Raw genomic sequence first — 144179 nt, forward strand, 5'->3', positions numbered from 1 at the left:
CTTCGTCTCCCGGAACGGTGTGGGTTTCTTGCAGGAAGCACACCGCATATTTCCCCTCCCGCAGGAGCGAAAAATTGTTAAATCTACGGCGTGCCTCTCTGCTGCCGTTGATGTTGAGGCTGGCTATGGTTATCTTCATGGCAAAAGCATAGTGCAACCTCTACCTAACCTATTGTGGGGGGGGGAGTGGAGTCGTTTGTTGACCTCCACTCCTTCAGCAGCCCAGCGAGGAACTTTTTGAGCCGGCGCAGCTCAAGGCCCTGCGTCCTTGATAAGGGCCCGCCCGCGGCCATGGTTTTAGCGGCGGCGCGGACGGAAGCGACGAGCAACACCGGCTCAGACCATCTTTCCAGGGCCAGACGGGCTTGGTCGCGGCGACCCCAGCACTGGACCAAAAAGTCCCGGAGTTCCTCTACGGGAATGAGGAGGGTCTCAACAGCGGACACGAGCAGATCCACCGCCTCACTGGCGATGGACTCGAGATCTTCACCCGCGTCCTCCACCGAGTCCCCGTCCCCCTCCGGGAGGTCGCCGCTAGCTGCCGGCCCGTCGACCGCACGAGGTACGGCAAACGGCCCGGCCGCTCCATCTGGGCCTGGCTCTGCCCCGATCCCACCCCCAGGGTCGTCGGCAGAGGAGTCCCCACTGGGCTCTTTTAAAATTGGTGCTGGGTCGGGAAGCGACAGCGGAAGGGGTTCCTCCTCCGCCCCAGGAGCCGGGGAACACGGAGAGACCCGGTTAGGAAGTTCTCCAGGTCCACCAAGTCCCTCAGCTCCAAAGTAGGGGGCGAGGGTTGTTGTTCTTCCCCCTCCCCGCCGCCACCCCCCGGCCCAGCGTGTGGATGTATGTTAAAATTGTTTGCAGTGTCAGTTTCTGCCGAGTCGAGCAAATCCCGGGGGAAGTTGGGTATTGGCTGGGCGGGCTCAGGTTCGGCCTTTTCGGCCCCGCCCGCCTCAGTCCCCGGGACGCTCGACCCGGCGGCTACGCATTTTTCCGCTGGCCCCACGCCCCCCACGACAGGCAGATCTTTCACGCCATCCCTGGGAGGCAGCGGCTGGGCAGCCTCGACTGCCCACCCTCCCCGGGGACAGATTCCTCGTGTCTACAGCGCAGTTTGGGGGCGCCGGTGGGGGACGCGGGACACGCGGCGGGCACCAACTCCTCCGCGGAGGGATGTTGTTCCCCCCTCAACGTCATTGGAGCGGCGCCTCCTTTTTTTCCTGGGGGTGCGCGGAGGCAGGGATACCCCCATGTCTGCCGAGGCCTCCCGCTCCACCCCCCCCTTTTCCTTTTCTTGCCCGCGCCCGGGCCCCTCTGTGGTGTTGTTCAAGGGCTCGGGCACGGGCTCAGGGCACCCCGCGCTCGCCGATGACTGGGTTGGGCCGAGCGCGGTAAACAAGTTGTTTGGTGCACCGAGGGGACCCGCCTCTAGATGTTTCGCCTTGTTCCGCGCCTTCTTTCCGGTCGGACGCTCTCCCTCCCCCCCCGCCGGAGGCCGTGAAAACAAAGGCCTCCGACGATGCCCGCGCACCTACGGCTCCCGGCACGCGGACGCAACTAGGGGGAGGGTTGGCGGCGGCGCCAGCCTTGGCCGCCCTCGGTGGTTTGGCGGCCTTGGAGGCGGGGCAGTTCTTACGAACATGCCCCACCTCCCTACAGGCATGACACCGCACGCCGTCCGACGTCCAGAAGACGCGGTAGGCAGTCCCCTTGTGCACCACATTAAAATGCCCTTCCGTCGTCTCCTCCCGCGCCAGCCGGACAAAAAGCTGGCTGCGGAAGGAGAACACGTGGCGCAGGCTGTTCTCTCTGAGGCCGAGCGGTATGGGGTTAATCCCCGACCTTACCTCCCCCAGTTAGTGTAGGTGAGGGAGGAGGAGCTCAGCGGGAACAAAGGGCGGGACGTTCGATATGATGACCCTCTGCGCGGTGGCCTCGAGAGGGTCCACCGGCAGGAACGTCCCGCCCACCGTGAGCCCCCTTTCAAGGGCCAGGGACACCGCCCGCTCCGACCCCAGGAAGAACACAGCCTTCCCAGACATCTTAGAGGCTGCGACAATGGCCGAGGGGCTGACTACCCCAGCCATCGCCCGCACGCACTCCTCGATGCTCATTGTGGGGTGAGTGTAGCTCTTGACCCCGTGTTTCTTAGTAATCAATCTGAATGGTGGCAGGGCAGCAGGTGGCGCAGGAGGTGCCGTGGATGTGGATGCCGCCTGCGCATACGTCCTAGCTGGCCCTGCCACCGGCGTAGATGGGGTCGCCATCACGGGGTCCCTTTAAGGGCTACACCCACCCCAAAGTCACAGGCCTTAATGGTCTTTATTGGCCTCGTTTGTGTTTTGAGCAGAGGGAGCTCTGAAAGAGGCACACCTCTCCCCTAGTTGACAATTGGGGAGGGGCCTTGCTCCCTCTGCTCAGTTGTCTTAATTGTTTTATTTTTTTTTTCAATCAATTTGGGAGGAAGGGCTCTCAGAGAGAGAGGGGAGAAACAGAGAGTAACAGAGAAAGAGAGAGGGGGTGGGAAGGGGGGGAAACTGCGAGGGCAGATCTCCCCTCGCAGCTGTGGGTGGGTGCAATCCCCAGATGGCAAACAAAAATAGTCTTTGGGGTGGTCTTCGGGTGAGGGGAGAAAGATGTCTTCACCTGGTGCAGCTGGAGCCACCAGGCACACACTCCCAACGATGTTAATTAGGATGGATTAATTGTTTCTTCAGCCTGGTAGCTCCAGCTATCCCAGGCTAGGCAATGGGGGAGGGGTGTTTTAGTGGTGTGTAGGGCCCAGCTGTAAGCGAGACCCCCACACACACACACACACCCCCCGCGATGTTCCGGCCTCCGACTGGTCTTCTTTCCTCCCCCCACCGATACAACAAAGTCTTTTAGGGACTGCACCAATACACCCACCTGTAGAATGGTAGAGTCTCCCTCCTTCCACACTGGATGTTGTTGCTGGTCTTTCCCCCTCTATCCAACTCTTTGTAGAAATGGTGAAGTTGTTCAAGTTTTCTGCTTTTTCCTCCTCTCCCTCTGGGTGAAAGTTGGTGGTGAAGCCTCTTCCTTCCTTCCTTCCTTCTCTTCCTGGGCTTTTCTCAGGGCTCTCAAGGCTCTCAAGGCCTTCCAAGGCAGGAGCAAAGTTGGTAGCTCCTTCTCTCTCAACAGCAGAGCTCCTACTGATTAGGCCATGCCTCCACTGCTCCACAATTGTTCCTTGTGCATGAAACTCTTTTAGAGTCTACCTATAAAACATAAAACATTAAACCGTGCCACCCGCCCTGGATGACACAGCAGACATTTACAAGGCCCTTTTTTTTCTTTTTTGTGGTTTTTTTTTTGTGTTTTTCTTTTTTTTTGGGGGGGGTTTTTTGGGCGCTAAAATCAAATTTTTTCCAGTGCCCCCTATAAAAGGGGAGGGGGACACTAAAAGCACCGGCAATTAAAACAAATTAAACTTTAAAACGTAAAATCAAATTAAAATTTGGTTGCCGGGCGTGATGATGCACTCCAGTCCCTCCGATTCCCACCTCTCGCGGAAGGCCGCGAGCGTACCGGTGGACACCACGCAAATTGACCGCGGCAGGACACGAACCTGCAATCTTCTGATAACTTTGCGGTTATAATCGAAGTCAGACGCCTTATCCATTAGGCCACACGGCCGCCGCCTCCTTGTGCATGAAACTCAAAGGTTAGTTTGCAGGTGCAGCAGGTAATCAGGAAGGCAAATGGAATGTTGGCCTTCATTGCGAGAGGGATGGAGTACAAAAGCAGGGAGGTCTAGCTGCAACTGTATAAGGTATTGGTAAGGCCGCACCTGGAGTACTGCGTGCAGTTTTGGTCACCTTACTTAAGGAAGGATATACTAGCTTTGGAAGGGGTACAGAGACGATTCACTAGGCTGATTCCAGAAATGAGGGGGCTACCTTATGATGATAGATTGAGTAGACTGGGTCTTTACTCCTTGGAGTTCAGAAGGATGAGGGGTGATCTTATAGAAACATTTAAAATCATGAAAGGGATAGACAAGATAGAGGCAGAGAGGTTGTTTCCATTGGTGGGGGAGACTAGAACTAGGGGGCACAGCCTCAAAATACGGAGGAGCCAATTTAAAACCGAGTTGAGAAAGAATTTCTTCTCCCAGAGGGTTGTGAATCTGTGGAATTCTCTGTCCAAGGAAGCAGTTGAGGCTAGCTCATTGAATGTTTTCAAGTCAAAGATAGATAGATTTTTAACCAATAAGGGAATTAAGGGTTACGGGGAGAGGGCGGGTAAGTGGAGCTGAGTCCACGGTCAGATTAGCCATGATCTTATTGAATGGCGGAGCAGGCTCGAGGGGCTAGATGGCCTTCTCCTGTTCCTAATTCTTATGTTCTTATGTTCTTATGTACATCGAGGCTTTTTCCCCGATATCCCGTATACGTACTTATTCTCCCGACACACATATTTACTTACAGTGTCCTCAACTGGATTTACCAGTTGCACGGACTCCACTTCAGATTTGTTGGATCTCTGGCCGGGACTTTGGGAGGAGAATTTCTCAAGGTAATTTTCTACTCACTCGGTTTTAGGTTGGTTCGGCTTTTTGAGTCGAATCTGCCCGTCCAGTAGATCCTGCCAACTATGCCAAATTGTTCGGGTTAACTTCAAACCACCACTCGGAATCTGTTAGCCTTAAAGTAAATGCAGTTTTTATTAATAAAAAATACAAGCCAGCAGGGGAGCTATACTTGAAGGAATGCTCAAAGAAACTGCCAGGGACATCTTATTTTATACAGTTTCAGATTATAGCATTATGTAATTACGCAAATTACAATTAATACGTGCTGATTGATTAATACATGATTGATTGGTCGGGTGCTTCCTCCGATCTGGCTTCTATATGCCTTAATTGGTAATTCCGGATACTTGTTGTTATGATTCTTTTTATTTAACTCTTATCTTGTTATACAATTCAAATTCTATGTTATCTGTGTCTGTGCCCGGCTCCCAAGGCTTTTGGTCTATGAATTGGAACATCTGCTCCTCTGTGGAAAGCATCCCACTATGCTTCCCACAGTCTGAAAATCAGGCTGTGAGATCCATTTTAAAAACCTGTTAACTCCATTTTAAAACATCCCAATTATTATAATTATTTGTAATTCCGATTTGTAATTTGCCCTTTCAGGCAGAGAGAGACGGGTGGGGGCAGAGAGAGACAGGTGGGGGCAGAGAGAGGCGGGGGGCAGAGAGAGACACGGGGGAGAGAGAGAGACATGGGGGAGCGAGACGGGGGGAGAGAGAGCGCGACACGGGGGAAGAGAGAGACAGACATGGTGGGGGGGGAAGAGAGAGACAGACATGGGGGGAGAAAGAGAGACAGACACGGGGGGGGAGAGAGAGACAGACACGGGGGGGGAAGAGAGAGACAGACACGGGGGAGAAAGAGAGACAGACACAGGGGGAGAGAGAGACAGATATGGGGAGGAGAGAGAGACAGACACGGGGGGGAGAGACAGACACAGGTGGGGAGAGAGAGGCAGACATGGGTTGGGAGAGAGACAGACAGACACGGGTGGGGAGAGAGACAGACACGGGTGGGGAGAGAGACAGACACGGGGGGGAAAGAGAGACAGACACGGGGGGGAGAGAGAGACAGACACGGGGGGAGAGAGAGATAGACACGGGGGGGAGAGACAGACACGGGTGGGGAGAGAGAGACAGACACGGGGGGGAGAGACAGACACGGGTGGGGAGAGCGAGACCGACACGGGTGGGGAGAGAGAGACAGACACGGGGGGGGGAGAGACAGACACGGGTGGGGAGAAAGAGACAGACACGGGTGGGGAGAGAGAGACAGACACGGGGGGAGAGAGAGAGAGAGACAGACATGGGGGGAGAGAGAGACAGACACGGGGGGGAGAGACAGACACGGGGGGGAGAGAGACACAGACACGGGTGGGGAGAGAGAGACAGACACGGGGGGAGAGAGAGACAGACATGGAGGGGAGAGAGAGACAGACACGGGTGGGGAGAGAGACAGACACGGGGGCGTGGCAGAGCAACACGGGGGGAGAGAGAGACAGACACGGGGGGAGAGAGAGAGACAGAGCGACATGGGTGGAGACATAGAACATAGAAAATAGGAGCAGTAGTAGGCCATTTGGCCTTTCGAGTCTGCACCGCTATTCAATATGATCATGGCTAATCCTCTATCTCAACACCGTATTCCCGCTTTTTCCCCATACCCCTTGATGTCTTTTGTTTCTAGAAATCTAACTATCTGCCTCTTAAATATATTCAGTGACTTGGCCTCCACAGCCTTCTGTGGTAGAGAATTCCACAGGTTCACCATCCTGAGTGAAAAAATTTCTCATCTCGGTCCTAAATTTCCTACCCCATATCTGAGACTGTGACCCCTTGTTCTAGACTTCCCAGCCAGGGGAAACATCCTCCCCATATCCAGTCTATCCAACCCAGTCACAATTTTATACGTTTCAATGAGATCCCCTCTCATTCTTCTAAACTCTAGTGAATACAGGCCTAGTCGATCCAATCTCTCCTCATATGACAGTCCTGCCATCCCAGGAATCAGTCTGGTGAACCTTTGCTGCACTCCCTCTATGGCAAGTATATCTTTTCTTAGATAAGAAGACCAAAATTGCACACAATACTCCAGGTGCAGTCTCACCAAGGCCCTGTATAACATGCATAACACCGGGGGGGAGGAAAGAGAGAGAGAGAGTGATGGGGAGAGTGAGAGAGAGGGAGACACACATGCACACACACAGACACACACGGGGGAGGGGGAGGGGGTGGAGGGAGGAAAAGAGACACAGAGGGGAGAGTGAGACATGGGGGGGGGGAGGGGGGGGCGGCAGAGAGAGAGAGAGAGAGAGAGAGAGAGAGAGAGAGAGACTGGGGGAAGGGAGGAGAGACAGGGGGAGAAAGAGACAGACACGGGGTGGGGGGGGAGAGAGAGAGAGAGAGACACGGGGGGGGGGTAACAGAGAGACACGGGGGGGGGCAGAGAGACACGGAGGGGACACACACAGAGAGACACGGGAGGGGGGAGACATAGAAACATAGAAAATAGGTGCAGGAGTAGGCCATTCGGCCCTTCGTGCCTGCACCGCCATTCAATAAGATCATACAGTACCCCTTTCCTGCTTTCTCTCCATACCCCGGGAGGCAAGGAAGGGGGGGGGGGGTGTGGGGAACAGAGAGAGAGAGAGACACGGTGCGGGGGGGGGAACCGAGAGAGAGAGAGAGACATGGGGGGTGGACAGAGAGAGAGAGATGGGAGACGGTGGGGGGGGGGCCAAAGAGACACGAGGGGGGGGGGGACAGAGAGACACGGGGAGGGGGACAGAGAGAGAGAGACATGGGGGGTTGGGACAGAGAGACACGGGGGACGGGGGACGGACAGAGAGACACGGGAGGGGGGGGACGGAGAGACACGGGTGGGGGGGGGAGACAGAGAGAGAGACATGGGGGGGTGGACAGAGAGAGAGAAACGGGGAGGGGGGACAGAGAGACACGGGAGGGGCGGGACGGAGAGACACGGGAGGGGGGGACGGAGAGACACGGGAGGGGGGGACGGAGAGACACGGGAGGGGGGGATGGAGAGACACGGGAGGGGGGGACGGAGAGACACGGGAGGGGGGGGGACGGAGAGACACGGGAGGGGGGGGGACGGACAGAGAGTCACGGGAGGGGGGGATGGAGAGACACGGGTGGAGGGGGGGGGAGACAGAGAGAGAGACATGGGGAGGGGGGACAGAGAGACACGGGAGGGGGGGGATGGAGAAACACGGGAGGGGGGGGACAGAGAGACACGGGAGGGGGGGGACGGAGAGACACGGGAGGGGGGGAACGGACAGAGAGACACGGGAGGGGGGGACGGAGAGACACGGGAGGGGGGGACAGAGAGACACGGGGGGGGGGGGGACGGAGAGACACGGGGGGGGGGAACGGAGAGACACGGGAGGGGGGGACAGAGAGACATGGGAGGTGGGGGGGGAGACAGAGAGACACGGGGGGGGGACAGAGAGACACGGGGCGGGGGGAGACAGAGAGACACGGGAGGGCGGGGGGGGGAGACAGAGAGACACAGGAGGCTGGGGGGGGGAGACAGAGAGACACGGGAGGCGGGGGAGACAGAGAGACACGGAAGGCGGGGGGGGGAGACAGAGAGACACGGGAGGCGGGGGAGACAGAGAGACACTGGAGGCGGCGGGGGGGGGGGACAGAGAGACACGGGAGGCGGGGGAGACAGAGAGACACGGGAGGCAGGGCGGGGGGGGGAGACAGAGAGACACGGGAGGTTGGGGGGGGGAAGAGAGAGAGAGAGTCACGGGGGGGGACGACAGAGAGACACGGGAGGCGGGGGAGAGACAGAGAGAGAAACGGGAGGCGGGGGGGAGACAGAGAGAATCACGGGGGGGGGGAACAGAGAGACACGGGAGTCGGGAGACAGAGACATGGGAGGCGGGGGGTGGAGTGGGGGGAGAGACAGAGAGAGACACGGGGGGGGGGGAAACAGAGAGACACGGAAGGCGAGGGGGGGGAGACAGAGAGACACGGGAGGCATGGGGGAGGAGAGACAGAGAGACACGGGAGGCGGGGGGTGGGGGAACAGAGAGACCCGGGAGTCGGGAGACAGAGAGACATGGGAGGCGGGGGGAACAGAGAGACACGGGGGGGGGGGACAGAGAGACACGGGGGGGGGGGAAACAGAGACACGGCGGGGGGGGGAAACAGAGAGACACGGGGGGGGAAACAGAGAGACATGGGGGGGGGGAACAGAGAGACATGGGGGGGGGAACAGAGAGACACGGGGCGGGGGGAGACAGAGAGACACCGGAGGCGGGGGAGACAGAGAGCCACGGGAGGCTGGGGGAGACAGAGAGACACGGGAGGCTGGGGGGGGGGAGGGCAGGGAGACAGAGAGACACGGGAGGCGGGGGGGGGGGAGAGAGACATGGGAGGGGGAAGAGGGCCACGGGAGGGGAGGGAAGAGGAACACGGGGGGGGAAGAGAGAGAGAGACACCACATGGGGGGGGGGAAGAGAGAGAGAGAGAGAGGTGGGAGGCGGGGGAGAGAGACACATGGGGGTGGAGAGAGAGAGAGATGGGGGGAGAGATACACAGAGGGAGGAGGGGAGAGAGAGAGAGATTCGGGTTGGGGGGGGAAGAGAGAGACACACACAGGTGTGGAGAGAGACACATGGGCGGGGGGATGGGGAAAGAGAGAGAGAGAGAGAGAGAGAGATGGAGAGAGAGAGAGGGGGGAAGCAGGTGAGGGGATCGGAGGGGAGAGAGCGAAATCAGGGGAGACTTATCACATTCTTCAAACCCCCTTTACACCCACACCCGATTTCTCGGAAAGTTCGGTAAATGTGTTACAAGGGACATCATTGGAGTGGATGAAATCCGGAAGTCACGACACTCACTATTCACTTCAACCCAATAAACCTGTTAACAATCCGTGATCCATACACAATGCCCATCTATGGTGGGGATGGGGGGGGGGGGGGGTAAGGTCAGGAACTTCTGCGGGGCGGGGACATGCACTTGGGCTGGGGTCAGGGATTTGGGAGGTGTTTGCTGGGTTTGTGGTGCTCTATCCTCTGACTGCTTACAGGGGAGATCTGAAGTCAGAATGGCTCGAATTACACTTTGCAAAATCACTCAGAACTTGGGCTGGGCGGTTCCAATTACACGCTCAGAGAAACGTCTGGGTGTGGTTTATCCTCCAAGGGGGCTAATCAACAATCAGGCCATGTGATAATAGAGAGCCAATCAGCCAAAACACAGTGCAAATAACTGCTTTGGTAAAATATCGCTGTTAAGGGCTTCTAAACAAGTCAATAATTGGCTCAATTGTTTCCTCGCCTGTATCTGGGGAAAATGCATGGTGGCAGGTTGATAGCTGGGAAATAAAACATTTCCCCACCCAACCCCCTGCTGACCCCCGAAAAAGTGCCCCGTATTCACTGTTGTAATGTAGGAATTGTGGCGGCCAATTTGCACACAATGTCCCTCAAACAGTGATAATGACCAGATAATCTGTGTTACTGATTTTGGTGAGGGATAAATATTGGCCAGAGCACGGGGACAACTTCCATGCTCTTCTGCAAAATAGTGACCCAGGAACCTTAGAGAGCAAATGAGGCATCTTACCCCGAAATAAAGCATCTCCAAAAGTGCAACAGCCCCTTAGCCTAGACTTTGCAAAGTCTCTGGAGCAGAGCTATGAATCCATAACCTTCTGACTCAAAGGCGAGAGCGCTTGGGAAAAATGTTGGATTCAATTATTAAAGGTGAAATAACAGCGCATTTGGAAAGCAGTGACAGGATTGGTCCAAGTCAACATGGATTTATGAAAGAGAAATCATGCTTGACAAATCTTCTAGTTACATCCTCAAAAAATTCCAGTTGAGTGGACAAGGGAGAACCAGTGGATGTGGTGTATTTAGGCTTTCAAAAGGCTTTTGACAAGGTCCCACACAAGAGATTGGTGTGCAAAATTAAAGCACATGGTATTGGGGGTAATGTACTGACGTGGATAGAGAACTGGTTGGCAGACAGGAAGCAGAGCGTTGGGATAAATGGGTCCTTTTCAGAATGGCAGACAGTGACTAGTGGGGTGCCACAGGGCTCAGTGCTGGGACCCCAGCTATTTACAATATACATTAATGATTTAGATGAAAGAATTGAGTGTAATATCTCCAAGTTTGCAGATGACGTTAAACTGGGTGACGGTATGAGCTGTGAGGAGGACGCTAAGAGGCTGCAGGGTGACTTGGACAGGTTAGGTGAGTGGGCAAATGCATGGCAGATGCAGTATAATGTGGATAAATGTGAGGATATCCACTTTGGGGGCAAAAACACGAAGGCAGAATATTATCTGAATGGCGGCAGATTAGGAAAAGGGGAGGTGTAATGAGACCTGGGTGTCATGGTACATCAGTCATTGAAAGTTGGCATGCAGGTACAGCAGACGGTGAAGAAGGCAAATGGCATGCTGGCCTTCATAGCTAGGGGATTTGAGTATAGGAGCAGGGAAGTCTTATTGCAATGATACAGGGTCTTGGTGAGGCCTCACCTGGAATATTGTGTTCCGTTTTAGTCTCCTAATCTGAAGAAGGACGTTTTTGCTATTGAGGTAGTGCAGCGAAGGTTCACCAGACTGATTTCCAGGATGGCTGGACTGACATATGAGGAGAGACTGGATCGACTGGGCCTTTATTCACTGGAGTTTAGAAGGATGAGAGGGAATCTCATAGAAACATATAAAATTCTGACGGGACTGGACAGGCTAGATGCAGGTAGAATGTTCCCGATGTTGGGGAAGTGCAGAACCAGGGGCCACAGTCTAAGGATAAGGGGTAAGCTATTTAGGACTAAGATGAGGAGAAATTTCTTCACTCAGAGAGTTGTTAACCTGTGGAATTCTCTACCGCAGAGAGTTCTTGATGCCAGTTCATTGGATATATTCAAGCGGGAGTTAGATATGGCCCTTACGGCTAAAGGGATCAAGGGGTATGGAGAGAAAGCAGGAAAGGGGTACTGAGGTGAATGATCAGCCATGATCTTATTGAATGGTGGTGCAGGCTCCAAGGGCCGAATGGTCTACTCCTGCACCTATTTTCTATGCTTATGTGCTACCACTGAGCCAAGGATTTTTAAAGTGGTGATGAATACAGGCTAGTATTGGCAGAAAGGATTGACGGGCTCTGATTGTATTCCAGTCACACCCAGCCTTCTCAGACAGTCTCCACTGCCGAGTTTAACAAGGCGATGAATGCAGTCTGAGTGAAGAGAGAGAAAGCCAGTGCCGGTGCTGCAGAGGAATGTTCGGTCCCACTCAGGAGCACCAGGACCCAAACGTGAACCGATTGGGTGTTTGCCCCTCCCCCTCTCTGACCCACCGCACTGGGTGGATTTGCAGACTCCCCCAACCCTCGGGCTCCCAGCTCAGGCAACTCCCAATCCCGTTAATGCGATCCAGATGTGTTTTCCTTGGCTCCCACGGATTCCTGGCGTTTCTCCTCCACTGAAGCTGCTCCCTTTGCAGCCAGCCTGGAAGAGGCTTCGTAAGCTCGAAGCAGCTTGTTGTGGCCCTCGCGGCTCGCTGCCCGCTGCCCAGCACTGGCGGTTCTCAGGTAAAGAGAGGGTTGTGTGAGCGGTGGTGAGTGCATGTCTGCGGGCTGGCTTCTGCCGCTCCCATTTCGCTTAAAAAGTAGAAACAGGCTCGAGTATTTCACCGCAGGCCGGGGGAGGGGTGCGAATATCCGTGCCTTCTCCCGAAACTTGTTTAACCGAGTCTTGAGCGGGATGTGCCGAATGGCGCTCTTCTCCTTCCAGATGTGTTGAGATTGCGGACGGCGGCTGTGTTGGCAGCTGTGTGTGTGCCTGTTAGAGGCGGGATGTTGTAGGGAGTTCCGAGTCTAGTCACAAGTGAGGAGTGAAGGAGACCACAGAACTGTCAAATAAAGTTCAGGGATTACATTGGCTTCTTTCTTTCGGGAAAAATTCAGCTTCGCCCCCTGCAGTCTCGTCTTTCTAACAGATACACCTTTCTAACCGGTATGTGTGCAGTACAAGGTATGTATCTCCACACTGCTGTGCTCCAGCGGGATCTTTTTGTTCTTGCAGAATGCACAGTAGGACTCCGCAGCGCCTCCAATTGTTAAGGGGCTAATATGTTAATATGATATTGAAGTCAACTATTAGTGTAGGATTGAATAGGATGGTATGTGTGTGTATTGGGTGAGAGATGGAGAGATGGGTATTGCGTGTTGGATGGGGAGGTGTCGGTGGGTATTGGGTGTGGAGGTGTGTGGGTTCCCCGTTCTCTGCCCCCCTGTGGAATGGCGATGTCGGGCGATTTCTTCTGTTCGTGGGCGGAGAAAGAACGACCGTCAGCATAGCCCCCCGTCAGGGGAATCACCCTCCCCCCCCCCCCACAACCCAAACTGGGGACACGGATCCTTACAGGGCGCCACGCAATTTCTCGCCCGTCGGATTGTGAAGGGCATTGACAGGGTCGATGCAGGGAGGATGTTTCCCTCGGGCCGAGGAGTCGAGAACCAGGGGTCACACAGTCTCAGAATATTATCTGAATGGTGACAGATTAGAAAAAGGGGAGGTGCAACGAGACCTGGGTGTCATGGTACATCAGTCATTGAAAGTTGGCATGCAGGTACAGGAGGCGATGAAGAAGGCAAATGGCATGTTGGCCTTCATAGCGAGAGGATTTGAGTATAGGAGCAGGGAGGTCTTACTGTAGTTGTACAGGGCCTTGGTGAGGCCTCACCTTGAATATTGTGTTCAGTTTTGGTCTCCTAATCTGAGGAAGGACGTTCTTGCTATTGAGGGAGTGCAGGGAAGGTTCTCCAGACTGATTCCCAGGATGGCAAGACTGACATATGAAGAAAGACTGGATCGACTAGGCTTACATTCACTGGAATTTAGAAGCTTGAGAGGGGACCTCATAGAAACATATAAAATTCTGACGGGATTGGACAGGTTAGATGCAGGAAGAATGTTCCCGATGTTGGGGAAGTCCAAAACCAGGGGTCACAGTCTAAGGATAAGGGGTAAGCCATTTAGGACCGAGATGAGGAGAAACTTCTTCACTCAGAGAGTTGTGAACCTGTGGAATTCTCTACCACAGAAAGTTGTTGAGGCCAGTTTGTTAGATATATTCAAAAGGGAGTTAGATGTGGCCCTTACGGCTAAAGGGATCAAGGGGTATGGAGAGAAAGCAGGAAAGGGGTACCGAGGGAATGATCAGCCATGATCATATTGAATGGTGGTGCAGGCTCGAAGGGCCGAATGGCCTACTCCTGCACCTATTTTCTATGTTTCTATGTGGGGGGGGGAGAGGTGTGAGTGTGTATTGTGCGTGGGGTGGAGAGGTGTGGGTGTGTATTGGGTGTGGGGTGGAGAGGTGTGGGTGTGTATTAGGCGTGGGGTGGAGAGGTGCGGGTGTGTATTGCGCGTGGGGTGGAGAGGTGCGGGTGTGTATTGGGCGTGGGGTGGAGAGGTGTGGGTGTGTATTGGGCGTGGGGTGGAGAGGTGTGGGTGTGTATTGGGCGTGGGGTGAAGAGGTGTGGGTGTGTAATGGGCGTGGGGTGTAGAGGTGTGGGTGGGTGTAGAGGTGTGGGTGGGTGTTGGGCGTGGGGTGGAGTGGTGTGGGTGGATAGTGGGCATGGGGTGGAGAGGTGTGGATGTGTATTGGGCGTGGGGTGGAGAGGTGTGGGTGGGTATTGGGCGTGGGGTGGAGTGGTGTGGGTGGATATTGGGCATGGGGTGGAGAGGTGTGGGTGGGTATTGGGCGTGGGGTGGAGCGGTGTGTGTGGGTATTGGGTGTGGGATCGAGATGTGTGCATGTGTATTGGGTGTGGGGTGGAGAGGTATGTGTGTTTGTATTGGGCGTGGGCTGGAGCGATGTGTGTTTGTATTGGGCGTGGGGTGGAGAGGTGTGGGTGTGTATTGGGCGTGGGCTGGAGCGGTGTGTGTGGGTATTGGGTGTGGGATAGAGAGGTGTGTGGGTGGGTATTGGGCGTGGGGTGGAGCAGTGTGAGTGGATATTGGGCGTGGGGTGGAGCGGTGTGCGTGGGTATTGGGTGTGGGATAGAGAGGTATGCGTGTGTATTGGGTGTGGGATAGAGAGGTGTGTGGGTATTAGGCTTTGGGTGTGGATGGAGAGCTGTAGAGATAGAATACCTTACATTAGACCCATGCCAATTGTGTTAAAAACAGATGTCTTTTAAAAACTAGCAGTTTATTGGCTACACGGGAATGGTTGTTCTTTCCCTGAATCCATGCTCCAGTAATACAAGGCAGCAGAGATTCATGGTGAGGACAAAGAAATATCATCTCAGTTTGACACTGATATTGTTCAAGCCCGACATGGATTGCAAGGCCAGGCAGGAGGGGCACAGGGCGGGAAAGTCCGTCAGCATGATAGCTGGCTCAGACCACCTGATAAATGGTTAAAAATGTGTCCCCATCCGTACCTTCAATGGACTAGGAGCACATGGTGCTAAATCTGAAGAACCAGAAAGGAGGCAGGCACATGCAAGTCATTTCCTAATCTCACTATATTGAACTGCCAATGAAAAATAGCCAATATTTGAAATCTGGTGCAAACCCAGTGAGACAAGGAGTGGAACAGCATCCACTTTAACCCCTGGTTGTGAGGCAGATATCTATAAATATAGATTCATGTAGAATTATATGTTGCAACATTTCTAAAATACATTCATTTGAGTAACCGAGAACCGAAATAGCAAGGTACAGAACAAGGGGGTCTATTAAAGTATATTTATGTTCTCAAGACTGGTGTTTCTAGGATTGTCAGACCAAGTTTCCAGCACTGCCTCCATATCCCGCAGTAAAGCTTCCACGTGGCAGACTGGACAGCTGTTTTCTTTAACTATGCTTTTCTGTTTGTTCTACAGATGTGACTGAATAAAAAGAACCTGCCCACAGCCAGCCTGCCAACTACAGCCCTGTATACAATCTGTGAATCCCAGCTGTGTATACAATCACTTAGGGCCAGTCTGTGAACCCCAACCCTGTATACAATCACACAGAGCCAGTCTTTGATCTCCAGCCCTGCATAAAGTACCCCAGGGCCTGTCTATGAATCCCAGCCCTATATAAAATCACCCAGAGCCAGCCTGCCAACTCCTGCCGTGTATAAAGTCCCCCAGAGCCAGTCTGCGAACTCCAGCCCTGTATACAATCACCTAGGGCCAGTCTGTGCACTCCAGCCGTGTATAAAATCCCCCAGGGTCAGTCTGTGAACCCCAGTCCTGTATATATACAATCCCCCAGGAACAGTCTGTGAACCCCAGTCCTGTATACAATACCCCAGAGCCAGTCTGTGAATCCCAGCCCTGTATATATACTAGGGCCAGTCTGCGAACCCCAGCCCTGTATATATACAATCCCCCAGGACCAGTTTGTGAACTCCAGCCCTTTATAAAGTCTCCCTGAGCCAGCCATGAACTCCAGCCCTGTATAAAGTCCCCCAAAGCCAGCCTGTGAACTCCAGCCCTGTATAATATCACCCAGAGCCAGCCTGTGAACCTCAGCCCTGTATAATATCACCCAGAGCCAGCCTGTGAACCTCAGCCCTGTATAAAATCCCCCAGAGCCAGTCTGTGAACTCCAGCCCTATACAAAATTACCCAGAGCCAGCCTGTTAACTCCTGCCCTATATAAAATTACCCAGAGCCAGCCTGTTAACTCCTGCCCTGTGTAAAATCACCCAGAGCCAGCCTGCCAACTCCTGCCCCGTATAAAATTACCCAGAGCCAGCCTGTTAACTCCTGCCCTGTATAAAATCACCCAGAGCCAGCCTGTCAACTCCTGCCCTGTATAAAATCATCCAGAGCCAGCCTGTCAACTCCTGCCCTGTATAAAATCACCCAGAGCCAGCCTGCTAACTCCTGCCCTGTATAAAGTTCCCCAGAGCCAGGCTGAGAACTCCAAGTCAGTATAAACCGGCTCCACTGTGGTCTGTAAAATCCAGTCTTTTACAAAATTGACCAGAACATCCTCTGTCTGTTCTCTCCCAGCCCTCTGCACACCCATCCAGCACTGCCTCTGCTCTGCAAGGGACCATGAGATTGCGGCGGAAAGGAGATCTCCTCTGCACGGTTGTCCTGCTGACAGCATTTTGTGTATTGTTTTACATCCAAACACACTCCGAAACCCCGCGGCTGGACAGACACAAGAACCAAAGGGAATCGGGAACCGAGAGATACTTACAAAGCACCAAGGCCGAAACTCCGCCCGTCTCAACCACCAGCGCAACCGAGCCGAAGCGCATCTGTCAGTGGCTGGAGGATGGGCAGGTCCGGGTGACCACATCTCCAAGCTCAGACCTCTTACCCTGGAACTACCGCCAGTACCTCTGGCAGAAGGACTGTCGGGAATTCAATCAGATCATTAACCAGAAGGACAAGTGCCGGAAGGTCCATGGAGAGCCACTCCTGTTGATCTCCATCAAGTCCAGGGTGGAGGAGTTTGAAAGGCGTGAAGTGGCTCGGAAGACCTGGGCCCGAGAAGGTCGTGTCCATGGTCTGCAGGTCCGCAGGCTCTTCCTCCTGGGAATCCCTTCCAACCAAAGCGCTTTGGCTTCGTGGAGCCGCCTGTTGGAACACGAGAGTCGGATTTACCAGGACATCCTGCTGTGGGATTTCCAAGACACTTTCTTCAACCTGACGCTCAAGGAGATCCACTTTCTGAAGTGGGTTGACCAATTCTGCCCCGCCGCGGAGTTTGTCTTCAAGGGGGACGACGACGTCTTTGTAAACGTGGAGAACATTGCAGATTTCTTGGTGAACGCCAATCCCAAGGAAGATCTATTTGTTGGAGACATCATTTACCAAGCCCTCCCCATCAGGTCCAATAGAAGTAAGTATTTCATCCCAGAGATGATGTACGGCCCGGGGGTTTACCCTGTCTATGCTGGGGGCGGAGGCTTCCTCATGTCTGGACACACCGCGAAGAGGCTCTACCGCGCCTGCAAAGAGGTGGACCTCTTCCCCATCGACGATGTCTTCTTGGGCATGTGCTTGCTGCGGCTCGGGCTCGAACCCTTAACTCACGAAGGATTCCGAACCTTCGGCATCGTCCGGCCGTCGGCAGCTCCTCACATGCAAACGTTTGACCCGTGCTTCTACAAGGAGCTGATGCTGGTCCACAGCCTTCGGGTGCCCGAGATCTGGCTGATGTGGACCCTTCTGCACGACCCCAATCTCAACTGCGCTCGCAAAGGGTCAATGAAGCGCCCATTCCGGTGGAGGGTCAAGCGACAGGCGACATCCACCTCTGTAAGGAAATTAAGGCACTGACAGCAGAGAAAGGGGCAGCTCCCTCCCATCACCAGGAGACCATGCCCTCAGTAGCTATCCCTGCAAATTTATACGTCACTGTTTTACAAATGTCTCAATCCTTTTGTATTATTTAATGTCACTGGTGGCAATGGAGGACCGATGTGTCTAGACAGCCATTAAACACAAAATGGGGAGGGTGAATTCCCCCCCCCCTTCTTTAAGGCCCGTTACTGCCTCTAATGGGGCGGTAAGGCTTTTCCGCCTACGGGCTGGGCCGACTCATCCGCAATTGCCCCCGAACTGGGGGTGGCAGGCGGGGTAAATTGCCCCAAGGGTGCGCGGCCACCGCTGGTAGGTACCCCCGACAGCTTCTCAAGACAGGAAGCTGCCAATGGCTGGGCGATATGGCCGCCCTTAAAGGGGAGGGCTCACTGCCGCAACCGCTATTTTATTTTAATTTTGGCCAACTCCTGAGTTGGCCCGACAATGGTGGCCGTTTGCAGCCTGGCACCTCTTCTTGGGTGCCGGGCCACTGGCCTGGCCAAACCCTTTCAGGGTGGCCCAGTAGGTTCCACTTCGGCCTCGCAGCGTCCCTCCCCTTTAAGCGAAGGGGAGAAAGACTTGCATTTATATAGCACCTTTCATGACAACCGGATGTCTCAAAGCGCTTTACAGCCAATGAAGTACTTTGAGTGTAGTCACTGTCATAATGTGAGGAACATGGCAGGCAATTTGCGTACAGCGAGCTCCCACAAACAGCAATGTGATAATGACCAGATAATCTGTTTTTGTTATGTTGATTGAGGGATAAATATTGGCCAGGACTCCCTGGATAACTCCCCAGTTCTTCTAAATAGTGCCATGGGATCTTTTATGTCCACCCGAGAGAGCTGACGGGGACTTGGTTTAACATCCTATCCAAAAGACAGCAACTCCGACAGTGCAACACTCTCTCAACACTGCACTGGAGTGTCAGCCTAGATTTGTGTGTTCAAGTTCCTGGAGTGGGACTTGAACCCATTACCTTCTGACTCAGAGGCGAGTATGCTACCCACTGAGCCACAGCCCACAGAGGGATGTTGCGACGCAGCACGTCCGCGTCGCACTGATGTCATCACGGTCAGCGCAGCAGTGATGGACACCGCCCCGCTCCCTCGCAAACTCGCCACTACACCGCCTCAAACAGCGCCGGGAGACGGTGTCAGAGTTAAAGAGCCGAACCTCTGACTCACGCCGGGTGGTAAATTTCCAGTTAATTCAAAGTGCCCTCTCCATTTTCCTGCTGAGGACAATTTTGGCCCCATTGAGCTGAAAAGTCAAGGTGTGATACCAAGCACAGCAAGCGAGCTTGTGAGAATCCCACTGTGAAACAGTCGCCTGTTCCTTACCCTCTTCCATGGTTTCAGACGGTGTGTTGTTTCTGTGAGAACCCCTTGAAGCTTCTTTAGAATGGGTGAGAGGCACAAATTACAAAAGTAGAAACAAAAAACTGACAGTTTTCACAAGGCCACAACAGGTCTCAATGTTGATTTGCAAGCCAGAGAAATTTACAGCATTCATGGGCTGGATTGTTGCTGGACTGATCCCAAACTAATCCCACTGCCCTGAATGAAATTAATTAACAAAAACAAGTACCAGTTAGTCTAAATAAAAGACAGAACCAGTTGACCAAACTACATGACGCACTCAGTTGATACTTACACCCCTCCAACAGTGCACAACCCAATGTGGTACTGAGCCATACAGACCAGGAAGATCCCAGGATTGATACTTGGTCTATATGAATTCACTGATCTCAGCCAGGGTGACAGCAGAGGTGCTAAAATTGAGTTCAGTGTCCTGGCCAGGGGAGGCTGTATGAGCTGTGGGAAAAAAAAAAAACTAGTGTTCTCATTCTTGATTGCTATCTATTGGGCTGGCCCCTTTTGGAGAGTGTGGAGGTTGGGTGAGGACAGGATCAAGCTTGGCTCTGGTGCCTGCACAGCTGAATAGCCTGATGATATTCACTGCCTGGGTTCACTCAAAAGCTCACGTCATGTTCTGGGGTCCATCAGCATCGGTGCAACTGTACCCCAACATGATTCCTGGTTTCTGTAGATTAGCAGTGTTCTACAGAGTTCACATGTGATTTAGCACTTATGTGCTCAAGTATTTTTTTGTCATTGCCATTTCTCTCTCTCTGATTCTATGCGCCATTTACATGCTGGAGATGCTGACCAGTTAATTCCATACTTTACACTCTCTGAACAGGTGGATTGTACCAACCCCTGGTATCGCACATGCCCATTCGATCACATCATTGTTATTATTTACCTGCCACAATCTATTACTAACAACCCCAACAACATTCCTTGTATTCTGAATAATGTGCCCATAGTATGGCATCTTTCTCATCAGTCCCATCAATTCTCTCTCTTTTGTACTAGTTCAAGGGCCAAGGGCCTTCTCATTAGACATTCACTTCTTATCACCAGCTTCATTTTACACTTGCACAGAAACACAGTCACAATCTTAACTGGATACAGAAGTCCAGAGAAATATTTTAAAATATGGTCTATCTTCAAATACAAACTTTTCCAAGGACGGTTGTGCAATCTTTTATCCATAGCTAACAAAATGCTAGAGCAGGTTGATGGGCCTAATCTACTACTTATCCTATGTTCCAGTTAATTACCTAATTTGCAATTGTTATCCTCCATTTAACTTCTCCATTGCTTAATTATCCAAGTAAACAATTTTAATCAACGTGTTCTATTTCCAGATTATTCACTGAGGTCAATTTTTGGAAGCTCCTTTTTCTTTGTAACCACCATTGATTTCTCCTCTTTCCATTAAATTCATTCTGTGGTCCAAACTTTGTACAATGAAACTACCGTTTTAATGACAATATAATTGCTAATAATTCTACCTTTCAAAGTTTCTTGGAAAACTGAGCTCAAACATTTAACATAAACTAGCTTACAATCTTTGCCATATCAGATAACTCCTACTTTGTATACTTAGGTGGGTGTTTATCAAGATCTAGTCTTCTGTTCTAAAACAGAAATAAAACTGCTGGTGATTTACAGAAGGATCTACTGTTAGACGAAGAATTCTGAAACTAGGAGCTAGATTTTAAGGAAGAAGGCGTGTTGGGGGCGGGGAGCTCCGAGGCGGATGGGAAACCCCCAAGGCAGGCAGGAAACCCGGGAGGGTGGGTTTTCCGCAGGCTCTGCCGACTTTAACCACAGGGCCTGATTTTCATGCAAGGCCTTGGTTTCTCGTCCGCAGTCAGCCAGATGGGGGATGGCTTGCAGCGGGAGGGTAGACCTGCGGCACTCAAGAGGGGGGCATTGGGTGGGAGCCCATTGCTGACTTCCAGGGGGCGTGATGATAGATCATTGACATTGTGGGACCCCGGTGAGGGGGGGAGAAAAGAAGATCGCTGACAATTGCCGGGAGGGAAGGGGGTGGGGGGGCGTTTGTTGCTAGGCAGAGACCCTGGATCCAGAAGGTAGGTTTAAAGGTACTTACCTCTTGGATGCAGTAGTCCCCGCCTTCTTGTAACTGCTAGGTTTTATGAAGTGTGAAAAACCCGTCCAGATGCAGTTTAAAAACAAAACTGAGGTTAAAAAAAGAGACTTCTAGCTTCATCGTAATATTTAAATTAATGTCCCGTCTCCTGGCATTGGGTTGGCTGTTCACCCACATTCTGCTTCCCGCCCTCCTCTCTTAAAACCGGAAGTGGGTGGGTTGGAGGCGGACTCGGGTCACGAATCCGATCTTTAACAATTTAACTACCCCCACGCTCCAAACCCACCTGTTTTTTTAGGGTAAAATTCCACCCTAGGATTCCGTTCAAACAGATGTGCCTAATATTCAAGAAACCAATATTAGATTCAAGAAGTCAAAATGGAGGAAGAATTGTAGCAGTAGTGACAGAGTGCCCCAGAGGGCTTTGTCAGTAGAAGGACATTGCCTAAAAGACCAACAATGTAAATTACATTTCTAAACCAGAGCTTCCAAACAGGGTTATTTTTCATCAAATATTCTGACATTCTTTCCATATCTGCCATCTATGGGTAAAAGCGTTCAACACTTACATTTGCCTTTCCCACTTTTAGTGCATATATGTTTGAAGGTATCAGAGACTCTATTCAGATGTAAACATTCTTTTATGAAACTAGCATAGGGATAGTAGGATTGAAGAAAGGTCATCAATTCAACCCATCTCATTCACTTCCTTTCAGTCCATTGCTTGGGCCACTTTCATCTACATCCTCAACTGGCGCCGATTGTTTAATAAATCTGGTGGATAAATATTGTGAGATGTCAGTTTATTAATCCCACATGTTTTGATCACAATGTGTAGCCAATCTGTGTACAGTAAGGTATAACGTTGATGCATGTGTCCTTTTAGAGTTAACAGTACTGCAATCTAATCAATACTGCTATCCTCACTACTGTGACAGGCTAGTTAATAGGGTCACCTATGCTAGAGCCTAGCCAGTATAAATATTACGGCACTTTAAGCTGTTCTACAGTCCCATTGTTGTAAATATACATTTTTCAAAATGAATGTATTTTTGTACTTTGTATCCCCTCAATAAACAACCAGAATTCTAGTCTGGATTAACTGTGATACCAATATCTCTTCTTTAAAAATTAGTTTGCACATTTGCTACCAGTGCCACGTGCTCGTCAGTGTAGGAATCGCAGGATAGCTCAGATGAATACGTGGCTTGAGCAGTGGTGCAGAGGGGAGTGATTCAAATTCCTGGGACATTGGAACCGGTTCTGGGGGAGGTGGGACCAGTACAAACCGGACGGTCTGCACCTGGGCAGGACCGGAACTACTGTCCTAGGGAGAGTGTTTGCTAGTGCTGTTTGGGAGAAGTTAAACTAATATGGCAGGGGGATGGGAACCTATGCAGGGAGACAGGGGAATAAAATGGAGACAGAAGCAAAAGATAGAAAGGAGAATAGTAAAAGTGGAGGGCAGAGAAACCCAAAGCAAAAAACAAAAAGAGCCACTTTACAGCAGAATTCTAAAGGGTCAAAGTGTGCTAAAACGACAAGCCTGAAGGCTCTGTCCCTCAACGCTAGGAGTATTCGGAATAAGGTGGACGAATTAACTGCGCAGATAGCAGTTAACGGGTATGATATGATTGGCATCACGGAGACATGGCTCCAGGGTGACCAAGGCAGGGAACTTAACATCCAGGGGTATTCAGCATTTAGGAAGGATAGACAGAAAGGAAAAGGAGGCGGAGTGGCGATGCTGGTTAAAGAAGAAATTAATTCAATTGTAAGGAAGGACATTAGCTTGGATGATGTGGAATCAGTATGGGTGGAGCTACGGAATACCAACGGGCAGAAAACACTAGTGGGAGTTGTGTACAGGCCACCACATAGTAGTCGTGAAGTTCAGGACAGCATCAAACAACAAATAAGGGATGTGTGCAATAAAGGTACAGCGGTAATCATGGGTGACTTTAATCTACATATTGATTGGGCTAACCTAACTGGTAGCAATACGGTGGAGGAGGATTTCCTGGAGTGTATTAGGGATGGATTTCTGGACCAATATGTCGAGGAACCAACCAGAGAGCTGGCCATCCTAGACTGGGTGATGTGTAATGAGAAGGGACTAATTAGCAATCTTGTTGTGCGAGGCCCGTTGGGGAAGAGTGACCATAATATGGTAGAATTCTTTATTAAGATGGAGTGTGACAAAGTTAATTCAGAAACTAGGGTCCTGAACTTAAGGAAAGGTAACTTTGATGGTATGAGGCGCAAATTGGCTAGATTAGACTAGCAAATGATACTTAAAGGGTTGACGGTGAATAGGCAATGGCTAACCTTTAAAGATCATATGGACGAACTTCAACAATTGTACATCCCTGTCTGGAGTAAAAATAAAAAGGGGAAGGTGGCTCATACGTGGCTAACAAGGGAAATTAAGGATAGTGTTAAATCCAAGGAAGAGGCATACAAATTTGCCAGAAAAAGTAGCAAACCGGAGGACTGGGAGAAATTTAGAATACAGCAGAGGAGGACAAAGGGTTTAATTAAAAGGGGGAAAATAGAGTACGAGAAGACGCTTGCCGGAAACATAAAAAATGACTGCAAAAGCTTCTATAGGTATGTAAAGAGAAAAAGATTAGTGAAGACCAGCGTTGGTCCCTTGTAGTCGGATTCGGGTGAATTTATAACGGGGAACAAAGAAATGGCAGACCAATTGAACAAGTACTTTGGTTCTGTCTTCACAAAGACACAAATAACCTTCCCGATGTACTAGGGGTCCGAAGGACTGGTGAGAAGGAGGAACTGAAGGATATCCTTATTAGGCGGGAAATTGTGTTAGGGAAATTGACGTGGTTGAAAGCCAATAAATCCCCAGGGCCTGATCATCTACATCCCAGAGTACTTAAGGAAGTGGCCCTAGAAATAGTGGATGCATTGGTGATAATTTTCCAACAGTCTATCAACTCTGGATCAGTTCCTATGGATTGGAGGGTTGCTAATGTAACACCACTTTTTAAAAAAGGAGGGAGAGAGAAAAGGGTAATTACAGACCAGTTAGCCTGACATCGGTGGTGGGGAAAATGTTGGAATCGATCATTAAGGATGAAATAGCAGCACACTGAGAGCAGTAATAGGATTGGTCCAAGTCAGCATGGATTTATGAAAGGGAACTCATGCTTGACAAATCTTCTGGAATTTTTTGAGGATGTAACTAGTAGGGTGGACAAGGGAGAACCAGTGGATGTGGTGTATTTGGACTTTCAAAAGGCTTTTGACAAGGTCCCGCACAAGAGATTGGTGTGCAAAATCAAAGCACATGGTATTGGGGGTAATGTACTGACGTGGATAGAGAACTGGTTGGCAGACAGGAAGCAGAGAGTCAGGATTAACGGGTCCTTTTCAGAATGGCAAGCAGTGACTAGTGGAGTGTCGCAGGGCTCAGTGCTGGGACCCCAGCTATTTACAATATATATTAATGATTTAGATGATGGAATTGAGTGTAATATCTCCAAGTTTGCAGATGGCACTAAACTTGGTGGCGGTGTGATCTGTGAGGAGGACACTAAGAGGCTGCAGGGTGACTTGGATAGGTTAGGTGAGTGGGCAAATACATGGCAGATGCAGTATAATGTGGATAAATGTGAGGTTATCCACTTTGGGGGCAAAAACATGAAGGCACAATATTATCTGAATGGTGGAAGATTAGGAAAAGGGGAGGTGCAGCGAGACCTGGGTGTCATGGTTCATCAGTCATTGAAAGTTGGCATGCAGGTACAGTAGGCGGTGAAGAAGGCAAAGGGTATGTTGGCCTTCATAGTAAGGGGATTTGAGTATAGGAGCAGGGAAGTCTTGCTGCAGTTGTACAGGGCCTTGGTGAGGTCCCACCTGGAATATTGTGTTCAGTTTTGGTCTCCTAATCTGAGGATGGACGTTCTGGCTATCGAGGGAGTGCAGCGAAGGTTCACCAGACTGATTCCAGGGATGGCTGGGCTGTCATATGAGAAGAGACTGGATCAACTGGGCCTTTATTCACTGGAGTTTAGAAGGATGAGAGGGGATCTCATAGAAACATATAAGATTGTGACGGGACTAGACAGGCTAGATGCGGGAAGAATTTCCTGATGTTGTGGAAGTCCAGAACCAGGGGACATAGGATAAGGGGTAGGCCGTTTAGGACTGAGATGAGGAGAAACTTCTTCACTCAGAGAGTTGTTAACCTGTGGAATTCCCTGCCGCAGAGAGTTGTTGCTGCCAGTTCATTGGATATATTCAAGAGGGAGTTAGATATGGCCCTTATGGTTAAGGGGATCAAGGGGTACGGAGAGAAAGCAGGAAAGGGGTACTGAAGGAATGATCAGCCATGATCTTATTGAATGGCGGTGCAGGCTCGAAGGGCCAAATGGCCTACTCCTGTTTCTATGTTAACTTGGATCTTTTATCAGGTTATAGAGGCAAAAGAATGAGAAGTATTCTAGATTTGTGATGGTCGGTAACCGTACTCAGCTAGTTGACTTGTAGGGAAGGCAGCTCTTTAAATGTGATTTTGCCCAAACGTGTGTTGACTAGTCTGAAAATGACTGTGATAACAGCAATGTCCTAAATATGGGGAAAAAACAAACTAAGTTCCACTACCTTGAATCACTCACACAATCAGTGCAGACAGGGAAGACTCTTCGCCCAGTCTGTGATGGAATTGGTTGATTCTGCTCATCTGCATCGATATTTCTGGAAGCTTCAAATTCACTATGCAACCCCAGAGACAGACAGGTTCTTTCCAAAGTACTGATCAAAGTACAAACGATCTTTCATGTTAAGGAACAATGTACAGGCCTGGGTGGGAGTATTCGGACCATGCAACATAGTATTCCCTTCTTATCTCTTAATGGAGAGGGAGAGGAAACAGCACCGGATTGTAGCACCATCAACCAGCAGCAGTTGTGTGGAGCACGGGATTAGGAGGGCAATGGGAATGTCAGAAAGACTCATGTTCGGACTGAAAGTGTACACTTTAAGGGTCAGAAAATGCACTCAAACTCCAAAGCTTTGCATGCTGGTAACAGAGGGAATTAACTCAGAGAAACCATATGTACACCTGTTATTACCTGACACAGATGAAAAGGATAAACATTTGTTCATTTGAATCAGCAAAATCACTGACAACTTTGAACAAGAGTACTGTCCACCTGGGCTGGACGGAACACGAATGGGAATGGAGCCTGGAATAACAGGAGGTACAGGCCTGCACAAGGAAGGACACAATGTCCCATTCTCAGTAAATCATTGATTCAGATTGGTTTTCTTCAGAAATGTGTCACAGGGACATCTAACAACTGCAAGATAATGCCACGAGGATGTCAGTTTCTAAACTCACCAACTGGATATAAAAATAAGACACAAGTTGTAATGTTGCTCTCCCCTTAACCATATTCACTCTCTTGACCACTGCTGCACTGAATGGCAGGGAGCCACTTACCAACAATCGGTATTTATTTTGGAATCATTTTCAGTACTTCTGACTCATTGCAGATGTGTGCCTTTGGAAGCTTGGCTGCTCTCCCCTCCCCCACTCCAGTTCATCAGGGGTCAGAAATATTTACTGCAAGCTGTCAAAATACACCACTGCAGTCAAGTCATTGTAAAATGATTAAAACCTTCATGAGTTTGCCAGTGGACAGTGAAATACCATCCACATTGCCTGCAGGAACAAAGAGAGCAGCTGAATCTTAAGACTATAAGTAAGGTTTTAGAGGAAGACATATAATGGAAAACAAGGAGCATTTTAAGCCACTGGATGGCTGGTAGGCAGTGTGTGCTGCATGTTAAAGCTCCTATCATGCAGGAATTGATCCTGACCAGTATTGAATCTGTGCAACAAAAGCAAAATACTGAGGATGCTGTAAATCTAAAAACAGAAAATGCTGGAAATACTCAGGTCAGGCAACATCTGTGGAGAGAGAATCAGAGATAACTTTTCAGGTCATTGACCTTTCATCAGAACTGGAAAAAGTTAGAGACGCAACAGGTTTTAAACAAGTACAAAGACAAGGAAAGGAGGGGGGGGGGGGGGAGGAAGAAAGTACAATGGGGAAGGTTTGTAATCAGGTGGAAACCAGGAGAAATTGAATGACTAAAGGGGTGATGGTGTGAGCAAAAGGGAGTGGCAATAGGACGAGTAAGGAAACAAAAGATAGGTCAAGATGAGCAATGAAGCTGCAGCTGGTAGCCTGCTCTGAAGATAGCTACCATGCGATGCGGAAAGTGAAAACACCTGGGAACGTAAATGTTGGTTTCATATGAAAGGCTTTAATTCTAATGGCCTTAGCCAAAGTGAAGGAGTTAGAATCAGAATAACATCGTTATAGCACAGGCTGCCGCCATTTGGCCCATCGAGCCCACGTCGGCTCTCTGAAAGAGCAATTCAGCTCGTCCCACTCCCCAGCCCTTTCCCCGTAGCCCTGCAACTTTTTCCTTTAGGTATATCCATTTCCCTTTTGAAAGCCACAATGGAATCTGCCTCCACCACCCTTTCAGGTAGTGCACTTGCTATGTAAAAAGTTTTTCCTCATGTCGCTTTTGGTCCTTCTGCCAATCACCTTAAATCCGTGTCCTCTGGTTTGCAACCCTTGCACCAATGGGAACAGTTTCTCGCTATGTACTCTTGTCTAGACCCCTTTAATATAACATTCACACTGTTTTCACTAAAGAGGGGAGAAAGTTAAGCGGAGACCTGATCGAGGTTTTCAAAAATATGATAATGAAGCAAATGGAGAGAGATTGCTTCAACTGGTAGGTGACACACTGATGAAAGCCCACAAATTTAAGATAATCACAGAGAATTGAAGCAGCTAGAAAAAAAATATCTTTGCATAGAGGCTGACTGGAATGTGGAATTCTTTGCCACAAACTGTTGAAGTAGATTCTGTAATTCTTTTAAAAAGGAATTAGATGGTCATTTGGAAAAAAGGGAATACTAAAAGGTTGGGGGAGTAAGTGAGATTAGACTAGGGGACTAAGCACATTAGTTCCCATTTAAAATAAATGGAAGGAATACCTGTTGGGCTTCTTTACGGGTATGCATTCCGATCCGCCCGATCTTTGGATATTGAGTGCATGCAAGCGATCTAGTACACCTCTGCACAGACAGAGGACAATCTCCACTTCTGTACCAATTATTCAGTCTCAACTATACCAAGCATAATTGAAGGAAAGGCACATCCCAATGAAATGCCCTATAATTAATTGTCCATTGTATAAGGGAAGATGCCTTTAATTTGATATTTGTTAGTTAACTCTTAGCAGATTTGATAAATCTGGAAGTGAACTGGTACAAACATTGCTGCCCAGCGCGATGGTAAATGGTGGAGGCAGGTTTGTGGTTTACAATAGCACAGCAAGAGTTGGGACAGGAATACTGGCTTCCAACAGTTCTAAAATATATGAGGGATAACAAGTTTCTTGAATTTTCTTGTTTTCTAACAGTTAGGATTGTCAAAAAGACCAATGAATATCCCTTCCCTTTTAGAACAAACTTGTATTATAGCAAATGTTTAGGATGTCCCAAAATATTTCACAACCAATTGATCACTTTTGAAGTGCAATCATTATAATGTAGGCAAACAGCACAGCCTATTTGTACACAGCAAGATCCCAATGAACAAATGGCCCGGATCGGTTTTAATTACTGTGCATATTGCAGTGTCCATTTATGGGGCACCATGCATGACAAAACAATGAATGATTGAACGGAAAATGCAGGTCAGGCAGCATCTGTGGAGAGAAACAGTTAATGTTTCAGCTTAATGACCTTTTGTCAGAACATGTTTTAAGCAAATACATATGCTTCCTGACCTGCTGAGTATTTCCAGCATTTTCTCTTTTTATTTCAGTTGCCAGTACCTGCAGTATTTTGCTTTTGTTGAATGAATGATTGAAGATGTTTTCACTGATGAGTTTGCATCCCTTTATACTCTGACCATAACAAATATTCCCATCTCTGTCCTCCCACTCCAGACATCAGAGTTACAGGTTTTTTTTATAATACCCACCATTAATGACATTCCATGGTTGGGCTGCAGGATTGGAGATAGTATCCACCTGCCATCCCCTCCCCAAAATGGAAGAAAGAAGGAGGCAAGTGGTAGGTTAGAGGGGTTAATGCCCAGTGAACAAATTGGGCAGGATAGTCACTGACTATGCAGAATTAGACAGTGAGTGGCTGTTTTGGGAGAGCCAGCAACAGATGCCTCGAAAACAATACTAAACAGTGCTGCAGCGGAGCTTTACACAAACACCAAAAATGGGTCCAAGCCAATTTCATTTTTAAAAAAAAGGCAGCTATGGGTTTTGAATTAATCACCTTCAAGTACTGAGTCATATGCAATACTGGTTAATGGATTGTTTATGACAAGATCAAAAAGATGTGAAATTGTGTTATTTTGTGTAGTACTCAACGGAGGGAGAGAGCACTGGTGATTAAAATCCAGCACGGTTCACCCAGCCCTTCACCCTTCTGAAGTGGATAAAATCAGTACCGCATCTTAGGATGAGGAGGGAGAACATGAGTTAAGGACCACTGTACGTAGCGGCTGTTGGCAATAGAATTAGGAGATCAGCACCACCTCATCCTATCATCCATTGACAATAGGCTTATTTTGTGTAAAGTTCAATTTCTGCTTCAAGACAGACCCCCTCAAGCTATTGGTCTTGTTAGCTCCTCATTTTAATATCCTACCTCACCAAGAATCCTCCTTGCTTTGCCTAGCACTTTGCTACTCGACCATATAAAAAGTCTGTGTGTCGACACTACTGTGTATATTGGCTGCCAAACCCACTTCCCACACTGCCTTTTTAACTATTTGATGGCCTTGCTCTGTTCTCTTTATATCTCCCAGCTATGCTCCCTTCTCCAGCACCATTGACTCCTTCAATCCATCCTCTGTAGCCTACTTTTTCTCCTACCACCAACCCAGGCTCAAGTCCATCTTGAGCAAGTCCACGGTCTCCTCGTCTCCTGCCACGCCTTTTGTTGGCTTTACCCTGCTTCCAGTACCGAGACTATCCTGCCCAGATCAGCCATGATCTTCTTAAATGGTGGAGCAGGTTCGAGGGATCAAATGGCCTACTCCTACTCCTATTTCTTATGTTCTTACATCATCTGCAACTGCGACTGCAGTAAAAAGACTTGGATTTATATAGCGCCTTTCACGACCACCAGATGCCCCAAAGCGCTTTACAGCCAATGAAGTACTTTGAGTGTAGTCACTGTTGTAATGTAGGAAATGCAGTAGCCAATTTGCACACAAGCAAGTTTCCACAAACAGCAATGTGATAATGACCAGATAATGTTTTTGTTATGTTGACTGAGGGATAAATATTGCCCAGAACAATGGGGATAACTCCCTAGCTCTTCTTCGAAATAGTGCCATGGGATCTTTTACTTGAGCAAACGGGGCCTCAGTTTAACATCTCGTCCGAAAGATGGCACCTCCAACAACCTAATCACCCCTTGACCTTTGTGCAGCATTTAGCATGGGACATCACAGCATCCTCCTCCTCTGTTGTCCAGCTCTGTGGAGCTATGCTTGCATGGTTCTACTCCTACCTTCCCCAACACAGCTAACATATTTCCAGCAATGGCTTCTATTCCCACCTCTTCAGAGTCAACTCTGGAGTTCCTCAATAAATCTTTGACTATTTCCTCATCATCTACATGCTGGGCCTTGCTGACATCATTCAGATATGGTTGTTCGCTTCCTTGTGTATGCTGATGGCACTCAGTTCTACTCCATCACTTCTTGACCATTTCTTGTCAGGTCGCCTGACTGGCTGCAAGTTAAGAATCTCCAACTGGACTAGAATCATAGTTTTCAGCCCCCCATCAAAAACACTAACCCCATTCACTACCACTCACTCATTCAGGTTGAATCAAGCTACAGTTTATACAAAATCTTGATGTACTGTTTAATCCAAAAATGAGCTTCAAATCCCATATCCTGTCAGTCACCAAGACTGCTTACCTTCAACCCCCTACATCACCTCACTGCCAAAATCTATTGCTACACTTTTCTCACCTCTGCACTCTATTTTCTCAACTACCTACGTGCTAGCCTTCTTCCCTTCATAAATTCCAAAGCTCAGTCACTCATATCCTGTCTTGCACTAACTTCTACTTGCCCATCACCCCTATCCTGGTTGATAGAGTCCCTGCCCATGTATTGAGATTTTTAAAAAGTCAAATACTCCAAAGTGTCCAGGCAACATGTGAGCAGAGACTCTATCCGTTGGATGAACTTGCGACATCTGCTATGGTTGACGGCTAACGTTTATTCAGATGCATTGTAATGCAATGTAAAGACTTCTTACTGATCAGAATGCCTATTGATCATTCAGGAAAGTCCATGTGATGAGTACTCAGCACCGAGGGGGATGTGATTGATCTGGTGAGCCTCCCTACCATCCAGCCTTTGTACAGACAACCTCAAGAACTGGTATCCGAGCGTGTAAGCTCTGCTAAGCGGAGGGTGGCCATTCCCCACTGACAGGTTCTTCTCCACACCTCTTACACACTCCAAAAAGAACCAGTCAACTCAAATTGTCACAAACTGCAAACTGGAGTAGTTTTTATTTGTGTTGCAGAATACATGCTCTTAATGTGCATATTCTTTTTTTCCTTTTTGTAATTTAAAAAAAGTCAGGATTGTGCAGAAAGTAAAATGAAGAGGCACAAATAGAGCACAGGAAACAGCGCTAAACTAAGCAAGTTTAGTTAAGAATCAACAGCTACAAGAGAACAGCTTCAGCTTCGAAAGTAAACTGTAACATAGTCTTTAAACAACATCCACATGTGTTGGGTACAACAGTCTGGAATCTCTCAGTTTACAGGAAGACAATGCGAAGTATCACCACAACACACATCACACATCCCTGCTACTGGTCCAGAGTCAAAACATTGATTACAATTCAAATCCTTCTCATTTTCAGCATTAAACTATACAGGCACTCCCTGTACATTTTGTTAAAATTACAAAATGCATTATTTACAGATTTGTACACACAGTGTAAACACACAAAATTTGTCTATTTATTACAAGTTGCTACAATGTATGATGTAAAAATGAGTCACTGCTAAAAGAGATTCAGTTAATTTAAAAAAAGAAAAGCACTAAGCACTCACTATTTTGACGAGGGAACAGCCCGAGTACCTTCTCATCTTCCTATGAATGAACAGAGCTCTCGAGAATACTGCAGAGCAGGAGTCTCCACACTGAGTACGTGCAGTGTGCAATCTCTACCGTGGACTCACAAAATCGGCCAATGGCCAGCGCGTTGCTGGGGGTGTGCCGTTCAGTCGTGTGAAATAGCGCTGAGAGATGAGGAAATTAAGCGCGTTGAAGATATGTCTTTGGCATCAAATTAATAACATGCAATTCAAGACATGGCAGAGAGGATTGCATTACAACCCAATATAGTGTGGTGAAGTGAATACATCACCACTCCCCCTTTCCCCACCCCTCCCCCCACCGAGCAGCGGGACCGGCTGTGTGCATGGACCGGACTCCTCTCCACACCCCAGTCTCACCCGATTAGCTGGCACTATACCCTGACACTCCTCAGTGGATTAAACACATTAATCAAGTAATTAAAGTGTATGTAGTGCAAATGATATAACCATTTCTATAAAAACATGCTACTGTCTAAGCTAGAGATGGGCTGTGCCTGAACTTGCGGACAAACTTTTGTCTCTGCATACTGTGCTGGGACACAAATATGAGTGTATGGAGTACCACACCACTACAGTAACACCTATTAACAGAAACCTGAAACACTGCCCATACGAGGCTCGTACAACTTGTGCTTCTTGTGTCTGCAGCTCCATTGCCTGCCTGCCTCCTCATCCTCTACAGACCCAAGACAGGGCAGAGCCCAGCCAGTCTGTACTGTACAACTGAGGAGAAATGGACACAATGCAAGCATAGAGCTGCAAACCCCATCGCCAGGGACCATCACCAGCGATGAGTTCAGTGACAAACTGGAACCCCTCCCCTATCCCGATGAGGCCAGGGGCACGGCGTGAATCGGATCGTGCTGTTCTGTACAATGGTGGCAGCAAATCAAGGCACACTGTACTAAACCGGTCGTGTCCTGGCTGGTTCAAACAAGATCGAGGCTCACTGGGTCAACTCTGTGGTTCGAGATTGGCTGCTGGGCCTGGAAGGGCCATAAAGTGTTACCGATGCTATGTGATTGTTCTGCATGACCTGTAAAAGGAGACACAGGAACATTTAATGATATCAAACACTTAAATATATATTTATCTATACACACACACACACACAAATACACATGCAAGCACATATACATGGGAAACAAGTGTGTGTGTATGTGCAGATGTGTATAGACACATACATATATGCACGCACACACTGGCTCCCCTGTGCTATTTTCTTCTCTACGAGCTGCGTATGTTCTCACGAGTGCTAGTTGACCTCTGGTATCTGTCTTAGGTGTCCATTATTATGGTCTTGATGACTAGTGCTGATAGGCTATCTGGCTGCAAGGATCATCACTGCTGAGCCTCATCCTGTCTACACACAATATCCACACATGCACATCCCAGAAAAGGTTACAGGGAAAAGCCAATTTTCCCCCTCCCCAACCCAGGGATGCCAAGACCAATTTATCATACCTCAAAGATCATGCGCTGCAGTCCGAAGCAGAAAGTTGATCCGAAAGGGTTTGTGTTGTTTGCTGAAGACGATCTGCACCAGGAAAGAAATAAAAGCAAGGTTAGTTAACATAATGCAATGATGGAGAACCGACTGCACACCATCCAGCATGGACCCCCCCCCCCCCCCTCCTCCACTATTTGCAAATAATTTAGATTTTAAAACTATGCAACTCAGAAGTATTGCTAAACCAAGCAAAGTTCTGTGGGATGTTGCCCAGTTTACAGTGCCCACATGCAATTCCTGATTTTAAGCTACACTTGTAATTCTAGACATTTGTTTTGCAAAATAAACAAGTCAGGTTTAGTAGGAAACTCCACATGCTTTTTAATTTTGTTTCCTCAGTTGTGATGCCTACTGCTATTCCTCACAGATCACACCGCTACCCTATTAGTGCACTTCGTGCTCAGATGCTCATACTGTACCTATGAAGGACCACTGGCTTCTCCATGGGGTGTCCAAGCAACTCCTGAATCGCATCCCACTGAAACATTGTAAGATAGGTATCAGTATCGATTGATATCGCACCAATACATTGGGAGGTTTATAAATAACACGCAGACAGTTATTAAAGCAACATCACAGCTCCAGCCAGGCCTGGACATGGTATAGAAATGGTTATGCTTGCATGTTAGAATACCACATCTCAACTTTCAACTTCTTATTTTGCCACTGATTTTAGACAGCGTTGATGTTAATGGTCAGAGGATGAGCGAGGCTGTCTCCAACAGCCTCATGCTAAATTTATACTTCATTCGGATTAGGAAATTGGAATTCGACTGGGGTGGGGAAGAAACAAAGTAACCCAATTAAAAGTTAAGAGCCAATTCCAAACAAACGTGACTAGAAAATAAGTCTCCTTGTCGGATGAGCTTCACAACTTGGCAAAAAACATATCCGCCACCACCTCGGACTGTGCCTCGCTCTCCCTCACGACCATTGCCCAACATTTGCTTCACGTCCTGCCATTATACAAATAAGGAAAACAAAAGGCATCAAGGGAGAATTTTTTTCAACGAACTCAAAATGCTTGCTGGGAAAGAAACAACCAAGAACCAGACAAACTGAAACCTTTAGTGAGGGAATGACAGAAAATGTGGCTCTTACAAGTCTAAAGTGAGCAAAAGCTTTCAGAGACTTTCTATGCTTTGACGAGAATTAATGCTCATTTTTTAAAAATTCTCAGGATGTAGGCTCGCTGGCAAAGCTGGCAATTATTCCCATCCTTTTTGTCCGAGAAGATGGTGGTAAGCCGCGTTCTTGTGTCGCTGCAGTCTGTGGTTTGAAGGTACTCCCATAGTGCTATTTGGTAGGGAATTCCAGAATTTTGTCCCAGTGACGAAGGATCGGCGATATATTTCCAAGTCGGGATGGTGTGTGTCTTGGTGGTGATGGTGCTCCCTTGCCCTTCTAGGTGGTAGAAGTCACAGGTGCTACTGAAGAAGCCTTGGTGAGTTCATGCAGTGCATCTTGTAGATAGTACATACTGCAGCCACAGTACGCTGATGGAGAGGGTGGATGTTTAAACTGGTGGATGGGTTGCCAATCAAGCTGACTTTTGTCCTGGATGGTATCAAGCTTATGTAGAACGTGAAACAGGGCTGTGAAGGTTTTAAAACAAAAAATGTTGGTGGTAGGGGTGTGCGAAGAACTGGGACAACATTGTTACTCCAGGCAAAACGTGTGTGTTGGGGGCATGGAAGACCAGCCACCTTTTACACCCAGTCTCTCTACTGAACACTCCAAAACCAGTTATAGCAAGAGCTGAATTCAAGGGAAAGCTTCTATCTGCCCTGTTTCAGCATCTACTTCCAGATGCAGCAATATAGGTGGAGAGATGTGGTGTAAAGGTCTTTATGTTGTCTCAGTTACACTTCCCAACTCCCAAATTCAGAAAAATATCCCTATTTACACCAGTATGACATTTTGATTTCTCAAACAGGCAATCTTTACGGACGCCAGCTGAATTATGGTCAATTTTATGCTGTGCATTTACACCCACCAGGTATGGAGATATAGCTGCCCTAAGCTGATTCCATATCGGAATCCGGAAGCCTACAGACATGGATCATCAGTCTGCAATTAATTTGAAACAATGCCCTGGAGCTGTAAATCCATAGTTTTTCAAATTGGGGTCCCTGTGGGATCTTAAAGGGTCTCCCCAAGATTATCAGTTTTCTTACGGTCATATTTCTCATGTTTTTCTATATCTGGTGATTAACTAGCATGTGATTCCTGTTGCTATACTGAAGCATTTTCTGCAATGAGAGCACGGTTTTCTTTTGGGTAGCTGACATGGTCTTTCGGAAGTCTGCACAGGAGTGTGTCAAATATTTGGAGGGGGTCCCCACACAAAAGCTTGAAAAGCACTTGCCAGCTGGATCCCTATGGGATCTGCTCTTAAACAGTCCTATACTAGTTTGGTTCCAAGTAATTTTCCTAGTTATATACAGAACCAACATTTGTGTCTCCCATTCATCTAATCAGCGCAATGCAAATGCGCAGTGTGCCGAAGACAAGAATTCATCGATAAAGATCATAGTTAAAAACAGAGTAATGAGTATTGCCCAGACACCGGTGGAATGCAGGAGAGTGGATCTGCAAATGATGGGGAGTGATGAATTGTTCAGTAGTTGCCTCACCTTGCTGTATGTGGTTACGGTACACTTTCGTGTGTGTGCATCAGCGCTGCCGTCTGTTGGTAAAACCAGATCAGTAAGAGGGAGAATTAGCAAACAAAAACATTGAAATTTCCACCCAGCCTACAGCCAGTCTGAAGTCATTCCACCTCAGTAAGTCTTAAGCAGTGGAAATCTGCAGGGATGCGAGAGACAGTTTGATACCCGTTCTCAGCTGCAAAGTAGAAGTACCATCTACGGTCAACCAAAAATAAATACACAGTGATTAAACACTAAACTGCATTTAAGTTAGTGGCAATCACAATCCCTGCTGGTTGCGACGGTGTCAAGGAGACCAACAACAAACATTAAAGTCAGTAAATTCTTCCGATCTGACCTATGGACAGGCCAATCACTGACGACTATGTGAAGCCTTAGCAAATGTCAGCTTGATGGTCTATTTGTTGAGTATGAGATCCAAGGCAGCAAATCTTTGCTGAAGATGCAGAGGTCCAAAGTCAAATTTATCTTATAAAAGATAGGCGACTTGCTTTGCCCGACATCTGCCTCTTTGTCATGAAGCACAGGCTTCATAAACCACCTCATGTACAAAATCTGTGCAGTGCACAAGTTCAAGCATCACAGGAAAATCATGGTAACAACTGCAGATATTTTAATTGCAGTATCACAGTTATGTAACAAAAATGGAGATTTCGATTGGGCATCTTGCTCCAAAATCCTCAGTTAAGTTAATAGCCGGGGTTATGCTGCACCTCTGTCTTTTCTATTTCTGGCTAAACCTAAATGCACTACTTCAAGAAAGGAGTTCCACATCTGCATGTCAGCAGTGGGTTATATTGCGGCGTTTGCGCTGGGAAGAATGGTCAAAGCTAAATTCAAACACGAGTAGGATTTCCTGCACTCAGCACCACCAGGCTGAGTGCAAAAACTGTGTGGTACTGTGCCACTGGCCAATTATTGGTGGGTGGCCATTTAAATCGGAATGCCAGCATAGGGACAGAGATGCAATTGGACGGAGGTCCAATTAAGCACCTTTAATTATTAGAATGCTTCGAACTTTAGATTTCAATGGATTCTGTAAAAAAAATCCCAATAGACAGATTCCTACCCCTGCCAACTTCTAATGAACCTGTCCCCGAGATGTAGGGACAGGCAGACCTCAAATGTTTGTTTCAACCAAATCAGAAAGACCTGTGTACACTGCAAGGGAGATCCTGCAGTCCATCCTCATCCTAATTATTGAGGGGCAGGGTGAAAACAGATCAAATGGCACACACCCTTTTAAAAAAAGTAAATTTATACATCAGGTCTCTAACCTGGAAAACAAATTCCAGAAGAAACCACCACAAATGAGATTTGTTACATTAGACGCACAAGCAGGGGGTGGGGGGGGGGGCAGGGGAGGAAACAGGACTTGTCTGAATGTAGCACCATTTGTAGATCTGTGATCTGGATTTCTTGTGGATTAAAGCTACAGCTATTTGGAGGATTCTATTAGCCCAAAGATCACAAATGCAGCAAGAGTGTTGTGTGCAATAGTCTTTGCATCCACCACCCCCACTCCCTCATCTGATTCCATCTCAATCTCACAGCCACTGTCCCAAGCAGAATCGAGCTGTTCATAACCTCTGCATCCTAGTTGATTACAAACTGAGCTTCCATCCCCCCTATCCTCCCCATCACGAAGAGCGTCTGCTTCCGTCTCCGTGACATCAGTTTCCAGCCGTGCATCAGCCCATCTGGGTCTGTTGTAGACTAATGGATAGAGATTGATGCCATGTTTGGTCAACAACTCCATTACAGTTGTATTATGCAACTATCAGGATGGTAGAAGACCAAACTAGATGGATCTTGGTCTTCCTTCATTTAGTAATTCCTATGTTCCATCTGCTGCTGAAACCCTAATCCTTGCTTTGGTCACCTTGAGACTGGACTATTCTAATAATCTCCTGATCAGCACCTCATCTTACACCCTCCATAAACTTCTCATCTAAAACACTTGCCTGTATCCTAACCTGTACCAAGTCCTGCTCACCTATCACCTTCTTCCTTCCCCCCCACCCCGCACACTGACATACATTGGTTCCTTGACTACCAACATCTTCAAATTTAAAATTCTCATCCTGGTGTTTAAATCCTTCATTGGCCTCGCCCCTCTCCTCTCCCCATAACCCTCAAACCTCTGGCCTTACTCATCAGTCACTCCCTTCGACCCACCACTGACTGCCATGCCTTCAGCTGTCTCGAACCAGAGCTCTGGAATTCCTTCCTCTAACCTCTCTACTTCTCTGTCCTCCTTAAAACCTACCTCAAACCAAGCTTTTGGTCACCCCTCTTAGGTCAATTGTTGTCTGATTACATTTCTGTGAAGTGCCATGGGACGCTTTCCCAAGTTGACAGCACTATATAAATGCAACATCTTGTTATTGTTGATGTGCCATTTTGTCACAACTAAATAACCCCCACAGATACTTCAAGAGTTGGAGAGTCACTCTTAAGTACGCTGTGTCCTGGAATACAGCTGACTGAGATTTAGGTGCCGGGAGCAAGATACACACAGGATCCATAAACAACTCTGCTGGCTGGACATGAGACAGCAGTTAACTTGTCAAGTAAACACGTTTTTTCTTTAAATCAGAGCTTTAAAAAAAAAATTAAAAAATAAGAGTTAAACCACACTGTACTACAATGGAATGCTGAATCTAAATTTGTTGAAAGTATTTTAAAAACCAGAGCACTAACTGCCCATTTGTTCTCTTACTCAGCAACTATTTCCCTTGTCTCTTCCACTGGGCACTGTGCCACACTAGGCAGTTCACTTAATCACCGAGCAGCAACCTCCTCTTCCAAGAACATTTCTGAATTCTTTTTAACTTAGAAAGCAGATAGTTCCAAAGAAAGCTGAAATCTGCCCAAAAAGCAGTAATGCGCCCACGCCAGTCTGTCTCACAGAAAGGGATCTCACCTCGTTTAACTGCCAGCGGGATCTTGAAATCACAGCGATGATATCTGCAAAAAAAATAATGAAATGACAGAAAGTCTATTATATGGCTGGAGTCATCCCCTCCACAGAACTGAGATTCCCCTCCCAATACCCAGGAGAGTCAAGAACCCAAAACTGACCTCAATATCCCAGAGAAATCAGACTCCCACACACCAAGTACCCACAGGACAGTGGAGACCTCCCACTCTACACAACTGATATCCAAGAGTCAAAACTCCTTTCCTACCTGGAATATCAGGAACACTATAGAAGGAAAGTTAATTCTCAATCAAATTGCAAATCCATAAAGGATTTGCCAGTCTGAATCTAAAAAAACCTTTCCCTGCCACTAGAGGGGACCGTTTCCATGCCGATCGCTATCTAGCTTTAATAACATAAAAAATAGGAGCAGGAGTAGGCCATTTGGCACCTTGAGCCTGCTCCGCCATTTAATATCATGGCCCATCTGATCTTGGGCTCAGCTCCACTTCCCTGCCCGCTCCCCATAACCCTTTACTCCCTTATCGCTCAAAAAATCTGTCCATCTCTGCCTTAAATATATTCACTGACCCAACCTCCACAGCTCTCAGGGACAGAGAATTCCATAAATTTAAAACCCTAAGAAATTCCTCCTTATCTCGGTTTTAAATGGGCAGCCCCTTATTCTGACTATGCCCCCTAGTTTTAGTCTCCCCATGAGTGGAAATATCCTCTGCGCATCCACCTTGTCAAGCCCCCTCATTATCTTATGTTTCGATATGATCACCCCTCATTCTTCTGAATTCCAATGAGTGTAGGCCCAACCTACTCAATCTATCTTCATAAGTCAACCGCCTCATCTCCAGAATCAACCTAGTGAACCTTCTCTGAACAGCCCCAATGCAAGTATATCCTTCTTTAAATACGGGGACTAAAACTGTACGCAGTACTCCAGGTGTGGCCTCACCAATACCCTGTACAGTTGTAGCAGGACTACTGCTTTTATACTCTATCCCCCTTGCAATAAAGGCCAGCATTCCATTTGCCTTCCTGATTACTTGTCATACCGGCTTACTAACTTTGTGTTTCATGCACAAGGACCCCCAGGTCCCTCTGTACTGCAGCACTTTGCAATTTTTCTCCATTTAAAATTATAATTTGCTTTTCTATTTTTTATGCCAAAGTGGATAACCTCACATTTTCCCATATTATACTCCATCTGCCAAATTTTTGCCCACTCACTTAGCCTGTCTATATCCCTTTACAGATTTTGTGCATCTTCCTCACAATTTGCTTTCCCACCCATCTTTTTATCAGCAAACTTGGCTACATTACACTCGGTCCCTTCATGCAAGTCATTAATATAGACTAATAGTTGAGGCCCCAGCACCGATCCCTGTGGCTAAAGTAAATGTTGGTCCCCTGGAGGATGAGACTGGGGAATTAATAAATGGGGAATAGGGAAATGGTAAAGACTTTGAACAAATATTTTGTATCCGTCTTCAACAGTAGAAGACACTAAAAAAAAATGGATAATCTAGGGGCTATGGGATGGAGGAACGTAATACAATCACCATCACTAAAGTAGTAGTGCTCGGTAAAATAATGGGACTAAAGGCAGACAAGTCCCCTGGACCTGATGGCTCACATCCTAGGGTCTTAAAAGTGGCTGCAGAGATAGTGGATGCATTGGTTGCAATCTACCAAAATTCCCTGGATTCTGGAAAGGTCCCAGCGGATTGGAAAACCGGAAATGTGATGCCCCTATTTATAAAAAGCAGACAGTAAGCCGGAAACTATAGGCCTAAACATCTGTCGTTGGGAAAATGCTGGAGCCCATTATTAAGGAAGCAGTAGCAGGACATTTGGAAAAGCATAATTCAATCAAGCAGAGTCAGCATGGTTTTATGAAAGGGAAATAATGTTTGACAAATTTGCTGGAGTTCTTTGTGGATGTAACAAGCAGAGTGGATAGGGGCGGAACCAGTGGATGTGGTGTATTTGGATTTCCAGAAGGCATTCGATAAGGTGCCACATAAAAGGTTACTGCACAAGATAAAAGTTCACGGGTTTGGGGGTAATATATTAGCATAGATAGAGGATTGGCTAACAGAAAACAGTCGGGATAAATGGTTCATTCTCTGATTGGCAACCAATATCTAGTGGGGTGCCGCAGGGATCAGTGTTGGGACCCCAACTATTTACAATCTATATTAATGACTTGGATGACGGGACCGAGAGTACTGTAGCCAAGTTTGCTGATAAAAGATGGGTGGGAAAGCAAATTGTGAGGACACAAAAAAAATCTGCAAAGGGATATAGACAGACTAAGTAAGTGGGCAAAAATATGGCAGATGGAGTATAATGTGGGAAGTGTGAGGTTATCTACTTTGGCAGAAATAATAAAAAAGCAAATTATAATTTAAATGGAGATAAATTACAAAGTACTGCAGTACAGAGACCCCTGGGGGTCCTTGTGCATAAAACAAAGTTAGTATGCAGATACAGCAAGTAATCGGGAAGGCAAATGGAATGTTGGCCTTTATTGCAAGGGGGATAGAGTATAAAAGCAGAGAAGTCCTGTTACAACTGTACAGGGTATTGGTAAGGCCACACCTGGAGTACTGTATACAGTTTTGGTCTCTGCATTTAAGGATATACTTGCATTGGAGGCTGTTCAGAGAAGGTTCACTAGGTTGATTCCGGAGATGAGGGGTTGACTTATGAATGAGAGGTGGTGATCTTATCAAAACACAAGATAGTGAGGGGGCTCAACAAGGTGGCTGCAGAGAGGATATTTCCACTCAGGGGAAACTAAAACTAGGGGACATAGTCTTAGAATAAGGGGCCACCCATTTAAAACTGAGATGAAGAATTTCTTCTCTCAGATGGTTCTAAAATCTATGGAATTCTCTGCCCCAGAGAGCTGTGGTGGCTGGGTCAGTGAATATATTTAAGGCGGAGATGAACAGATTTTTGAGCGACAAGGATGTAAAAGGTTATGGAGAGCAGGCAGGGAAGTGGAGATGAGTCCATGATCAGATCAGCCATGATCTTATTGAATGGCGGAGCAGGCTCAAGGGGCCAAATGGTCTACTCTTATTCCTACTTGTATCCTTTGGAGATCAGTTCTCAAATTTCTACTTTTGTAGGAGCTTTATCAACTTAAGGACTGTAGAAACACCAGCACAAAACAGACCATAATTCATCTGAAATAAAAATACACGTCTTCAAATCAAGACCCAACAGCAAAACCATTAACCTGAACAGCGCCAGTGAAACACCTATACACAGAGATCAGTCCAGAAAACGATGAAATCCCAGGTTTTTTTTGAATGAATTCGCAGTCTACTCAATGTGTTTAAGGCAACACAGGTGATACAGTAAAATCACCACTTGCTGTCCAGTGCCCGCTTCCGTGACTGCATTAATTTCTGTAAATTACAGACTTATTTATAATAAGTACAGGACAGAGACTCTGAACAAAACAGTAATACACACCGATCACAGCCAATCCACTGCAATGCTATACAGTTAGTGTCATTTTGTGTATTAAAGGCTATTAGGGATTTTTTTGATCCAAGCACCCTCGTGAACAAGGAACAAGGTGGAGGTTACACCTTCTTCTGGAAAAGGAAACTAGAAGAACGCCGCCTCCACGGAGTCAGCTATGCCCTCAAAAACTAGCTGGTTGACCGCCTCAAAGACTCCCCCTGCGGGACTAACGAATGCCTCATGATTCTTCGACTCACCTTATCCTGGAACCAGTGTGCCAGAGACATCAGTGCGTACGCCCCGACACTTGATGCAACTGATGAGGCCAAAAAGGGTTTTTACTCCGACCTCGAAAAAAAAAATCCCTGGCCTGCATCCCCACGGGCGACAAACTGATTCTCCTCGGTTACTTCAATGCCAGGGTTGGCAAGGACACAGACCTCTGGGGGGGGGGGGGGGGGGGGGGGGCATGATTAGCAGAGAGGGGGTAGGGAAAGCCAACTCCAGTGGTACCCTACTCCTGACAAAATGTCTCGATCACGAACTTATCACCAACATCTTGTTCCGCCAGGAGGGACAAATACAAGGCATCGTGGCAACACCCTCGCTCCAAGCACTGGCACCTGCTTGACTGTCATCGTACGAGCCAGGGATCGCAAGGATGTGCGCATCACCCACGCCATGACAGGAGCAGACGACTGCTGGACAGACCACCGCCTAATCCGATCCATCATCGACATCAACATAGCCCCAAAGCGGAGAGGGCAGCAGAAGCAGTGGCGCAAAAAAGTCAATGCCGGAGCACTTAAGGACCGAGCTAAGAGAGCCTTATACAGCCAGCGCCTCACAACTAACCTGGCGTGCTTTGACAACCGAGACTCAGAATGCCCACAGCGCTTGGTCTGTCCTCCAGGCCTCAATAACTAGTGCCTGCAAAAAGACACTCAGTTACTCAACCAGGAAACACCAGGACGGGTTTGATGAGAATGATCAAATCATCCATGAGCTAATAGATCGCAAGTGCAGGGTGTTTAAGCCTTAAAACAACCACCCAATGCGGGAGCAGCAAAACAGCATTACAGACTACTCAAGGCGGAGGTCCAACAAAAAACCCGGGACCTAAAGAACAGGTGGCGGATGAAGAACGCACAGGAGATACAGCAGCTGGCCGACAACCATGATGTGCGAGGATTCTTCATCGCAGTCAAGGTCACCTACAGGCAAAACACCCAAGGCCCCATCCCACTGCTGGCCAAGAACGGGGAAACACTCATCAAGGACAGCGAGGCAGTCAGGGCCTGCTGGAAGGAGCACTTCGAAGATCTCCTCAATCGAGACAGTGCCTTTGACACGAGTGTTCTCGACTCCATCCCACAGCATGCTACCCGCCACCACCTCAGTGAGACCCCAACACTGCATGATGTAGAAAAAGCCATAAGACAGCTCAAAGGCTGCAGGTGCAGACGGAATCCCTGCTGAGGTATTGAAGTATGGTGGAGAGGCACTGCTGGTGCGAATGCACGACCTCATCTCTCATCTGGAGGGAGGAGAGCATGCCGGGGGATCTCAGAGATGCAGTAATCGTGACCATCTTTAAAAAAGGGGACAAGTCTGACTGCGGCAACTACAGAGGAATCTCCCTGTTATCAGCCACTGGGAAAGTCGTCGTCAGAGTCCTCCTCAACTGTCTTCTCCCCGTGGCAGAGGAGCTCCTCCCAGAGTCGCAGTGCGGATTTCGTCCCCTACGGGGCACAACGGACATGTTTTTGCAGCGCGACAACTGCAGGAAAAATGCAGGGAACAGCACCAGCCCTTATACATGGCCTTCTTCGACCGTACAAAGGCCTTTGACACCGTCAACCGCAAAAGTCTATGGAGTGTCCTCCTCCGTTTTGGATGCCTCCAAAAGTCCGTCACCATTCTCGCCTGTCCCACGACGACATGCAGGCCATGATCCTTACCAACGGATGCATCACCTATCCAATTCACGTCTGGACCGGGGTCAAGCAGGGCTGCATCATCGCCCCAACCCTCTTAATCTTTCTCGCTGCTATGCTCCACCTCACAGACAATACCTGTTCAACCTGCGCCATCTCCAGGCCAGATCCAAGACTTGCCGATTATGTAGCTGGGCTTTTTTTTTTGCATATTGGAAGAAACTGCGCTCAACCTGGAGTACAGCCTGAACCCAGCTCAACCTGGAGTACAGTTGATATTTTTTATGCTTTATTTACTAACCCCAACCTCTGTCGACGAGCTATAGTACGCCGTCGACGCCTGCGTCTGCGCAGAGAGGCCGCAATCCAGGACATAGACGACGTATTTACTGAGGCTACAAAAGCATGGGCCTTACGCTAAACATCCGTAAGACAAAGATCCTCCACCAGCCTGTCCTCACCGCACCGCACAGCACAGCACTGCCCCCCCAGTCTTCAAGATCACTTCCTATATATCGGGAGCCTATCAACAAGAGCAGGCATCGACGACGAGATCCAACACCGCCTGCAGTGCGCCAGTGCAGCTTTCGGTCACCTGAGGAAAATGTGTTTGAAGACCAGTCCCTCCAAACTGCCACCAAGCTCATGGTCTACAGGGCTGTAGTAATACCTGCCCTCCTGTATTGCTCAGAGACATGGACCATTTATAGTAGACACCTCAAGTTGCTAGAGAAATATCACCAAAGATGTCTCCGCAAGATCCTACAAATCCCCTGGGAGGACAGACGCACCAACATCAGCATCCTCACTCCGGCTAACATCCCCAAGCGTTGAAGCACTGACCACACTCGATCAGCTCCGCTGGGCAGGCCACATAGTCCGCATGCCAGACACGAGACTCCCAGTGATCTACTCGGAGCTCCTTCATGGCAAATGAGCCAAAGGTGGACAGTGGAAACACTACAACGACACCCTCAAAGCCTCCCTGATAAAGTGCAACATCCCCACTGACACCTGGGAGTCCCTGGCCCAAGACCGCCTGAAGTGGAGGAAGCACATCAGAGAGGGCACTGAGCACCTCGAGTCTCAATGCCGAGAGCATGCAGAAATCAAGCGCAGACAGCGGAAAGAGTGCGCACGAACCAGTCCCACCCACCCCTTCCCTCAACAACTATCTGTCCCACCTGTGAGAGTATTGGATTGTTCAGCCACCAATGAACTCACTTCAGGAGTGGAAGCAAGTCTTCCTCGATTCCGAGGGACTGCCTATGATGATTATGATTAGGTATTTTTTTGATCCAAGCACCCTAGTGATTTCCTTCCCGTTGCCACATGTTCAAACTTACCCTGCTGAAGTGTAGGACAAATACTCATCTCAGGTCAGCACAGAGATCTGTATCCAAGGTAATCAACAGTCCTCCACTACCTTGCTCAAGTTACTATCCTTTACATAATGCTGGCAGGCAACACTAGTCTTATTTAATGCGCGCACGTGTATACTTCGCAGCAGGGGTCCACCGGGCAACCGTGACCAGTTCTGGCCATTCTTTTTCCCCACCTTTTCTTTTGGCTGTAGGTACCAGGGGTCGAGCCTTTGGGACTAGACTCTCCCAATATCATGTGCCTACCTATGGTTCCCGAGGCATACTTTTCTACCTGCCCAATATTGAAGGGGGTTTGGCTTCTTCCTAAATGACGATGGATGTTCCAAGGGAAGAGCACTCTGGTGCGCTGCACAGCAGTGCAATTGGAAGCAGCTCCACAACATGTTTTAAAGCTGCTCGCAGCATTTACTTTACAGCACAGAAAGAGAGAGCTCAGCTTCAATAGGATAACAGCCCAGCAGCAAGTAACACAGTTAGATTGTATTCTTAAAAACAGCTCCAAATCTTCTGCATTGGGATCTTTACACGAGATATAATTCTACAGGATTCGGTAATCTTCTAGTATTTCTTTCAAATGGCTGCTTTTTACTCAGGAGCCCAGTGAATATTGGCCGACTATACAGCATCAATGCCCAAACCCGATGCTGCCCTCACCCAAAATCCACACCCACTTTTCAGCAGAGGTCGTTGTTCAGTCAGGGGTCAAAACCTTGGTAATGTTTTCTTGTCTAGATTGTGAATGTAAATATTTAATACCGAAACATGGAGCTTAAAAAAAAAACTTTTATTTAAAAAGTCAAGATGAGCAACGGCCTCCTCGGTGTAGGAAGGACGATATAGCATTCTATGATTCTAAGCCGACAAGTCTCACTAGAATGCAGTGGGTACTGCTGCAGTTGACACTCACATGTTAAAGTTGTAATGACCTGGGTAGTTGGTGTGAAGGACAAATTTCTTCACCTGATGCGTGGTGGCGTCAAACAGGACGTCCTGTCGAGGAGAGGAGAGAGAGAGAGAGAAATAAAAGCTCTGGGAGGTGAACAGTGTAAAGCCAACTTATCAGCAACTTGTGAGATTGCAGATACGCACCACTCCCAGAGTAAAGTAGTTGAAAAAGTAGTCATTGCACTTGGAGGGAACCTGCTTGTGAGGAGAGGGAGAGTGGATCTTCATCTGTAGAAAGAGCAGATAATCAGTAAGGCATCAATAGCCACAATGTACATAGCTCAAAGCTGTAAAGAGGCAGAGTGCCAAACTTCTCAATGAGCTCTACAGCAATTTGCGCAAAATACATGTAGTTTCATAACTAGGTCTTCACAGCCAATAAGGACATTTATCTGTGCTACCAACCAATGCTCGGTGTGGGTGCATAGTTAGGTCTTCAGGACATGAACTGAAACTGTATAATATAGAAAGGTGCAGTCACTGTTTAAAAAGGTCACTGGTGTTGGGAACTGTACAATGTGAAACTTGCACAAACTGCTTAAAAAGCAATTCACACAGAATGCAACAAATCCCGAGAAAGACCTGTAACAAATACATTCAGTCCCAGACGACAAACACTAACCCTCAGGGTTCAGTCCATCACAGGGACAGGCTGCTCCCTGACATTCTCATCACCTTATCCCCGACCCCAACCTCAGACTTACCTTGTCCTCCGACTTGTAGAAGACTTTGTGCGGAGATCCCAGAGCACTCAGCACATCCTGGCAGGAATCCCCAAAATACACACAGCGCTCAAATGTATGCATCTTTGTATCTGCCAATACCCCGGGGCCACAACCTGTAACCAGGAGAGAAAAAGGGCAGCTTAGAATCAGCTTAGAAAGCTCAGCACACTGGAGAAAACATCACACTTTCACCAAGACAGCAAAGTTTATTCAGACAAGTGAATGAAATACTGGCACCGGGTGACAAAGCAGACTGGCTCACCAATGTTCTGCACCATGAAATGTCCACCTGGGTTTCAAACACACTCTCCACCTTCCCACCCCCAACACAGCATCTCAGCTGGGTTAGGCAAGTGAAAATTGGATACACTGCAAGGCAAACAGTACCAGGCTACTCTTGTGCACCTCCAATGGCCAGCTTTAGATGAACATTAGCAGGAATTAGGGAAGGGGTCATCTGTCAGCATTCTCAGACAGGATGGTGTCTGACACTCAGGAGCAGAAATATAAATAAATCCCAGTTCCCAGTAGCTGTGCTACGGTATTAACTATTACATAATTTAGTACTGATCAGTTAAACCATAACCAGGTCAAGGCTAAAGTTAAATTCCACTTTTATTACACGGCATGCCAGGATTTTTAACCAATATTTTCAGGATCAGATTCTGCAACTCTCTCCATTTAGAATCAGGCCAACAAATGCACGGCCAATGAGTAAACCAAATTCTGTTTTTATCACATTAGATTACCAAGGAATGTTAATGTTTTGGGGATCAAGTTCTGCAATTCCATCCACATTTCCAACTGCAGATCAGTGGCCTTAACCGGAGAGATCTTTGTGCGGAAAATGGAAACATCACTGTTTGTCAGCAATGCTCCAGTTTGAAATTAAAATGCACTGTTGGAGCTCCCGAATGACTTCTTTGGCACAGCCAAAAAAAGACACAAAGGTCTGAGGTCAGTGCAAAGTTAGTTGATCTAAGCCAGGTTGGCATTAGGGCCCATGCAATTGGCATCAGTACCCAGGATTAAGAGGGTAGAACCCTCATCCATGCTTTGGTTGAGAATGTAGATAGAAGGTTTGAGAATGTGTTAGTAAGGGATCATGGGGAAATGGCCACTGGAGTAAGTATAATTTCAATACTGCTCCAGTTTCCTCTGGTTTCAAAAGTCTGAGGAAAGTTTAGCCACTCGCTGGTTCTCAGGTGGTGTCTAAACGAGATCCAGGTCAATCTGGCGAACACTTTCTAAACTTAGGAAATAAGTGTCCAAGTCAGGTGTGATGTCGACCTTGTATATCACTTGGCCCGTCTAGGCACTGATTGGATTTAAATCGGGAACCTAGAAAAAGTAAGGATTGTCGTGCAGCGTCACGAACTGGCTGTGTGGGTTCGAGGCCCAAGTAAATAGAGAATCGCGCGAACCGCGTAGGGAAACGCGGAGGTTAGGGAATTACGTAAAATGAAGCTGCGGGACTACGTGGGACTGTGTAAATTTTAAATTGTACTTACGCCAGGTGCGGTGTCGATCTTGTATATCAATTGGTCCACCTAGGCTCTGGGTAAGCTAAACTGAGATCACCACGGGGCGGCGTGGGGGACGATTCGGATTAATTAGGACCCCGATCCAACGTGGGGCGACACAAGGATGGGTAATTTAGATAAAACTACGAATTCCCTGAAAGGTCATGGATCCAAAAAAAAAAGAGAGAGACTCTTGTGAACGTCTGTTTTAAATGCTTGTATGATTTTTACTGTGGATGAGAAAGCTTGTGTGGGGAGACCGGGGAGTTGTGGTTTGTTTTAGCTCCACCCACTTTTTCAAACAGTGAAAGTTTTTTTTAACCCTTCGTAGTGTTGTCCTGTATGTGGGAAGTTTAAGAGTGTGAACCTTATTGAATTACGTGTATTCGGATGATAAGTTACGGAGCCAGGAAATGCACAAAGGATAGGTTTGTTGAGTAAAAAAAAATATATATATATGGTCCCGGTGGTTAAAAAAAGGATTTAATAGCCAAATGGAGACAGTACTGTCAAAAGCTGAAAGATGAGTCCCTTCTGTCAAGCTGGCAGGAGAACGCCACTAAACTAGGGCTGTCCTTGACAGAAGGAGAACATGTTAAAACTGTAGACGTCCTAAAGAAAGAGTGCGCGCACGAGAAACGTACTAAGAGTTCCCCTGGGACCTCTGAGAAGGGTACCGATAGACTATGTAGTCGAATGGTTGGCTTTGCGTTGACCGAGGCTGATGAAATTGATGAATGGACACAGCCGCGCCCAACGGCGCCTCCTGCAGCCTCTGACCCTTTGTCACAGCCTCCTTCCCATCCCCTCCACCTTACACTCCGGCGAGAGGAGTTAAAGATAAATGTAACCCTACACCAACGAAGCGACAAGCCCAAACGGACTCCAGTTTATAGATCATCTTCGAACTACTATTTCAGTTTATAATGCAGAATCAAGAGACTTGTGGTCCTTAGTGCAGCAGACCCTGAGCCCGACTGAACACGTCCGGTTCTTAGAAAATTTGAAGCGAGCCACCCATGATGCATTAGTGACTGCTCACCCTAATAATGCCCAGGATCGCCTAGATGCTATCTTTAATACTCTCAGCAAGACCCTTCAGAAGCCCATCAGTATGGCAGCAGTATTAGAAACTAAACCCAAACAAGAAGAAACGGCCGATGAATTCATGGAAAGATTTATTGAAATATACGGAGGTCAATCAGGAGATAATGCCTTCAGGGCAGGGGATAATTCACCTCAATTCTGCGCTATTCTACTTCAGTGCCTGCCCTATTTGATTGCTCACGCTATCCGGACAAATAATATGAATTGGGCAGATAACAGTAGAGCCCAAATGGAAAGAGCGGTAAAATATTATTGGCAGGAGAAGAAAGGAGGGGGAAGGAGGAGGCGCACCCCTGACCCGGGTCAAAACCGAATATGTGACTAGAAAGGAAGAACCCTCACGGAGAGGACCCTGGTCCGACCCGAGGGGATACCAGATGGAACCACAGTACTGTGTAAAGGAATGGGTGGATAACCAAGGATACAGATATACCCAACACCCAAATGGCCCAGGGCCCTGCTAATTACGGACCGCCATACTGTCCCCGGCCTGGTATGGGAAGAGGTCGGGGCTGGGAAAGACGAGATGGATGCTTTAATTGTGGGCAAGGACATTGGAGTACAGAGTGTCCCTCCCGTCGGCACAGAGGAGGGAGAGGAGGGAGAGGAGGGAGAGGAGGGAGAGGAGGGAGAGGAGGGAGAGGAGGGAGAGGAGGGAGAGGAGGGAGAGGAGGGAGAGGAGGGAGAGGAGGGAGAGGAGGGAGAGGAGGGAGAGGAGGGAGAGGAGGGAGAGGAGGGAGAGGAGGGAGAGGAGGGAGAGGAGGGAGAGGAGGGAGAGGAGGGAGAGGAGGGAGAGGAGGGAGAGGAGGGAGAGGAGGGAGAGGAGGGAGAGGAGGGAGAGGAGGGAGAGGAGGGAGAGGAGGGAGAGGAGGGAGAGGAGGGAGAGGAGGGAGAGGAGGGAGAGGAGGGAGAGGAGGGAGAGGAGGGAGAGGAGGGAGAGGAGGGAGAGGAGGGAGAGGAGGGAGAGGAGGGAGAGGAGGGAGAGGAGGGAGAGGAGGGAGAGGAGGGAGAGGAGGGAGAGGAGGGAGAGGAGGGAGAGGAGGGAGAGGAGGGAGAGGAGGGAGAGGAGGGAGAGGAGGGAGAGGAGGGAGAGGAGGGAGAGGAGGGAGAGGAGGGAGAGGAGGGAGAGGAGGGAGAGGAGGGAGAGGAGGGAGAGGAGGGAGAGGAGGGAGAGGAGGGAGAGGAGGGAGAGGAGGGAGAGGAGGGAGAGGAGGGAGAGGAGGGAGAGGAGGGAGAGGAGGGAGAGGAGGGAGAGGAGGGAGAGGAGGGAGAGGAGGGAGAGGAGGGAGAGGAGGGAGAGGAGGGAGAGGAGGGAGAGGAGGGAGAGGAGGGAGAGGAGGGAGAGGAGGGAGAGGAGGGAGAGGAGGGAGAGGAGGGAGAGGAGGGAGAGGAGGGAGAGGAGGGAGAGGAGGGAGAGGAGGGAGAGGAGGGAGAGGAGGGAGAGGAGGGAGAGGAGGGAGAGGAGGGAGAGGAGGGAGAGGAGGGAGAGGAGGGAGAGGAGGGAGAGGAGGGAGAGGAGGGAGAGGAGGGAGAGGAGGGAGAGGAGGGAGAGGAGGGAGAGGAGGGAGAGGAGCAAGGGGGGGAAGAGGACGGGGATCTTACACTAACTTCTCCCAGAACAACCCCTTTGGCCAACCGTCCCCCGATTACGTAGCTTGATTGTACAGAGAACCTCCCCGGATGACGAACCAATTTGCCAGTGTCCAGTCCCTAGCACGGCTAAACAAATGCGACAGTGGTTGGGGATGATCAATTACTGCAGATCCTGGATCCCTAACGTCGTCCTGATGACTAAGCACCTTACCCCGTATACAAATAAGGAAGGCAGCTTTGAAATAAAAACTGCAGTCGTCCAAGCCTTTAAGGAACTAAAGACAGCCCTGCTGCAAGCTCCGGCTTTGGGCCTGCCCCTCAACTGTATTGTACAATCCTGAAAGACTGTGCTACCGTTATCTTAACACCCCCCACTCCGTAGCCGCCCTTCTGGGCCAACTGCAGACTCAACACCTTACAATGGCCAGGCAAAGCAGATATGAGATCTACCTACTGAATAATCCTAAGCTGACCTTTCGGCACTGTACGGCCATTAATCCGGCCTGTTTTCTTACTGAGCCACCCCAAGATGAGGAAGAACCCAGTCATGATAGTTTATCTTTAATTCAGGAGGCCTCGTCGGTCAGGGAAGATTTAGTTGACGTACCAATGGAAGACCCAGACTGTATTATGTATGTTGACGGAAGTTCTTCTATTAATCCAGAAGGTACACGAATCTCAGGATACGCCATAGTAAACCAGGAGAAGCAGGTCTTGGAATCTGCCGCCTTTGAAACCACCTATTCTGCCCAACAAGCTGAACTATTCGCCCTCACCCGAGCCTGTATCTTGGCCAAAGACCTCAAAGTCAATATCTATACCGACTCTAGGTATGCCTTTGGGGTAGCCCATGATTTCGGACAGTTATGGAAAAATAGGGGATTCCTAACCTCACAGGGAAATGAGATATCTCATAGGCAACTAGTATCAGATTTGTTGCAAGCCCTCATGCTCCCTAAACGTATTGCTATTGTCAAGTGCACTGCCCACACTACCGGAAACTCTCCGGTCGATATAGGAAACCGCCGTGCTGACAGAGAGGCTAAACAGGCCTCTTGCGGACAACAAATGGTGGTGCCTAGAATGATGAGTCAAACTAAAAATCCTGCCAAGGATAAGTTAGCCTCGGAAAAATCAATGCCAACCAAGCAAGATGTCATTAAAGCACAGGAGGACGCTCCTGAAAAAGATACTGTTGTGGAAAGATTATGGATGTACTTATGACAATGTTTCTAAATTCTGGACCACTCCCACGGAACAGACTTGCATGTCTGACGAGTTGGCTCTATGGGTTATTGAATGTATGCATTTTGCTACTCATTGTGGAGCAAGGACAACAAATGACACGCTTTTGGCCACTTGGTGGCACCCTAGACTCCAGATGCTAGCCCAGAACATCAGTAGTCGCTGCCTTGTTTGCCAACACCATAATCCAGGGAAGGGAGTCCCCTGTGATTGGGGTAAGACGCCCCTACCAGAAGGTCCCTTTGAGACCTTGCAGTTGGACTACATTGAGTTGCAAAGAGTTCAGTGTTACAAATATGTGTTAGTAATAGTAGATGTGTTTAGCAGATGGATCGAAGCCTATCCTACTCTGGAAAATAAGGCTCAAACTGTTGTTAAAGTGTTAATGAGGGAAATTGTTCCCAGATATGGTATCCCAGCTTGACTGAGTTCCGATAATGGCCCTCACTTTATTGGCCAAGTCAATAAAGAATTCTGTTCCCAGTTGCGCATTAACCAGCAGCTGCATTGTGCCTACCGACCCCAAGCTGCGGGACTCGCTAATCAGACTCTTAAGACTAAGCTTGCAAAACTGGTAGCATCAACCGGACTCAATTGGCTTAAACTCCTTCCCATAGCTCTATTCCAGATCCGAACTACTCCCACCAGTAGGGTAGACTGACCCCCGCTGAGGTCATTTATGGTAGGCCCCTTAGGACCCCATGGAATCAGAATGTCCCCTCCACTGTCCAATTTCACCATATGACTGAGGAGATGACTACATACATTCTTGCCCTAACTCAGGCTTTGCGAATAGCCCACAACCAGGTTCGAGATGCTCACCTTGACCTCCCAGTGTTACCCGAATCGTCCCTCGTGGCACCAGGGAAGTATGTCCTGATTAAGAAATGGATTCAAAAAGGGTTGGAGCCACGATGGGAGGGGCCCTTTCAGGTGTTACTCACTACCCCCACCGCAGCTAAGGTTGAAGGGAGAAGTGCCTGGGTTCACCTGCACCACTGTAAACTGGCTACTACATAAGCCTATGTTATTAGCCGTCCTAACCCTTGTTTCTGTTCCAGACTTCCTCTCCACCATAGCTGAATAAACCACATCCTTGGGGCAGGAAGAAAAACGCCAAGAACACGGCAGGAGAAAGGAACAAGCAGATCTAGCTGTTTTCTGATCTATCCTTATCTTATTGTTAACTAATGTGTAGTATCGTCTGAAATTATTTAAGCATGTGTAAGCTAGCAGGTATAATTGTGCTATCTTGTGCTATCCTAGCAGAACTAGAAGGGCTACAGGATAAATTACTTTATCAGACCCATACCCGATTGCATGGCAATCGAACTGTGTGTTACCCACTAGCCCAATCAGTAGAGGCCCTGTTCGTGGCTACCCCTGGGTGGACCCCCCGCGACTTATATACGGCGGATACCTCGAACGCACCCTGTGAGGGACAAACGGGAGAATATAGAAGGGGTATACAGGGAAGATGTGTGGAATTAATAGACTCCATGAATCTTGAGTGCAGGGGATCCTAGGGAAAGAACGGAGTGGTATGCTCGGACATTGCAAGCTACCCGCTTTGCTTCTCAGGACAAGGGTGGGGTTGTGTATATATCACCCAAGCCATTGATGCCATAAAAAAGCAGCTGGATGAGTTTAGGCAGGGCCCAAAGAAAGGAGATGGTTGGTTAGATTGGTTACTCGGAGGATCATGGGGATCCGATTTAATGCATGGAGCAGTCATTCTCGTTGTGATAATAGTTACCTGTTGTCTGCTTATTGGCTGCTTTAATGTCTGTTGCAAAGTAATGATGGCAAAATTGGAGCAAACTCTTATAGTCACGGGCTCCTGGAATCTGGTTCAACAGACTAAAGGTTTACTCGAGAATCAAGAGTATGAGAAACAAGAATGCGAACGGCTGAATGCGATACTCCTGGAATAATCACCAGGGTTATCATAGAATGATAAAGGGGGGAATGAGAATGTAGATAGAAGGTTTAAGAATGTGTTAGTAAGGGATCATGGGAAAATGACCAAGAGAAATTGTCCAGCTGCGATATTTGCCCTGTCGACACAAACAAAGGATTACTCAGAGTTGTGGTCAAACACGAGTTACGTGAAAAAGCAAAAGTCAGACATGATTCAGACGAGGGGCTGCTATAAACAGCAGTAAAATAGGGAAGTGTGATGAGATTCGAAACAATAAACACATCCCTGGAGCCCGCCCTATGTCAAAGAGTTGTTAGCCTGCAATTGGGTATGCTATGGGGGAAATCGACCAATGATTGTATAAACTGAGTGTCACTCAAATGTGTTCTGCTGTAACAATGTATAAGTGTTGAGCTTTTGTACTGTTACGAGACTTGTCAGGAGCAAGGTGGACAGGCTCGAATCGAGAGTGTTCCCTTTATCTTAACAGGTCCCAGCCGGAGAATCTACAGAATAAAGGTCTTATGTTGCTAAGACTAAAAGTGTTCGTGTGTCAGTGAATTCGCTGAAACAGATTGAAGGGAAAAGAATCCAGTATCAACATGGTCACCTCCAGAATTGACTATTCCAATGCTCCCCTGGCTGGCCTCTCATCCTCCATAAACTTCAGCTCATCCAAAACTCTACTGCCTGCAGTCTAACTGGCACCAAGTCCCACTCACCAACAGCCCTGTGCTCGCTGACCTATATTGTTTCCCCGTTCCCCAAATCCTGAAATTTTAAATTCTCATCCCCGTGCTCAAATATCTTGATGGTCTCGCCCCTTCCTATCTTTATAACCTTCTCACCTTGGAGTCAGAAGGTTGAGAGTTCAAGTCCCACTCGAAAAAGTTAATCACAAAATCTAGGCTGATACTCCAGTACAGTGGCTTTCAGATGATACGTTAAACCAAGGCCCTCTCTCTCAGCTAGACATAAAAGATCCCATGGAAATATTTTGAAGAGGAGCAGGAGAGTTCTCCCCGGTGTCCTGGCCAATATTTATCCCTCAATCAACCTAACAAAAACAGAGTATCTGATCATTATAACATTGCTGTTTGCAATTAGCTGCTACATTTCCTTCATTACAATGGTGACTACACTTCAAAAGTACTTAATTGGCTATAAAGCACTTAGGGATATACTGAGGTCGTGAAAGGCATATATAAATGCAAGCCATTTTTTATTTTCTCCATCCCTACAACCGTCTGTAAACTCTATTCCCCAAACTCTGGCCTCTTGTGCATTCTCCACTCCCTTCGCCCCACCACTGGCAGCTGAGCCTTCAGGAATCTTGGTCCCAAGCTCCATAATTGCCACCCTAAACTTCTCCGCCTCTCCTCCTTCAACACTCACCTTACAACTTACCACTGACCAAGCTTTTAGTCACCCTCCTAATATGTCCTTTACTCAGTACGCTTCTGTGAAACGCTTTGGGACGTTTTTCTACATTAAAGGCGCTACATAAATGCCAAGTGGCTATTGTTGATGATGCACTCTGCAGTGGCTTGGCCCAAGAACTACTCCTCAACTGGAAAGCACCTGGCACCCATGGAATTATACCCCAGCCTGAGGAATCACCTTCTAGAAAGGATGCGACAGAGGAGAAGGAAGAAACAGAATTACTGCAGCAGAGACAGTGGTTTACTTTACACCGGACAAATGCAATACTGGACCCGAGGGCATTGAGGAGCGACCTTTATTCTACATCTAATTCATGCAGTATCTGATCTGGGAAAGTTAGTCAGAGCACGAGAGTGAGAGCATTATGCTACAGTGTACATGTAACCTGTGCTATACACCTGATCTGTGGGTTTGATGCAGAGATTGGTCATAAAGCAGAAAATGGCAGACTGGACCAGATATTCAGGCAAGTTCTTCACCACACTGGAAGGTCCCATAGTCGCTCAAAGTCAACATCATGCATTGAATGGTCCGGAGGAAGAAGGGCTTCAGTGAAGTTTGACAAAGTAAAACAGTCCTCAATTAAAATAGCTTGCGCCAAGTTTCCATGATGATCCAGTAAATAGCAAAAGGTACTGCTCAGCATGGTGCTCAGCCATACAGACCAGAAGGTCCCAGTTAAGAGTGCTACAACTGCTCAGCAGCCCAGTGCAATGGAATGGGGAGGACCTGCCAAATACAGCCAGAATTCACACAGCTGATTGCAAGTCAGTGGTCACATGTAAGGATAGAATTGAACTCAACTGCCTTCCATGTAGGTCATCAAGACTGAACTAAAGAATGGCCATTGGGAGGAGGGTGGCAGAGGGTAGATGTAGTCCAGCATCAATCAGTGGTTTCAGAATTGGAGGAGGAGAAAATTGAGAATGAGAATCTTTGATTTTAACACACCATTCCTACATGCCTTTGTGAGTAAAAGCAAGTCACTGCTCACTATTGATCTGCAAAAGAACATCAACAGGCTAAGTGAGTGGGCAAAAATTTGGCAGATGCCATTGTGTACAGACCTCCAAACAGTAGTAGAGATGTTGGGGAGGGCATCAAACAGGAAATTAGGGGTGCATGCAATAAAAGGTGCAGCAGTTATCATGGGTGACTTTAATATGCACATAGATTGGGCTAACCAAACTGGAAATAATACGGTAGAGGAGGATTTCCTGGAGTGCATAAGGGATGGTTTTCTAGACCAATATGTCGAGGAACCAACTAGGGGAGAGGCCATCTAAGACTGGGTGTTGTGTAATGAGAGAGGATTAATTAGCAATCTCGTTGTGCGAGGCCGCTTGGGGAAGAGTGACCATATGGTGGAATTCTACATTAGGATGGAGAATGAAACAGTTAATTCAGAGACCATGGTCCAGAACTTGAAGGATAACCTTGAAAGTATGAGGCGTGATTTGGCTAGGATAGATTGGCGAATGATACTTAAGGGGTTGACAGTGGATGGGCAATGGCAGACATTTAGAGACCACATGGATGAACTACAAAAATTGTACATCCCTGTCTGGCGTAAAAATAAAAAAGGGAAGGTGGCTCAATCGTGGCTATCAAGGGAAATCAGGAATAGTATTAAAGCCAAGGAAGTGGCATACAAATTGGCCAGAAATAGCAGCGAACCCAGGAACTGGGAGAAATTTAGAACCCAGCAGAGGAGGACAAAGGGTTTGATCAGGGCAGGGAAAATAGAGTACGAAAGGAAGCTTGCAGGGAACATTAAAATGGACTGCAAAAGCTTCTATAGATATGTAAAGAGAAAAAGGTTAGTAAAGACAAACGTAGATCCCCTGCAGTCAGAATCAGGGGAAGTCATAACTGGGAACAAAGAAATGGCAGACCAATTGAACAAGTACTTTGGTTCGGTATTCACTAAGGAGGACACAAACAACCTTCCGGATATAAAAGGGGTCAGAGTGTCCAGTAAGAAGGAAAAAGTGAGGGAAATCCTTATTAGTCGGGAAATTGCATTGGGGAAATTGATGGGACTGAAGGCCGATAAATCCCCAGGGCCTGATGGTCTGTATCCCAGAGTACTTAAGGAGATGGCCTTGGAAATAGCGGATGCATTGACAGTCATTTTTCAACATTCCATAGACTCTGGATCAGTTCCTATGGAGTGGAGGGTAGCCAATGTAACCCCACTTTTTAAAAAAGGAGGGAGAGAAAAAACAGGGAATTATAGACCAGTCAGCCTGACATCGGTAGTGGGAAAAATGATGGAATCAATTATTAAGGATATCATAGCAGCGCATTTGGAAAGAGGTGACATGATAGGTCCAAGTCAGCATGGATTTGTGAAAGTGAAATCATGCTTGACAAATCTTCTGGAATTTTTTGAGGATGTTTCCAGTAGAGTGGACAAGGGAGAACCAGTTGATGTGGTGTATTTGGACTTTCAGAAGGATTTCGACAAGGTCCCACACAAGAGATTAATGTGCAAAGTTAAAGCACATGGGATTGGGGGTAGTGTGCTGACGTGGATTGAAAACTGGTTTGCAGACAGGAAGCAAAGAGTAGGAGTAAATGGGTACTTTTCAGAATGGCAGGCAGTGACTAGTGGGGTACCGCAAGGTTCTGTGCTGGGGCCCCAGCTGTTTACATTGTACATTAATGATTTAGACGAGGGGATTAAATATAGTATCTCTAAATTTGCAGATGACACTAAGATGGTTGGCAGTGTGAGCTGCGAGGAGGATGCTATGAGGCTGCAGAGTGACTTGGATAGGTTAGGTGAGTGGGCAAATGCATGGCAGATGAAGTATAATGTGGATAAATGTGAGGTTATCCACTTTGGTGGTAAAAACAGAGAGACAGACTATTATCTGAATGGTGACAGATTAGGAAAAGGGGCGGTGCAACGAGACCTGGGTGTCATGGTATATCAGTCATTGAAGGTTGGCATGCAGGTACAGCAGGCGGTTAAGAAAGCAAATGGCATGTTGGCCTTCATAGCGAGGGGATTTGAGCACAGGGGCAGGGAAGTGTTACTACAGTTGTACAGGGCCTTGGTGAGGCCACACCTGGAGTATTGTGTACAGTTTTGGTCTCCTAACTTGAGGAAGGACGTTCTTGCTATTGAGGGAGTGTAGCGAAGGTTCACCAGACTGATTCCCGGGATGGCGGGACTGACATATCAAGAAAGACTGGATCAACTGGGCTTGTATTCACTGGAGTTCAGACGAATGAGAGGGGACCTCATAGAAACGTTTAAAATTCTGACAGGTTTAGACAGAGTAGATGCAGGAAGAATGTTCCCAATGTTGGGGAAGTCCAGAACCAGGGATCATAGCCCAAGGATAAGGGGTAAGCCATTTAGGACCGAGATGAGGAGAAACTTCTTCACCGAGAGTGGTGAACCTGTGGAATTCTCTACCACAGAAAGTTGTTGAGGCCAATTCACTAAATATATATTCAAAAAGGGAGTTAGATGTAGTCCTTACTACTAGGGGGATCAAGAGGTATGGCAAGAAAGCAGGAATGGGGTACTGAAGTTGCATGTTCAGCCATGAACTCATTGAATGGCGGTGCAGGCTCGAAGGGCCGAATGGCCTACTCCTGCACCTATTTTCTATGTTTCTATAATGTTGGAAAGTGTGAGGTCATGCACTTTGGTAGAAAAAAAAAATCAAAGAGCAAGTTATTATTTAAATGGAGAAAACTTGCAAAGTGCTTCGGTGCAGAGGGACCTCGGGGTACTTGTGCATGAAACACAAAAGGATAGTATGCAGCTACAGCAAGTGATCAAGAAGGCCAATGGAATCTTGGCCTTTATTGCAAAGGGGATGGAGTATAAAAGCAGGGAAGTCTTGCTAGTTATACAGGGTATGGGTGAGGCCACACCTGGAATACTGCGTGCAGTTTTGGTTTCCATATTTATGAAAGGATATACTTGTTTTGGAGGCAGTTCAGAGAATGTTCACTTGGTTGATTCCAGAGATGAGGGGGTTGACTTATGAGGAAAGGTGGGGGAGGAGGTTGGGCCTCTACTCATTGGAAAGAAGAATGAGGTGTGATCTTATTGAAACGTACAAGATTATGAGGGGGCTTGACAAGGTGGATGCAGAGAGGATGTTTTCAGTGATGGGGGAGACTAGAACTAGGGGGCATAATCTTCGAAGGGGCCGCCCATTTAAAACTGAGATGAGGAATTTTTTTCTCCGAGGGTTGTAAATCTATGGAATTCACTGCCTCAGAGCTGTGGAAGCTGGGACATTGAATAAATTTAAGACAGAGATAGACAGTTTCTTAACCAATAAGGGATTAAGGGGTTATGGGGAGCGGGCAGGGAAGTGGATCTGAGTCCATGATCGGATCAGCCATGATCTTATTGAATGGCAGAGCAAGCTCAAGGGGCCGTATGGCCTACTCCTGCTCCTATTTCTTATGTTCTTATGTTCACCCGATTATGGAATCAATTCTGAAATACATTGCTCCTCAATAACAACAGCAACATGTATTGATTATAGTGTCTTTAACGTAGTAAAATGTCCCAAGGTGCTTCATAGAAGCATTTTCAAACAAAGTTTGACAAAATAATCTGGCTCATTATTAGAGCCAGACTAATGGAGATGAGCCAAATTGAGGATTTGACAGTTAATGCCATCTCTAATGGGGCCCTACCAGTGAGTTTACAAACTGCACTGTTGCAAGCTTGTGACAAGACATTCGAATGGATATTTTCTGCAGTTTGATCTGAGGATTTAGCACAGCTCATGAAAACAGGTAGTGTGCAGTGACAGTGCTGTATTAATACTTGAGTGAATATCTCCATTTGGATCCGACTGGTGCACACTCTTCCTTATTGATGGAAGGGAGTAGGAAAAATCCCAAGGAGCAGCAACCACTGCACACCTGATCTACCCAGCACTGGCCAGAAGCGATTCTGGAAAGACTGCATTCACAACCCCAGCAGTGAAAGCCAGTTGTGGAGCACATGCTTGGAGACCGACACATATCAGCCCTTGCCTTCAGCAATCCGTGGTTTCTCACTTCAGCTCCCATTAGCTGGTAACCGTGACAACCTGTGCCCATGTTCATCATGAAATAGTGTGACCTAGGACTCTGGGGAGCACCTTCAGGAAGACATGACCTCCTTCCAGAATAAGTAGTAGTATTCTGTCCCAATTACTGTGCATAGAGCTGGAAATACAGAGCAGGCAGGCAAGTGGGCAGGAGTACCGATGCACCGGGCTTGGGGGAGGGGGGGCTGGGGAGCAGGAGTAGCACCGGGTTGGGGGTGGGGGGGATGCAGGAGGGGCACCGCCACTGGGGGCAGGAGGGGCACGGCCGCAAGCTCACCAGGAACAGGAGATGCTTTTGAAGAATAATTTCTCCTGAATCCTCACTCAAAACCATTTTCCAGCTTACAGAAAAGGAATCCTTTTCTGTTGGTGTTAAGACGAATTGCTTCCACACATCAGCGGAGATGCAAGTGGAATCAATTTCCCATCATAACCTGACCCGTTATGTTGGTCAACACACCCAATCCAGGTTCTCGGAAATTTGCATATATCTCATGTTACTGACAAACAATTTCTGGTGTTCAGATTTTAAGATTTATCCATCACTGAGGCAACAATGTGACATGCAGCCCTTTCCAAACACAAACTATAAACAGGACCAAACAGCAAATAGAAGTGTAAACACTACGAGGTCACCTGGGTTTTGCCCTCAGGATTGCCAAGGCTCAGGGGGCTGCATAGTTTCCATTTATGGGCGCTGCTCCTCCTTGCAAATAATAACATGGGTTTACCCAAATATATACCATTTAATATTTAATGCATCTTACTGAGCCCCTTTCCCTCAAGAGGAGCACACGGTCTAAATCTATAAAGAAGCTGGTTAGGACTTCAATAAGGCACATGAAATATTAAGGTGGTATGTAGGATGGGTAAACCCACACTATTATTGCAAAGCAAATCTTGAAAGCAGAAGCCATAAAATATTTAAACAGATGAGGAAGAATGCCTTAAGAATGATGAATGTTCAGAATAATCTGCCATGCAGGCAATTAGAGAAAAAGCAATTAAGAGAGGTCCCAACTACAGCAGAATGCAAGGATGGGAGAACCAGGGCACTAAGTGGATGAGCACTGATTTAAAAAAAAATTGTGCCCTTAACTTTTCTTATGCACTTCCACAGCACCCATGCTTCACATGCAAGTCAGACACTAACCGTTCACAGCCCAATGCCAACCTCACCAATCTAAGGATATTGGAGTCAACTATATAGCACCTCATTGCTGACCCGGCAGAAACCAGCTGACTCAGCATTTGCACCTGGGAGCTTCCTGGATCGTGGGGTTCAACATCACACCACAAAATTAACTTAACCACAGCCATTGTGAAACAACATTCTTCAAAAAGAAAGGATTCAACAAATATATTAGCATTGTCCTTCAGATAATGCTACAGATAACTGAACCTGGTATTTCCATTTGTACAAATACTTTGTTTTCCTTCCAAATATAATGATACATACTTGGGTATGGTTCCACTTGTGATAAAGAGCTCCTTTGCCTCCCTGCACCTAGACCTTATGTCTCAGTTTGACCATAAAAGTCACCACACCAAGCCCAATCCCATCCTCATCTGGTGTCCATACACAGTTTGAATTGCTGAAGATTACAAGAGATATGGTTGCATTTTTTTTTACACTCCCTGAACCAGGATCATCAATCAATTGTGGCATCTCCACTGCCAACCATGACAGAGGTTAGCGAAGTCAGCACAGACTGGGCAATAAACATTCCTGATTTATGTACTGTAGTACAGGACTCCATGAACTGCATTTACTCACCTGAAACAGCAGGGGGAGCCAAGGCATCATTTCAATAGAAATTCAAAATAGTAATCTCACTTTGGTCAAGAATTCCCAGTGGAGTTAGGAGTTTCTACAGAACTAAAGAAGCCAAATACCTGTCTCAAGCTCCACAGAAGCCAGACACACCAACATTCTGAGGGAACCCTCCCAACTTTACGGGGATTAAAGTAATGACAAAAAGCACAGTAGTATCCAGGAAAAGAAAACGGTCTCACTGCCACCAATACCTGGGGCGATCCATCCAGAAGGGATCACAGATACACCTTGCATTTTACATCGGGAGCCATTGATCAAAGTCTGGCCTCTGCAAGGGATTTAAATACAAGATTCACAAAGCCACAGGGGTCAATCTGTAAATAGCGTATGTTGATGGAGACTAGAACCATTTTTTGTAAGCTCTCACTTCACAATCTTACAAATGGCCTTCTTGGTACAAACATTTTACTCAAACATACAATGATGGGAAAAAGATCACTGTGCAGGTAGGGGGTGGTCCTGTGGAGAGAATAAAGTATCAAGCCGGGTGACAAACAGTGCAAATATACTTGACCCATACAGACCAGAAAGATGCATTTATAAAATATCTTAAACATCCCAAAGTTCAGCTACTGAATGATGAAGTACAGCAATGCTTAAATAAGTAAACACAGCAGCTGTTTTACACAACAAGATGCCACAAACAGCACAAGATGAGTGATCAGTTTGTTTTTTCCTTTCTAAAAATAAATAGTATTGGTGGTGCTTTAAGAAAGTTGGCCGAGGAGAACTCCCCACTCTTTGAATAGTGCTAGTGGGTCCCGCAAGACCCCTCAATCACAACAGGCAGATGGGAGTCTCAGTTTAAGGCCTCATTCAAAGAACGGCACCTCTGACGATACAGCATTCCCTCAGTGCTGCACTGGAGCATCAGCCTGGACCAAATACTCAAGTTCGGGAGCGGGGCTTAACCGAGAAGCAATAGTGCTGCCAATTGAGCCAAGCTGACACCAAAATCATGCGAGGTCACATACTGTTGGTAGTATTTTCCAGAAGAAAAAGCATGCAGCATACACACTGATCAGGCTGACCCCATCTGTTCAGGTCATGTTAGATTTGCCTCAGCCTATGCAGATAACCAGTAGAGAACATAGAAAATAGGTGCAAGAGTAGGCCATTCAAGCCTGCACCACCATTCAATAAGATCATGGCTGATCATTCCCTCGGTACCCCTTTCCTGCTTTCTCTCCATACCCCTTGATCCCTTTAGCCGTAAGGGCCATATCTAACTCCCTCTTGAATATATCCAATGAACTGGCATCAACAACTCTCTGCGGTAGGGAATTCCACAGGTTAACAACTCAGTGAAGAAGGTTCTCCTTATCTCAGTCCTAAATGGCCTACCCCTTATCCTAAGGCTGTGTCCCCTGGTTCTAGACTTCCCCATCATCAGGAACATTCTTCCTGCATCTAACCTGTCCCGTCCCGTCAGAATCTTCTAAGTTTCTATGAGATCCCCACTCATCCTTCTAAACTCGTGTATAAAGGCCCAGTTGATCCAGTCTCTCCCCATATGTCAGTTCCGCCATCCCACTGTTCCCACTCGATCATCCTGTGCAGCTCCCACTTTGTACTGCAATGATGCAAATTTCCAATCCAGCTTTCTTCCATACAGCCACGCACATCAGGTGAAGAGCTGTAGCCTCTCTACCTATGAAGTGTAACTGGGAGTTAGTTCCAATCATTATGCATGAAACAGAACGAATGCAACATTACTTTGGGGCCTTCACAAAGTCATCAGATTTCCTCTTCCATCCATACCAAAAAAGGGCAAAATGATTTTAGTTTTACCTGCTGTCAGTAGTCGCAGCCAGAGGCCCAGGGGTCCCACTGCATCTCTCAATACTTCAACAATCTCTGCAGACAAGTTACCATAGAAACAACTCAGTGGCATCATGGGAGCTCTAGAAAAGCCAGATTGATGTACTTACTACACAAGCAATTCAGGAAACTTCACTAAAATAAATTACTCTTTTCAAATGCTCATAGACGTGCAGTGTAATTCCAGCATTTTGTGTTTTTACTGACTATTGTTGTCTGGGTAACTGGTTGTAGTGAATATACGGCAACTATAGTGAGCATACTTCATTGTGCCGCATGTCTTTAATTAGCTTTTGATATTTTACAGGACAAGTCTCAGCCACATACACAGCAAAACAAGCCTGGTTTTAATTACTATCTGGAGGCTGTGGGGCCGTCATAAAACACACCACAAAGGCACTGCCCATTAAAGGTGCACCTGCTGGCAAATACAATCCAGGCTTCAACAGCAAGCCAGACCTAGCAAGTACCAAATGTGCAGATTTAAGGATTTCTTTTAAAGTGGTAAATTGCTACAAGCTGACATTCATCAGTGCTCAGTTCACTTGAATATTCCGCTCCAGTAAGTTATTGGACAAAATAGACTTTTGACAATTATGAAACTCTTTAGTAAACCTCGTTCCAATGAGCAGATGGTGGATAAGGCAACCTATATCAACAACTTGTATTTATATAGCGCCTTTAAGGTAGTGAAACATCCTAAGGCACTTCACAGGAGTATTATGAGATTTTAAAATTGACATTAAGTAGAAATTAGCACAGGGGAGCAAAAGCTTGGTCAAAGAGGTATGTTTTAAAGGAGCGTCCTGGAGGAAAGAGCTAGAGAGACAGAGAGGTTTAGGCAGGGAGCTCCAGAGCTTGGGGCCTAGGCAACAGAAGGCACAGCCACCAATGGTTGAACAATTATGGTCAGGTATGCTCAAGAGGGCAGAATTAGATGAGCACAGACATCTAAGGGGGTTGTGGGGCTGGAGGAGATTACAGAGATAGGATAGGGCGAGGTCATGGAGGAATTTGAAATAAGGATAAGAATTTTGAAATCGAGGTGCTATTTAACCAGAAGCCAATGTAGGTGAGCGAGCACAGGGGTGATGGGTGAGCAGGACTTGGTGCGAGTTCGGACACAGGCAGCTGAGTTTTGGATCACCTCTAGCTTACGTAGGGTAGAATGTGGAAGGCTAGCCAGAAGTGCGTTGGAATAGTCAAGTCTAAAGGTAACAAATGGATGAGGGCTTCAGCAGCGGATGAGCTGAGGCAAGGGTGGAGATGGGCGATGTTATGGAGGTCGAAATAGGTGGTCTTAGTTGTGCTGCAGAAATGGGGTTTCTGGGTCAAATATGGCACCAAGGTTACAAACAATCTGGTCAGCCTGGAAGTTGGGGAGAGGGATGGAGTCAGTGGCGAGGGAACAGTTTGTGGCGGGGACCGAAAGCAATGGCTTCGGTCTTCCCAATATTCAATTGGAAAAAATTTCTGCTCATCCAGAACTGGATGTCAGACAAGCAGTCTGACAATTTAGAGACCGTGGAAGGGTTGAGAGAAATGGTAGTGAGGTAGAGCTGGGTTTCATCAGCGTACGTGTGGAAACTGATGCTGTGTTTTCAGATGATGTCGCCAACGGGCAACCTGTAACTGAGAAATAGGACCGGGGCCAAGAATAGATCCTTGGGGGCCACCAGAGGTAACGATGCGGGGGGGGGTAAGAGAAGAGGAGTAGTCCTTGCAGGTGATTCTCTGGCTACGATTAGATAGATAAGAATGGAACCAGACACGTGCAGTCCCACCCAGCTGGACGGTGGTGGAGGGGCATTGGAGAAGGATAGAGTGGTCAACCATGTCAAAGGCTGCAGACAAGTCAAGAAGGACGAGGAGATATAGTTTGCTTTTGTCAGTCACAAAAGGTGCCATTAGTGACTTTGATGAGAGCTGTTTCAGTACTGTGGGAGGTGCGGAAACCGGATTGGATAGATTCAAACATGGAGTTGCGAGAAGGATGGACATGGATTTGGGAGGTGGCAACGCGTTCAAGGACTTTAGAGAGGAAAGGGAGGTTGGAGATGGGGCGGTAGTTTGCAAGGGCGGAGGGGGTTAAGGGTTGTTTTTTTTTGAGGAGAGGAGTGATGACTGCAGATTTGAGAGGGGAACAGAACCTGAGGAGAGAGAACCGTTAACAATGTCAGCTAACATGGGAGCCAAAAAAGGAAGTTGGGTGATCAGCAGTTTGGTGGGAATAGGGTCAAGGGAACAGGAAGTGGGTCTCATGGACAGGATGAGCTCGGAAAGGTCATGAGGGGAGACCAGAGAGAAGCTGGAGAAAGATGTGAGGACAGGACTAGGGCAGGGGGCTCCCTTAGAGGAAGTTTGGCCTGGTGGGCTAGGGGAAGGAAGGGAAGTGGTAGAGGCAGCTGATCGATGCTCTCAATCTTGAGCTTCTCACACTTATTGTCAGAGGTGAGGGTGTTGTGTATGGTCCAGCCAGAACTGCTCAATCAGGCAAATCACATGGATACCTATTCCTTTGACAGACTCCTTACTTTGTGTCCTGTAGACTGTTTGCAGTGTATATGTACATGCGTTTCACAGTAGCACCATGAGGAATCTGCAGGGAGGCCAGGCCATGGGCAAATTTGGGCTGTGAAAACACAAATTGGTCAAACCTTTAAATTTTTTATAGTAATCAGCAAGAGCAAATAGTATAAAAAGGAAAAGGAAGTCCAGATCCCATCAGTCAAGTAATGAACCTATACCTCCCTCATCACAACTCCCTCTTCACTCCCAATCCATACCTCCCTCATCATACCCACTGTCCATATCGTCTCCATTACCCCAATCCAGATCCTTGACTCAGTCATCAACTTCTATCAAGGATTGCCTCCCTCCCTTCGCATCACCCGATGCACAGCAGGTCACACTCACCGTTCAATCTGCCTCACTGCCCCTCAATTTGCACTCTCCTCCCTCATTACCGCTCAATCTGCACCCCCTCACCCATACCTCCCTCACTGCCCCTCAATCTGCACTCTCGCCTCCCTCACACCCTCAGGACATATCTACACCTTCCATTCCCTTTCTATACTCACGTCTCACCCGCTTTACATTCACTTTATAGGACTGATCATCCTCTGCTGTGTAGGAAACATTTCCTGGGTGAAAAGCAGAGGTAAAAGGGGCACATACCCATGATACCAGATGTTCACCATTTTTTGCATTACCCAGGTACTTCCAGAAGCTCCCCAAAGAGGTGGGGGGGGGGGGGGGCGGTGTGCAGGACTGGCACACGTAGCCAGAATTAGTGCAAGCATTGAAACTGTATGGGAATGAGATGGAAGCAACATCACTTTCCTTCGTCACCACTCACCAGAGGTTCACTGCTTCTGTCCAGCCCCCTCAAATCCAAGAGCGACAGGCAGCAAGCACAAGGGACCAAAAAGCAGAGTACCTTTTTTTTGGGGGGGGGTGGGGGGGGGGGGGGGAAAGAGAGAGAAAGCAGGCAGACTAATGGGGCTGGAACTCTTCTGGCTTCAGGTCTGCAGCAGTTGTTGACTTTTCTCCCACGCTTCCAGGCCCTGCCAAAGGGCTATCCTGCACTAGGAGAATTTTAGGACTATTAAAATGACCTGAACGTCAAAACACAGATGGGGACCCAGGACACTTAAGCCTGACATGCGCAAGTAGAGGGAAGAGGGATAGAGGAAAATGGTCCTTATAAGGGTTGCATCATTGAGCTCTGCCTAATGTGCTGAGCTATAAGAATTTTCTCCCATTTTCTTCCTTTGCCCCTCACACTGGTTGGCTGGTATCTCTCCCAAATGGCCATTTTTCCAGACAATGAGTGATGGCTGGCTAGTTGACCGTAAGAGCAGCTTGATCCAATCCTTAACTGATGTTCACAGCAAGAATCACTAGACAGCAATTGGAAGTGGAAAACCTGGCCAATTCTCTCTCTACCCTGGTCTAGGGAATTTTCACAATCTGGTCAGCCCCATTGTGGATATTTAACACAGACCAGTGATCAAATTCAGATTTCCTTGGACTGTATGGCTCAGTTCCACACTGCATTTACCAGCTAAGCCATCAATGGAGCCTGGAAAAGGGGGCGGGGGGGCTGGAGGATTTAAGCAGAAAAATCATTGGTATGCATCGGAGAACAATGGACAACTTCAGCTCAAGTGTGAGCAGAGTTATTACTCTCCCAAGTCCAAGACCCTTTGGAGCTGGTCTCCTCACCTCAAATTTGGGAGCTTCTTTCCAGGAGTCCAGTTGAAAGGAAAAGGAAAGCCCTCGGAAGTTGAGATGAAAAAGTTGCTCAACTGCATTGTACACTGTGTTGAGGGAAAGGGGGAGAAACAAATTAAACTGATGTACTTCACCTCATGACTGTGCAGATTGTAAGCCTCGTCTTGCATATACCATCAAAGCTCATTTATCCCAGTCAACTGGCACTCTACCTGCTCACGTTAGTTTCTCTCTCACAAGTACTCTCCCTCGCTGGCCTACAGGCATTAGTAATCAGGAAACCCAACTACTGAGAACCTGTAGCTGTTACCAAGACAGGCATCTTTGTTGATTTTATCATTGTATCAACATCAGCACAACTGCAATGCTCGTTAGACAAATCGGCCCATCGTTCTGGCAATGTGTGCCATCCACATGGTTACTGTATTCATTAACATTGAGCGACTATTCCGGTAACATTGGGTGCAATGTTACCTCACTTCCTGGCATCCAATCATTTCTGCTCATCCTCATTTTCTCCAACAGATCAGAGGGACCATCCACTGTTTAAAGGGAACCTTGGCAAGCAATGAGCGGTTCCCGAAATCTATTAGCTAAAAGCTCTGCGCCTACACAATAAAGGGTAAACTTTATGACCAATGCCTGTAGTAAAGTGGCAGTGACAAAACAGCAGTGAACAAAAATAGCTTACGACTTTCTCGCTTGCCAACTGATTTGCATTAGAAGTTTCCCCACTTACCTTCAACACCCTGTTCATATGAGTGAGCATAACACCTAACCTGTGACAGTGCAATCACGAATGACGTGGAAGGCAAGACAGACCAGTCATTATAATAAAATGTAAATGGCTTCACCAATCTCAGATACACAGCTCCTGCCCCTGCATTTCCTTCTCATAACACCCACCAAAGTGCTAATGTGGTGAAAACAGTTGGAAAATTGGGGGCTGCAATTCTAGAATCAAAGATTTTTACAGCACTCACAGGTCATTCAACCCACAGTGCCTGTGCCAACTCTCAAAGGGCCATCCCCATTTAGTCCCCATCTCCTGCCCTTGCTCCAGTCCATTTGAAGCTTTTCTTTTCCAAAATGTTATCCACTTCCTTTTAAAAGCTATTGTGCATTCTGCTTTCATCACTATTGCTGGTAGGGCACCCCATGTGCTATTAACGCTCCGAAACATATTCTCCCTTCATTATTTTTGCGATGATCTTAAATTTATGCCTTCAAGTTACCAACTCGCTGACCAGTTCAATTAGCTTTTCCCCATTTACCTCTACAGAAGCCTACAATCTTTAGCACCTCTATCTGATTTCCTGTATACACACACAGCACTTACCTCCGGGGTGAGTTGCTCCAAATGACTGGTCAATCTGCTCTATGGTTGGAGCTATAGCCTGAGAGTTGAAGTGCACACCACTGCAACACAAAAGATCAGAAAGACCCATTACAACAGTTTAGTACAGAGATTGGAGACTTAGCCAACAAGGGAGAGGGGGGGGGGGGGGGAGGGGAGCAGACTGCACTTCACCGTTTCTCTCCCCTCCAAATCAACCTCGGGCCTTAAAGGTTTTATAATTGGTGCGTTACAGCTGGCAATCGCAGGCAGAGGCAGATCCACTTGATTTCTGTACAGCTTGCAGGAAAGGGTGTAAGGAGATGGCATTCTTTAGCACTCCTCCCTCAGTCAGAGGCATTCCTCCCACACCCACCCCAACTGGCCACAATAACCACTGCTCACCACCCTTTCTCATTGCGATGAACAGACTGTTCTTAGTGTTCAGTCAGAATGCATAGCACAGGCACTCAAACCCTTGTATCCTCCCAGTGCCTCTGCTCTATATATACATAATGGAGTTTAATATCCACCTTTCCCCCTCCACAGACACTGGTTGCCCTTCAGTACTTCACCCAAGGGCTCTGTATTTGTGTGAAAGCCTGGACAAGATGTGCTATAGGCTATTCGTCTGTAGGGGCATCATACCTGTCCAGCACATCCAGCTTCTCGATAATGATTTGGAGCAGGAATCAATTCCCCTCCACATCCAAATCCAAAGGCAATTAGATCAATGACAGCAATCATGAATGGAGAGCTTTGGTGGAGATTAGCCAATACCAATCAAGGAGCTCCCTGGTCTGCCTGGCTTAGGTACGCAATGGATAAATGTAGGAGAGAAGCGCGAAGCTTGAATCAGAGAGACAACGATAGGAGGTCCCGTCATCAAGAATCCCTAAACATAAACACAAACAACCCTGTGTGGTCCTGATTAGTTACCACCCAGTTTGCACTCCATAAATTCTTTCCTCAATTTTCATTGAGCACTGTGCAATCAGGGGGATTTAAACATTTATGTTAACAAACTACTTGCATTTGTGGGCTGACTTTACTGGATGTTCATTCAATGTCTGAAGTTTAACAGTTTGAAAAACACAGAGACTTAGGATTCCATCTTGAGCCTTTTTTCCGATTAAATAAATCAGAAATGACTAATTCATTGCTGTAGCTTCTTTCAGAAACCAAATACCCGTTGAACTTTGATACATTTTACAACGTACACAGAGATACATTTGAAACGGCAGGGGAAGAGCTCCATTAATCATGATCCCATAAAATCGCTATGAGGTTCTGCAGTAATCCCTGGAATACACAAACAACCCAGTGTGGTTACCTGATCCGTTATGTCCTGGCTTAAGACTCCATAAACGCTTCCCCCAATCTTCATTGGGCATGCACTGAAATACTTTACCTATAGAAGTGTGCAAGTGCTCTAATTACCAGGGTAGAAGAAAGGTGGCTTTGTTGGATTATACTTTGAGAAACTGCAACAAACGCCGGTAAAATGGTCAAGAAAACAATTATTGTTTGTGGTAGGTTGATAATTAAGTGCAGTGAGGTCAGTGCCAGAAAAGGCAGATACAATTGCTTCACCAACATGGCTATATTGCCAGAAATGCAAACTATTCAAATACGCACTTCATGGCGTTCTTGTTCTCGGCTGCATTGATGTGGGATACGAGAGAGATTGGAGCAAAAGTCACCACTGGGCTCCCTTCACAGATTACTTGGTGGCCACTTCAGACCAGCATTCACCGAAGCCCGAGAGAACACCACTTGCTTTCCCTCTTGGCCTCAGCTGCCGCACGGCAAATTAGGCAACAGGAGTGTAAAATATCAGAGATATTCAATCTAAGAAATGTGATCAATACAACATCAGAATCTTCAATTATAAATTGTAACCAGTCAGATTAATAGTATTTGGTGAAATTGGATCCTTTGAGCCAATGCTATGGTGTGCCATTTTCTGTTAATGGGCAATCTCTCTCTATATAGTTTACCAAGGGCTTCAGAAATCCAGTCCTCCGGTATATGATAGCTATTTAAAAAAAATCTACATTCAGAATTTAGAAAGCTAGGGGACATGGGGCAGGTCAGTGCCAGACCAGAACACACGTCCAAGTCCTACTCTAAGCTCAGCTAAGATACAAAGCTCAGCTGCTTTGGGCATGAAAGCATCAAGTGGAGGCTACAGTGTCTCCCAACTTAGCAGATGGAAAGTCAGAGAGAAAGGTCATAACTGAGCACTTGAACACCACTGTTATAGGTAAAGTATTTCAGTGCATGCCCAATGAAGATTGGGGGAAAAAAAGTGTTTATGGAGTCCTAAGTCAGAACATAACAGATCAGGGAACCACACTATGTTGTTTGTGTATTCCAGGGATTACCACAGGACCTCAGCTACTTTATAGGTTCATAATTAATGGAGTGCTTCCACTGCCGTTTCAAATGTCTTAAGTACCAATATATCACAGTGTATGTTATAAAAAAGAATCAAAGTTGGAAGGGTATTGGGTTTCTGAAAGAAACTACAGCAATGAAAGTCATTTCTGATTATTTAAATTGAAAAAAATAAACTGAGTTTAGGATGGAATCCCAAGACTCTTTCATGGTGGACACCTGTATTCCAGGTGTGGCCTCACCAATACCCTGTACAACTGTAGCAAGACTTCCCTGCTTTTATACTCCACTCCCATTGCAATTAAGGCCAAGATTCCATTGGCCTTCCTGATCACTTGCTGTACCTGCATACTAACCTTTTGTGTTTCATGCACAAGTACCCCCAGGACCCACTGTACTGCAGCACTTTGCAATCTTTCTCCATTTAAATAATAACTTGCTCTTTGATTTTTTTCTGCCAAAGTGCATGACCTCACACTTTCCAACATTATACTCCATCTGCCAAATTTTTGCCCACTCACTTATAGTCTGCCTATGTCCTTTTGCAGATTTTGTGTCCCCTCCTCACATTGCTTTTCCTCCCATCTTTGTATCATCAGCAAACTTGGCTACGTTACGACTTGGAAGAAGGGACCGAGTGTTAATATAGACTGCAAATAGTTGGGGTCCCAGTACCGATCCCTCCTGCACCCCACTAATTACTGGCTGCCAAACCGAGAATGAGCCATTGATCCCGACACTCTGTTTTCTGTTAGTTAGCCAATCCTCTATCCATGCTAATATATTACCCCCAACCCCATGAACTTTTATCTTGTGCAGTAACCTTTTATGTGGCACCTTGTCAAATGCATTCTGGAAGTCCAAATACACCACATCCACTGGTTCCCCTTTATCCACCCTGCTCGTTACATCCTCAAAGAATTCCAGCAAATTAGTCAAACATGACTTCCCCTTCATAAATCCATGCTGACTCTACCTGACTGAATTTTGCTTTTCCAAATGTCCTGCTACTGCTTCTTTAATAATGGACTCTGACATCTTCCCAACAACAGATGTTAGGCTAACTGGTCTATAGTTTCCTGCTTTTTGTCTGTCTCATTTTTTAAATAAGGGCATTACATTTGCAGTTTTCCAATCTGCTGGGACTGTGCTCACTTGTAGTAGATTTCAACTCAGTCCAAATGTGAAACTTACTTTCCCTTTTCGATCTATATAATACTGTCCCACCATAAAAGTTTACCCGAGAGCAAAATATCTGGGAAGAGTTTCAGTTACCAGAGAAAGCACACAATACAACTACCATAACTTCTTGCATTCTCACTTTTTAAACAAAAGCTCAGTGGGAACATAGCATGCTCAGTCTTGCGATCAGACTACAAGAAAATAAGTGGGCAATGCCCACTATGTTTTTCCAAAGCCTTGGGAACACCACTACAGCCAGATCACAGCGATGAAAGAAAAATGAGTCAGAGCCAGACTTCCCCCAATTGTTTTGCCAAGAGGACAGTCAAACATTACACCCTCCTGCACACTCAGCATCCCATGACCAGGCCTCCCGAGGGAGGCCACTGACCTAGGGTTCCAGCACGATTGGTTATCACGAGGTGTACAAAGGGAAACAGCTAAAAAAAATACTCACCAGTATTTCAATTTAACTTTACTCAAGTCATAAACTTCAATGACCTATGGGAGAAAAAGATAAAAAGATCAGTTTTGCCATTGTACCCCAAGTGTTGTATTAGATTTTGAAAGAGCAAAAGCCCTCACTGCTGGTACTACTTTGTCTCCTCCCTACCTTCCTATTGTACTGTGCACAACTGCAAGGGGGGGGGGGGGGGAAAGAGGGGGGGGAGGGAAAGAGAGGAGAACGGGTAAATAATTTGCCCTCAGGAGTCTTGTAACTGGCTGCTGTAAATTCAAGAGTGGTCAAGGTTAGTATTTGAACAGATTTTTCCCCTCGTCCCCACCCTTCAGCCAAGCCAACTGAAATGAGAATATTGTACACTGGGGGGGGGGGGGGGGGGGGCAAGAGAGAGGAGAAAGAAAGGAGTGGGGATGCTGGGAGAATTAAAGGAGGAGGAAATAATACAGCATAATTGGTGTGGGTGGTGGGAATCAGAGACCTAAAGTATCGAAAGATCTGGGGTCCTAGAAAATGTGCTTCAGAATTACTCGCAACTGAATATTCTTTCCCTGACCGAGTTATGAGCAGATGAGTCAAGGAACAAAGAGCTCTTGGGTATTGTACTCATTCCTATATCACGAGAACCAAGAACGCAGGGCTGACATGAGTTAAGTGTTCCTAGAGCTAACCAATACCCTTTGCCAAGTATAAAGCTGGGGCAAGGTTTCCACGACAACACTTTCAAAACTGCCAGCCGTAGGATACAAAACAACCCACGTCAATATTTATGGAGTAATTTATGATTCCCATCTCAGCTCCCAATTTACAACCTTGGCCATTCAAGTTACAAAGGGAACAAACTGGATAACGGTTGGCACCACACGATTCAGGAAAAGGGGCAAGGGTTGGTAGCATAGTGGTTATGTTACTGGGCTAGTAATCCAGAGGCGACATGCGCTGAAATTCCATCACAGCAGCTGGGGAATTTAAAAATTCAATTAATTAAATCTGAAATTAAAAGCTAGCGTCAGTAATGGTATCCATGAAACGACTGGATTGTCACAAAAATCCATCTAGTTCATTGTTCTTTAGGGAAGGAAATCTGGTGGCTTTACCTGGTCTGGCCTATGTGTGACACCAGACCCACAGCAATGTGGTTGACTTAACTGCCTTCTGAAATGGCCTAGCAAGCCACTCAGTTGTCAGACAGAAGAGGATTCAGTTTAATGTTTCACCTGAAAAATAGTATTTCCAGCAATGCAGTACTGCCTCAGTACTACACTAAAATGGCAATCAAGATTATGGGATGTCCATAGTGGGACTTGAATCCACAACTGACTCAGATGAGTGTGCTAGAAGTGAGTTCAAGCAAACAGTAGACAATACAATCTAGTTCTTCCTTACCAGGCTACACGGTTACTGCTGTTGACAAAATGCTTCGTCAGCCACGAGCTGGCTCAGTGCCAAGGGATGCAGACCCTTTGTAAAATCAGCACTTAAGCAGTGCCAGCAAAGCCAATAATACGACACATTCAGGCATATCTAATGTGAAGGAGCAAGCTTTGAAAGACACTCTGCTCTCCAACTACAATCACTGCCCTCAATGGATAGCAATTTCAGGAAATGTATTTGTATCCGTGCATGCTTGTTCTGATAGGGCAACTAAATAGGCACAGTTCAAATTCATTTCACTTGCCAAGAGGAATCTCTGTCCGAGCTCAGTGTTCCTGTCTGGGTTTCAAATCAAAAGCACACATGCCTTTTAAAATCATGTACATCATGAAAGTGGTTACATGACCGTAGAATAATTCAAGCTGTTTTATAATAAAGGCAGTAGCAGTGTAACCCTAAACAGCAGACTGTTCCATAGCATGGGATAGGAGGGAGGGAAACATTGAAAAGAGGGAGAGAAGCAAGAAGGAAGGGTACGGGATGTGGGGGTACTCCTATTTCTGCAAACGGGGAAACTCTCATTCCTATGTAATTAAATGAAGCACAATTACAGGTTTTGACACGTTCAGCCCCAGCTCCAAATGTTAGGCATGCCTGGTACAGGGTACTAGTGACACAATGCAGCGACCCAGGAGGGATCTGCAATAGTCTGGTAAATAAACCACAGTATTGATTGTGGTGAGCTAATTTCTTCCCTGACATGTCGAGCGTTTATCTGCGTACAGCCATGTCTTCATATACGTGTACATGCAGGTACAGAATGTCCCTTCTTGCCAAAGCCTGTGGTGACTGCCAGTACTGTGCAAATCCAATGACAAAGGAATTTGATTAGTACACAGCTGCCAAATTTCCTAATCAGGTGGTTTGTTTACTCTGTCTGTTTAGTAGCAAAGTACGCAGAAGTGCTTTCAATTGGAGAGATCAACAGCGTAGACAGCTAACCAGAACCTGGATTTCATTCACACGTTTTAATGTTATACTTTTTCCTCCTTCTCTTCCCGAGAACACGTGGCCTTCATGTGTAAGGCAGGAGAGAGCATGTTCACAAGCTATCCAACCGTGTGGTTATTACAGTCAAGTCCAACTCCATCCTCCATAGCAACCGGACCAGATTCTGTTACACGGGAGCTTTTCTTTCTTTACTTGTCCCATTACCACTCGCTTTTGATCACACCATCATCCCTCGTAATGAATCACTCCTGCCTTCTACCTGATCACAGATCTTCCCTGCTGTTCTTTCTTCCCCTTTTCCCTGCCTCTGTACTTACTTAAAACCTATTACTTCTCCAACACGGTCAGTTCATACGAAAGGTCATCAACCTGAAAAGTTAACTGTTTTTCTCTTCACAGATGCTGCCTGACCTGCTGAGTATTTCCAGCATTTTGTGTTTTTAGTTCAGATTTCCAGTATTTAATTCACTGTCATTTCTCCTCCAGAATGCTTACCCTGAAGAAGTTTTGCTCTGCTCGGACAGAATTTCAGTTTGCCCATTTTATCCTGTTCACCTCCATTGGACTGTGATCAGGTGAAGCAAGAGGTAATGAGACAGGTAAAGAAACGAAAGCTCCAGTGTCGCAGAATCTGGTCGGGTTGCTATGGAGGATGAAGTTGGACTTGACGAATACCCACACGGTTGGATAGCTTGTGAACATGCTCTCTCCTGCCTTACACATGAAGAAAGGTCACACAAGTGCTCTTAGGAGAAGAGAAGGGAAAAGTATATTAAAACTGCTCGTGTTTGATCAGGTATCTACTAAAACTCACTTTCACAGCCACATGTCTTTCCTCAGCAACTGTCTGCGGAGCTCCGACTTATTGCACGTGGATTCCAACTTCTATTACACTCCATGTTTCGGATCCACCCACGGTTACAGATATCTCCATGATATTCGGTAATCCACAAACCACTGCTCCCGCCGCTTCCCAAGATCCATACCACGCCATGCGTCTCCACATGAAAGCTCCAGACATCCCCTCAGCAGCACCAACTTAATATCTCAGAGCTGTCCTGGACCGCTTTAACAAATAAATGTCTTTTCTTTCTTTCAGGCGTCAAGCTTCAATAACTCTGCCCCAATGCCCCTCTGCATCCTTCTTCCCCATCTCTTTCCTCTAACCCCATCCCTCCTTCCAATCTCATCCGTTGCCATGTTTTCACTAGCCCTTCCCCTCTCTGACCTCGAACAATAAGTCTTCAGCAAAGGCCTCAGCTTCATCCCCCTTACACTCCCATCTCAAATGAACTTTGAGTTTGGAACAATGCAGAGCTCCAACGTTGCCTTCGCCTCCCTTATTTGGCCAGGAGTCTTATCCCCCGCACAATCTTCCTCCCTCCCTCCCTCTGAACCTGCATCACTCTGGTCTCCAAGTTCCAATCCAGACATGTTCATTAAATCTGCTGCCAAGGGCAGCGCTGTTGTTTGGCGAACAGAATTCCACAGAACATCAAGTCATCATTTCCCAGAACGTCACAGACAACATCTTCCCTGGAGATCTTCTCACCAGCCAACCACCCCCACCTCCACACCTTCCAACCTTATAGGTCCCCAACACCGCACAGCCCGCTTCTAACTCATTCCCTAGATCCACAAACAGGACTGCCCTGGTACACCCATCATTTAAGCCGATTCTTGCCCATGGAACCGATTTTGTCCTATTGCGACGATTTTTTCTCCCCTGTCCAGTCTCTTCTCATCTACATCCGCGAACACCCTCTGCCACTTAACAGTTTCCAGTTTCATGGCCCGAACCGTCTCCTTTTCACTATGGATGCCCAGTCCCTTTATTTACACCTCCATCCCCCACCAGGACAGCTCCACTTCTTCCTTGAAAGGAGGCCCAACTAGCCCCCATCACCCTCCTCTGCCTGAACTTGTTCTTACACTGAACAACTTCTCCTTTGACTCTTCTCACTTTTCCGAACAAAAAGACGTTGCTATGGGAACCCGCATGGGTCCTATCCATGCCTGCCATTTTGAGATATGTGGAACATTTTTTGTTCCAGCTCTACGGAGGTCTCCTCCTTCACTTTATTTCTGGTACATTGATGGGGTGAATGCTGACAGCCTCCTCGTGGCTCTTTACGTGATCTTAGATCACAACTAATGTCGTGTCTCAGGACACCGAAATGGTTGTTAAATCAACTTCTGGGTGACGGTAACAAACCAAGCAAATCAAACGGTCCTCTCCAGGACCAAAGAAAACTACATGTAGGCCCAACTAACTGGATACGCCAACTTAACATTGAAGACAACTCTCATTCAAAACGCAAATATCTCGAAAGGTTACTCAAGAAACACAGCCTTGATGTCCTGGTGCGTCAAGAAACTCACATTGAACACATCCACCAGTTCAACACAAGAGGACTTATCACAGATTTTGATTTAATCACTTTCAATAACCATCCGAAATATAGCCTGGCGTGCTATGTCAAACAAGGCATTGAAGACCGCACTGAACTTGAGCATGCCAGTATTGTCAGAGTTTTTGGTCACCATCCATCCATCTCTCGTAAACTTTAATAGCCATCATACAATATGGGGCTATGCAGATGTCACCTATAATGGAGAAGCAATTGTACAGTGTGCTTCACTAGAGAATAAATTCCTCCTTTTTGACGCCAAAGATCGAGGTATGTTTCATTCGACAAGGTGTCAGAGAGAATATAATCTAGACCTAGGTTATCTCTAAAGACAGCAAAAGAAACCCAATCATCGCCTCCAGAACCACTCTCAACGACTTCCCCAATAGTCAATGCGTGCCCTCAATCATCAACGTTGCCATCGAAATTTCTGTCATTAATTACATCAACACTGGAACCACAATGGAACTTCAAAATAGCAGACTGGGAAACCTCCCAAAGGTCAGTTGTCACCATCAGGTGGATTCCACCAACCACCAATGCAGTCAACAGATTTATAGAATTATTAAAGCTCGCCACAAACCACAGTATACTTCGGGGTTGGATGGAAGAAAATGAGGCGCTCTACCAGGAATATTCACTGAACAAGAACCCAGCCACATTCACCACAATACCAAAGTCCTTGAACTTGGCGAGACGTGATAGGTGGAGGAGTCTTGTGGATATGTAACTTCACTCACAAGGAAACCATGGGCCCTGCTCCATCAACTTGGCGGGACAAACCCGACCTTATAAAACACATGACAACCAGCAGAGCGGACGCAGTGCATCCCACTTAATAAAGAATTTCCCCAAGTGAAGCGGCAACTTTCGACAAACTTGATGGTGGCAGCAAGATCGTAAACTGTCTGATCCATTCATCTTGGACGAACTGGTCATGTATTCAACGATCATTGTAACCATGTATAAGCTGATCTAAGTTGTACAACTTGAGAACATTGACCACAAGGGGCGAACTTGTGGGAGGTATAAAAGGGGAAGCTCCACCCACCTTCATCACTTGAGGTCTTGGTAATAAAAGATAACTGGTCTGAGTGACCTTCTCTCAAGTATGGGCCTCGTGTGCATTTATACAGTATAGTAAGGACATATTAGCGACGAGAAACTGGGATTTAAACCACGCGAGCATGGCCACTAGCAGCGCAGGAGAGGTACTGTGTTGGTGATGATTGGGACAACTTTATTGAGAGGCTACAGCAAAGTTGTCACTAAGGAATGGTTGGGACAGGATTCGGCCGACAAACACAGGGCTCATCTCCTGACGGTTTGTGAATCCAGAACGTACTCCCTGATGAAGGACCTTCTAGCACCAGAGAAGCCGGCGGACAAGACATTCAAAGAGCTCAGTAAGTTGATCGGGCAATACCTTAAACCGGCGAGCAGCATGTACATGGCAAGACACTGGTTTTACAGGCATCGGCGGCGAGAAGGGCAAAGCGTTCCAGACTTCGTGGTAGATCTCCGGTGACTGGTGAGCCTATGTAAGTTTCCAGATGCATACAGAGAGGAGGTGCTGCGAGACATTTTTTTATTGAGGGCATCAGGCATGCTAGAGTTTTCAGGAAACTGATTGAGACCAAAGACTTGACCCTGGAAGCGACGGCTCTGATAGCCCAGACATTTCTCTCAGGGGAGGAAGAGACCAGAATGATATATGACAAAAATCTTGGCTCAAATGTGACAAACGACCAGGGAGTCAACATTGTTAACGCGGCACACAGTTCTCTAGGCAGACAAGGGCAAATCGGACATGCAGTCGAAGCCAAAGAGGGAATTCAACAGCGACAATGGCTAGCTGAACAGCGATTCATGCCATCGCAATGGACAATGCAGCCAGTAATGGGGCCATCAACACCTGTTACTGGTGCGCTTAAGGACAGTTATAGACAGTCAGACGATCGACTGGTAATGGACCTTTTGTTTCCAACAACAGGGCCTCCAGCTCACGCTGGAGGTGTGGAGGCAAACACCCAGCCAGAGCTTGCAGGTATCAGCAATATACCTGCCGAAACATAGAAAATAGGTGCAGGAGTAGGCCATTCGAGCCTGCACCGCCATTCAATGAGTTCATGGCTGAACATGCAACTTCAGTACCCCATTCCTGCTTTCTCACCATACCCCTTCATCCCCCTAGTAGTAAGGATCTAACTCCTTTTTGAATATATTTAGTGAATTGGCCTCAACAACTTTCTGTGGTAGAGAATTCCACAGGTTCACCACTCTCTGGGTGAAAAAGTTTCTCCTCATTTCGGTCCTAAATGGCTTACCCCTTATCCTTAGACTGTGACCCATGCTTCTGGACTTTCCCAACATTGGGAACATTCTTCCTGCATCTAATCTGTCTAAACCAGTCAGAATTTTAAACCTTTCTATGAGATCCCTTCTCATTCTTCTGAACTCCAGTGAATACAAGCCCAGTTGATCCAGTCTTTCTTGATATGTCAGTCCCACCATCCCGGGAATCAGTCTGGTGAACCTTCGCTGCACTCCCTCAATAGCAAGAATGTCCTTCCTCAAGTTAGGAGACCAAAACTGTACACAATACTCCAGGTGTGGCCTCACCAAGACCCTGTACAACTGTAGTAACACCTCCCTGCCCCTGTACTCAAATCCCCTCGCTATGAAGGCCAACATGCCATTTGCTTTCTTAACCGCCTGCTGTACCTGCATGCCAACCTTCAATGACTGATGTACCATGACACCCAGGTCTCGTTGCACTTCCCCTTTTCCTAATCTGTCACCATTCAGATAATAGTCTGTCTCTGTTTTTACAACAAAGTGGATAACCTCACATTATACTTCATCTGCCATGCATCTGCCCACTTACCTAACCTATCCAAGTCACACTGCAGCCTCATAGCATCCTCCTCACAGCTCTCACTGCCACCCAACTTAGTCATCCGCAAATTTGGAGATACTACATTTAATCCCCTCGTCTAAATCATTAATGAACAATGTAAACAGCTGGGGCCCCAGCACAGAACCTTGCGGTCCCCCACTAGTCACTGCCTGCCATTCTGAAAGTACCCATTTACTCCTACTCTTTGCTTCCTGTCTGACAACCAGTTCTCAATCCATGTCAGCACACTACTCCCAATCCCATATGCTTTAACTTTGCACATTAATCTCTTGTGTGGGACCTTGTCGAAAGCCTTCTGAAAGTCCAAACACACCACATCAACTGGTTCCCCCTTGTCCACTCTATTGGAAACATCCTCAACAAATTCCAGAAGATTTGTCAAGCATGATTTTCCTTTCACAAATTCATGCTGACTTGGACCTATCATGTCACCTCTTTCCAAATGCGCTGCTATGACATCCTTAATAATTGATTCCATCATTTTACCCACTACCGATGTCAGGCTGACCGGTCTATAATTCCCTGTTTTCTCTCTCCCTCCTTTTTTAAAAAGTGGGGTTACATTGGCTACCCTCCACTCCATAGGAACTGATCCAGAGTCTATGGAATGTTGGAAAATGACTGTCAATGCATCTGCTATTTCCAAGGCCACCTTCTTAAGTACTCTGGAATACAGACCATCAAGCCCTGGGGATTTATCGGCCTTCAATTCCATTAATTTCCCCAACACAATTTTCTGACTAATAAGGACTTCCCTCAGTTCCTCCTTCTTACTAGACCCTCTAACCCCTTTTATATCCGGAAGGTTGTTTGTGTCCTCCTTAGTGAATACCGAACCAAAGTACTTATTCAATTGGTCTGCTATTTCTTTGTTCCCTGTTATGACTTCCCCTGATTCTGACTGCAGGGGACCTACATTTGTCTTTACTAACCTTTTTCTCTTTACATATCTCTAGAAGCTTTTGCAGTCCATTTTAATGTTCCCTGCAAGCTTCCTCTCGTACTCTATTTTCCCTGCCCTAATCAAACCCTTTGTCCTCCTCTGCTGAGTTCTAAATTTCTTCCAGTCTCCGGGTTCGCTGCTACTCCTGGCCAATTTGTATGCCACTTCCTTGGCTTTAATACTATCCCTGATTTCCCTTGATAGCCACAGTTGAGCCACCTTCCCTTTTTTATTTTTACACCAGACAGGGATGTACAATTTTTGTAGTTCATCCATGCGGTCTCTAAATGTCTGCCATTGCCCATCCACAGTCAACCCCTTAAGTATCATTCGCCAATCTATCCTATACAATTCACGCCTCATACCTTCAAAGTTACCCTTCTTTAAGTTCTGGACTATTATCTCTGAATTAACTGTTTCTTTCTCCATCCTAATGTAGAATTCCACCATATTATGGTCACTCTTCCCCAAGCAGCCTTGCACAACGAGATTGCTAATTAATCCTCTCTCATTACACAACATCCAGTCGAAGATGGCCTCCCCCCTAGTTGGTTCCTCGACATATTGGTCGAGAAAACTATCCCTTATGCACTCCAGGAAATCCTCCTCCACCGTATTGTTTCCAGTTTGAGTAGCCCAATCTATATGCATATTAAAGTTACCCATGATAACTGCTGCACCTTTATTGCATGCACCCCTAATTTCCTGTTTGATGCCCTCCCCAACATCACTACTACTGTTTGGAGATCTGTACACAACTCCCACTTGCGTTTTCTGCCCTTTGGTATTCCGTAGCTCCACCCATACCGATTCCACATCATCCAAGCTAATGTCTTTCCTTACAATTGCATTAATTTCCTCTTTAACCAGCAACGCCGCCCCGCCTCCTTTTCCTTTTTCTTTTTGTCTATCTTTTCTAAATGTTGAATACCCTTGGATGTCGAGTTCCCAGCCTTGGTCACCCTAGAGCCATGTCTCCATGATGCAACCACATCGTATCAGTTAACTGCTATCTGCACAGTTAATTTGTCCACCTTATTCCGAATATTCCTCGCATTATGGCACAGAGCCTTCAGGCTTGCCTTTTTAATACACTTTGACTCTTTAGAATTTTGCTGTAAAGTGGCCCTTTTTGTTTTTTGCCTTGGGTTTCTCTGCCTTCCCCTTTTACTCATCTCCTTTGTCTTTTGCTTCTGTCTCCATGCGTTGGTTCCCATCCCCCTGCCATATTAGTTTAACTCCTCCCCAACAGTATTAGCAAACACTCCCCCTAGGACATTGGTTCCGGTCCTGCCTAGATGGAGAGCGTCCGGTTTGTACTGGTCCCACCTCCCCCAGAACCGGTTCCAATGCCCCATGAATTTGAATCCCTCCCTGCTGCACCACTGCTCAAGCCACATATTCATCCGAGCTATCCTGCGATTCCTACTCTGACTAGCACGTGGCACTGGTAGCAATCCCGAGATTACTACTTTTGAGGTCCTACTTTTTAAATTTAGCTCCTAGCTCCTTAAATTCGTCTCTTAGGACCTCATCCCGTTTTTTACCTATCTGCACCATGACAACTGGCTGTTCACCCTCCCTTTTCAGAATGTCCTGCACCCGCTCTGAGACATCCTTGACCCTTGCACCAGGGAGGCAACATACCATCCTGGAGTCTCGGTTGTGGCCGCAGAAAAGTCTATCTATTCCCCTTACAATTGAATCCCCTATCACTATCGCTCTCCCACTCTTTTTCCTGCCCTCCTGTGCAGCAGAGCCAGCCACGGTGCCTTGAACTTGGCTGCTGCTGCCTTCACCTGATGAGTGATCCCCCCCCCCCAACAGTACTCAAAGCGGTGTATCTGTTTTGCAGGGGGATGACCGCAGGGGATCCCTGCACTACCTTCCTTGCACCGTTCTTCCTGTTGGTCTTCCATTCCTTATCTGGCTGTGGACCCTTTACCTGCGGTAAGACCAACTCGCTACACGTGCTAATCACGTCATTCTCAGCGTCATGGATGGTCCAGAGTGAATCCACCCTTAGCTCCAATTCCGCAACGCGGTCCGTCAGGAGCTGGAGGCGGATACACTTCCCGCACACGTAGTCGTCAGGGACATCGGAAGTGTCTGAGTTCCCACATGGTACAGGAGGAGCATATCACGTGTCCGAGCTCTCCTGCCATGACTTAACCCTTAGATACACTTAATTTGATGACAATGTTAACAGGTTACTTACTGATATAAAAAAGAAAAAGAAAAGCTACTCACTAATCACCAGCCAATCACTTACCCCTTTGGCTGTGACGTCACCTTTTGATTTCTTTCTACTTCTTTTTTGCTTTTTCTCCTGGCTGGAGCTGCACCAGCACGCCTTTATAGGCCTCACCATCGCCATGAACTCCCGCCTCAGATTGCCGCCGCCTCTCGCTGCCGCTGGGCCTTCATAGGCCTCACCAACGCAACGAACTCCCGCCTGACTGCAATGTCAGCGGTCACTTGGCGCGTATGTGCAGGAAGCCTGCAGTCAGGTTGATGTACGAGGAGGACGGGCCCGATGTAATCCCTACGAGGCCAAATGAATACTGGGGAAAATCGCTGGAAGCTGAAGCTCAGCGAGTTCATGTGGAGCACATATATTGTTCATATACCAGGACGCCACCGATAATGATGAAAGTGCTCCTCAATGGCATCCCAGTATTAATGGAGCTAGACACGGGGGCCAGCCAGTCAGTCCCTGATGAGTATCAAACAGTTCGAAAGCTTGTGGGTGTCCAAGGCCAGGAGGTCAAAATTATTGTCGATTGTCGCAAGGCTACAGACATATACAAAAGGAGTTCATTCCAGTGCTAGGCAGCGCCACGGTAGTCGTGACCCACAAAGATTTGGAGAACAGGTTGCCACTCTGGATTGTCTCGGGGGACGGTCCCGCACAACTGAGGAGGAGTTGGCTTGCTGTCATGAACTGGAAATGCGACAATGACAATGCAATTTCTTCTGTGGAGAAAATATCATGCTCGCAGGTCCTGGACAAATTTGACTCATTATTTCAAACCGGCATCGGCACTTTCATGGGGGCCAAGGTAGCGATTCACATAAACCCGGACGCCAGGCCAGTACACCACAAGGTCAGAGCGGTGCCATACGTGATGCGGGAAAAGATAGAATGCGAATTGGACTGCCTGCTGAGGCTAGGCATCATCTCGCCAGTCGAATTCAGTGACTGGGCGAGCCCGATCGTGCAGGTCAGGATACGTGGCGATTACAAGGCCACCATCAATCGGGTGTCACTCCAAGACCAGTACCCGCTACTGAGAGCGGAGGACCTCTTTGCGGCACTATCCGGTGGCAAACTTTTTTCAAAATTGGACCGGACCTCAGCTTACGAGTGAGTCGAAGAAGCTGACCACCATCACGACACACAAGGGGTTGTTTGAGTATAACAGATGTCCGTTCGGCCGCCGCGATCTTTCAAGCCTCCTCAAGTTGATCCCAAGGATGGTGGTTTTTCAAGACGACATCCTCATCATGGGTCGTGATACTGAAGAACACCTCCACAACCTTGAGGAGGTGCTACGCAGATTGGACCGGGTACGGCTGCAACTAAAACAGGCAAAGTTCGTCGTCTTAGCTCCAGAGGTGGAATTCCTGGGGAGGAGGGTAGCAGCAGACGGGATCAGACCTACTACCAATTCACTAAATATATTCAAAAAGGAGTTAGATGAAGTCCTTACTACTAGGGGAATCAAGGGGTATGGTGAGAAAGCAGGAATGGGGTACTGAAGTTGCATGTTCAGCCATGAACTCATTGAATGGCGGTGCAGGCTAGAAGGGCCGAATGGCCTACTCCTGCACCTATTTTCTATGTTTCTATGTTTCTACTATGTCCAAAACGGAAGCGATCCAGAGAGCACCCAGACCCCGTAACACGACGGAGCTGCGTTCGTTCCTGGGGCTCCTGAACTATTTTGGTAACTTTCTTCCCAAATTGAGCACTCTGTTAGACCGCTATATGTGCTCCTACACAAAGGTCACGATTGGGTCTAGGGGGTCAGCCAGGAAAGGGCTTTTGATGGAGCATAACAAATTGCATGCTCTAACAAACTGTTAACATTATATGACCCGTGTAAGAAACTTGTTTTAACGTGCGATGCGTCGTCCTATGGGGTCAGGTGTGTGTTGCAGCATATGAATGCCAATGGTCAGTTACAGCCAGTAGCTTATGCCTCCAGACGTCTGTCCCAGGCAGAAAAGGGCTACGGGATGGTAGAAAAGGAAGCGCTAGCATGTGTATACGCAGTAAAAAAAAATGCAGCAGTACCTGTTTGGCAGGAAATTTGGGCTGGAGACAGATCACAAACCCCCAACATCCCTTTTGGCCGACAACAAGGCCATAAATGCGAATGCATTGGCCCGCATACAGAGGTAAGCACTTAAGTCAGCCGCCTATGGCTACACAATTCGGCACAGACCGGGCACTGAAAACTGCGCCGGTGCACTCAGCAGGCTCCCACTAGCCACCACTGAGGGGGCTACCGAACATGATGCCGAGATGGTCATGGCTGTTGAAGCTTTCAAAAGCGAAGGCTCACCTGTGTCAGCCTGTCAGATTAAGTCTGGACAAATAAAGACCCGCTACTGTCTTTAGTTAAGAAATGTGTCCTGAATGGGGGCTGGGCAGCCACGTACGGGGCATGCCGAGGAATTTAAACCATTTCATAGGCGCAAGGATGAACTCTCGATTCAGGCCGACTGCCTACTGTGGGGAAACTAAGTCGTCATGCCCCAGATGGGCAGAGAGGTGTTTATCAGAGAACTTCACAATGAGCATCCGGGCATTGTCATGATGAAGGCAATTTGCCAGGTCACACATTTGGTGGCCAGGGATAGATGCAGACCTGGAACTTTTGTGTTAGCAGGTGCAACATGTGTGCTCAGCTGGGCAACGCATCCAGGGAAGCCCCCCCCTCAGCGCCACACATCCATGTGGACTACGCAGGTCCTTTCATGGGAAAAATGTTTTTGGTTGTAGTCGACGCCTATTCCAAATGGATTGAGTGTGGCATTTTAAATTCAAGCACATCCTCTGCCACGGTAGAAAATCTATGGGCAATGTTCGCCGCCCATGGTCTACCGGATGTCTTGGTCAGCGACAATGGCCCGTGCTTCACAAGCACTGAATTCCAGGACTTCATGGCATGCAATGGAATCAACCATGTCAGAACGGCACCATTCAAGCTGGCCTCAAACGGCCAGGCGGAACAAGCAGTGCAGATAATCAAACAGGGGATGCTCAGAATCCAAGGGGGTTCCCCACAAAGCCGCGTATCGCGCCTCCTATTGGCCAATAGATCCCGACCACACTCGCTCACAGGGGTTCCACCCGCAGAGCTGCTAATGAAAAGGACGCTCAAAACCAGGTTATCGCTTATACACCCCATGAAAGAAATTGTCGAGAGCAAGCGTCTACCATGTGACTACCATGACAGGAATGCGAGGGCGCAATGTATTGATGTGAATGACCCTGTTTTTGTCCTTAATTACGCTGCAGGGCCCAAATGGCTTGCAGGCACTGTGATTGCCAAAGAGGGGAATAGGGTTTTGATAGTTAAACTTACCAATGGACAAATCTGCCGCAAACACGTGGATCAAACTAAAAGGAGGTTCAGCAACCCCATAGAAGAAGCAGAGGAAGAACACGACGTAGTTTACTCCACCACAACCAAGTGGAGGAGAGCCCAGCCACTGCGGGCAGTCCGGACAGGCCTGAGGTACCGCAAACAGCAGACACTCAGGCCAGCACCCAACAACCGGAGCCCCAACTCAGGCGCTCTACAAGGGAGCGTTAACCTGTGATCCCAATAAGACTTTGGGGGGGGTGGGTGGGGGGAGGTGATATCATGTATTCAACTATCATTGTAACCCATGTATAAGCTGACCCAAGTTGTACAACTTGAGAACATTGATCACAAGGGGCGAACTTGTGGGAGACACTCCTAACCTGGACTTTCAGGTATAAAAGGGGAAGCTCCACCCACCTTCATCACTTCAGGTCTTGGTAGTAAAGGTAACTGGTTTCAGAGTGACCTTGTCTCTTTTTAAAAAAGGAGGGAGAGAGAAAACAGGTAATTATAGACCGGTTAGCCTGACATCAGTAGTGGGGAAAATGTTGGAATCAATTATTAAGGATGAAATAGCAGCGCATTTGGAAAGCAGTGACAGGATCGATCCAAGTCAGCATGGATTTATGAAGGGAAAATCTTGCTTGACAAATCTTCTGGAATTTTTTGAGGATGTAACTAGTAGAGTGGACAAGGGAGAACCAGTGGATGTCGTGTATTTGGACTTTCAAAAGGCCTTTGACAAAGTCCCGCATAAGAGATTGGTGTGTAAAATCAAAGCACATGGTATTGGGGGGAATGTACTGACGTGGATAGAGAACTGGCTGGCAGACAGGAAGCAGAGAATCGGGATAAACAGGTCCTTTTCAGAATGGGAGGCAGTGACTAGTGGAGTGTCGCAGGGCTCAGTGCTGGGACCCCAGCTCTTTACAATATACATCCATGATTTGGATGAAGGAATTGAATGTAATATCTCCAAGTTTGCAGATGACACGAAACTGGGTGGCGGTGTGAAGCTGTGAGGAGGATGCCAAGAGGCTGCAGGGTGATTTGGGCAGGTTAGGTGAGTGGGCAAATGCATGGCAGATGCAGTATAAATGTAGATAAATGTGAGGTTATCCACTTTGGAGGCAATAACACGAAGGTAGGTTATCATCTGAATGGCAGCAGATTAGGAAAAGGGGAGGTGCAACGAGACCTGGGTGTCATGGTTCATCAGTCATTGAAAGTTGACATGCAGGTACAGCAGGCGGTGAAGGAGGCAAATGGCATGTTGGCCTTCATAGCTAGGGGATTTGAGTATAGGAGCAGGGAGGTCTTACTGCAATTGTACAGGGCCTTGGTGAGGCCTCACCTGGAATAGTGTGTTCAGTTTTGGTCTCCTAATCTGAGGAAGGACATTCTTGCTATTGAGGGAGTGCAGCGAAGGTTCACCAGACTGATTTTAGGGATGGCTGGACTGACGTATGAGGAGAGACTGGATCAACTGGGCCTGTATTCACTGGAGGATGAGAGGGGATCTCAGAGAAACATACAAGATTCTGACGGGACGGGACAAGTTAGATGCAGGAAGAATGTTCCAATGTTGGGGAAGTCCAGAACCAGGGGACACAGTCCAAGGATAAGGGGTAAGCCATTTTGGACTGAGATGAGGAGAAACTTCTTCATTCAGAGTTGTTAACCTGTGGAATTCCCTGCCGCAGAGAGTTGTTGTTGCAAATTGATTGAATATATTTAAGAGGGAGTTAGATATGGCCCTTATGGCTAAAGAGATCGAGGGGTATGAAGAGAAAGCAGGAAAGGGGTACTGAGGTGAATGATCAGCCATGATCTTATTGAATGGTGGTGCAGGCTTGAAGGGCCAAATGGCCTACTCCTGCATCTATTTTCTATGTTTCTATGTTTCTCTCAAGTATGCGCCTCGTGTGCATTTATACTGTATAGTAACGACATATCAGAATTAAACGCAGATAACCAAATCTGGAAAAACTGCTAGTCCAGATGATGTTTACACAGAATTCTTAAAAGCACTGGGACCCAAAGCAAAGAGATGGTTGACATTCTTCTCCGGTAAAATTCCATCTATTTTGAGGAAGACTAAAATAATTGCCCTCCTGAAGCAGCAGAAGAATGTTTGTGAAGCCTCCAGCTAACGCCCGATCTCCTTACTTTGCACTTGTTATTAAGTGCTGGAGAGGCTACTACTCCACAGACTAGCCTGCATCATCGAGCCAACCATCCCCAAGGAGCAAGCAGCTTCTGAGTGGCCGTAACTGCTGCGACCAAGTGGGCATCAAACAAGAAATTAGGAATGCGTGCAATAAAGGTACAGCAGTTATCATGGGCAACTTTAATCTACATATTGATTGGGCTGACCAAACTGGTAGCAATACGGTGGAGGAGAATTTCCAGGAATGTATTAGGGATGGTTTTCTAGACCAATATGTCGAGGAACCAACTAGAGGGCTGGCCATCCTAGACTGGGTGATGTGTAATGAGAAAGGACTAATTAGCAATCTTGTTGTGCGAGGCCCCTTGGGGAAGAGTGACCATCATATGGTCAAATTCTTTATTAAAGGTGGAGAGTGCCACAGTTAATTCAGAGACTAAGGTCATGATTTGGTCTCCTAATCTGAGGAAGGACGTTCTTGCTATTGAGGGAGTGCAGCGAAGGTTCACCAGACTGATTCCTGGGATGGCAGGACTGACATGTGAGGAGAGACTGGACCTCTATTTTCTGGAGGATGAGAGGGGATCTCATAGAAACATATAAAATTTTGACAGGTTAGATGCAGGAAGAATGTTCCCAATGTTGGGGAAGTCCAGAACCAGGGGACACAGTCTAAGGACTTTAAGGGGTAAGCTATTTAGGACTGAGATGAGGAGAAACTTCTTCACTCAGTTGTTAACCTGTGGAATTCCCTACCGCAGAGAGTTGTTGATACCAGTTTATTGGATATATTCAAGAGGGAGTTAGATGTGGCCCTTACGGCTAAAGGGATCAAGGGGTATGGAGAGAAAGCAGGAAAGGGGTACTGAGGTGAATGATCAGCCATGATCTTATTGAATGGTGGTGCAGGCTCAAAGGGCCGAATGACCTACTCCTACATCTATTTTCTATGTAGCTTTAACAACAAACATCAAAGCAGGCATCCAGCGGCAACTCACGACCGCCGTGGCACTCATGGGCCTGTCAGCAGCATACGACACAGTATGCAAGCATGAGCTTCTGGTTACTTGCCATTTTAATTCTCCGCGCCCCACCCCCTCCGACCTCACTGTCCTCGGCCTCCTACATTGTTCCAATGATGCTCAATGAAAACTCCAGGAACAGCACCTCATCTTTTGATAAGACACTTCACAGACCTCGAGACTCAACGTCGAGTTCAACAATTTCAGATCAGAATCCTTGCTCCCATTTTTTCAGATGATAGACGGGGTCCGGGGGGAGGAGCAGAGAGAGGAGGAGATCGGGGGGGGGGGAGAGAAAGAGGAGATCGGGGGGGGGGGGGGTGGGGAAGAGGAGATCGCGGGGGGGGGGGTGGGGAAGAGGAGATCGGGGGGGGGGGGGTGGGGAAGAGGAGATCGGGGGGGGGGGGGTGGGGAAGAGGAGATCGGGGGGGGGGGGGTGGGGAAGAGGAGATCGGGGGGGGGGGGGGGGGGGAAGAGGAGATCGGGGGGGGTGGGTGGGGAAGAGGAGATCGGGGGGGGTTGGGTGGGGAAGAGGAGATCGGGGGGGGGTTGGGTGGGGAAGAGGAGATCGGGGGGGGTTGGGTGGGGAAGAGGAGATCGGGGGGGGTTGGGTGGGGAAGAGGAGATCGGGGGGGGGGGGTGGGGAAGAGGAGATGGGGGGGGGGGTGGGGAAGAGGAGATCGGGGGGGGGGGTGGTGTGGAAGAGGAGATCGGGGGGGGGGGTGTGGAAGAGGAGATCGGGGGGGGGGGGGTGTGGGGAGGAGGTTACGTCCTCTTTTCCTCAACTCCCGCACCAGTTGAAAAACAAGTCTCGTTTTTGTCATCGCCTATTTGAAGCCAATTTGCACAGCTCAAGGTCCCACAAACAGCAATGCTGTAAATGACCAGTTAATCTCCATTGATGTTGAACAAAGGATAAATGTTACCTCGGGCACCTCGGGAACTCTCCTGCTCTTCTTTGAATAGTGCCGTGGAATCTTTTCTAGACAGGGCCTCAGTTTAAAGTTTCATCAGAAAGAAAACAGCTTTGACAATGCTGCACTCCCTCAGTACTGTCTAGAGTGTTAGCCTAGATTACATGCTCAAGTCTATAGCTTGAAATCATGATCTTTTGACTCAGAGTGTTCCCTCTGAGCCAAGCTTATGCTTGTTTTTCATTCCCTATACAAAAAGAACTTGCAACGTCAGTTCTTCACCTTGCAAGTGTTTGTTCACAACCAGAACAGGAAACAAAGGTCAGATGCATTGCTCAGAAACAAACAAGGACACTGACCACTCCCCATGATACCATTGTGCTGTTCTATGAAAACATTATGTATTCCAAACAAATTTTTCAGATGTCTTTCTCAATGCCTTGGCTCTGACCCAAAAGATGAACAAACAGTGAAGCTTTATGTCAACTTCAGACCAATTAGAAAATCTGTTTCGGTGTCAGAACGGAATGCCAGAACCCAACACAACTGGTCGCAACTCCATCCCCAGGCTGGGTGGCACTGCCGCATGAGGCCGACAGCCTCTTTCCTTCGGAAAGAAAACATCTGAAGATTGTTTTGCAGAGCCCAGCAAAAGCCAAGTTGACAATTCATTTCAGCAGGATCCCAAGGGAGTACATTTGATGAGCGCAGTCACTACAGCCCAGACTGAACAGCTGCAAAGAAATGGTATAAAAATGTCACCCCCATTGAGCTGGTGATCAGGAAAGCAAATAACCAACTCCTAAACATTGTCAATTTAAAAACCTGCATCAGTGCACCTCTCCAGCCTGACGATCTGGAATGCAGCTTCTGCAGGATGTGCCAGTAGTGTGGTACACCAGCCTTGGCATTCGATCAACAGACTGCTCCAGGCTTTTCTCCCGCATCCCTTCGATTGGGACGTATCCCTGGCAGAGCAGGAATTCCATATTTAAATACACGAGTCATACCAGTCTGGGGGGCGGGGGGTGAAAAGACTTACTGAGGCAGTCTAGGGGGAGAGGGCTGCTACAGCAGGAGAAAGAGGAAGGCAGCGGTTAAAAAAAAAAATTCTCCTTTTAAAAGGCGCCCATTTTATTAATGGAATTTGTGCGTGGCAACGCTATGAAAGTTACTGCACAAGCCACCTCCAACAATTACCTGGGGGTGGGGGGCCAGTGGCTCCCTATGCCAATCTGTGAATACTGGGGCCCCAACAGGCAGCTTATGCTTCTGGCTTTACAAGTGCAAATGGTAGGAAACTTGGTGGGGGGGAAAGGGAAGAATAATCTTAAATCCTGCATCCCTTTTACTGCATGCGAACATTAACCTTTTGAGTACTTAAGAACATAATAGGAGCAGGAGTAGGCCATTTGGTCCCTCAAGCCTGCTCTGCCATTCAATAATGGTGAACATTAACCCTTTGAGTACCCTGTGCAGATTTTATTATTGCACAGATTTTCCATCACTTTAGTAGAAGTGCAGAGGCAGTGTATTCTCTGAATAGCCTATAATTTCTACAAGATCGCAGTAGTCTTCAGGGGTCAGCTAGAAGTCTGATTACAGCAGCCCCCTTTCAGGGAGGGCATTAAATGATTGAGACATGGCTTCAGACAGGCCTGTACCCCACAAACACTGAACTTGTGTTTAGATTTAGGATCCAGCACAATAGAGGCAGGGAAAGATAGTCTAACAGTCCCTTCCATTTGACCCTCTGAAAACTAACTGTAATTTCACAGCAATTGTAAGCTATTCAGATAATGCCATAAAACAAGCAGTGCCTCTGCACACTTGCACAGGTGGCGATGGAACAGTGGTGCAATAATGTCCAGGGTACTCAACGGGTTAGTTAGTTAACAAGATAAAAGCAGGATTCGATTAATTGTTCCCTTCCTCAGCATCCCCTGTTCTGCTTGCCTACCCACACTCCATCAGCCACAGCAGGATAGTTTGGGCTCTGCGTTGGTCAAAGGAGAATGCACTCTGTAGGGGGGGAATAAAGTCTTCTCCTTCCTTAGGGAGTAATTGATGCCGCAATCCAAGAACCCAGTAAACATGCCTGCTGAAGGCTGCGAAACTCCAATGTCTTAAATCCAGCAGTTAGAGTTGATGGGGAGGCCTGTCATGGCTTCCAAACAGTTGCAGCAGGTTTCTGTGAGTTGGTTTGAAGTTCACAATAATATGTCAGTTTTCCAACCAACATCTACATGCTGCTTGTAGGGTCAACGGCCTGCACATCTCAGCAACTCCCTCAGGTAATTAACCACAAACATCTTCATGCCCGAAGGAGTTGACAGGAGTGTATCCCAGTGTGAGCAGTGCACTGTGCTCCTCATTGAGAAAGTGAAATGTATTCAGTTGCTAGCCTTTTTGTTAAACTTTCCTTTAAACCACAGCCCGTGCTGTAAACATTTCTTTATCCTGAGGGACCACAACTTGGACTCCAGGCAGGATTGCTGGTGGGAAGGGAAAATGGATTGGACAGCAAGCATTCCAAAAACATTGACAAAACTCATTCAAAAAAAAAAAGTGTCAATCTCAGTAGAGTGCGCATCGCAATAAGCACAGCCAAACCCTTCCTTAAAACGTTCTTCAGTAAAATTAAAATGCATGGACAATTTAATTGATTTAAAATTGTCCTTTTTATTACTGGAGGAGTGTGACATTTGCTATCAAACACGAGAGCAGTAAAGATAATATACAGAACAAGAAACGAGAGAGGAAAGCGAGGAGCTATGATAACTCCCCATTCTTTTGTAACATCCTCACTGTAGTGCTGTAATACTTATGGTACAGAAAAAAAAAAGAGGAGTGTGTCTGGGATAGGTGACACTACATCCCACAGGTATGCTCCTCCTCATTTGAGCGTATACCAGTCACATTCCAATTAAAATTGGAGGGATCACAGCACACATCAAACTGTGTGTTGCAGGGCTTCTTCCATAGCTAAACTGATAACAGGAACTGTAGTGGAGTCACATGGACCAGAGAGCAGTTACTCAGGTTATGCCAGATCAGCTGATCTCATTAAGGGCACCACAATTAGCCTCAATGCCCCTGTGCCAGGGAGGGAAATATCAGCTAGGGTCCCTGCTCGACCGCTATCCTGGGATCCCTGCTGGACATGTACACATATGGAAGTTGTGCAAGAACAGGATCCATCTCGGTCTCCCTCTCGCCCTGCATTATCGAATAGCCTCCCGACACCTGCCAGTCCCACCAGCACAGCAGTCGGATCCTTCAAGCAAGGAGGAGGAGAGAAAAAAAATTGTGAAAACTTAGAACAAAAACCTCTTTCTGGCATTATGAATGAGCTGATCTCCTTCAGAATGGAACAGAATGAATTGAAATAACAATTGGGATTTTCTAGTGATAAATGTGCAAGTATTCCAGGTGATGGGGCAGAAGCTCTGCATACGGAGGAAGAACTATATTCAGGGACAGAATGGAGGGATGGATCTTATAGAAGGCAAGTAATCTAAAATTCATTTATCGTTCACATCCAGATTAATTGAACCAAGTAATGTAACTTAATTTTAAGGCTCGCTTGGAGCACTGAATTGGATTGCTCATGCAGCAGGATACAAAGCTTGGCTGTACTGTTCAGTTGAAATATTTGTAGTTATCCTGATTAGCTTTTTCAGCAGCTGTTAGTCTCAGAAGTAAACACTGCAGTTTTAATTATGACTCATGGTTTCATGACTAGCTAAAGAACTCAAAGAATAGACACCAGCACTAAGCACTAAGGAGATAGCTTATAGGTGTAACTAATGTGCTGTTACCAAACAAACAGTTGCCCAGACTGAAAAATAATTGTGTAAAAAATAAACACTCCGTGATAAAGGGAAAAAAAAGCTATTTTCTTTCCAGAGAACAAGGCCTCAAATGGACCACAAGAATGGACTTGTAAGCAAAATTAAAGAGAGTGGCAGCATGGATATAAAATTGGCTAAGAAAGAATGAGACTTGCATTTATATAGCGCCTTTCACGACCACCGGACGTCTCAAAGCGCTTTACAGTCAATGGAGTACTTTTGGAGTCACTGTTGTGTGTAGGAAATGGCAAAAGGACAGAAAGCAGATAGTGGTGGTGAACAGTTGTTTTTCAGACTGGAGGGAAGTATACAGTGGTGTTCCCCAGGAGTCGGTATTGGGACCGCTGCTCTTTTTGATATATAGTGATGACCTGTAATAGGATATACAGGGCACAATTTCAAAGTCTGCAAATGATACAAAACTTGGAAATGTAGTAAACAGTGAGGAGGATAGTAACAGACTTCAGGAAGACAGACAGACTGATGAAATGGGCAGACGACATTTAACAGCGAGGTGTGAAGTGATTCATTTTGGTAGCAGAATGAGGAGAGGCAATATAAACTAAACAGTACAATTTTAAAGGATTTTAGTAACAGAGAGGGTGTGTACATACACAATCTTTGAAGGTGGCAGGAAGAGTTGAGAAGGTAGTTATAAAAGCATAGGAGATCTTTAGCTTTATTAATAGAGGCAGAGAGTACAAAAGCAAGGAAGTTATGCTAAACCTTTATAAAACATTGATTAGACCACTGTATACTTCCCAATATAACAGGTCTATTATGTTGTACTTTGTCAAATGCCTTCTGAAAGGCCATACACACATGAACCGCATTATCCTCATCAACCTTCTGTATTACTGCACCAAAGAATTCTACCACATTAGTCAAACATCATTTGCCTTTAACAAATCCGTGCCAAATTCATTTAGTAGCTCTTACCTTTCTAAATGCTGGATTATTGTCTCTAAACGTGTGCCCCCCCCCCCCCCACCCAACCCCCCCCCCCCCCCCAACCCCCCACCCACCCCGGCGACATTAGGCTGACTGGCTTGTAGTTGCCGGATTTATCTCAGTCCTCTTTTTTAAACAGGCGTGTAACATTTGCAATCCACCAGTTCTCTGGCACCACCCCATATCCAAGGAGCATTCGAAGATTGTGGCCAGAGCCTTCGCAGTTTCCACTCTTACTTCCCTCTAATCTAGAATGCATCCATCTAGATTGGGTGACTTTTCTATTTTGAGGACTGCCAAATTTTTAAGTAACTCATTATCTAGTTTTATCCCATTCAATATCGCTACTGCCTCCTCCTTTACTGCTACATTGGCAGCATCCTCTTCTCTGGTGAAGACAGATGCAAAGTACTCATTTAGTACTTCAGCCATGCCCTCTGCCTCCACAAGAAAATCTCTTTCGTCCCTAATCAGCCCCAGTCTTTTACTATTTATGTGTTTATAAAAAACTTTTGGGTTCCCTTTTATGTTAGCCACAAATCTATTCTCATACTCTCTTTGTCCCTCTTACTCCCTTTTTTTAAAAAATTTCCTCTGTATTTTTCTATATTCAGTTTGGTTCTCTACTGTATTTTGAACTTTAAAATTGTCACAAGCCTCCTATTTAGCCATCCAGGGAGCTCCAGTTTTGCATCTCGCTCTCTTTCCCCTCCCCCCTCCCTCCCTCCCCCCCCCCCCCCCCCCCCCGCCCGCCCCACCGTGTACACTGTACCCACACCATCTCCTCTGTGAAGGCCTCCCATTGTTCAATTATTGCTTTGCCTACCAACTTTTGATTGCAATCCACCTGGCCCAGATCCCTTTTTAACAAAATGTAGTTAGCCCTCCTCCAGTTCAGTATTTTTACACTGGATTGTTCTTTTCTATAAACTATTCTTAACCTGATGATATCACCGTTTCCCCAAATGCTCTCACTGAGACATGCTCTACTTGCCCCACTACATTCCCAGCACGGCTTCATTCCTCATTAGGCTAGAAACACATGGATTAAGAAAGTTCTCTTGTGCACATTTCAGGAATTCCTCCCCCTCTTTACCCTTTACACTGATATTATCCATGTCTATATTAGGATAATTGAAATCCTCCATTATCACAATTCTGCAGTTCTTGCATCTTTCTCTAATTTGCCTGAAGATTTGCTCCTCTATCTCCTTCGCACTATTTGGTGGCCTGTAGTATATACCCTGTAGCTATCTCCTTCGCACTATTTGGTGGCCTGTAGTATATACCCTGTAGCTATCTCCTTCGCACTATTTGGTGGCCGGTAATATATACCCTGTAGTGTAATAGCTCCTCTTTTGTTATAAAGGGCTAGATTTTCCACAAGCAGTTTTGTCAGTGCACTGATCTCAAGCGTGCCGACTTTGCGCCCCCCGCCCCCCAATCTTGTCTGAAAACCCTGTAACCAGGAATGTTGAGCTATCATTCCTGCCCTTCTTTCAGCCATGTTTCAGAAATAGCTACATCATACTTCCACGTGTCGATCTGTGCCCTCAGCTCAGCAGATTTACATACATCCAAACCCACCTTAGACTGCTTCACATTTGCCCTGTCTGATCCCTGCAATTTCTGAACTATTCTTTACTCTAGTGCTATTTGCCTCTCCCGGTCCTCTGTGCAGCATGTTTCTCTCTCTCTAATGCTTCATCCTGGTGCCTATACCCCTGCCAAATTAGCTCAAACCCTCCTCCATAGCAGTAGTTAACCTTCCCGTGAGGACACTGGTCCCAGCTCCGTTGAGGTGCAACCCGTCCATCTTGAACAGGTCTCTTCTGTCTGAGATCTGGTCCCAATGCCTCAGGAATCTGAAGTCCTACCTCCTGCACCATTTCTCCAGCCACATGTTAACTGGTTTTATCCAACTATTCCTGTACTTACTCACACTTGGCACTGGGAGCAATCCTTTGAGTTCCTGCGTTTTAAATTACCTCCCTAGCTCCTGAAACTCTGACTGTAGGACCTCAACCCTTTTCCTTTCTATATCATTGAATTAGATGAATACTTGAAGGGAAAAAATTTACAGGGCTATGAGGTCAGAGCCGGGGAGTGGGACTAATTGGATAATCTTTCAAAGGGTTGGCACAGGTGCTATGGGCCTAATGGCCTCCTTCTGTGCTGTATTTATTCCATGATTCTGTGAAACTGTAATTTGAGAAACAACATTTAGAAAGCCTTTAAGCAAAAATTGTTCAGTGGGTTCTTTGGCAACCAACACAGGCCTAACAAAAGTTTAAAAGCTTTAGTTTAACTAGTCAAAAACCTTAATTCACACTTTAAATAGAATTTTTTGCAAGTGTCATTTCAACATAAAAAGAAACTTAAATGTTTCCATAATTTATTTTCAGCATTGAAAGCTTTGAAAATGGAAGCTTTCCTGGATGCTTAGATCATCACCAAAGGGAGAAATATTCATTAACAGGAAGCCCCCTTAGGAAAGTTAGACCCCTGCACTTAAAAACCCGATAGAAAACCAAACCGCAGGAACTGGAAGATTAAAAATGACCCCTTATAATCACAGTAAAAACTTATGGCTTTCAACTTTATTAGTACAGCAAGGACAACATGACTAATATCAAAACACTGCACATATGGTGACACTCTGCACCAGAGTGTGCGCCATTCTACCAAGGATATATAGTTTAGTCAAGAATCGGACTTGTATGATGCTTGAGCATTGCAGCAAAATTTTCAGTTGCTCTAATTGAATTACGTCACTACATCTATAAAATCTGCATTAAAAATCTTGCTTCTGGGCACAACTTTTCCCATTATAAATTCCGAAGTACATGATTACAATGGAAACTGCCCATGTAAACTTGTCACGCTGTAATTGCAGCCTCCTGTCAGTGGTGGTGCTATAACACATCAGCCATGCATTTGTCAGCCCCTCAGCTCATACTGCAGAGCAATTCCTATGCTCTAATCAATTCTACTTCTTTGCTTTCCAAATTTCCATACATTTTGCTATTTCACTATAAATATAAAAAGTATTATATAAAAATAAGGATAGACTTTAAAACAATGACTGAATTATATCCGTGCACTCTGGTCCAATTATTCCCTACCCCTTAAACTGAAGATTACATCTTGGTCTTTACTTCTCATATGCAGTGCCAAGGGAGATCAACTGGTATATTATAACATTTCTAGTGCCTTGTCACGTCAAAACATCTCAATATTTGATATTAAAATTAATTATTTTTTTAAATATAAAGTGTATTAACTGTTTTATAGGAAAACAAGGCTTAAGCACGTCTCTGACCTTTAGTCTCTGACTATAAGCGTCAAAAAGTAGTTTGATTCCGTCCTGAGTCAGATTAAGGATGAGGTCATGGCTGAGTGGCAACTGCAAAGAAAGAGACATCCCATTAAAAAATCAACAGTGACAACAGCATACACAGCATTTATTGTATAAGATGCAAAGAGCCGTGTTAATGTTGTTTTACACAACCATGGGGAATGAATTGCCAATGAACGATCATACTCATTAAAATATAAGGGCTTCAAAAATGACCTATAAAAAGCATCACAGCACAAATCTCTGATCCTACTTGCACTACTGTATAAATCGGTGTTTCTTTTTGTATTTGGTTTTCTGATGTGGGCAATGCTGGCAAGGTTGCATTTATTCCCAATCCCCAGATACTGAGAAAGTTCTCCTTGCACAGATGGTGCTCCCACAAGGATATTGGGTAGGGACTTTCAGGATACCGACCCATCAGGATGGCGTGTGACTAGGAGAGGAAGTTAGAGTTGATGTTCCCATGATAGCTGTTCTTGCCCTCTTTGATGGTCGAGGTCACAGGAGAGGGAGGTGCTGATGAAATAACCTTAGTGAGCAATATTCCCGCTAAGCTGCGCACGTGCGGCCACACAGTAATCTGAAAGGTCCCGTGCAGGCCACTCACCAGCTTTTACATTGTAAATACCACGCATGCACAGAAATTTAAAAGGGACCATTAAAACAGGCAGTGCAGAATTAAGCACAGCTTACAGTGAACATTGTTGGCGAGTTGCTGTAGTGCATCCAATAGATTGTACATACTCCAACCACAGTGTGCCGGCAATGGAGAAGGTGGATTTAACTAACGGCAGGGAAATCAAATCAAGCAAACTTCTTGGATGATGTCAAGAATTCGAAAGTTGTTGCGGCTGCACCCACCCAGGCAAGTGGAGAGTATTCTCTGACACTCCTGACTTGAGCCTTATAGAAGTGGAGAGGTTTTGAGACATTAGGAAGAGGTACTCATTGGAGCTTCTGCCCTTCTCTCGTCTGTGTTGATACGGCTGGTCCAGTTAAGTTTCTGGTCAGGGTGGCCCCCCCAAGATGTTGATGATGACAGGCTTGGCAATGGCAGTGTTGTTGGAGGTCAAGGAGAGATGGTTTGGCTTTCCCTTGTTCAAAATGGTCATTACCTGGCACTTGTGGTGCGAATCATGCTGGATAAACTTGATGGAATTCTTTGTGATAGATATGGTGGATAGGGGAATTACAGTGGATATGGTGTACAAGGACTTTCAGAATGGCTTTGACAGTGCTACACAGGAGACTATTATAGATTAAGGAGTAATTGAATTAAGGGAAGGGTAACACATTGGATCAAAAATTGATTAGAAGGGAAGAAACAGATTAGGAGCCAAGGGTAATTTCTCATGAGTGAAAGTGGGTAGCAGCGTCACAAAGGGTTCTGTTTTGGGACTGCTTAGGTTCACTGTGTACATCTATGATTTGGATATAGGGCTGTAGGTGTCCATATTTGCAGACAATAATAAAATTGAAAGCAGGATAAATAATTGAGGACCAAAGGAAGCTACAAGAGAGTATGGAGATGGTGAAATGGGCAAGAGTGGCAAATGGAACAGGGCAGTTGGGCAGTAATTTGCCATATTAGATTTACTGTTATTTTGTGGATTGGATATATTGAGCAATCTTTCATATTGTCAGGTAGATGCCAGGGTCATAGCTGTACTAGAATAGCTTGGCTAGGGGAGTGATTAGCTCTGGTGCACAGGTTTTTGGCACAACAGTCAGGATGTCCAGTACAGTATGCCGTTTGATATGACAGCCAGTGCACTGAATTGGCTGGACATTTAACATTATGGGCCCAAGTTTCCACATGATTTGCGCCTGATTTTTAGGAGCAACTGGTGGAGAACGGACTATCTTAGAAATCGCAATTCTCCACATTTTTTTTTCTGCAGTTCTAGTCAGGTAGAACAGTTCCACTTTGGAACGGAATTTTTTCTTCAAAAGGGGGCGTGTCCGGCCACTGACACCTGATTTGAAAGTTTCCACAGTGAAAACGTACTCCAAACTAACTTAGAATGGAGCAAGTGAAGATTTTTGTAGAACTGAAAAAACCTGTTCTACAGATTAAAAAATCAGGCGCAGGTTACAAATTAGGAGTCCAGAACGAGGTTGGGGGGGAAGGGGGAAGGGAAGTCATTAAATTCTACAATAAATCCTTATTTATACTTATACAAATATTATACCAATAAATCCAACCTGAATAAAAATTTATAAGCAAAGAAAAAATTAAATAAACTATCTTCCTACCTGTGTGAAAGTGCTTCAGCCACGGAGAATGCTGCAGCAAGCCTCACAAAACGAGGCAGCCGTTCCCGAACGCCGGGGGGAGTTGGGGGGAGGAAGGAAGCCGTTCCAGACGGCCGGGCGGGAGGGAACCGACCGACCGCCGGGGGGGGCGGGGGGGGTTCCAGACGGCAGGAGGGAGGGAAGGAGACAGAAGGCTGCAGGAAGCCTCAAAAATTGAGGAGCCATTTCCCGACGGCAAAAGGGAGAGGTCGTCGGGAAATGGCTGCCTCAACTTTCTGAGGCTTCCTGCAGCCTTCTCAGTGCTGATGGCAATGTGCTTTTATTAAAAAATTTTCAAAAACTAAACAGCTACAAAGAACTACAAAAATGGCCGAGTGCCAATGTTTCCTTCACACTGCGCGTGCGCGAACGCTCCAACGCGCACGCGCAGCGTTGCCAGCAGGAAAAAAACGAATTTAAATAGTACCCGCCCCCTCCCACTTACAAAATTGGCGCGAGTGTAGGCTCCACCCTCCTGGGCACCATGCCAAACAGACAAGGAGCTGCTGGGCTCTCCAGAATCGCGCGTTTTTTTTCCAGTGCCGTTTTAGGCGCGAAAAACGGGCGCCCAGCTCGGAGGGGCGCCCGTTTTTTATCATGTGGAAACTTGGGCCCAAAGAGTGGACAAACCAAAGGAATTCAGTGGCATTACAAATGGGAGATTACAATGTTGATTCCCATTTTGACCAACCCTCAATTACTGAAAACCGCCATTCAGCTGTTTTTGAGCTGTTGGTAAAGTAACTTGCAATTTTCAGGCAGGCTGAAGTTATGAATACATTCAGAACAGATACATTTAGGAAAGTTATTTTTATTTTTCCTCCCTCCTCTCAAGTAGGTACCACCTGTTGCTGTGGTACAGTTCCACAGGTGACAACACCCCTCCAATACTTCACAAAAGGAGGTATTCTTCATTTATGAGCCCAGATAGTCAGTAATTGACTTCAGAGTCCAATCCTGCCATCCATACACACAAGCAATTTCTACCAGAAGTTGAAAAAGTGCCTGAACCAAGATTTGGGGCCAACTTTCTTCCTCCTAGCCCAGCACGCCCCAGGCCAATTGCAGCACCCGAACGACTGTACTAACTCTAGGGGCTAGACTTTCCCTAAAGTCTGCCACCGCTGGATTGCCACCCAAAAAGATCACTAAGATTCTTCAAATAACACTGGCGAAAAATTGTATTAAAAAAGGGAAAAAATAGCACCCAGCGAGAAAATGGATCTTACACGTAGATTCTCGGCGGTTAAAAGCGATCCTGAGCAAATTGGGTGGAACCCTAAAAAATGAAGTGGAAACTTTCGGCGGATGGTTTTCCGTTGAAAACGAGCAGTACCGCCGAGAAAACCGCCGTAAATGAAGAGGAAAGTCTAGCCCTAGGAGTCATAAATACAAGATGGTCACTAATAAATCCAATAAGGAATTCCAGAAAAACTTATTTTCCAAGAGAGTGGAACTGAGGATCATAGAACAGGTGCATTTAAGGCCAAGTTAGATAAGTACATGAAGGAGAAAAGAAGAGGGTTATGCTCATAGGGCTAGAGAAAGAGGGGTGGCAGGAGGCAGGAGCAGTAATACATAGCATGATACAGATAGCACAAATAGAAAACGATAGATAGTATAATCAGTCCACAAGAGCTTAGAAATATCCCAACAACTAGCATTTATATCACACCTTTAGCAATTGTGAAACATCCCAAGGTGCAGAAGCACCAACAAAATTTGACAGTGAGCCAGCCACACAAGGAGATATTAGGGTAGGTGACCAAAAGCTTTTAAGGAACTTCTTAAAGGAGGAGCGAGGGCTAGATAGGTCGAGGGAGTGAATTCCAAAGCAGAGAACCTCAGCAGTTGAAGGCACAGACACCAATGATGAAGCAATTAAAATCAGGCAGAATTGGAGTAGCAGAGATCTTGGAGTTTGTAGGTCTGGAGGAGGTTGCAGAGACGGAGAGGCGAGGCCATGGAGGGATTTGGCAACAAGGATGATAATTTTTTTTAAATTGAGGTGTTGCTAGAGTGGGATCCAATGAAGGTCCATGAGCACAAGGGTGATGGGTGAACAGGACATGGTGAGAGTTAGTATACGGGCAGCAGAGTTTTGGACAAGCTCAATTTTATGAAGGGTGGAAAATGGGAGGCTGGCCAGGAAAGCATTGGAATCGTTGAGTCTAGAGGTAACAATTGCATTGATGACGGCCTCAGCAGGAGATGAGCTTTGGCAGGGTCGGAGACGGGCGATGTTAGAGGGAGATGAGCATATTTACAATATATTTCTTACATAGTCTCAATCTACAAGATTTGAGAAATGTTTTAATGCAAGTGACGCAAAATTCTTGCCCACCGCATGGAGCCTTAACTAAAATCTAAACATAAGCAACATATGAAAAAGACAGACAAGAAAAGACCAGCTGGTACATCAAGGTTGTCCCATACGGTCACTGTAATTTACACACACCATGACATCTATCTGCACATTGCCCCATCCCACCAGTCAGTCATGCAATCTTCTGGGGGAGGGGGGAAAAAAAAAAGAGAGAAAAATAAAACCTAGGCCAATTTAGCAGGAAAAACTCTGGGAAGTTCCAAGAGACCAGAAGAAATAACCTCCAATATCCCACCTACCTTTTATTCATAGTGATGTCGGCCACAGATAGGAACTTGTCATCTCTTCCTGTTCTGAATGTTTGTGCTAATCTGCACTCAGTGCACAAGCCAGCAACTAGTGCTAAAGACACTTAACCTAGTTCTATGCTTTGTAACATAGTCATATCCCCTCGTCCTTCCTAACCTATACACATGGACTGAATCGAATCCTTCCATTAATACGCCTCAATATCTACGCTTTTCTAGAGTAGAGTAAAGAGGCCCCACTCTCTCCAAGCCTAACATAGTAACTGGGCCACTCATCTTCCAACCATCATAAAGTAACATCCAAATCTTTGCTGTCTATATCCTAATTTGCACTAAGTCCTATTCCTGCATCACCCCTGTGCTCGCTGGCCTACAACAGCTCCTGGTCCCCCAAAGCCTCAAACTTAAAATTCTCATCCTAGTGTTTAAATCTCTCCATGGCCTCACCCCACTCTATCTGTTACCTACAACACTCCAACAACTCTGTTCTTCTAGCTCTGGGCTCTTGTGTATCCCCTACTCATTTTGCATTAGCATTGGTAGCTGTGCCTTCAGCCATCTAGGCCCCAAGCTCTGGAGGTCCCTCTCTAAACCGCTCCAACACTCCTCCTTTAGGGCCCTTGTTAAAACATACCTCTTTCACCAAATGTTTCATCACTCCCTTCAAATATTGATGCGTGTCCGATTACGCATCTGTGAAGTACCTTGGGCTGTTTTTCAAGGTTATATAACAGCAATTATTTATTGTAGTATCAATCTACTGGCCCTCCTCTGAACCTATGCCAGGGCCTCACCATGTGAGGCAATCAATGCTAGCCTGCATTCTAAATGAGCCTTAACTAAGGTCTTGTACCAGGACTGTATAATATTTTATGTTTTGTATTTAATGGTCCTCGAAATACACCCATGCATTCTATTTGCTTTTGCAAAACCCTTATGGCACTGCTCGTGAACATTACTTCATTTGTCCTGCTCAACAGCCTTAAATTCGTAGCCCTGCAGTGTACACATCCTTGGTGTTGGCTCTACCCAGCTCTCAATAAAAATCCAATAAAGTGACAAGAATGCATTTTGTGCATGAGCATATCTATATCTATTAATGCCTCAACCACATACAACTTGATTAACACATGGAACAAAGCTTCTACAAATTCGCTGAATGACAGATCAAATCTAGCCTAGTCCCATAGCCAATTCATCTCCAGTTATCGATTTTGAAGTTGTTCAAAAGGAAATCAGTTTGCATTTTAAACCAAGTTATTTAAAGACTTTACAATACTGATTTTATTTCTAATTTAATGACAAAAGGGCTGTTTTCATCCCAAGTGCATGTGTCTGGACACCAGGCAAGGAGAGGATTGGGCTCAGCTGTCACATCCCTCACAGTCAAAACAGCCTCTCAGGAAGAATGGCCATTTAGACAAGGTGTTGAAGGACAGCTGGCATATGGAACAATGCTTCAGCACCTTGAAGAAAAGGGAGGGAAAAAGGAAATGGAGAAGAGGAGGTTCCATGCTTGAAAGATCTTCATTATTAAATACAGTAGATGGCAAAGGCTCAACGCAAAAAAATTGCTAGAAATGCATATAGCACATCCACCTGCAACTGAAGAGAGAAAAGCCAATGTTTCAGGGGTAGACCTTTTGCCAAAACTCAGAAGGGTCCCTACTGAAACGATCTTCTCAGATGCTGATGGGTCTCCTCTGCATTTTCAACATTTTCTGATTTTATTTCAACTGCTGCGGTTTAAAAAAAAAAGACCAAAATCTCAATTTAAGCAGCTCATCGAGCGAGTGAAAAGTTTAAACAAGTTCAACTGAAGACCTACTGGGCAGTCAGCCAGCAAATTAAACACCTTCCAGCCGAATCCTTATGGAGACAAGCCAGGAAAGCAGCCTACAACGAAGCTTCCTTATGCATAGTTGCTAACCTCGGACATCCTGAATGTAATTGGAAATATCAATCTTTTAAATACAAAATACAGCATTTCTCTACTCTGACAAGCAACTCCATTAGTAAGGCATCATGGGGACAATCAAGAATGTCATCTCCATTGCCTCCTACCCTCAGACCGCAGACAAAACAGTTTCACACTAGTTTCCCTTTGTCTCCCATAGAACAGATTCCTATCCACGCTGGGAAACGACCGGGCCTCCATAGCATTCATTGTTTACTTCAGAATAACTTAACAGGGCCTTAGCAAGAGACTGAGGGCTGATCCTACTAATGGCAGGACCTGCTCCTACCAAAACAATCACCAAGCACATCTACTTGGAGGGGAGGACACCACAGCTACTTTAGAAAAAGGGGAGGGCATAAACAGTTACAAACTATTATTGTGAAATCAAGTGCAATAAATAATCAATTATCATGTGGTGGCCATCGGTCACAGAAGGCTTCCAGTAATCTGGTAGACACGGCATACCAATATTCCAGGGTCATCCAGACATATACAAGCAGTCAGAGACCCTGGCCAGTGAATGCAGATTAGTGATCAATAACCAGAGCAAATGTTGCAATATCATTACTGTTTTTCTCTTCTTTAACTGACATACCGATTAGTGAGTGTTAAACACTAAAACGGACTCGAAACAAATGTTGATCCCACAGCAAGTGTATAGGTCGGGTCTCACTCACCTGCTCGCTGTAGAGAACTTGCACATTTTTGATGATGCGACAGTGCTTTTGGAGAATAGCAACAGCCTGAGCCAATGGCATCCCTGAGAAAGACAGACAACACAAAAAAATCAGTTTGGAACCAGGTCTTTCCATCGGGACACATTTCTAACTACCAGAAAGTTGCTCAAAATCAAAATGGTCACATTATGTTGAACTAATGTTCAGCCAGAAAGAGACAAAGATCAGAGGGCGGGGATCATTGCAAGCCTCTCTTCTCTCTCAAACCCAGTAAACAGTTGGCACAGCAGCACTGGGCGACATCAAGGAGCTGTGCAGGGTGAAATACAGGATATATCACATTATAAAGGGGGACCAAAATAAACACATTAAGGGGATAAATAGGAAAGGGGCGAGAATAGGTTTAAAAAAAAGGGTTATGGACAGCAAGTTAATAATATACTTGAAGGTTACAAAACTCAGAACACTTGTTAGGAAAATTACCACAATCACAGCATTTCTGAAATCAGCTTCAATTTTAAAATACCTAGACTGCTTTTAATCAGATTATGTCATTTGTTGATAACAGATTTCACAATACAAATAGCGTATCCATCATCAGGCACTGAATGAGAACTATTATTTTAACTTTTGAGTGTTATCAGTGTTGAGGAACAGCACACTTTCCACTCCGAGCACCCAGTTTCAGTAGCGAGCACTCCCAGGTTATGTACAGGACAGTTAGTTGCAAACTGAACCCCCACCCACCCAAGTGCACCAGTGAAACATTTTCCTTTCCCACACCAGCTCATTGTGGTGAACAAGGCTCCCAATTTAATGCCAATGTTGAACGAACTGTGTTGTGGACTTGCTCCCACAAGGAATTGGATCAAGACAGCATGCAACATCTCACCACTGGCATGGAGAGACAACTATCACAACAGTTGTTTCCTACATTACAACAGTGACTACACCTCAGAAGTACTGCATTGGCTGTAAAGCGCTTTGGGATGTCCTGAAATTGTGAAATGCGCTATACAATTCTTTCTAAAGGTTGAACCTCCCTTATCCAGAGCTCCCTTATCCAGCACCACCCCTCATCTGGCACCAAGTGGCGCATGCACAGAACTCCAACATGAACAAATTGAAGTCCTTCCTCGCTGCCAACTCCCACAATCGCTGGCCTAATCCCAGGATCCACCCCCCCCCCCCCCAACGATCTGCAACACTCCCAGCCCCAAGGTCCCCTTGCTCAGTATCTGTGCCATCCAATTTAACGTGACAGCCCCTCGTCCGGCAAAATCCCTTATTCGGCACAGGCCAGGTCCTGAGGGTGCCAGATAAGAGGTTCAACCTGTATTAGCTGGAATATTAATCCAGGTTCTACAGATGAAAGGACAGTGTGCAAACAAACTACATTCCCCAACCGTCCAACTGAGTTTTTAACCTTCCCCTCCCCACCCACCCACCGACCCTCCTTTTTCCATCCTCTCCTCATAAATCGGTGTTACATACAACTCCACAGCCAATGGTCACCTTCCAGTATCTTGCATGTGCTCATTATGCACCTGCAAACTGACCATATTGTCCTTGCAGTCGGGCTTCATCCTGCTGTGTCATTGTCCACACGTGCACTTTCAGAAGGGATTGCTGAACAATCTAGAGCTGTAATTGTGGCTGATTTTTTTTTTTCCACCTTCCTTGCATGGGGTGCTAGGTCAAATGTAGCATCTCCACCGCTGTCCTGTCTGTGATCAGCTAACTTAGCATGGCTTGGGGATCAGTCACAGTCTTTGTGGCAGGCAACTGAGATTTTAAAAAGGGAAACAATTACAGCTGCAGATGGGAGCCTTCACTGACATTTAAACCCAACACGGATACAAGACTTAGTACTTGTGTATGGGTTACAATGCACTGCGAATTACTGTGCACTTGCTGTGTTAAACACTGAACATTCATATCCGCAGCTATTACATTTTGGGTTATAATTTATTACTTCATTTTTGTGTCATTAAGCGATCAATAAAAAGCAAATATAATTGAAAATTAAATTAACTTAATTTACCACCAACAGGATACGATCATAGACATTCTCCTGAGGCTCACAACTAGCACATTCAGGATTCTAACAGTCTCCATCGCAGGAGTAAGAACTGAAGCATTGCTGTTCAGGGCATTGGAGTGCAAGGATGCAGCTTCCATTCCCACTCTGTTCAAATTCCAATCAAAATTCTACAAAGCCCGGTTCAAAGGGCAAGGAGAGAATGCTGGAGAAAAGCTAGAACATCTCCCAGGTGGGGGCTGGGAAAAATACAAGAGTCCAGCCAGCCAACTTATTTTTAGCAGTTGGCCAAAGCTGGTACAGTCCCCACCACTTAAAACAGCCACGTTTAAATCAGAGTGTCTCTTAGATTGGCCAAAAGGCAGTAATAGTTGTCCATTTGCATTATCATCAATTTCAAAGTTGCCGGTTATAGCATCTCAAGTGCTCCATTTATTTCGAGCAGGATCAGCTGTACTCACTTGTCTGTGCTATCATGAGTGAAGTACACATGAAAAACTAATACATGCTTTTTTAAAATACATTTATATTTAATGAATAGAATACTTCTTGCACAACCACCCCAACAGCCAAAATGTTGTGCCCGAATTGAGTGTTTGGGCTTTTAAATGGCTGTCCTGCTTTCTGCTCCTCCAGTTTCCGGATATCCGTGGCCAGGGTGAGGTTGGTGCTGCGGAGACTAAGGTCCAGGAGTAAGGAGGTTCGTGCAGGGAGTTGTGGGTGCTGATGAGCAACAACATTCCTATAGTGCTACCAAACTATGGTTAGTGGACTCTATTCTCTATTGCTAGCAGCACCCAACCATGCCCAGAAATAACCAATACCTGTAGCTGCCAACTCTACTGGAATGGTTCTGGAGGTGAGCTGGACAAGCTGCAGGTAAGTGAACGAGAGAAACAGGGTTGTGCTGACCGGCTGTCTGGTGTTGGGTATCAGCAGCGGGTCCCGAGGCCTCTGGTACCGGGTCATTAACATGGCCATTGAGTATAAACCAGCAAATCGCACATGCGTGAACCCTCCTGCTATAAGCAGTGGGGATTGCATCAGCAGGAAGGTGAGAGCAGGCAGCCTGCCAATCTCAACAGCAAAAGCACTAGTCCAGGCAGAACTTATTTCCCTTGGGAAAAAAAAATCAATAAAAAAAAGTACAAAAAAAAATCAAGTTGGATCATTACACTGCAATAACATCACATTTAATGGGTGTCAGATCAATATGGTTATATAAACCTATCAGAAAAACTGCTGGTAATTTTATGGATCATAATGATTTCCCACCCAAACTTCACAGAAGGGCAACAGCATAAACCACGTACAACATGGAATGAGACCAGTACCAAAACATCTGGCCACACATAGCATTGCTCTCCCAACATCAGTGTCCTCGACCAGGCTAACATCCCCAGTATTGAAGCACTGACCACACTCGATCAGCTTCGCTGGGCAGGCCACATAGTACGCATGCCAGATACGAGACTCCCCAAGCAAATGCTTTATGCGGAGCTCCTTCATGGTAAACGAGCCAAAGGTGGACAGCAGAAACGTTATAAGGACACCCTCAAAGCCTCCCTGGTAAAGTGCGACATCACCACTGACACCTGGGAGACCCTGGCCGCAGACCGCCCAAGGTGGAGAAAGTCCATCCGGGAGGGCGTCAAGCTCTGAGTCTCAGCGCAAAGAGCATGAAGAGGCCAAGCACAGGCAGCGGAAGGAGCACGTGGCAAACCAGCCCCACCGACCTCTTCCCTCGACCAATGTCTGTGGCTCTCATATTGGACTGTTCAGCCATCAAAGAACTCACTTTGGGAATGGAAGCAAGTCCTCCTCGAGTCCGAGGGACTGCCTATGATGACGATGATGCACAAATCACAGTATCTAAAAGGTCTGGTCCCATTTTCCTTACAAAGAGTGTGTGCATTTCACCTGATCAATCATTTCAGCACATCCTCTCCATCAAGCCCAAAGCACCTCAAAGAACAGGGAAATTATACTTTGCTCCACCCTCAACATACTGGACAGCTCAGCGCTTTGAGCATCAGACAGCAAGTGATCGGTAATACAAAGGGGGCACGAAATTCAAGAGTCAACATCCCATGTTCTTGTCGATGAGTTTGCCAGATACTTCAATAAAACATTTTGACACAAGAAACTAGATTTTATCACGTACTGCTTGCAATGTCACAGCGAGAGAAGTTAATATTTTAAAGCAAATTTTCTCAATTCAACAAACGGAGTAAATACAAAAATAGTTGTTTACTAGAAAGGAGGAAGTGAACACATGTTTACTAATGCAGGCTACTATTGCAGTCCCAACCAGCTAGTTTAACAGCTGCACCAAGAGAAACTGTGTGTATGTGGCACTTTCATTTTCTTCCCAGCACCATACATTACTTCAGTGTATGTGGAAAGTGCATTGATCCAGCCAACTCAAGCTTCAAGCAGAGCAAAGATCAACATTGAAAAAAACCCAAATACCTTAAACAATAACTTGCATTCATATAGCACCTTTAACATAGTAAAAGTCCCAAATTGCTTCACAGGAACATCAAACAAAATTTGACATGAAGCCACATAAGGAGATATTAGGACAAGTGACCAAAAGCTTAAGTCAAAGAAGTAGGTTTTAAGTAGCATCTTAAAAAGAGAGAGAGATCGAGGGGTTTAGGGAGGAATTGCCAGAGCTTAGAGCATAGCCAGCTGAAGGCATGGCCGCCAATAGTGGAGCGATGAAAATCAGGGAAGCGCAAGAGGCCAGGATTGGAGGAGCGCAGATATCGGAGGGTTTATAGCACTGGAGAAGATTACAGATACAGAGAGGCGAGGCCATGGAAGGATTTTAAAATTGAGGCGTAGCCAGACTGGGAGCCAATGTAGGTCAGTGAGTAGTGGGGTAATGGGTGGACGGGATTTGGAGAAAGAAGGACAACGAGCTGGTTGGCCTCTTTAGCTTTGAACCTTAGAAACCTTCAGCTCCAACACACCTTCATGCTTAGCTAACAAGGCACTGTTATGGCCTGAAATGGGTACTGGGAGTACATGATGGTGCTTGCCCCAACGATTGCACTTGAAATCATTGTGCCAAGTTGCAGCATGATATAAAAATCTGCACATTTTTGTGTAACTGAAATTCTCTTGTGCAGCAAAAATTCTTAATAAGAGAACCCACTTCACAGAGGTCACTGTTGTGCTCACCTCCTCGGATTCAAATGCACAAATAATCATCTGAACAAGAATTTCAATTTCCCCGGAGACATGACTTCATCTAATTACTGAAGGGCAAATACATCTCCAATGACAGATTAGCTGCCAGGTAATGGCGCAGGAGCCAAGATAAAGACATCACTAAACATGTGGCTACACACACCTCATTAAGAAGTGAATTACACTACCAGCATCATGGATGTTACAACATCAGCCCAACACAACAGGGATAACAGAAAACTATCCAATCAAAATTACAGGTCTTAAAAAGTGCTTAACCGGCATTGATTAATTGTTGGTAATTAGCAGAAAATGGGCAACTCTCAAGTGGCAGGCTTTATACCCAGTCCGCCAAGAAGTTACACATGTCCTCCATGGGAAGAGAGCGAGACACAGCACCCGTTTAAAAGAGGAATCTGCATAAAACTGCAGTTACCCACGGTCAAGGGAGGTCCAGCTAAATGCCTGGAACAGCCTCCTATAGCCACAAAAGACATACTGCCCAAGTAGATACAGCCTGTCTTATGCCAGGTTGTTAGAATAGATTTATACTGTAATTCTAGCAGCAGAGGTCAAGTCTCTCGTTACAACAGCCCAGTAAAGTTTTAAAAAGTTATATTTACATCCATAGATCAAGGACCAATTAGAAACTCCTCCATATAACTCACAAGGACAATATTCCATACCTGGACTCCAAGCGCTAAATTACACAAAATCAGGTTGTATTCTCTGGAAATTTAGAAGGTTAAAGTAAAGAGGCAATTTGATCGAAGTTTTCAAGATACTAAGGGGAACTGATAGGAATCTATTTCCACGACTTGGGGAGTCTCAGATTGGACATAGTCTAAAAGTTGGAGCCAGGCCTTTTAGGAGTGGAGTTAGGAAACACACAAAGGGTGGCAGAAATTTGGAACGCTCTTCCGCAAATTATAACAGGTCAATTGTTAATTTTAAATCTGAGATTGATAATACCTTTGGTGAACAAAAAACTAAGGATATTAAGGCAGGTATATGGAGGTAGGTCACAGATCAGCCATGAAAGGCTTTAGGGGCTAAATGGCCTAATCCTGTTCCTATGTTCCAAATATCTCCCACTCCATGTTCCCCACCAAGGTACTATCGCCCCCCTCGCCACATACATTACAGGAACAATATCCCTCACCCCCTCGCCCCATATACACCTTACAGAAACAGTATCACTCATACCCTCCCTCCATATACCTTACAGGAGCAATATCACTATCTCCCTCTCTCCATATACCTTACAGGAGCAATATCGCTCACACCCTCTCCATAGATCTCACAGGAACAATACTCCTTCTCTCCATATACTTCCAATATCCCCTCTCCTCCCCTTTGCATATACATCACAGAGATAAAATATTTACCCCTTCTATGTGGAAAAGTTACTTTAAAAAAAAAGTATTGAAATTCCTTTGTAATTACCTAAAGCGAATTCCCATCGTTCGTTCCCCAGAGACCGCTCGGGCACCACTTCCAGATCCAGCATTGGCCCGGCTTCAGGGGAGGAGGCGGGCGGATCCGGGCTGGGGGCCTGCGCCAGGCCCGTGTGTAGGAGTCGCTCGCTGTTGTAGCCCAGGGGGTAAAGGGAGCCCGGGGGAGGAGGGGGGTGCTGTGACCCGGGTAAAGGGAGCCCGGGGGGGGGGGGGGGGAGGGGGGTGCTGTGGCCCGGGTAAAGGGAGCTCGGGGGGTAAAGGGAGCCCGGGAGGTGCTGTGGCCCGGGGGGGGGGTAAAGGGAGCCCAAGTGGTGCTGTGGCCCGGGGGCCTAAAGGGAGCCCGGGGGGTGCTGTGTCCTGGGTATAAATGGTCGGCTGCCGATCTGTCCCGGGTGTAAGGAGTCGGGTGCCACTGTGTCCCGGGTTAAAGAGGGGAGGTGGGTGGGAAGATATTAATGACAAGTGGAGTGTCTCGGCCACACGGGACCGGGTGCCGCTGGTTTCCAAGTGTCAGGGGCCGGCGGCTCGCTCTCAAACCCGAACAATAACAGCCGCCACTTCCATCACCAGCAGCTGATTATACAACTTCCGCCCGAACCGCTTCCGGGTTGCAATCCCCTCACGTTTGCGGCAGCCCGGTTCCTCTTGTTGTTGATGCTCAGTTGTGTTTATTATTTAGTTGTTATTTATAACGGGGGCAGCGAGTGTTGGGCCGTGCCTCGGCAACATTACTGTCGTTGCACTCCTCCAACAGACTGGCGGCCAAGGCGGCGAATGTACACAAACCCCGGCACGTGACCTGCAGACCCGGAGCGCGTGCGGGGCCCCTGGTCACGTGGCCGGGTGGGGAAACGGCTGCGGCTCGCGTCGTCATGTGACTACAGGCCAGGCCCCCGGGGGGGCGAAAGGGGCTGCGTTGCCGTGGTTACACTTCATGCCAACCTCGTGACTATAGTGACCAGGCCTTGTCCAGGACAGCTTTCAAATGGACCGTTGGGCCATCTCCAACCAGATTCTCCAGAACATCTGCGTCGCCACAAACTTTCTTTAAGGAGGTGGAATTTAATGTAGGCTCTTCCAGTCCTGCAAATGCACCTACTCCCGCCCCCTCCAAAATTATTAACCCCCAATTGGAATTGGAATTTAACTTTTGTTAAGCTCATCTCCCACCCACCATGACCGAGAGAGTTTTTTTTAGTATCATTCCGTGCTGGGATTTGCTTAACGGGGATTGGCTGTCCTGGCAATACCACATTCAGGTGGGCATGATTCGCGTATTGGCCTTTTGGCTAAGATCATGCGTAACTGACCTGACAGGGGAGTAACCACCATAACCCCAAGGTGGTTCTCCCTGGATCAGGAAGGTATATGCTTGCTTTTTTGGAAATAGGAGGTGGGTGGGGTGGCTTGACCCATCCACCTCCACGGAGGTGTGTGGGGGGCCTGACCCATCCACCTCCATGGCACGAACCTGGTATTGCAGTACTTCCAGGAACGGTGCAGTGGCTCTAGGCCTTTTGGCTAAGAGCATTGGCGCAGAGTGATCCTTGATGTGTGCAAGGTGACCTCTGGCGTTTGTGATTTGACAAAGAATTGGAACGATTGGCTACGAATTTTAAAAAAATTATTCGCGTATTGGTGGTAAGTGTTGGTAACCAATTTGACCATGATATCATAATCCCTGAGGCCGATCCTGATGTGCACTACCTGCAGGATTTATAAGAATATAACAAATAACAACTTTTATTTATATAGCACTTTAACGTAGTAAAACCATCTTCACAACAGTGTTACAGACAAACAGATAAATTTGACACCGAGCCACAGAAGAAATTAAGGCAGATGATCAAAAGCTTGTTTAAAGAGATAGGTTTTAACGAGCGTCTTAAAGGAGGAACGAGAGGTAGAGAGGCGTAGAGGTTTAGGGAGGGAGTTCTAGAGCTTCGGGCCCAGGCAGCTGAAGGCACGGCCACCGATAGTTGTGCAGTTGAACATCCCTCTACGTTTTGCATTGCCGGTAAACCTCAACTATATTTTCCGGCGGGGCGCTACACGTTGCGCGCACGGTCAGTAAGCCCCTTCTGGCCGCTAACTGAGGCGCGAGACATCTGTACTGGGGAAAATGCTTGAAGCTATCATTAAGGAAGAAATAGCGGGACATCTAGCTAGGAATAGTGCAATCAAGCAGACGCAGCATGGATTCATGAAGGGGAAATCATGTTTAACTAATTTACTGGAATTCTTTGAGGATATAACGAGCATGGTGGATAGAGGTGCACCGATGGATGTGGTGTATTTAGATTTTCAAAAGGCATTCGATAAGGTGCCACACAAAAGGTTACTGCAGAAGATAGAGGTACGCAGAGTCAGTGGAAATGTATTAGCATGGATAGAGAATTGGCTGGCAAACAGAAAGCAGACAGTCGGGATAAATGGGTCCTTTTCGGGTTGGAAATCGGTGGTTAGTGGTGTGCCACAGGGATCAGTGCTGGGACCACAACTGTTTACAATGTACATAGATGAGCTGGAAGAGGTGGTAGAGTGTAGTGTAACAAAATTTGTAGATGACACAAAGATTAGTGGGAAAGCGGGTTGTGTAGAGGACACAGAAAGGCTGCAAAGAGATTTAGATAGGTTAAGCGAATGGGCTAAGGTTTGGCAAATGGAATACAATGTCGGAAAGTGTGAGGTCATCAACCTTGGGGGAAAAAAAACAGTAAAAGGGAATATTATTTAAATGGGGAGAAATTACAACATGCTGCGGTGCAGAGGGACCTGGGGGTCCTTGTGTATGAACTCTTTTGGGAGCAAACAAAAAACATTAAACCGTGCCGCCCGATCTGGGGGAAACACCAAACATTTACAAGGCCCTTTTATTATTTTGTGTTTTTTTTGGGGGGTTTCTTTGGGCACAAAATTGTATTTTTTCTCCAAGTGCCCCCTATAAAAGGGGAGGGAGACACCAACAGCACCGGCAATTAAAACAAATTAACTTAAAAACATAAAATCAAATTAAAATTTGGTTGCCGGGCGTGATGATGCACTCCAGTCCCTCGGGTGCACACCTCTCGCGGAAGGCCGCGAGCGTACCGGTGGACACCGCGTGCTCCATCTCCAAGTACACCCTGGACCGGATGTAGGCGCAGAAGAGAGGCAGGCAGTCTGGCCGAACGATCCACTCGATCGCCCGCTGCCTGAACTGGCTGATGGCACCCTTGGTCGTGCCCAGGAGCAGTCCCACGAGGAGGCCCTCGGACCTACCCGCTCCCCTCCGCACAGGGTGCCCAAAGATCAGGAGTGTGGGACTGAAGTGCAGCCAGAATTTCAGGAGCAGCCCCTTTAAATAATAAAACAGGGGCTGCAACCTCGTGCACTCAATAAAAACATGGAACACGGACTCTTCCAGACCGCAGAAATTGCAGGCGGCCTGGGAGCCCGTGAACCGGCTTAAAAATTTATTGCACGGCACTGCTCCGTGCACCACCCTCGAGGCCAAGTCCCCGATAAACAGTGGGAGGACCCCCGCGTAGAGTGCCCTCCATTGGACACCTCCGCCTCCTCCGGACGGCAAGATGGTATGCCATGGCGTGTCCGGACGGCAGGCGAGGATGGCAAAGTTAAGAGTGTGCAGGAGCAGCCCGTACAGTAAACCCCTCCGCGCGGAACTGAAAGGCATGGAGGGGATTTCCTCGAGGCGGCTCAAGTTGTGAGGCGCCGGCCCCTGAGGGAGGTTCCGGGGTTTGACGCCGATGAGGAATTCCGTCCGGACGGGGTCAGTTCGGACGGGATCTCCCCACGTGCTTGAGCCTCCTCGATGCACCTAACGAAGTCGGGGCCCAGAGCTCTTTTTAGCGACTCGATGGCATCGGCCGCACGGCGGACGTTGGCAGAATTTAGGCGCCGCGCCAGCGTGTCTGGCGCCATCCAGCCCGCTCCTCCGCCATCGAGCAGGTCCCTGACCCTGGTCACCTCACCAGCCACAGCCCTCTCATCCGACCGCCACCCAAAACCTCGGTCGTGGAAGTATGGATTCCCGAGCAGCGGCTCCTTCAGGACGGCCGCCACTCCAGCCGGTGGAGAGCTGCGCTTGGTGGAGACTTTGTTCCAGACCCTGATGAGTTCCTTGTAAAAGACAGGCAGCTCCTGAAAGGCGGTCCTGACGCCCCCCCATACACACAAACAGGAGATGTGTGTCGTAGTTGAGGCCGTGCTGCTGGCGGAAGAAATACATCGCCAGAGCACGCCACCTAGGAGGGGGCTCAACGTAAAGGTATCTCTGCAGGGTCTGAAGACGGAAAGTCGCGAGTTGGGCGCTGACGCACACCAACGACTGACCGCCCTCCCTAAGCGGGAGACTCAAGACCGTGGCAGAGACCCAGTGCTTCCTGTTGTTCCAGAAGAAGTCCACCAGCTTCTTCTGTATCTTGGCGACAAACGTACGGGGAGGGGTCAAATTGACCAGCCGGTACCACAACATGGCGGCCACCAGCTGGTTTATGACTAGCGCTCGACCCCTGTAGGACAGCACTCGGAGCAGTCCTGTCCAGCGCCCTAGGCGAGCGGCGACCTTGGCCTCCAGCTCCAGCCAGTTCGCCGGCCAGGCTTCCTTGTCGGGGCTAAGGTGGACTCCCAGATAGAGGAGGTGGGTCGTGCTCCAGGCAAAAAGCCTGAGCTCCTCCGGCAGGGAGTCCACCCGCCACTGACCCACCAGGAGTCCGGAACATTTCTCCCAGTTGATTCTGGCGGAGGACGCGGCCGAGTAAATCTCCTGGCACTCACGCATCCTCCGCAGGTCAGCGGGATCCTCTACCGCGAGGAGCACGTCATCGGCGTAAGCCGAGAGGACGACCTCCACGCCCGGCCCTTGCAGAGCCAGTCCCGTCAACCACGTCTGCAGGAGGCGCAGGAAAGGCTCCACGCAGACGGCATATAACTGGCCTAACATGGGGCATCCCTGGCGCACCCCTCTCCCAAAGCGAAGGGGCGCCGTCAAGGACCCGTTAACCTTAATCAGACACTCCGCGGCGGCGTACAAAAGTCGGATCCGGGCGACGAAATGCGTCCCGGACCCGAAAGCGCGCAGAGTTCCGAACATATAGTCGTGATCCACCCTGTCGAACGCCTTCTCTTGGTCGAGGGATAGGAAGGCGACCGACAGACCAGCCTCCTGGGAATAATGGATGAGGTCCCGGACCAGATGGATGTTATTATGGATTGTCCGGCCCGGGACCGTGTAGGACTGGTCGGGGTGGATCATGTGGTCCAGCACGGCACCAAGGCGCGCAGACATCGCCCTGGCGAAGATTTTGTAGTCCGTGCTGAGGAGGGAGACCGGGCGCCAGTTCTTAAGGAGGCGGAGATCGCCCTTCTTAGGCAGCAGGACGATGACTGCCCTGCGCCAAGAGAGGGGCATCTCCCCGGTCGCCAGACTTTCCCCCAGGACCTGCGCGTAGTCGCCCCCCAGGACGTCCCAGAACGCCCTGTGGAACTCCACGGTCAGCCCGTCCAGTCCCGGGGCTTTTCCCCTCGAGAGCCGGTCGAGGGCGCCGGTCAGCTCCGCCAGGCTTAGCGGAGCTTCCAGATTTTCGGCGCCCTCCCGGCTGACTTTCGACAAGTCCTCCCACAAAACTCTACGCGCTTCCTCTCTGGACGGCTCCAGGGAGAACAGGGCCCTGCAATATTCACGGGCCCTGTTGTTGACGCCCTCCGGGTCCGAGACGAGAGAGCCGTCGTCGGCCAACAGCGTCAAGAGCTGCTTACGGACACTCTGTCTTTTTTCCAGTGAGTAGAAGAAGGGGGAGCCGCGGTCCAGATCCCGCAGGAACCGGATCCGCGACCTCACGAACGCGTCTCGGGACCCGACGAGCTGCAGGTCCTTCAGCGCGGCCTTCTTCGCTTCGTACACCGTCCGCAGGGCCAGGTCCTCGACGACTTGACCGAGACGGGACTCCATGTCAAGCACCTCTTTTTCTAGGCGCCCGACCCTGGCCGCCCGCCTCTTGGTCGACCCCCTCGCATACTCCTGACAGAAGACGCGGACTTGAGCCTTGCCCACGTCCCACCATAGCCTCAAGGAGGGGAAGCCCCCCTGCTTCCTTCTCCAGTCGGCCCAGAAACGACGGAACCGTCCGTCCTCCAGCAGCTGGTTGTCAAAATGCCAGTACGCGGACCCCGTCCTCGAGCGAAGCGAGCTCCGCCCACACCAGGTGGTGGTCCGAACACGGCACCGGCCGCATGGAGGCCGCCGGGACGCAGGAAACGTACGCCCGAGACACGTAAAGGCGGTCGACTCTGGACCATCCTACTCCAGGCCTCACCCAAGTAAAGGTGCTGGAGTCGGGATGGAGATTTCGCCAGATGTCCACCAAGTCGAAGGACCCGACCAGGTCCCTCAACTTCTCCATCGCCGTCATGCTCTGCGGGGCACCGGAGCGGTCCCTCGCCTCGAGGGTGCAGTTAAAATCTCCCCCGAGGACAATGCAGTCGCCGACGTCGACGGAGCCAAGAAGAGCGGACACCTCTTCGAAGAAGCGCGTTTGCTGCGGGCCGGTCTGAGGGGCGTACACGTTCACGAGATGGAGCGGCACGTCCCCCAGGCGAACCGTTACGTGCAGCAAGCGGCCTGGCACGGGCTCCTCGACCCCCAAGATCTCCGGCTGAAAATGCGGGGCCAGCAAGATGGCCACCCCACTAGAAGTGGCGGTGAGGTGGCTCATGCGGACCTCTCCTTGCCATTCCAGGAACCACTTGGCTTCGTCTCCTAGAACGGTGTGGGTTTCTTGCAGGAAGCGCGCCGCATATTTCCCCTCCCGCAGGAGCGAAAAATTGTTAAATCTACGGCGTGCCTCTCTGCCGCCGTTGATGTTGAGGCTGGCTATGGTTATTTTCATGACAAGAGCAGAGTGCAACCTCTACCTAACCTATTGTGGAGGGGGGAGCGGAGTCGTTTGTGGCCTCTACTCCCTCCGCAGCCCAGCGAGGAACCCCCTGAGCCGGCGCAGCTCAAGGTCCTGCGCCCTTGTCAAGGGCCCGCCCGCGGCCAAGGTTTTAGCGGCGGCGCGGACGGGCCCGATAATCATTACTGGCTCGGACCATCTTTCCAGGGCCAGACGGGCTCGGTCGCAGCGACCCTGGCTATGGACCAAAAAGTCCCGGAGTTCCTTTGCAGGAATGAGGAGGGGCTCAACAAAGGCCTCCGACGATGCCCGTGCACATACGGCTCCCGGCACGCGGACGATACTAGGGGGAGGGGTGGCGGCGGCGCCAGCCTTGGCCGCCTTCGGTGGTTTGGCGGCCTTGGAGGCGGGGCAGTTCTTGCGAACGTGCCCCACCTCCCTACAGGCATGGCACCGCACGCCGTCCGACGTCCAAAAGACGCGGTAGGCAGTCCCCTCGTGCAACACGTTGAACGATCCCTCTGTCGTCTCCTCCCGCGCCAGCCGGACAAAGAGCTGGCGGCGGAAGGAGAAGACGTGGCGCAGGCTGCTCTCCCTGAGGCCGAGCGGTATGGGGTTGATCCCTGACCTTACCTCCCCCAGTTGGTGTATGTGAGGGAGGAGGAGCCCAGCGGGAACAAATGGCGGGACGTTCGATAGAATGACCCTCTGCGCGGTGGCCTCGAGAGGGTCCACCGGCAGGAACGCCCCGCCCACCGTGAGCCCCTTTTCAATGGCCAGGGACACCGCTCGCTCCGATCCCAGGAAGAACACAGCCTTCCCAGACATCTTGGAGGCCGCGACAATGGCCGAGGGGCCGACTACCCCAGCCATCGCCCGCACGCACTCCTCGATGCTCATCGTGGGGTGAGTGTAGCTCTTGACCCCGTGTTTCTTTGTGACAAGTCTGAAAGGTGGCAGGGCCGCAGGAGGTGCCGTGGATGCGGACGCCGCCTGCGTGTATGTCCTTGCTGGCCCCGCCACCGGCGTGGATGGGGTCGCCATCACGGGGTCCCTTTAAGGGCTACACCCACCCCAAAGTCACAGGCCTCAATGGTCTTCAATGGCCTCGTTTAAATATTTGAAGAGAGGGAGCTCTGAAAGAGGCACACCTCTCCCCTAGTTGGCAATTGGGGAGGGGCCTTACTCCCTCTGCTCAGTTGTCTTAATTGTTTTTCTTTTTTCAATTGGGAGGAAAGGGCTCTCAGAGAGAGAGGGGAGAGACAGAGAGAGAGAAAAAGATAGTGGGGGGGGTGGGAAAGAGGGAAGCTGCGAGGGCAGGTCTCCCCTCACAGCGATGGGTGGGTGCACTCCCCAGATGTCAAACAAAACAGTCTTTGGGGTGGTCTTCGGGTGGGGGGAGAAGATGTCTTCACCCGGGGCAGCTGGAGTCACACAGGTACACACTCCCAACGATGTTAATTAGCGTGATTGAGTTTCTTCAGCCTGGTAGCTCCAGCTATCCCAGGCTAGGCAATGGGGGAGGGGTGCTTCAGTGGCAAGACCCCCACACACACTTCCACACACACACACCCCCCGCGATGTTCCGGTCCTCGAATGGTTTTCTTTCCTCCCCCCACCGATACAACAAAGTCTTTTGGGGAATGCACCAAAACACACCCACCTTTGGTTGAAGAAGTCTTTCCCTCCCTCCACACTGGTTAGTTGTTCTTTTTTCCCCCTCTCCCCAACTCTTTGTAGAATTAATAAAGGTGTTGCAGTCTTCTGCTCTCCTCCTCTCCCTCTGGATGAATGGTAATGAAGCCCCTTCCTTCCTTCCTTCCTTCCTTCCTTCTCTTCCTGGGATGTTTCACAGGGTTCTCGAAAGGCCTTCCAGCCACGAGCTACAGCAGCAGCTCCTTCTCTCACTGCTCCAGGTTCCAAGTGAATAGGCCACGCCTCCAATAGCTCCACCCTGGTCCTTGTGCGTGAACTCTTTTTTGGGAGCAAACAAAAAACATGAAACCGTGCCCCCCGATCTGGGGGAAACACCAAACATTTACAAGGCCCTTTTATTTTTTTGTGGTTTTTTTTGGTGCACAAAATCGTATTTTTTCTCCAAGTGCCCGCCATAAAAGGGGAGGGGGACACTAACAGCACCGGCAATTAAAACAAATTAACTTAAAAACATAAAATCAAATTAAAATTTGGTTGCCGGGCGTGATGATGCACTCCAGTCCCTCCGGTGCCCACCTCTCGCGGAAGGCCGCGAGCGTACCGGTGGACACCGCGTGCTCCATCTCCAAGGACACCCTGGACCGGATGTAGGCGCGGAAGAGAGGCAGGCAGTCTGGCTGAACGACCCCCTCGATCGCCCGCTGCCTGGACCGGCTGATGCACCCTTGGCCGTGCCCAGGAGCAGTCCCACGAGGAGGCCCTCGGACCTACCCGCTCCCCTCCGCACAGGGTGCCCAAAGATCAGGAGTGTGGGACTGAAGTGCAGCCAGAATTTCAGGAGCAGCCCCTTTAAATAACAAAACAGGGGCTGCAACCTCGTGCACTCAATAAAAACATGGAACACGGACTCTTCCAGACCTCAGAAATTGCAGGCGGCCTGGGAGCCCGTGAACCGGCTTAAAAATTTATTGCACGGCACTGCTCCGTGCACCACCCTCCAGGCCAAGTCCCCGATAAACAGTGGGAGGACCCCCGCGTAGAGTGCCCTCCATCAGGGACCCCCGCCTCCTCCGGACGGCAAGATGGTACGCCATGGCGTGTCCGGACGGCAGGCGAGGATGGCAAAGTTGAGAGTGTGCAGGAGCAGCCCGTACAGGAAACCCCTCCGCGCGGAACTGAAAGGCACGGAGGGGATTTCCTCGAGGCGGCTCAAGTTGTGATGTGCCGGCCCCCGAGGGAGGTTCCGGGGTTTGGCGCCGATGAGGAATTCCGTCCAGACGGGGTCAGTTCAGATGGGATCTCCCCATGTGCTTGAACCTCCTCGATGCACCTAACGGAGTCGAGGCCCAGAGCTCTTTTTAGCGACTCGATGGCATCGGCCGCGCGGCGGACGTTGGCATAATTTAGGCGCCGTGCCAGCACGTCTGGCGCCATCCAGCCCGCTCCTCCGCCATCGAGCAGGTCCCTGACCCTGGCCACCTCATCAGCCACAGCCCTCTCGTCCGACCGCCACCCAAAACCTCGGTCGTGGAGGTACGGATTCCCGAGCAGCGGCTCCTGCAGGGCGGCCGCCACTCCAGCCAGTGGAGAGCTGCGCTTGGTGGAGACTTTGTTCCAGACCCTGATGAGTTCCTTGTAAAAGACAGGCAGCTCCTGGAAGGCGGTCCTGACGCCCCCCCCATACTCACAAACAGGAGCTGCGTGTCGTAGTTGAGGCCATGCTGCTGGCGGAAGAAATACATCGCCAGAGCACGCCACCTAGGAGGGGGCTCAACGTAAAGATATCTCTGCAGGGTCTGAAGACGGAAAGTCGCGAGCTGGGCGCTGACGCACACCAACGACTGACCGCCCTCCCTAAGCGGGAGACTCAAGAACGCGGCAGAGACCCAGTGCTTCCTGTTGTTCCAGAAGAAGTCCACCAGCTTCTTCTGTATCTTGGCGACAAACGCAGGGGGAGGGGTCAAAGTGACCAGCCGGTACCACAACATGGCGGCCACCAGCTGGTTTATGACTAGCGCTCGACCCCTGTAGGACAGCACTCGAAGCAGTCCTGTCCAGCGCCCTAGGCGAGCTGCGACCTTGGCCTCCAGCTCCTGCCAGTTCGCCGGCCAGGCTTCTTCGTCGGGGCTAAGGTAGACTCCCAGATAGAGGAGATGGATCGTGCTCCAGGCAAAAGGGCTGAGCTCCTTCGGCAGGGAGTCCACCCGCCATTGACCCACCAGGAGTCCGGAACATTTCTCCCAGTTGATGCTGGCGGAGGATGCGGCCGAGTAAATCTCCTGGCACTCACGCATCCTCCGCAGGTCAGTGGGATCCTCTACCGCGAGGAGCACGTCATCGGCGTAAGCCGAGAGGACGACCTCCACGCCCGGCCCTTGCAGAGCCAGTCCCGTCAACCTCGTCCGCAGGAGGCGCAGGAAAGGCTCCACGCAGACGGCATATAACTGGCCGGACATGGGGCATCCCTGGCGCACCCCTCTCCCAAAGCGAAGGGGCGCCGTCAAGGACCCGTTAACCTTAATCAGACACTCCGCGGCGGCATACAAAAGTCGGATCCGGGCGTCGAAATGTGTCCCGGACCCGAAAGCGCGCAGAGTTCCGAACAGATAGTCGTGATCCACCCTGTCGAACGCCTTCTCTTGGTCGAGGGATAGGAAGGCGACCGACAGACCAGCCTCCTGGGAATAATGGATGAGGTCCCGGACCAGATGGAGGTTATCATGGATTGTCCGGCCCGGGACCGTGTAGGACTGGTCGGGGTGGATCATGTGGTCCAGCAGACATCGCCCTGGCGAAGATTTTGTAGTTCGTGCTGAGGAGGGAGACCGGGCGCCAGTTCTTAAGGAGGCGGAGATCGCCCTTCTTAGGCAGCAGGACGATGACTGCCTTGCGCCAAGAGAGGGGCATCTCCCCGGTCGCCAGACTTTTTCCAGGACCCGCGCGTAGTCGCCCCCCAGGACGTCCCAGAACGCCCTGTGGAACTCCACGGTCAGCCCGTCCAGCCCCGGGGCTTTTCCCCTCAAGAGCCGGTCGAGGGCGCCGGTCAGCTCCACCAGGCTTAGCGGAGCTTCCAGATTTTCGGCGCCCTCCGGGCTGACCTTCAGCAGGTCCTCCCACAAAACTCTACGCGCTTCCTCGCTGGACGGCTCCGGAGAGAACAGGGCTCCGTAATATTCACGGGCCCTGTTGTTGACGCCCTCCAGGTCTGAGACGAGAGAGCCGTCGTCGGCCAGCAGCGTCAAGAGCTGCTTACGGACACTCTGTCTTTTTTCCAGCGAGTAGAAGAAGGGAGAGCCGCGGTCCAGATCCCGCAGGAACCGGATCCGCGACCTCACGAACGCGCCTCGGGACCCGACGAGCTGCAGGTCCTTCAGCGCGGCCTTCTTCGCTTCGTACACCGTCCGCAGGGCCAGGTCCTCGACGACTTGACCGAGACGGGACTCCATGTCGAGCACCTCTTTTTCTAGGCGCCCGACCATGGCCGCCCGCCTCTTGGTCGACCCCCTCGCGTACTCCTGACAGAAGACGCGGACGTGAGCCTTGCCCTCGTCCCACCATAGCCTCAAGGAGGGGAAGCCCTCCTGCTTCCTTCTCCAGTCGGCCCAGAAACGACGGAACGAGTCCTGGAACCGCTCGTCCTCCAGCAGCTGGTTGTTAAAGTGTCAGTACGCGGACCCCGTCCTCGCGCGGAGCGAAGCGAGCTCCGCCCACACCAGGTGGTGGTCCAAACACGGCACCGGCCGCATGGAGGCCGCCCTGACGCAGGAAACGTACGCCCGAGACACGTAAAGGCGGTCGACTCTGGACCATCCTACTCCAGGCCTCACCCAAGTAAAGGCGCTGGAGTCGGGATTGAGATTTCGCCAGACGTCCACCAAGTCGAAGGACCCGACCAGGTCCCTCAACTTCTCCATCGCCGTCATGCTCTGCGGGGCACCGGAGCGGTCCCTCGCCTCGAGGGTGCATTTAAAATCCCCCCCGAGGACAATGCAGTCGCCGACGTCGACGGAGCCAAGAAGAGCAGACACTTCTTCGAAGAAGCGCGTTTGCTGCGGGCCGGGCTGAGGGGCGTACTCGTTCACGAGATGGAGCGGCACGTCCCCCAGGCGAACCGTAACATGCAGCAAGCGGCCTGGCACGGGCTCCTCGACTCCCAAGATCTGCGGCTGAAAATGCTGGGCCAGCAAGATAGCCACCCCACTAGAAGTGGCGGTGAGGTGGCTCATGCGGACCTCTCCTTGCCATTCCAGGAGCCACGTGGCTTCGTCTCCCGGAACGGTGTGGGTTTCTTGCAGAAAGCACGCCGCATATTTCCCCTCCCGCAGGAGCGAAAAATTGTTAAATCTGCCGCCGTTGATGTTGAGGCTGGCTATGGTTATCTTCATGACAAGAGCATAGTGCAACCTCTACCTAACCTATTGTGGAGGGGGGAGCGGAGTCGTTTGTTGGCCTCCTCTCCCTCCGCAGACCAGCGAGGAACCCCCTGAGCCGGCGCAGCTCAAGGTCCTGCGCCCTTGTCAAGGGCCCGCCCACGGCCAAGATTTTAGCGGCGGCGCGGACGGACGCGATGATCATCACTGGTTCGGACCATCTTTCCAGGGCCAGACGGGCTCGGTCGCGGCGACCCTGGCTCTGGACCAAAAAGTCCCAGAGTTCCTTTGCAGGAATGAGGAGGGGCTCAGCGGCGGACGCGAGCAGATCCACTGCCTCACTGGCGGTGGACTCTAGATCTTCTCCCGCGTCCCCCACCGAGTCCCCGTCCTCCCCCGGGAGGTCGCCGCCAGCAGCCGGCCCGTCGACCGCACGAGGTACGGCAAATGGCCCGGCCGCTCCATCTGGCCCTGGCTCTGCCTCGATCCCACCCCCAGGATCGTCGGCAGAGGAGTCCGCACTGGGCTTATTTAAAAGTGGTGCTGTGTTGGGAAGCGACAGCGGAAGTGGGTCCTCCCCCGCCCCAGGAGCCGGGGAACACGGAGAGACCCGGTTTAGGAAATTCTCCAGGTCCACCAAGTCCCCCAGCTCCAAAGTAGGGGGCGAGGGTTGGTGTTCCTCCCCCTCCCCGCCGCCACCCCCCGGCCCAGCGTGTGGATGTATATTAAAGTTTTCTACAGTTTCATTTTCTGCCGAGTCGAGCAAGTCCCGGGGGAAGTCGGATATTGGCTGGGCGGGCTCAGGTGCGGCCTTTTCGGCCCTGCCCGCCTCAGTCCCCGGGACGCTCGACCCGACGGCAACGCATTCCTCCGCCGGCCCCACGCCCCCCACGACAGGCAGATCTTCCACACCACCCCCGGGGGGCAGAGGCTGGGCAGCCTCGACTGTCTCACCCTCCCCGGGGACAGATTCCTCGCGCCTACGGCGCAGTTTGGGGGCGCCAGTGGGGGACGCGGGACACGCGACCCGTACCGACTCCTCCGCGGAGGGATGTTGTTCCCCCTCCGCCTCATTGGAGCGGCGCCTCCTTTTGTTCCTGGGGGGGCGCGGAGGCAGGGAGACCTCCATGTCTGCAGAGGCCTACCGCTCCACTCCCCCCTTTTTCTTGTCTTGCCCGCGCCCGAACCCCTCTGCGGTATTAGTCAAGGGCTCGGGCACAGGCGCAGGGCACCCCGCGCGCGCCGGTGACGGGGTTGGGCCGAGCGCGGTGAACAAATTGTCTTGCACTCCGAGGGGACCCGCCTCTAGATGTTTCGCCTTCTTCCTCGCCTTCTTTCCGGTCGGACGCTCTCCCTCCCCCCCGCCGGAGGCCGTGAAAATAAAGGCCTCCGACGATGCCCGCGCACCTACGGCTCCCGGCACGCGGACGCTACTAGGGGGAGGGGTGGCGGCGGCACCAGCCTTGGCCGCCTTCGGTGGTTTGGCGGCCTTGGAGGCGGGGCAGTTCTTGCGAACGTGCCCCACCCCCCTACAGGCATGGCACCGTACGCCGTCCGACGTCCAAAAGACGCGGTAGGCAGTCCCCTCGTGCATCACGTTGAACGATCCCTCTGTCGTCGCCTCCCGCGTCACCCGGACAAAGATCTGGCGGCGGAAGTAGAAGACGTGGCGCAGGCTGCTCTCCCTGAGGCCGAGCGGTATGGGGTTGATCCCTGACCTTACCTCCCCCAGTTGGTGTATGTGAGGGAGGAGGAGCCCAGCGGGAACAAAGGGCGGGACGTTCGATAGAATGACCCTCTGCGCGGTGGCCTCGAGAGGGTCCACCGGCAGGAACGCCCCGCCCACCGTGAGCCCCTTTTCAATGGCCAGGGACACCGCTCGCTCCGACCGCAGGAAGAACACATCCTTCCCAGACATCTTGGAGGCCGCGACAATGGCCGAGGGGCCGACTACCCCAGCCATCGCCCGCACGCACTTCTCGATGCTCATCGTGGGGTGAGTGTAGCTTTTGACCCCGTGTTTCTTTGTGACAAGTCTGAAAGGTGGCAGGGCAGCAGGAGGTGCCTTGCATGCGGACGCCGCCTGCGCATATGTCCTTGCTGGCCCCGCCACCGGCGTGGATGGGGTCGCCATCACGGGGTCCCTTTAATGGCTACGCCCACCCCAAAGTCACAGGCCTCAATGGTCTGAAATGGCCTCGTTTAAATATTTGAACAGAGGGAGCTCTGAAAGAGGCACACCTCTCCCCTAGTTGGCAATTGGGGAGGGGCCTTGCTCCCTCTGCTCAGTTGTCTTAATTGTTTTTCTTTTTTCAATTGGGAGGAAAGGGCTCTCAGAGAGAGAGGGGAGAGCCAGAGAGAGAGAGAAAGCGAGCGTGGGGGGGGGTGGGAAAGAGGGAAGCTGCGAGGGCAGGTCACCCCTCACAGCGATGGGTGGGTGCACTCCCCAGATGTCAAACAAAATTCTTTGGGGTGGTCTTCGGGTGTGGGGAGAAGATGTCTTCACCTGGGGCAGCTGGAGCCACACAGGTACACACTCCCAACGATGTTAATTAGCGTGATTGAGTTTCTTCAGCCTGGTAGCTCCAGCTATCCCAGGCTAGGCAATGGGGGAGGGGTGCTTCAGTGGTGTGTGGGCCTAGCTGTAGGCAAGACCCCCACACACACTTCTACACAAACACACCCCCCGCGATGTTCCGGCCCTTGAATGGTCTTCTTTCCTCTCCCCACCGATACAACAAAGTCTTTTGGTGAATGCACCAAAACACACCCACCTTTGGTTGAAGAAGTCTTTCCCTCCCTCCACACTGGTTAGTTGTTCTTTTTTCCCCCTCTCTCCAACTCTTTGTAGAATTAATAAAGGTGTTGCAGTCTTCTGCTCTCCTCCTCTCCCTCTGGATGAATGGTAATGAAGCCCCTTCCTTCCTTCCTTCTCTTCCTGGGATGTTTCACAGGGTTCTCGAAAGGCCTTCCAGCCACGAGCTACAGCAGCAGCTCCTTCTCTCACTGCTCCAGGCTCCAAGTGAATAGGCCACGCCTCCAATAGCTCCACCCTGGTCCTTGTGCATGAACTCTTTTTTGGGAGCAAACAAAAAACATTAAACCGTGCCCCCCGATCTGGGGGAAACACCAAACATTTACAAGGCCCTTTTATTTTGTTGTGGTATTTTTGTTTTTTATGGGGCACAAAATCTTATTTTTTCTCCAAGTGCCCGCTATAAAAGGGGAGGGGACACTAACAGCACTGGCAATTAAAACAAATTAACTTAAAAACATAAAATCAAATTAAAATTTGGTTGCCGGGCGTGATGATGCACTCCAGTCCCTCCGGTGCCCGCCTCTCGCGGAAGGCCGCGAGCGTACCGGTGGACACCACGTGCTCCATCTCCAAGGACACCCTGGACCGGATGTAGGCGCGGAAGAGAGGCAGGCAGTCTGGCTGAACGACCCCATCGATCGCCCGCTGCCTGGACCGGCTGATGGCACCCTTGGCCGTGCCCAGGAGCAGTCCCACGAGGAGGCCCTCGGACCTACCCGCTCCCCTCCGCACAGGGTGCCCAAAGATCAGGAGTGTGGGACTGAAGTGCAGCCAGAATTTCAGGAGCAGCCCCTTTAAATAACAAAACAGGGGCTGCAACCTCGTGCACTCAATAAAAACATGGAACACGGACTCTTCCAGACCGCAGAAATTGCAGGCGGCCTGGGAGCCCGTGAACCGGCTTAAAAATTTATTGCACGGCACTGCTCCGTGCACCACCCTCCAGGCCAAGTCCCCGACAAATAGTGGGAGGACTCCTGCGTAGAGTGCCCTCCATCGGGGACCCCCGCCTCCTCCGGACGGCAAGATGGTATGCCATGGCGTGTCCGGACGGCAGGCGAGGATGGCAAAGTTGAGAGTGTGCAGGAGCAGCCCGTACAGGAAACCCCTCCGCGCAGAACTGAAAGGCACGGAGGGGATTTCCCCGAGGCGGCTCAAGTTGTGAGGCGCCGGAACCCGAGGGAGGTTCCGGGGTTTGGCGCTGATGAGGAATTCCGTCCGGACGGCGGTCAGTTCAGACGGGATCTCCCCACGTGCTTGAGCCTCCTCGATGCACCTAACGAAGTCGGGGCCCAGGGCTCTTTTTAGCGACTCGATGGCATCGGCCGCGCGACGGACGTTGGCAGAATTTAGGCGCCGCGCCAGCGTGTCTGGCCCCATCCAGCCCGCTCCTCCGCCATCGAGCAGGTCCCTGACCCTGGCCACCTCACCAGCCACAGCCCTCTCGTCCGACCGCCACCCAAAACCTCGGTCGTGGAGGTACGGATTCCCGAGCAGTGGCTCCTGCAGGGCGGCCGCCACTCCAGCCAGTGGAGAGCTGCGCTTGGTGGAGACTTTGTTCCAGACCCTGATGAGTTCCTTGTAAAAGACAGGCAGCTCCTGGAAGGCGGTCCTGACGCCCCCCCCATACTCACAAACAGGAGCTGCGTGTCGTAGTTGAGGCCATGCTGCTGGCGGAAGAAATACATCGCCAGAGCACGCCACCTAGGAGGGGGCTCAACGTAAAGATATCTCTGCAGGGTCTGAAGACGGAAAGTCGCGAGCTGGGCGCTGACGCACACCAACGACTGACCGCCCTCCCTAAGCGGGAGACTCAAGAACGCGGCAGAGACCCAGTGCTTCCTGTTGTTCCAGAAGAAGTCCACCAGCTTCTTCTGTATCTTGGCGACAAACGCAGGGGGAGGGGTCAAAGTGACCAGCCGGTACGACAACATGGCGGCCACCAGCTGGTTTATGACTAGCGCTCGACCCCTGCAGGACAGCACTCGGAGCAGTCCTGTCCAGCGCCCTAGGCGAGCGGCGACCTTGGCCTCCAGCTCCTGCCAGTTCGCCGGCCAGGCTTCTTCGTCGGGGCTAAGGTAGACTCCCAGATAGAAGAGATGGGTCGTGCTCCAGGCAAAAGGCCTGAGCTCATCCGGCAGGGAGTCCACCCGCCACTGACCCACCAGGAGTCCGGAACATTTCTCCCAGTTGATTCTGGCGGAGGATGCGGCCGAGTAAATCTCCTGGCATTCACGCATCCTCCACAGGTCAGCGGGATCCTCTACCGCAAGGAGCACATCATCGGCGTAAGCTGAGAGGACAACCTCCACGCCCGGCCCTTGCAGAGCCAGTCCCGTCAACCTCGTCCGCAGGAGGCGCAGGAAAGGCTCCACGCAGACGGCATATAACTGGCCGGACATGGGGCATCCCTGGCGCACCCCTCTCCCAAAGCGAAGGGGCGCCGTCAAGGACCCGTTAACCTTAATCAGACACTCCGCGGCGGCGTACAAAAGTCGGATCCGGGCGACGAAATGCGTCCCGAACCCGAAAGCGCGCAGAGTTACGAGCAGATAGTCGTGATCCACCCTGTCGAATGCCTTCTCTTGGTCGAGGGATAGGAAGGCGACCGACAGACCAGCCTCCTGGGAATAATGGATGAGGTCCCGGACCAGATGGATGTTATCGTGGATTGACCGGCCCGGGACCGTGTAGGACTGGTCGGGGTGGATCATGTGGTCCAGCACGGCGCCAAGGCGAGCAGACATCGCCCTGGCGAAGATTTTGTAGTCCGTGCTGAGGAGGGAGACCGGGCGCCAGTTCTTAAGGAGGCGGAGATCGCCCTTCTTAGGCAGCAGGACGATGACTGCCCTGCGCCAAGAGAGGGGCATCTCCCCGGTCGCCAGACTTTCCCCCAGGACCCGCGCGTAGTCGCCCCCCAGGACGTCCCAGAACGCCGTGTGGAACTCCACCGTCATTTTCCCCTCGAGAGCCGGTTGAGGGCGCCGGTCAGCTCCGCCAGGCTTAGTAGAGCTTCCAGATTTTCGGCGCCCTCCGGGCTGACCTTCGGCAGGTCCTCCCACAAAACTCTACGCGCTTCCTCGCTGGACGGCTCCGGAGAGAACAGGGCCCCGTAATATTCACGGGCCCTGTTGTTGACGCCCTCCGGATCCGAGACGAGATAGCCGTCGTCGGCCAGCAGCGTCAAGAGCTGCTTACGGACACTGTCTTTTTTCCAGCGAGGAGAAGAAGGGGGAGCCGCGGTCCAGATCCCGCATGGCCGGGTCCCCGACGACTTGACCGAGACGGGACTCCAGGTCGAGCACCTCTTTTTCTAGGCGCCCGACCCTGGCCGCCCGCCTCTTGGTCGACCCCCTCGCGTACTCTTGACAGAAGACGCAGACGTGAGCCTTGCCCACGTCCCACCATAGCCTCAAGGAGGGGAAGCCCCCCTGCTTCCTTCTCCAGTCAGCCCAGAAACGACGGAATAAGTCCTGGAACCGCACGTCCTCCAGCAGCTGGTTGTTAAAATGCCAGTATGCGGACCCCATCCTCGCGCGGAGCGAAGCGAGCTCCTCCCACACCAGGTGGTGGTCCGAACACGGCACCGGCCACATGGAGGCCGCCGGGACGCAGGAAACGTACGCCCGAGACATGTAAAGGCGGTCGACTCTGGACCATCCGACTGCAGACCTCACCCAAGTAAAGGCGCTGGAGTCGGGATGGAAATTTCGCCAGACGTCCACCAAGTCGAAGGACCCGACCAGGTCCCTCAACTTCTCCATCGCCGTCATGCTCTGCGGGGCACCGGAGCGGTCCCTCGCCTCGAGGGTGCAGTTAAAATCCCCCCCGAGGACAATGCAGTCGCCGACGTCGACGGAGCCAAGAAGAGCGGACACCTCTTCGAAGAAGCGCGTTTGCTGCGGGCCGGGCTGAGGGGCGTACACGTTCACGAGATAGAGCGGCACGTCCCCCAGGCGAACCGTTACGTGCAGCAAGCGGCCTGGCACGGGCTCCTCGACCCCCAAGATCTCCGGCTGAAAATGCGGGGCCAGCAAGATGGCCACCCCACTAGAAGTGGCGGTGAGGTGGCTCATGCGGACCTCTCCTTGCCATTCCAGGAGCCACGTGGCTTCGTCTCCCGGAACGGTGTGGGTTTCTTGCAGGAAGCACGCCGCATATTTCCCCTCCCGCAGGAGCGAAAAATTGTTAAATCTACGGCGTGCCTCTCTGCCGCCGTTGATGTTGAGGCTGGCTCTGGTTATCTTCATGACAAAAGCATAGTGCAACCTCTACCTAACGTATTGTGGGTGGGGAGTGGAGTCGTTTGTTGACCTCCACTCCTTCAGCAGCCCAGTGAGGAACTTTTTGAGCCGGCGCAGCTCAAGGCCTTGCGCCTTTGATAAGGGCCCGCCCGCGGCCATGGTTTTAGCGGCGGCGCGGACGGAAGCGATGAGCAACACTGGCTCAGACCATCTTTCCAGGGCCAGAAGGGCTCGGTCGCAGCGACCCCGGCACTGGACCAAAAAGTCCCGGAGTTCCTTTGCTGGAATGAGGAGGACCTCAGCGGCAGACGCGAGCAGATCCACCGCCTCACTGGCGGTGGACTCTCGATCTTCTCCCGCGTCCTCCACCGAGTCCCCGTCCTCCTCCGGGAGGTCGCCGCTAGCAGCCGGCCCGTCGACCGCACGAGGTACGGCAAACGGCCCGGCCGCTCCATCCGGCCCTGGCTCTGCCCCGATCCCACCCCCAGGATCGTCGGCAGAGGAGTCCCCACTGGGCTCTTTTAAAAGTGATGCTGGGTCGGGAAGCGACAGCGGAAGGGGGTTCTCCCCCGCCCCAGGAGCCGGGGAACACGGAGAGACCTGGTTTAGGAAATTCTCTAGGTCCACCAAGTCCCTCAGCTCGAAAGTAGGGGGTGAGGGTTGTTGTTCTTCCCCCTCCCCGCCGCCACCCCCCGGCCCAGCATGTGGATATTCTGTGGAATTAATCATGTTTTCAGTTTCTGCCGAGTCGAGCAAATCCCGGGGGAAGTTGGGTATTGGCTGGGCGGGCTCAGGTTCGGCCTTTTCGGCCCCGCCCGCCTCAGTCCCCGGGACGATCGACCCGGCGGCTACGCATTCTTCCGCTGGCCCCACGTCCCCCACGACAGGCAGATCTTTCACGCCATCCCCGGGAGGCAGCGGCTGGGCAGCCTCGACTGCCTCACCCTCCCCGGGACAGATTCCTCGTGCCTACGGCGCAGTTTGGGGGCGCCGGTGGGGGACGCGGGACACGCGGCGGGCACCGACTCCTCCGCGGAGGGATGTTGTTCCCCCTCCGCCTCATTGGAGCGGCGCCTCCTTTTGTTCCTGGGGGGGGCGCGGAGACAGGGAGACCCCCATGTCTGCCGAGGCCTCCCGCTCCACTCCCCCCTTTTTCTTGTCTTGCCCGCGCCCGAACCCCTCTGCGGTATTAGTCAAGGGCTCGGGCACGGGCTCAGGGCACCCCGCGCTCGCCGGTGACGGGGTTGGGCCGAGCGCGGTAAACAAATCGTCTGGCGCACCGAGGGGACCCGCCTCCAGATGTTTCGCCTTCTTCCGCGCCTTCCTTCCGATCGGACGCTCTCCCTCCCCCCCGCCGGAGGCCGTGAAAACAAAGGCCCCCGACGATGCCCGCGCACCCACAGCTGCCGGCACGCTGACGCTACAAGGGGGAGGGGTGGCGGCGGCGCCAGCCTTGGCCGCCCTCGGTGGTTTGGCGGCCTTGGAGGCGGGGCAGTTCTTACGAACATGCCCCACCTCCCTACAGGCATGGCACCGCACGCCGTCCGACGTCCAGAAGACGCGGTAGGCAGTCCCCTCGTGCACCACATTAAAATGACCTTCCGTCGTCTCCTCCCGCGCCAGCTGGACAAAAAGCTGGCAGCGGAAGGAGAAGACGTGGCGCAGGCTGCTCTCCCTGAGGCCGAGCGGTATGGGGTTAATCCCCGACCTTACCTCCCCCAGTTGGTGTAGGTGAGGGAGGAGGAGCTCAGCGGGAACAAAGGGCGGGACATTAGATATGATGACCCTCTGCGCGGTGGCCTCGAGAGGGTCCACCGGCAGGAACGTCCCGCCCACCGTGAGCCCCCTTTCAAGGGCCAGGGACACCGCCCGCTCCGACCCCAGGAAGAACACAGCCTTCCCAGACATCTTGGAGGCTGCGACAATGGCCGAGGGGCCGACTACCCCAGCCATCGCCCGCACGCACTCCTCGATGCTCATTGTGGGGTGAGTGTAGCTCTTGACCCCGTGTTTTTTCGTAATCAATCTGAAAGGTGGCAGGGCAGCAGGAGGCGCAGGACGTGCCGTGGATGTCGACGCTGCCTGCGCATATGTCTTTGCTGACCCTGCCACCGGCGTGGATGGAGTCGCCATCACGGGGTCCCTTTAAGGGCTCCACCCACCCCAAAGTCACAGGCCTTAATGGTCTTTAAATGGCCTCATTTGTGTTTTGAGCAGAGGGAGCTCTTAATGAGGCACACCTCTCCCCTAATTAGCGAATGGGGAGGGGCCTTGCTCCCTCTGCTCAGTTGTCTTAATGTAATTTTAATTTTAAGGAGGAAAGGGGCTCTCAGAGAGAGAGAGGGGAGAGGCAGAGAGAGAGAGAGAAAGAGCGTGGGGGGGTGGGAAAGAGGGAGGCTTGAGGCTAGCTCATTGAATGTATTCAAATCACAGATAGATTTTTAACCAATAAGGGAATTAAGGGTTACGTGGAGCGGACGGGTAAGTGGAGCTGAGTCCACGGCCAGATCAGCCATGATCTTGTTGAATGGCGGAGCAGGCTCGAGGGGCTAGATGGCCGACTCCTGTTCCTAATTCTTATATTCTTATAAGAGGCCAGATTTTGAGGAGTGCAGACATCTTGTGGGATTGTGAGGCTGGTTGTGAGAGATAGGAAGGGGCAAGTCCATGGAGTGATTTGTAAACCAGGATGAGAATTTTGAAATCGAGGCGTTGTTTAACTTGGAGTCAATGTACGTTAGAAAGCACAGGGGCGATGGGTGATCTTGACTTGGTGCGGGTTAGTACACTAGCTGCTGAGTTTTGGATGACTTCAAGTTTACGTAGTGTGGAATGTGGAAGGCCGGCCAGGAATGAGTTGGAGTAGTCAAGTCTAGAGGTAAATAGGAGCAGGAGTAGGCCCTACAGCCCTTCGAGCCTACTCAGGCATTCAATAAGATCATGGCTGATCATCAACCTCAACTCTACTTTCCTGCCTGATCTCCATATCCCTTGATTCCCGTAGAGTCCAAAAATCTATCTATCTCAGCTTGAATATATTCAGAGACTCAGCATTCACAGCCATCTGAGGCAGAGAATTCCAAAGATTCAAATTTACTGGATTCAATTATATACATATATGGGTTCAATTTTCCCCAATATTTGTGCTGGTTTTTTTGGAGCAGGCTGCTTTTTGTGGCCTAACTTAAAAATCCCCAGTTTCCCCAATCAATTTGCACCAGCGTAACTCATTTAGTTACTTTTTTTTAAGGTAAGTTTTTTTTCCTCAAAAGGGGGCGTAACCAGCCACCTACGGCAATTCTGACCATTTAGGGAACTTTGACCAGCTGATAGTTACTCCATTTCTGCTTAGGCCAGCGTATGTAGCCTCTCGAGAAAACCCTTACGGAGCGTTAAAGAAATTGGCGCAGGTAAATAAATCGGAGGCCATTCGGCCTGGGCCAGGGGCGGGAAGCAGAGTGGACCGGGACCAGCACTCATTCGGGACCGGAGAGGCTCAGCAGGGGAGGGAGCAAACTGACCGGCACTCACCCGGGGGCCACATACTGGGAAGGCACGTACTCGGGAGCCACAGTGGACCGTGAAGGCACCTCACTTGGGGACCGGAGAGGGTCGCAGACAGCCGATCTGAAGGCTTGGTGCCCGGGGAGGGGGAGGGAGAGAGAGGTCACAAGACTCAAGGGGGCGGGCGGGGAGTGGGGAGGGAGAGAGAAGAGGACACAAGATCTTTGGGAGCTCCATTGCGCATGCGCGGCCATTTCAGTGATGTCGAGAACGTCAGTTTTTCCCCCCCGCGCATGCGCAGAAGGCCCAGCTGTTTTTTCCGGCGCAGACCGCAGGCTCCATCCCCCGAGATGACTGGCCACGCTGCGCGGCTCCAAATTTCAGTACAAACATCAGGGAAAGTTTGGACATGTTTTTCTGGCGCATTTCTTGACCTAAATAAGCAACGCAACTCTGGCAATACACCAGAAAACGGGCTTGGGGAAAATTGAGCCCATAGAAATTACAACATAGAAACAGCTACTTGGCCCAACCAATCTGTCGCCACTTGGCCCAACTAATCCATGTCACCGTTTACCCTCCATGCAAGAAATAGTACTAATTACTTTTACCCACTCTGCAGTCTGTTCCCAATCCCTTTATCTCCTTTTTTTTCATCCACCTATACAATCTAATCATGAATGTTGACATCGTTTTTGTCTTAACCACTAACGCTGAAAATGAATTCCACAATCTCTCAACACCCTATGTAAAGAAGTTTCTCCTGCTCTCTGTTCTAAATGTCTTGCATTTAATCTTGTATCTATGGCCACTCATTTTACAGCCCTCAACTACTAAAAATAATCTTCTATCTATCCATCCCATCTTTCATAATTTTAAATATTTCTATCATATTGCCCCATAATGTATGTTGTTCTAAAAGAAAGACTTGGATTTATATAGCGCCTTTCACGACCACCGGATGTCTCAAAGCGCTTTTCAGCCAATGAAGTACTTTTGGAGTGTAGTCTCTGTTGGAAATGTGGGAAAAGCGGCAGCCAATTTATGCACAAGTAAGCTCCCACAAACAGCAATGTGATAATGACCAGATAATCTGTTTTTTTGTTATGTTGATTGAGGAATAAATATTGGCCAGGATTCTGATAACTCCCCTGCTCTTCTTCGAAATAGTGCCATGGGATCTTTTACATCCACCTGAGAGAGCAGATGGGACCTCAGTTTAACGTCTCATCCGAAAGATGGCACCTCCAACAGTGCAGCACTCCCTCAGCACTGCTCTGGAGTGTCAGCCTAGATTTTTTGTACTCAAGTCACTGGAGTAGTACTTAAACCCACAACCTTCTGACCTTCTAGGAACTGAAACATGCCCTTGTGTATTAAGTAATTGAAAATTGCAAGCCTCAGGGTTAACAATCCAGTTTAGAACCATTGCAATATACATCTTAAATAGGATAGCTTACCTCCTGTGCGCTCCAAATCTGTTCAATAGACCTAAAAAAAATACCATGTTAACAGATCATTCATTTCTGGCTAAGTTGCAATTTATTGTATAAAATTATACAAAAGGATAGGCACTATTTCTTTTGTAAGCTCTACCATGGTGATCACTAATGCAATAATCAAGGATATTTGGGTGTGACACATCATTTAGAATCTGAAACACACAAGCTATGACTTTATCTAGCAAAATCAACACCTGGGTAACTACCAATGAAACTTTTGGAATTAATGCTGTGAAATAGACTCGGGTATTTTTCAGAGTTTTTCATTGAGCAAATCTGTCTGCATGTGTGCTAATGTATCTAGTATATTTAAGGGAATGTCTTCTGACTTCAGTATTGCAGGAGGACAAAGACAAATCATATTGTGAATGGTGCTATAGTCCAAATATCCATACAGTTGGTTCTTGCATCAGCAAAATCAGAGTGGTATATGTCCACAGAATGCAGTAGGCGTGGGGTTCTGGTATTAATAGCTCTTGAAAATAGGTGCATCCGACAGCAATGCTATGAGAGGAGGGGTATTCAAAGCTGTTATTGAATGTGGCACCAATCATAGATTGACTTGGGACCTATGTGTTGAATATGATGCAGAGAGCAGAGTAGATTTCCTTATTCAGCACTTTAAGTTCAGAGCTTTATGCTCGATATATGAAGTACATTTTGGAAATTGGGCACATGCTATCCATTATTCTCTGTCCATTAATTTAAACAAATGGAAAATCATAGGCAGCACACATCAAATTTTCCAGTTTGCAGTCTTGATGTGTAAAGATCTGCACTAAAATCCAAGTTTACCCCACTGCCCCTATTGTAAAGGTTGTACGGACTATGTAATTCAAGAATACAATATGAACAACACAAGGTATTTGCTATAGGATAACTGCCATTAAATTCATTTTTTCACTGGCTCCGCATCTTTCCCAGTATCCGATTTCCTCATCAACACCACCTACTGTTTTGACAAATGATGTTAAAGAATTCAGTAGCTCAGTACTTTATGGAAATGCAGTGTGAACATGTGAGATACATCCCATTTCCCATACATCCACAACTCGTCCCGCCCACCCTTTCCCACCTGTGACGGGGACTGTGGCTCTCGTATTGGGCTGTTCAGCCACCTAAGGACTCATTTTAAGAGTGGAAGCAAATCTTCCTCGATTCCGAGGGACTGCCTATGATGATGATGAGTAAGTCAAAGTACGTACATTCGCAGAGTTCTGTTAAAATGGAAATGTCAAAGGATAATTCTTTACCACCCATGATAAAGAAATGGGGGAAGGGGATACAAAGAAACATAAGAAATCAAAGACAAAAGAACAAAGTGTTTTGAGCATTTCAAGCATCTGATCAAGAAAGTTTGCATGTCAATCTTGGATGCTCTGCTAGTAATCAAAGTCATCATCATTATCATAGGCTTACTGCGGCAAAAAAAAATTTGCAAGTTTCGCCGTAATAAATTTTTAATTTGGCGTGGTGCAGACTGTCCTTAAGCTCTGTGCCAAAAAACTGAGGTTGCCAGGGTAATGAGGGACACACTGGAGGGCTGAGGCTGGAAAGTGAAACATACACAAGACATGAGCAATTGTGGAGCCCCAATGCTGCTCCTATCCTGGGCCGAAAGGCCCCTCACCCCCGGTGCTGTTCCATTACAGCAAGAATAAACAGACACAACTGCTGTTACTTGTTTCAACTGAGCTCTGTTTAATTTGAAGGAACTGCTTTCCATCGTCCTTGACTGCCTCTGGGCAGCTCATTGTATAAATAACAACAGCAACTTGGACAAGCACCTTTCTGTTTTTGCCTCAAGCCTCTTCACATTAGGAGGTGCCGCGCCCAGTGCTACTCCTATCCCGGGCCGAATGGCCCACCCCCAGTGCCGCTCCTATCCCGGGCTGAAAGGCCCCTGGTGCCGTTCCTATCCCGAGTGCTGTGCTCCTGTGTCCGGCCGAGGGAGCGATCCTGCTGGCCGGCGCTCTGACCTTATGTGCCTCGAGCCCGGTGAGCAGAGGTTCGGCGGTGGTGGAACTTCAAGTCATAATTTCCATTTACAACTTGAATAAATTTAGTTTCTTTTTTTCCTCTGCAAAAAGAAACACGTATCATGCAGTTGTGTATGAAATCAATGTCTTCTTCCCTTCCTCCAGAACCTAACTCAGCTCTGCTAAAACAATGGCATCCTCTCTGCACCGATTTTCTTAAGATCCCGTAAGGTTTTTCAAAACAGTGCACTGCGCCGTTTTTTAAAAATTGTAGTTGGCGAAAGTCGACTAAATGGCCAAAAATGGCGCAGTCGGCAGGTTCCGCCCCCAGTGACGTCAAAAAATCGGGAACCCAAAAAATCAGCCGTAAGTAGTTTACAATGGCGCAGAAACTTTGGCAAAACTTGCAGATTTTAATTTGCTCAAAAAAAACAGCAGACGGCAAAAAAATGGCGCAGAATAGTGGTGAAAATTAAGCCCAATGAATCCTTTGCATGAACTTTTTTTTACATAAGCACCTTTATATTCAGAGTTCTGTCTCATTACAGAGACCTGGCAGTACAATTATTCTTAGTGAACTCAAGAACTGGCTGTCAGCTGTTTTAGCTCTTTCCTCCTGCCACAACCTCCATTGCCATATATTTCATCCCCACCTTGGCTGAACAAGATTGTTTGCAACCTTGGCATCCTGTTAAACTGTAACCTGTAAAACGAATTTTCTTTTCATCGCCAATACTACTTCCTTCCATCTTCATAACACTGCCCGCTTCAGTCCTATTTCAGTTTCTCCGCCATCAAGCAGAGAGATAGGGACATCTAGTTTTATGAAGTTGCTGGATTTCCAAGGTCCAGGATGCAATCAGTGATAGGCACGTCGTTTTGAGCTCCAACAGAAAACCCCCTCAACAGGAAGGGCTTCCACTTCCCCAATGTACAGATTGTGACAACATGTGAAGGATCCTAAATGTTAAGGTGAGATATGCTGGAAGTTGTCACAATCCATTAGTCCTTCAACTTTTGGCACTCTTTGATCTCTTAAGGGAATACAATTGTCTCAGTGGAATGCTTGTGAGTGACG

The 144179-nt window shown here is 48.6% G+C and overlaps 2 protein-coding genes and 1 non-coding gene across 4 annotated transcripts; 1 reads left to right on the forward strand and 2 right to left on the reverse strand.

The window, feature by feature from the left end:
* Positions 1 to 3568: 3568 nt before the first annotated feature.
* trnar-ucg (transfer RNA arginine (anticodon UCG)) lies at positions 3569 to 3657 on the reverse strand. The gene is given in 2 exon segments: positions 3569 to 3604; positions 3621 to 3657. It is a non-coding gene; the product is annotated as a tRNA-Arg (tRNA).
* Positions 3658 to 11778: 8121 nt separating this feature from the next.
* Positions 11779 to 21235, forward strand: LOC139278753 (UDP-GlcNAc:betaGal beta-1,3-N-acetylglucosaminyltransferase 9-like). 2 transcript variants are annotated; one of them, XM_070897854.1, is made up of 2 exons: positions 11779 to 12143; positions 15450 to 21235. In XM_070897854.1, the coding sequence occupies exon 2, from the start codon at positions 16620 to 16622 to the stop codon at positions 17853 to 17855; it is 1236 nt and encodes a 411-aa protein (XP_070753955.1). In that variant the 5' UTR covers positions 11779 to 12143; positions 15450 to 16619; the 3' UTR covers positions 17856 to 21235. The 2 variants fall into 2 exon arrangements, with proteins under 2 accessions (XP_070753955.1, XP_070753954.1); XM_070897853.1 differs by having other exon boundaries at positions 16575 to 21235.
* Positions 21236 to 31977: 10742 nt separating this feature from the next.
* Positions 31978 to 116912, reverse strand: phaf1 (phagosome assembly factor 1). Its single transcript, XM_070897855.1, has 16 exons — positions 116122 to 116912; positions 109437 to 109519; positions 101832 to 101915; positions 75337 to 75380; positions 71301 to 71380; positions 69953 to 70047; positions 68260 to 68357; positions 65696 to 65808; positions 48137 to 48270; positions 47577 to 47660; positions 47395 to 47477; positions 39674 to 39717; positions 36712 to 36764; positions 34495 to 34553; positions 34030 to 34102; positions 31978 to 33601 (listed from the first exon to the last, which is right to left on the reverse strand). The coding sequence occupies exons 1-16, from the start codon at positions 116183 to 116185 to the stop codon at positions 33512 to 33514; spliced, it is 1281 nt and encodes a 426-aa protein (XP_070753956.1). The 5' UTR covers positions 116186 to 116912; the 3' UTR covers positions 31978 to 33511.
* Positions 116913 to 144179: the final 27267 nt, after the last annotated feature.

Source organism: Pristiophorus japonicus, chromosome 13 (genome assembly GCF_044704955.1).
Source record: "Pristiophorus japonicus isolate sPriJap1 chromosome 13, sPriJap1.hap1, whole genome shotgun sequence".
Taxonomy (NCBI): domain Eukaryota; kingdom Metazoa; phylum Chordata; class Chondrichthyes; family Pristiophoridae; genus Pristiophorus; species Pristiophorus japonicus.

Coding starts and splice junctions, on each gene's coding strand:
- LOC139278753 (XM_070897854.1), top strand. CDS start 16,620: ATGAGATTGCGGCGGAAAGGAGATCTCCTCTGCACGGTTGTCCTGCTG.
- phaf1 (XM_070897855.1), bottom strand. CDS start 116,185: ATGCTGGATCTGGAAGTGGTGCCCGAGCGGTCTCTGGGGAACGAACGA. Junction 68,358..69,952: donor AAGAAGCTCCCAAATTTGAG/GTGAGGAGACCA, acceptor GTGTTTTCACAG/CCCAAATTTGCCCATGGCCT. Junction 34,103..34,494: donor AAGCCAGTGGTCCTTCATAG/GTACAGTATGAG, acceptor TTCCTGGTGCAG/ATCGTCTTCAGCAAACAACA.